This window comes from Megalobrama amblycephala, linkage group LG3 (genome assembly GCF_018812025.1).
Source record: "Megalobrama amblycephala isolate DHTTF-2021 linkage group LG3, ASM1881202v1, whole genome shotgun sequence".
Lineage (NCBI taxonomy): Eukaryota > Metazoa > Chordata > Actinopteri > Cypriniformes > Xenocyprididae > Megalobrama > Megalobrama amblycephala.
In genome coordinates, this window is record NC_063046.1 from 59,122,318 (window position 1) to 59,266,496 (window position 144,179).

General features: G+C 37.1%; 5 protein-coding genes and 1 long non-coding RNA gene across 13 annotated transcripts in view; 4 read left to right on the forward strand and 2 right to left on the reverse strand.

Annotated features, from left to right (window-relative positions):
- Positions 1-2,581: 2,581 nt before the first annotated feature.
- On the reverse strand, positions 2,582-26,833 carry ctr9 (CTR9 homolog, Paf1/RNA polymerase II complex component). The gene is made up of 23 exons (XM_048186284.1): positions 26,667-26,833; positions 21,873-21,971; positions 21,553-21,792; positions 21,341-21,458; positions 19,103-19,192; positions 18,531-18,787; positions 18,346-18,453; positions 14,110-14,346; positions 13,929-14,018; positions 13,716-13,844; positions 12,298-12,481; positions 12,126-12,214; positions 10,747-10,932; positions 10,576-10,663; positions 10,335-10,483; positions 10,139-10,255; positions 9,758-9,903; positions 9,604-9,675; positions 5,807-6,089; positions 5,576-5,727; positions 5,227-5,308; positions 5,029-5,141; positions 2,582-3,312 (listed from the first exon to the last, which is right to left on the reverse strand). Exons 1-23 carry the CDS (start codon positions 26,709-26,711, stop codon positions 2,904-2,906), a joined length of 3,483 nt encoding a protein of 1,160 aa, XP_048042241.1. The 5' UTR covers positions 26,712-26,833; the 3' UTR covers positions 2,582-2,903.
- A 1,509-nt stretch (positions 26,834-28,342) lies between these two features.
- Positions 28,343-34,155, forward strand: LOC125264196 (inositol 1,4,5-triphosphate receptor associated 2-like). Its single transcript, XM_048183399.1, has 7 exons — positions 28,343-28,613; positions 28,702-28,748; positions 28,826-28,996; positions 29,084-29,188; positions 32,994-33,174; positions 33,271-33,323; positions 34,033-34,155. The coding sequence occupies exons 3-7, from the start codon at positions 28,831-28,833 to the stop codon at positions 34,140-34,142; spliced, it is 615 nt and encodes a 204-aa protein (XP_048039356.1). The 5' UTR covers positions 28,343-28,613; positions 28,702-28,748; positions 28,826-28,830; the 3' UTR covers positions 34,143-34,155.
- Positions 34,156-34,832: 677 nt separating this feature from the next.
- Positions 34,833-106,950, forward strand: mrvi1 (murine retrovirus integration site 1 homolog). 3 transcript variants are annotated; one of them, XM_048186288.1, is made up of 36 exons: positions 34,833-34,979; positions 35,285-35,402; positions 35,496-35,546; positions 40,963-41,040; positions 41,120-41,176; positions 41,259-41,318; positions 41,409-41,464; positions 42,873-42,966; positions 43,621-43,752; positions 45,990-46,084; positions 46,165-46,702; positions 46,888-47,014; positions 53,828-53,871; positions 63,487-63,592; positions 63,971-64,067; positions 64,438-64,906; positions 71,474-71,692; positions 83,706-83,809; positions 83,995-84,059; positions 84,342-84,515; positions 88,086-88,163; positions 88,251-88,297; positions 88,383-88,439; positions 91,334-91,822; positions 91,978-92,056; positions 94,088-94,211; positions 94,313-94,343; positions 96,629-96,769; positions 96,866-96,997; positions 98,950-99,103; positions 99,189-99,238; positions 99,593-99,706; positions 99,905-99,972; positions 103,447-103,563; positions 105,938-106,066; positions 106,147-106,950. In XM_048186288.1, the coding sequence occupies exons 4-36, from the start codon at positions 41,005-41,007 to the stop codon at positions 106,385-106,387; spliced, it is 4,524 nt and encodes a 1,507-aa protein (XP_048042245.1). In that variant the 5' UTR covers positions 34,833-34,979; positions 35,285-35,402; positions 35,496-35,546; positions 40,963-41,004; the 3' UTR covers positions 106,388-106,950. The 3 variants fall into 3 exon arrangements, with proteins under 3 accessions (XP_048042245.1, XP_048042244.1, XP_048042242.1); XM_048186287.1 differs by lacking the exons at positions 34,833-34,979; positions 35,285-35,402; positions 35,496-35,546 and having other exon boundaries at positions 40,977-41,040; positions 106,150-106,950; XM_048186285.1 differs by lacking the exons at positions 34,833-34,979; positions 35,285-35,402; positions 35,496-35,546 and having other exon boundaries at positions 40,980-41,040; positions 103,450-103,563.
- Positions 106,951-113,832: 6,882 nt separating this feature from the next.
- Positions 113,833-119,842, forward strand: lyve1a (lymphatic vessel endothelial hyaluronic receptor 1a). Its single transcript, XM_048186293.1, has 6 exons — positions 113,833-113,988; positions 114,199-114,361; positions 114,452-114,591; positions 117,656-117,907; positions 118,427-118,505; positions 118,721-119,842. The coding sequence occupies exons 1-6, from the start codon at positions 113,898-113,900 to the stop codon at positions 118,881-118,883; spliced, it is 888 nt and encodes a 295-aa protein (XP_048042250.1). The 5' UTR covers positions 113,833-113,897; the 3' UTR covers positions 118,884-119,842.
- Positions 119,843-120,126: 284 nt separating this feature from the next.
- ampd3a (adenosine monophosphate deaminase 3a) overlaps positions 120,127-144,179 on the reverse strand; it is a 27,651-nt gene continuing 3,598 nt past the window's right edge. For 2 of the 3 annotated variants that reach the window (XM_048186290.1, XM_048186291.1), the window contains exons 2-15: positions 140,981-141,203; positions 139,152-139,329; positions 138,851-139,016; positions 137,088-137,307; positions 136,880-137,009; positions 136,604-136,798; positions 136,387-136,518; positions 133,911-134,074; positions 133,688-133,814; positions 132,655-132,818; positions 129,176-129,296; positions 127,341-127,514; positions 122,163-122,273; positions 120,127-122,081 (exon numbers count right to left, since the gene is read on the reverse strand). In XM_048186290.1, the coding sequence (XP_048042247.1) occupies positions 121,911-122,081; positions 122,163-122,273; positions 127,341-127,514; positions 129,176-129,296; positions 132,655-132,818; positions 133,688-133,814; positions 133,911-134,074; positions 136,387-136,518; positions 136,604-136,798; positions 136,880-137,009; positions 137,088-137,307; positions 138,851-139,016; positions 139,152-139,329; positions 140,981-141,203 (2,276 nt within the window). In that variant the 3' untranslated portion in view covers positions 120,127-121,910. Of the gene's footprint in view, positions 122,082-122,162; positions 122,274-127,340; positions 127,515-129,175; positions 129,297-132,654; positions 132,819-133,687; positions 133,815-133,910; positions 134,075-136,386; positions 136,519-136,603; positions 136,799-136,879; positions 137,010-137,087; positions 137,308-138,850; positions 139,017-139,151; positions 139,330-140,980; positions 141,204-143,325; positions 144,164-144,179 lie in introns of those variants that run through there. The other variant, XM_048186289.1, reaches the window with a different exon arrangement.
- Positions 123,148-144,179, forward strand: part of LOC125265800 — a 26,922-nt gene continuing 5,890 nt past the window's right edge. For all 4 annotated transcript variants that reach the window (XR_007184355.1, XR_007184354.1, XR_007184353.1 and 1 more), the window contains exons 1-2: positions 123,148-123,662; positions 129,185-129,278. This is a non-coding gene — a long non-coding RNA (uncharacterized LOC125265800). The remainder of the gene's footprint in view (positions 123,663-129,184; positions 129,279-144,179) is intronic.

Below are 144,179 nucleotides of genomic sequence, written 5' to 3' on the forward strand. Positions count from 1 at the left end.
GAAACAATGGAGTTTGAGACTCACTGTATGTCTTTTCCATGTACTGAACTCTTGTTATTTAACTATGCCGAGGTAAATTCAATTTTTGAATCTAGGGCACCTGGATTTTTTTTCCAGCTGTTGAATGATAAAACCCTTACAGCCAATCAGAATGTATTCTAATTTAACGGCTCGCGTTTAAAATGGCGGACGACATTGCGAGAAGTTAATCGCCGAATCCAGAAAAAACCAACACTGTTTGACAAGTCAAACCCCCTTTTCAGAAACACTTTAAAGGATTAGTTCACTTTCAAATTAAAATTTCCTGATAATTTACTCACCCCCATGTCATCCAAGATGTTCATGTCTTTCTTTCTTCAGTGGAAAAGAAATTCCAGGATTTTTCTCCTTATAGTGGACTTCAGTGGCCTCTAGACCAGTGGTTCCCAAACTTTTTTGCTTGGAGTACCCCCTGAAGGCATTACCATCCTTCTGCGTACCCCCTCTCTTCCATTTCGACTGCAGTCACACCTTTTCCATTAAGGGACAAAATTTGCCCCCTAAATTGATTTTCCAGTGCATTTTTTTTACCTTTATGAATAATTTTATAAAATAAATAATGTTTTAAATAAAAAATGTTCAATAGAGAAATATGCAATGATGGTGAAACTAAGTAAAACTTTTAAATATTAAACTAAAACCGCCAGCAGATGGCAGCAAGTCACTGTTTTTATGAGTGAGTCATCGAGTCATTCATTCAGTAACGAAGTGGCTGTGAATGAATCATTGAATCATTGACTCTCACGATTCGTTCAAAGCCGCAGAATTGTTCGCGAAACACAGACGTGTGTTGTAGTTCTGCTGTGGTTTTCGTTAGAACTATTATTTAATTGCAAAATACAGTAAATGGGCTACTACTGTGTTTAAAATGTACGTTTTATTTTTTGACCTGTTGTATAATAATGTCACGTTCGCAGTCATGTGGATATTTGGGAACATATTGCATTCTTGCTCGTTATCAATATTAAATACAAGAACTCACACAAGGTAGGCCTATGTTTTTGTATCGAAGAAAGTTTGAGTCTTAAATCGATATCAATCCACTATCTGTGTCTATATTTGTTCTTCGTGCGAATAAGCTAAATCCCCACTTTTACAAAGGTGCATTGTCGAGAACGGCAGTAATTTAGCGTGATTTAAGGCAGCAGAATCTGCACGCAATCTATCATATGGATGCTGCTTGTGTGGATACAGTCGTTTTTGACTGCAAATGATGAGGTAATTTGATTAAATGTACTGGATTTATGACATTTTGGCATTTAGAAATACATGCTCGATTTTAATATTATTTTAAAGTAGAATTAAATGAACTACTCAGCATTTGTTCGCGTACCCCCTTTTGTCACCTCACGTACCCCCAGTTTGGGAACCATTGCTCTAGACGATTGAAGGTCAAAATGACAGTTTCAGTGCAGCTTCAAAGGGCTTTAAACAATACCAGACAATGAATAAGAGTCTTATCTACAGAAACATTGTTCATTTTCTTATGTATATATATATATATATATATATATATATATATATATATATATATATATATATATATATTTTTTTTTTTTTTTTTTTTTTTTTTTTAACAATAAATAAGTTTTAAATAAAAAGTTTTAACAATAAATGCTCATCTTGAACTAGCTCTCTTCTTTTTCGTCTTCTCTATTAGACTTCCAGCAGTGTAGACACTGCTATTAATCCCCTCCACAGGTCAAAGTTTGAACTAATTGTTATATACTTGCACTAGCATATTGTATATGACAATTTAGTTCAAACTTTGACCTGTGGAGGGCAGTAATACACTTAGAAGTGTGCTGGAATTCAAACAGAGAAGAAGAAGAAGAAGAAGAAGAAGAAGAAGAGAGCTAGTTCAAGATGAGCATTTATGGTTAAAACGTATAAAATGTAAAAAAAAAAAAAAAAAAAAAAAAAAAAAAAAAAAAAAAAATCGCAGCATTGTTTGTTGGTGTGAACCGGCCGTAAGTCAGCAGAAACCTGTTTTTATTTAAATCCGGTGTTTTGCACATGTTTCTGAGGGTTGTGTTTACAGGTAGGGGTTGGTTAGGCCAAAGGAAATATCATATGTAACCTGATATAGAAAATATCGTATTTATAACCTGATTTAAAATCAAGTCTATTCAATGTCCACACTAATATAGTGAAACAAACGTGTGTGTGTATATATACACAGTTTGCTTATTTTTGTTGCTAATAGGTAGAGCTGGGCATTGATTCAGATGTCCTGATTCGATTAGATTCTGATTCACAAGATCTCGATTCAATTCTCCATTTCCTATTCAATTCAATGATTCAATTTTAACTGGCCCCACCACACACAAAAAAAGTAATAAATGAATAAAAGATACTGTTTTTGACCCATGTATACTTATATTGTGATAAATAAGGTTATGACACCCAATATTTTAGATACCAGTGAAATTTAACAACTCATTTCCATTTTCGATACCACAGCTAAAACTACTAATATGAATTTCAAAGATTATTGAAGACAAGTCAATAATAAAAAATAAATATTTAAACTACAAAATACTATTTTTCAAAATATGTTTTATTCAAAAGGTATTTCATATTGTACACCAACTCTGAATCACAGCGTGTGATTGTCCCTTCAGACCACAGAGCACAATATTTGCTGTAATGCTCCTCAAAATGTCTGTTAAAGAGGTTTTGAACATATCTTACTCAAAAGACTGAACAGAAAACACGTTCTCATGTTTTTGAAAAAAAAACAAAGAAAAAAACTAAAATCAGAGAAACATTATTCTGGATGACATAACTACGTAGGCTATGATCTGAACGTTACAAGAACAAAAGGCTTTTCTTTTTCCCAACAGACCGCACGGTCAATAAATTCAGTCACTGTCGTCATCAGATCCTCTGTTGGAGGCTTCATTGTTGGACCCCTCAGGCTCAGAGTCGTTGTCGGACCTCTGCGGAGAGCCCTCGTTCTCTGAGCCGCGATCTGACGCGGCGGCCGGAGATCCAGCCTGGGATTCATCGTCAGACCCTTCGGAGCGGCTCTTTTTGCTCTCGTTGTCCGACTGATCAGAGTCAGATTGCTGCTGCTGCGGTCTCCTCCTCTTCACCGGCCGATCGCTGCCAGACTCGTCCTCGTCCGAGTTTCCGGAGCGCTGGGGGCTGCCGGCCTCACTGCCTGATTGGTTCCGCTCCTCGTTGGAATCGCTGTCAGAAGCGATGCGTTTCCTGTGGCCTTCGTGGTTGTCGTCGTCGTCTGAACCCGATCCGCTGTGCCTGGGGTTTCTGGACATAAAATCAACAATGTTAGGAAATAAATAAACATCAAGTTGTGATAAAACTGAAATAACAACTATATACAACAATATTGTGACACAGTCGCTGTGATTTTGCAACATTATTTCTAACAGCTCCTCCCCCTTTTTAAAATAGCCAATAGCGTTTCATTTATATCACAGCTCGATCAGAGCTGTTGAACTCCATAAAGCCTCAATTTCCTCCTAATCTCTAACCGTTTCTCCTCCTAATCTCCTGCATATCACTTTAAAATACAGCATTCTTTGCAGAATTCAAATGGGTCCGGTACGTTTTGTGGTCTGCGCCGACTCACGCCTCATGCATACGATCCGCTCTGTGCTATCGTGTTTCTGGACCAGAGCTGCGGCGGTTCACGTGACACTAACGTGAAACCAGACTTCATTCACCCCAATGGAAAGCATTGTCTTAATCGTTCCCTGTTCCCTATATAGTGCACAATGTGCCACTCACCATGTAGAAAACAGTAAATGTGTGAACAAGTGATCGATTTTAGACGCAGCTTCAGCGTCTATTTATAATGTAGGGGGCGGGACGTTTTAGATTCTAGAGAGCATTTGATTGGACAGAAAATCTGATGAGAAGCTAAAGTGCAGCATGATGTCATCAAAATCTTTGATCCTTTTTTGGCGGAAGTGAGAGACTAAGTTTTGAAAGCTCATCTTCTAAATATGAACTTTGACATTTCTAAAGAGACACGATCACTTTATATGATTAAGAGATTTAATTTAGGCTTTTACTCACTAAGTGTGACTGACTAAACCATAAACTCTTATGAATTAGTTTTCTGATCTCTTTTTGAAGCATCAGTTTTATTTGCATAGGCTGTCAATGAAGGGACAGAAATCTCTTAGATTTCATCAAAATGATCTTCATTTGTGTTCCGAAGATGAACAAAAGTCTTGCAGGTGTGGATCGACATGAGGGTGAGTAATTAATGACAGAATTTTCATTTTTGGGTGAACTAACCCTTCTTTTATGAATGAGATCGCTTGGGTGTTTGAATCGAGACTGCGATCTTTTAACGATTAATTGTGCAGCTCTAATTACAACTAGAGATGCACAGATACTAAATTTGTCCACCGATACCGATAGCAGATTATTCAGAGTGATATCTGCCGATACTGATAATTTGGGGATTCTCCCTTTCATACCTTCTTTTAAATTAATGATAAGTTCATTATAATTAAAAATTATATTTTTAATTATTATATTTTGGAAAAAATGCAAATAAAAACTGTATTCTCTCCATTTTATCAACTTGTTTCAGAGTAACTGGTATGAGTTATAAACAAACATTAATATTAACACACATTAACTAAATTCTGAAGATTAAATTAATATTTCTTAACTTTCAGAATGTTAATAATTCATATAATTACTATTAATATTGAACATCAAACTGGTTTCTTAGCATTTTCTTTACACAAAGCCCAAATGCAGTGCATTTTCCTGCCCTCTTTTGATTGACAGGATATATCGGCCGATACCGATTATTGGCCGATATATCGGTGCATCTCTAATTACAAGCATTTAAATTCACATCTATGCATGAAGGTTTACAGGTAAATTAAAAATGAAACATATGCATGGATCAATCATTCACAATAAGATCAATAGCATTCATTTACAAACACAGATAGTGTGAATTTTCAGTTCGTGCAAACTCAAGTGACCATCGCTCACCTGTCTTCTGCTATTTTCAGGCCGTCCTCATCGGAGGATGAATCGGAGGATGAAATGATGGCCTTGGACTTGATCTTCCCTTTAAGAGATGGCGGCATGCGCTCTGGCTTGGACTTGGGGAAAAAAAAGAGAAATGCAATGAGATCTAAATCTCTACATCCAGGTAAAGCTTGCATATTAAACGCAGAGCATCGGTACCTTCTCAATCCTCTTGCGCTCTCTGGGTTTGCGCTGCTTTTTAGGTCTTGAGCTTCCTTCTTCTTCATCTGAACCAGCTGGTCTGAGGAAGCAACAAGAGAAACACACTAAAACTCAACCTGACCCTGCTTGAGTCTGTTTTTAACTACAAACACTAGGGTTCTATTAAATAATTTATAATACATAAATCAAAACTTACAAATGTTTGATTAATAATTAAACTATTCAATTAGATGCAAAAAAATCAAAGCAAAAAAGTGCAATTATAAGTTCAACACTAGATCATATTTTGCATTTCACCACATGAACGCTCTATGAATTCTGTGGATCTGTTCTCATTAATGTTTACCTCCTCCTCTTCTTCCGGGGTTTCTTCTCTCCGTCTTCCCCTGCATCTTCAACTTCACTGCCACTCCCAACTTTCTTCTTCTTCTTCTTCTTCATTGGTAGGTCTTCATCAGAGTCATCATTGACAAAGTCATCAAAATCACCTTTTTTGCGCTAATGAAAAAAGAAAACGAACATAGAAAAACAATGTCTTGCATTTTTAAAATTCCCAGATCCCAAAAAAAAAGCTCACCCGTCCACTGCCTCCTTTCCTCTTCTCCTTTGCTGCTTCTTTCATTCCCTCTGAGAAGTTGAGCAGGTTCTTGGTCTTCTCCACATACTGGGCTCTCTGCTCAAGAAGTTTCTTCTGCTCTTCAGCCTCTCTGTTCTTCCTCTCCTCCTGTTCTTTCAGCATTTGCTGCCGCAGTTGGTCTCTCTCCTGCTCCTGTTTGGCGCGGTGCTCCTTCTCCTCCTCATCTTGTTTACGAGCTCGGGCCACATGGTATTGAGCCTGGCTTAGCAAATCAGAGCACTGCCTGAGAGAGAAAATACATTTATACTGATCAGATCGCTGGAGATTCTGTCATCATTTATTCCCTCAAGCCATTCAAAAGACTTTCTGTTCCAAGAAAGACAGAAAGAACAAATAAAGAAAGCAATGAAGAATGGTAGGTAGGTAGGAAGGAAGGAAACAATGATAAAATGGAAGGAAAGAATGAAATATGGAAGGAAAGAACAAACAAAGATGGAAGGAAGGAAGGAAGGATGATGGATGGAAGAAAGGAAAGAATGAAGGAAGGAAGGAAGGAAGGAAGGAAGGAAAGAAGGAAACAATGATGAATGGAAGGAAAGAATGAAATATGGAAGGAAGGAACAAACAAAGATGGAAGGAAGGAAGGAAGGATGATGGATGGAAGAAAGGAAAGAATGAAGGAAGGAAGGAAGGAAGGAAGGAAGGAAAGAAGGAAACAATGATGAATGGAAGGAAAGAATGAAATATGGAAGGAAGGAACAAACAAAGATGGAAGGAAGGAAGGAAGGATGATGGATGGAAGAAAGGAAAGAATGAAGGAAGGAAGGAAGGAAGGAAAGAAGGAAAGAAGGAAACAATGATGAATGGAAGGAAAGAATGAAATATGGAAGGAAGGAACAAACAAAGATGGAAGGAAGGATGATGGATTTGGATGGAAGAAAGGAAAGAATGAAGGAAGGAAACTGATGAATGGATGGAAAGAATGAAATATGGAAGGAAGGAAGGATGATGGATGGAAGAAAAGAAAGAATGAAGTATGGAATGAATAACAAACAAACGTTGATGAATGGATAAACAAACAAACAAAGGATGGATGGAAGGAACAAATGAAGGAAGGAAGGAATGAACCAAGGATGGATGGATGGATGGATTAAGGAGAGGAGGAAGTATGGAAGGAATGAACAAATGAACAATGATGGATGTAAAGGAGGAAGTATGGAAAGAACAAACAAATGAATGAAGGATGGATGGAAGGAAGGAAGGGATGACGGAATGAATGATCACAGGATGGATGGATGGATGGAATTAACAAAGGATGGATAGAAGGAAGGAAGGATGGATGGATGGACAGAACTAATAAGGGATGGATGAAAAGAACAGAAATGAATGATGGATGAAGGAAGGAAGGAACAAACAAACAAACAAAGGATGGATGGATGGATGGATGTAAGGAACGGACAAGCAAAAGAATAAATGATGGATGGAGAGAAGGAAGGGATGGATGGAATGAATGATCAAAGGATGGATGGATGGATGGATGAAAAGAACAGAAATTAATGAAGGAAGGAAGAAACAAACAAAGGATGGATGAGTGGAAGGAGGGAACAAACAAAAAATGGATGATGGAAAGAAGGATGATGGAAGGAACGAACAGAAATGAATGATGGATGAAGGAAGAAAGGAAGGAAGGAACAAACTAAGGATGGATGGATGGATGGAAGGAAGGAAAAAAGAATGGATGGATGAAAAGAACAGAGAATGAATGATGGATGAAGGAAGAAAGGAAGGAACAAAAAAGATGGATGATGGTTGGAAGGAACAGACGAACAAAGGATGGAGGGAAGGATGAAAGAAAGAACGAAGGATGGATGGATGAAAAGAACAGAAATTAATGATGGATGAAGGAAGGAAGGAACAAACAAACAAAGGATGGATGGATGGATGGATGGATGGATGTAAGGAACGGACAAGCAAAAGAATAAATGATGGATGGAGAGAAGGAAGGGATGGATGGAATGAATGATCAAAGGATGGATGGATGGATGGATGAAAAGAACAGAAATTAATGAAGGAAGGAAGAAACAAACAAAGGATGGATGAGTGGAAGGAGGGAACAAACAAAAAATGGATGATGGAAAGAAGGATGATGGAAGGAACGAACAGAAATGAATGATGGATGAAGGAAGAAAGGAAGGAAGGAACAAACTAAGGATGGATGGATGGATGGAAGGAAGGAAAAAAGAATGGATGGATGAAAAGAACAGAGAATGAATGATGGATGAAGGAAGAAAGGAAGGAACAAAAAAGATGGATGATGGTTGGAAGGAACAGACGAACAAAGGATGGAGGGAAGGATGAAAGAAAGAACGAAGGATGGATGGATGAAAAGAACAGAAATTAATGATGGATGAAGGAAGGAAGGAACAAACAAACAAAGGATGGATGGATGGATGGATGGATGTAAGGAACGGACAAGCAAAAGAATAAATGATGGATGGAGAGAAGGAAGGGATGGATGGAATGAATGATCAAAGGATGGATGGATGGATGGATGAAAAGAACAGAAATTAATGAAGGAAGGAAGAAACAAACAAAGGATGGATGAGTGGAAGGAGGGAACAAACAAAAAATGGATGATGGAAAGAAGGATGATGGAAGGAACGAACAGAAATGAATGATGGATAAAGGAAGGAAGGAACAAACTAAGGATGGATGGATGGATGGAAGGAAGGAAAAAAGAATGGATGGATGAAAAGAACAGAGAATGAATGATGGATGAAGGAAGAAAGGAAGGAACAAAAAAGATGGATGATGGTTGGAAGGAACAGACGAACAAAGGATGGAGGGAAGGATGAAAGAAAGAACGAAGGATGGATGGATGAAAAGAACAGAAATTAATGATGGATGAAGGAAGGAAGGAACAAACAAACAAAGGATGGATGGATGGATGGATGGATGTAAGGAACGGACAAGCAAAAGAATAAATGATGGATGGAGAGAAGGAAGGGATGGATGGAATGAATGATCAAAGGATGGATGGATGGATGGATGAAAAGAACAGAAATTAATGAAGGAAGGAAGAAACAAACAAAGGATGGATGAGTGGAAGGAGGGAACAAACAAAAAATGGATGATGGAAAGAAGGATGATGGAAGGAACGAACAGAAATGAATGATGGATGAAGGAAGAAAGGAAGGAAGGAACAAACTAAGGATGGATGGATGGATGGATGGATGGAAGGAAGGAAGGAAGGAAGGAAGGAACAAAAAAAGAATGGATGGATGAAAAGAACAGAGAATGAATGATGGATGAAGGAAGAAAGGAAGGAACAAAAAAGATGGATGATGGTTGGAAGGAACAGACGAACAAAGGATGGAGGGAAGGATGAAAGAAAGAACGAAGGATGGATGGATGAAAAGAACAGAAATGAATGATGGAAGAAGGAAGAAAGGAAGGAACAAAAAAGATGGATGATGGATGGAAGGAACAGACAAACAAAGGATGGAGGGAAGGATGAAAGAACGAACAAATGAATGATGGATGAAGGAAGGATGGAAGGAAGGAACAGACAAGCAAATGATGGATGGATTATGGAAGGAAGGAAGGAACAAGCAACTGAAGGAATGAACGAACAGTGTGTGTGTGTGTGTGTGTGTGTGTGTAAACAAACAATTTCAGACTGGCTGGGATGTTGCCGTCATGCAGTTCTCGGGAGCCGTCGGATCACAAGTGTCTGCGTCATGCTGTAAGAGGAAACTTTCAGAAGAAAAGTCACATATCAGGAAGAGCAACCGTACCTGGCTTCGCTCGCGGCCAGCGCAAGGTCAAATCTCATTTTGTCTCCAGCCTTACTGAGGTAGCTGAAGTACCTGTGAGAACAATAACAGAGTTATGAAAGCAGCACACGAGAGCCTCAGGCTGGAGGTCACGGAGGTCATGGAGTTCACGTACCTGTGAGCCAACTCCAGCTCCTTCACCGCGCTCAACACAGCCTTCAGATTACTCTTCTCGTCCTTCAGCACCAGCGTGGCCAACCTCTGCAGCACCAGCGCCACATTGAACATCAGCACAGTGTCACTGGGAGCCACATGCCGAGCCTGGGAATCAAAGAACCGGAAAAACATTTACAATTAATAGATTAAAGCAGTAGATCATTTTTAAATAATAAAATCAAAAAAATGAATCCTACTTAATACAATATTAATAAATAACCCTACAAATAAATGCATTTTTAATTTGACATTTTTATGATTTAATTATTTGCTTTTCATAAACTAGTGAAATCCAGCCTGCAGTAAAGAAAAGAAAAAAGTTGCATTAAGATTTTCCCACCCTGAGAAGAGTCTGTTTGCACTCCTGCAGCTTGCCACATTTGAAGAGTGCTCGAGCCAGATACAGCAGCACCTCTGTGTTCTGATATTTGTAGAATTTCTTCAAGCAGTTTTCATACTGAAGAGAAAAACAGGCGGTGAGTAACAGATCCAGAGCAAAACCCTTCCTGTTCAGAGGAGTTTGTTAGTTCTCTCACCATCTGCACAGCACTGATGTACTGCTTCTGCTCCACATAGATGTGTGCAAGATTCAGCCAGACATCACTGATCTCCGCCGTGGCCTCTCTGACCTGGGCAAAGACATCCCGTGCCTCTCGGAAATAACCCTTGTGTGCCAACACAGCACCTACGTCACACAGAAGAAAGATAATTACGGGTAAACACAAGTAAGCTGGTAAGTCTGGCCTTGCAAGGCTAATTAAAAAGCAGATAAAGCACCTATGCCATTGGCAGCATATAGATTTTTGGAATCATTCCTCAGAACTTGTTTGTAGATCGCCAAAGCTCGATCCTGGTGTCGCTTTTCCTGGGGAAAAAAAGGAGCAAATAAATAAAACAGACAAATTCTAACAGCCCATGATGGTTTGTCGACTGAATAACGTGAGGCACCTTTTCTCGGTCTCTAGTGGGCTGGTGTAGCGTCTGAAGCCACACGTTTCCTAGCGCCAGCATAGAGTAGGTGTCGTTCTGAGTTGAGGGCTGTTTAAGGATGCGTTCAAACTTCTTCTGGCCGGGACCCCACTCCTGTTTGGCCAAGTGTAGGTTACCAATCAGCGACCAGGCATCAGGGTGGTCCTGCAAAACACATTTTATTAATACAGATCTGAAGAAATTACCAAAAACTCAGTGCTCCTAATAATGTCCAAAAAGTCTAGGTGTCTTCCAATGCACATCTTCCGCAGAATAGACACACAATACCAGCTGCTCTTTCTCTCTCTCTCTCTCTCATCTCTCCAACAGCAAGTCAACAAACAAACCTGCCTCCCCTCACTCACTAGTTTCATTTGCTCCCGATGAATATTGTTGTTGTTACAGGGCAAGAATTTCGGCGTGGGATTGCACATATTGCGCAAAAGTGTGCGCACATAAAGCCACCTCTCAGTACTAAACTGAGTTCTTTTTCACTGCTTATTGCATTTAAACAGTCAAACTCACACAAAATAATGTCAAAATGCCGGTCTTGGTGAGTATTCACATAAACACAGTCAGTTGTTTAAGTGAACGTAAACAGTTGAGAAAGAAAACGCATGTGTAACAGTATATTGGATCCGTGCATCAGGTCTTAAAGTGACAGCAGCCTAATAATCCTGCTGTCAAATTATGAGATAATATTAAAAATAACTATATGGCAGTTTTTCCCCATGGTATTGATTAAAAATTGTGGCCAGTGAAAATGCTGAGTGGCTAGTAACTTTGGAAAACCACTAGCCAGAGTGGCTGGAGAGCAAAAAAGTTAATGTCAAGCCCTGGATATGTATATATATATATATATATATATATATATATATATATATCTCATAATTTGGCAGCAGGTTTATTAGGCTGCTGTCACTTTAAGACCTGATGCACGGATCCATTATACTGTTACACATGCGTTTTCTTTCTCAACTGTTTAAGTTCACTTCAAACAACTGACTGTTTATGTGAACACTCACCAAGACTGGCATTTTGACATTTTTTTGTGTATATATATATATATAAAATGAAAATTAATAATAATAATAAAAATAAAAAAAAAACCATATACGAGTACACGTTACGTTATACTAGACAATTCATCTCAAACTACAACAATGCAAAATTCCAAGGAAAGATGACTGTTAATGATTTTTTTCCATGTGATTTTTGGTCCATCATGTGACCTTTCTTTATTTTAAGAGACTCTTGCAGCTGGCATTGTAATTAAGCACTGATTATTTAGATTAATACAGATCTAGAAGAATGAAAATATATGTGTAGGCCCATGTATGTCAGCAAGAACTATCTACCTGATTGATCTGAAGGGCTTCTTTAAACCAGTCAGAAGCTTCGTAGAAATTTCCCTTGTCACGTGCCATCGCTCCAAGACGCAAGTAACCTGTTACAAAATCAAATAAATCAAATTAACTGACTGTTTGCTGAAAAAAAGCCACACATAATTAACACTGTGATGATGCATACAGTCCACATAGTTAGGATGCTCTCTCAGGATGTTCTTGTAGAGTTTCTCAGCCTCGTGAAACTCGCACATGGCTTCATAGAGTCTGGCCAGGTTATAGGAGGTTGTGACAGAGATGGCATTGTAGTAGTGCTCATCATGCTCGCCCTCAGCTTTTGCCCTCTCCAAAGAAGCCAGGAAGTATTTCTACAAAGAAATTGAAATGTGTGATTGACTTATTTAATGCATTCCTGATGCTACTTTTTCCATAACCAAATTGTCCAAGACATTCCATTCCAATAATTTCCCAGTCAAATGTAATTTCTGAGGTAATATCCATTTTAATGGTTAAATTAAATGTTGGTAATCAAAAAGGCATGTCTAATTAATTGAAATCATGAATCTATTTAACAACAGTTTAACAAAAATTAAATTTTTTAGGGCTCTCTGAAATATGTTTTATTTGTTTCTCAAATTTTATTTTTACCAAATTCTGTGTTTTCTGTTTCAAGTTTTCTGGGTTCCATTTTAACAGTTTAATAAAATTTTAATAAATCAAAAAAAATTATGAAGTTTAGTTTTTGTTTTTTTCAGAAATTCTGTGTTGTGCATTTTAATTTTTCTGCCAATCAAATTAAGTCATAAAACATTCATTTATCTTTTAATCATATGAAATTAAACTTTTGTCAAACTAAGTGCTGCACAACAGAGCTTTACTGTTAAAATTAAAATATGGAAGAAAAATTGATTATTCCATAAAAAAAAAAAAAAGTTGTAATAATTTTTTATTAGTAGTAGTATTAGTGTTAGTATTATTATTACATTGAGACGTAGCTACATTCTACTGTACAACAGTAATATATTTCTGTCACAATTTCTTCAAGTTAAATCGAACTTTTATTTTGATGCGTTGCTATGAAGACCTTTGAGGTTCTGTGTTTATGATATAACAATAGTTTTTCTCAAAAGAAAAATGCTCATGAAGTGACTCTCAGAGCGACTTCATGCATTCATGAGGCGGCAGAGGCTGAAAACACAGAGTGTCACGTATATATATTCACAGAACTAGTCTATATCGCAATTTGCTTTAAGTGTACCGACCTGCTTTTTATTTATTCATCAAAAATTTGACAAAATTTGTGACATGCCGCATTATACAGTAAATTCCGTTAATATGACTAGGTTTTGCGATTCTGTCCATGTTTTCTGCATCATGGAAATCATAGGGCCCTAGTTTATACAAAAGAGATGCTTACGTTCACTCTAGACAGAGTCAGTCTACTCAATTGCTTACTCATGATACACAGCCAAAATTATTCCTAATATGTTGGACCGTTTATTAAAAGTAGCCAACTTTTGGCTGAGACAAGCCTTCACAAGCACAACTAAGAGCTGTAACTACAGACTGCACCTTTAATTTGAGCCAAATATTTATCTTTACCTTGGCCTCGCCGAGGTTTCCCAATCTGAAGTGTAAAGCCCCCAAATTATTGAGGATCTCAGGAGGAACATCAGCCTGGACCTTCTCCTGAAGGATGCGAGTGGCAGTGCCATATGCGGAAAGAGCGCCCTGCAGGAAAGATGGACAATTCACAGTGAGAGAGGTGTACATTACACAAGTCAAACACCGTGCATGTAGAAACAGCACGGTTACCTGAATGTCTGTTTGTTCCAAAATTTGGGCGAGCTCGATCCAGGCTTCCACATCATCGGAATATTGTACTGTGACTTTTTTCAAATGTTCCTATGAGTAAAAAAAAAAAAAACAGCCTTATAATCTCTGGGAATTTTTTTTTTTGTGTAATGCAGTTTTTGGAATATATCAAATGTCATACTTTAGCAATGTCTCTCTTCTCCTGGTCATCCGACGTGGCATAAAGTGACCCAAGGATTTTCATGGTTTCATAATTGTTGGGATATGCCTTCAGGACCTTTTCAAAGCACTGCGCAGCATTCTCCTTGTCTCTACGATACACATACATCTGGCCCAGGCCGAAGAAGGGCAGTACAAAAGTAGATGATGCAAACTGAGTGGCCTGATAGTAGTACTGGAAGGCTTGGTCGTAGTCCTCCTAAAAGCAAAGACATGTGAAAGTTTATTAGTCTCAGACATTACAGGAAATTTCAGTTGATATAATCGGCCAGGTCGATTCATGTTTGGCCTCGGTCCGAGTGTGATATTGTGTTTATACAGCAGTTCGATGGCACACGTGTGTAAATAAATAAGAAACAACAATGGAGTGTCTTTAAAAGCCCTTTTTGTGCTGAACTACTTCTCTCTGCCATGAAGTCTCAAGCCTCCGCTACTAATGCTAAAACGTCACTTTAGAGCTAGTAATGAAGGAACGTTGAGTCGCTTCATTGAAGCTTATTGTATTATGTAGAGTATTATGGTATTATGAGAGAGAGAGATCGACTAAACGAGTGTATTACCTGCATCTGATATAGCACTCATTCTTCAGGTCGATATCCATAATATCATTTCCATTATAAAAAAATCTGTTTGAATGTCCACTGAGGAAAGCATTATCTTTGTCCTTTTAAAAGTTAAGGGGATTTCCCACTTCCTTGTTCTGACTCACTCATAAAGACTTCTTTGCTGCCATTTAAAGGCGTAATAATGTAACTTTCACTGAAGTCCTACGCCGAGTCAACACACACAGACGGCGCGCGAGCGGTGAGCCTTGCGTCTTCACTAAACTCTGTCAGTTGTGTTTTACGGTTTGCCAGTTTAGCGATTTAGAAGATCGTATGTGTATTATTATATCGAGCTACCGTGCTCGCGCAGCTGCGCTATGGCACGAACACTCATACAAACAGTAGCTGCACAAAACGTGAAGATCACATAGAGAGGAAAGCAGAAACTAGTTGTCAGCGCTGTCCTGTGATTTATCACTGAAGTAGCTTAGAAACTCAAAAGATATTATAGCATATATTTTCCTACCTTTGAATTTACAACCCACAGCTTCACATTAATAGTGAGACGGTATGGCTAATTCATACATGCAATCGCTCTCATTACGCACTTGTATTGTGCTAATTTATATTTATCTGATTTACAATAAGCGGAAATCTGTAAGAAATGTTACGAACCATCGATAAAATAACTGCTGAAAGTGAGCTGTTATGTCAGACGCTTTCAATAGGAAAAAATATCCCACCTTTAATAATCAAGCATATTTACAGTACAAACCTTGTAAGTGAACTATGAGGGCAAAAAATAAACAAAATAATCGTTCATTAATCGTAATCAAGGTTTTGATTTTAGGTCATAATCATCCAGCCCTAATATAAAATAATATTTATTGAACAGCAATATTTACACTACCGTTCAAAAGTTTGGGATTGGTAAGATTTTTAATGTCTTTAAAAGAAGTTTCATCTACTCACCAAGGCTGCATTTATTTAATTAAAAATACAGTAAAAACAGTAATATTGTGAAATCTTATTACAATTTAAAATAACTGTTTTCTATTTGAAAATATTTGAAAATGTAATTTATTCTTGTGTTAGCAAAGCTGAATTTTCAGCATCATTTCTCCAGTCTTCAGTGTCACATGATCCTTCAGAAATCATTCTAATATGATGATTTGATGCTCAAGAAACATTTATTGTGTACAATATTTTTTTTCAGGATTCTTTGATGAATAGAAAGTTCAAAAGAATAGCATTTATTTGAAATATAATCTTTTGTTACATTTTAAATGTCTTTACTGTCACTTTTGATAGATTAAATGCATCTTGATGAAAAAAAATGCTTGATGAAAAACAAAAATATTAATTTCTTTAAATTCTTCTCAAAAAAATTTAAATAAAAATTCATACTGTCCCCAAACTTTTGAACGGTAGTGTATAATGTTACAAAAGCTTTGTATTTCAGATAAATGCTGTTCTTTTGAACTTTCTATTCATCAAGGAATCCTGAACAAAAAAGTATTCAACCATTTTTAACATTGATAATAATAATAAATGTTTCTTGAGCAGCAAATCATCATATTAAAATGATTTCTGAAGGATCATGTGACACTGAAGACTGGAGAAATGATGCTGAAAATTCAGCTTTTCCAACACAGAAATAAATTACATTTTATATTATATTCCAATAGAAAACAGTTATTTTAAATTGTAATAATATTTCACAATATTACTGTTTTTACTGTATTTTTAATTAAATAAATGCAATCTTGGTGAGCAGACAAAACTTCTTTTAAAAATATTAAAAATCATACCGATCCCAAACTTTTGAACGGTAGTGTAAATTAACAACAATAGCCATTATAAAAAGACATTAACACAAGCAAACAATAAACACAATGAAATAAATAAATAAACAAGCAAACAATTTAATCAAAAGTTCAAAAGCAGCGCTCTAGTACAGTATTTTAGTTAAATCTAGCCTAAATATAAAGCAAATTCCCAAAGGACTGGCCGAGATGAAGCTGTTCTCTGTGGGTACTCGAGCTCTTATCGGCCGCTGATGGCCTGGAGCTCACATCTGCAAAAGCATCTAAACAAATTGTAAAGTAGGCTAGTGTTGCACGATATACCGGTACTAGAAAGGTATCGCGATACCCTGCTTTTAAAAACAGTTCTTCATTTTATTAGTACCGGTACTTTGAATGCCAGCTGTATTTCCTAAAATGCGACAGCAGGGGGCAGTGTGCGTGCAGCGCGCTGCTTCTAAGGCACACTGAGTGCGTGTTTATTCCTCTCAACTGCGCAACGGCTTTTATGGTGACAAAACGAGAGGTATGGTTGCAAATACAAGTGCTCTTGCAGACCGTCCACAAATTGTTGAGAAAGCAGATGCACGAAGCGACATGCTTACATTGACAACAGTCAGGGCAAGCCCACGGAAACCACAAATCCCGTCTGCAAAAAATGTTACAAAATAACGCAAACGAAGGGAGTCAAAAGCATCTTGCTGACAAACATCCCGATTTGTACAAAGAATTTAAAGAGCGACAGGTTAGTGAATGTGATACCAGCATTATGTTTATGCTCTCAAACATTAAATGAGTGTTTTTTTATTTATTTTACTCCTGCAAGCAGACCTGAGGTGTATTATTGAGTCTAAGTTTAATAAGTGATATCTGGTTGCAAAAATAAAAGTAATATAAAATGCATAAATATGTGAAGGGTATATACAGTTATTTTAAACCAATTTATGCTTTAATAACAATGCTCTAAGTATTTACAGTAATATAATTTTTACAATAATCTTACTGTCAAAAACACCTAGATGTATAAAAAAACAGCAAAAAAGCATAACAGCAAATAGGACTAATTTACAATTTTATTGAGCATGAAAATAATAAACATTAAAAATTATATTAAATCTAACTTCACGGTTACCTGCACACTGGTGAAGAAAGACGTTCTGTCATATGTTATTTATTTACTTTTCCTGCCGTTTTAGGTTTTTGTCGTAGTATCGTTTAAGTATCGGTATTGTGATATTTAAGTTCGTATCGTATCGAAGTCAAAATTTTGGTATTGTGACAACACTAAAGTAGGCGCTATGTTTATATATGAGTCACATATTTGAGGTCTAAATAACTAAATAACTACATTCTCACCTAAAAAACTCTTAAAACTACTTTTCATGACACAACAACAGTAGTATTTTTTTTTTAAATATGGTGGATTTGCTTGACCGCCATGACAGTCGCTGCAAGCGAGTGATACAAACGGTTCCAGTGTTGATACTGGGAGAATATCACACGCCTCTCAGCCAATCAGATTCAAGAACCAGAAAGAACTGTTGTTTGTCGGTATGATATATATGTATGTTGTATGTATTGTATGTGTATTTATATATAGTGCGAAATAATGACCGTGATAACTTAAAAGACAATTCGAAATGTTGCTTTGGCAACTACCTGAAATAAACAAATGTAAGCATTAAAAATGACTACAATTGAAATAAAATTTAATTAAATCAACAAAAGCAATTAACAAAATGACTAAAACTATAATATAAAAACATATGCATTATATTTTTCATATACGAAATATATACCCATACAGGTTATACACTATTTCTCAAATGAAAGAAGTCTCTGTCTCACCTGGACATGGAAGGAACGAGCTAACTGATAGCAGCTCTCTGCTTGCATAGCCTCCACCTCTGTGTTGTGAAAAGCATGAAGAGCCAGATGCTGCACTTTGCTGTAGTCCTGAAAAACACAAAGTACATATAAAGTACAAGATCTCCAATTCTAAACGGTAGATCACAAGAGGGATCCAGCTTTACCTTTTTGAAGAAGAAATGATTGGCGAGGTGATTGAGCACCATAGGATTGCTGGGGTCAATGGTGTAGGCTCTGGAAAGCAGCTGCACGCCGTTCTTGATGGAGTCGGCCTCTTTATTGTTGAGCTCCAGCACAGCCAAACCCACCAGTGCTCCCACACATTTGGAGTTGAGCTCCAGAGCTCTGCCAAACGCCAAGCGAGCCTTCTCTAGTTTGTTGAGCTTGACGAAGCAGTGGCCCATGCCTAGTCTTACCTCGGCTGCAATAAGACAATTACAAAGAAATGAGCTCTGCCAGTCTTGACTAGGGCTGGGCAAAAAAGCGAGTTTTCGATTAATCGTTTTTTAAAAATATGGTCGATTCGATATTGAATCTTCAAACCCTACGAATCAATCTTTTTTCTGTATTTATTTCCACAAACGTTGAACATAATATCTAACTGACGTTAATTTCATTACTAGATGTCAAGTGACAGAGACAGAAATTAAAGATTTCATTAGTATAAATTGATCTACTATCACCATCTAGGATGTATTCAGGATTCAAGGAAAGGATAATAGTATTTTCAACTCACCTGGACAGCCAGGGTTTGTGCGAAGAGCTTTTTTGTAGTAGGCTAGAGCTCCCCTGTAATCCTTTTTGTTGAAGGAGATGCACGCCTTACCTGTTAAAAGGACATAAACATAAATAATCATTCATAACAAGACAACATCTATCAATAACCATGAAACAGCATTCACATTTAACTTCAATATTACGCTTCTATAATAAGGTGACTAATGTGAACTGCACATTATGACCAGGAACATGTATTACAGGATATCTAGACTTTTCAAGACCTGCACATATAAAATTAATAACGTGTCCATACTAAACAATCTCAAAATAAATCATGTACACTATCGGTCAAAAATTAAAATTCTTTAAAGTTTTTGAAAGAGGTCTCTTATGCTCACCAAGACTGCATATATTTGATTAAAAATTTACAATTTATTAAAATTTAACAGAACTGTTTTCCATTTTAATATATTTTGAAATGTAATTTATTCCTGTGATCAAAGCTGAATTTTCAGCATCATTACTCCAGTCTTCAGTGTCACATGATCCTTCAGTAATCATTCTGATATGATGATTTGATGCTCAAGAAACATTTATTATTATTAGTGTTGAAAACAGTTGTGATGCTTAATATTTTTCTGTGGAAACCATGATTCAAAACTTTGGGGTAAGTAAGATTTTTTTCAAAAAACTAATAATAATAATACTTTTATTCAGCAAGGATGCATTAAATTCATCAAAAGAGACAGTAAAAACATTTATAATGTTACAAAAGGTTTGTAGTTCAAATAAATGCTGTTCTTTTGAACTTTATATTCATCAAAAAATCCTGAAAAAATGTATCATGGTTTCCATAAAAATATTAAACAGCCTAAGCAGCATAAGAAATGTTTCTTGAACATCAAATCAGCATATTAGAATGATTTCTGAAGGATCACTGAAGACTGGAATAATGATACTGAAAATTCACAACTATTTTAAATTGTAATGATATTTCACAATATTACTGTTTTTACTGTATTTTTGATCAAATAAATGCAGCCTTGGCGAGCAGAAGAGACTTCATTCATTAAAAAAAATCTTAATTATCATGACAAGAGCGCTGTGTTTTGACTTTGAGCATGCAGCGCTCAGTTACTTCAGTGCTTCCCACACATAGACTTTACTTGGGCGGGCCACCCACGTATAATAACGGCCGCCCAAGTATATTTGGAGACACATTTTTGCTTTTATTATTTTTATCCTCTTATACTTTTATATCCGTGCAAGATAATGAAACCATCCGCGATCGAATAACTAGTCGTTTCGTACCTGCTCGTTATTTGTGTGTCAGAATTGTTTACTCCCGCGAACATTCCCACAGGTACAGGTGCTGCATGTTGCAAAGTCACAAGGGGGCGCTGTTGCGCGTTCTACAAGCTCGTGCAACAGCGCTTCAGTCTGATTCAAAGTGATTCTCAAACAATGAAAAGCGCAGATTTATGCTAATTTATTACAAAGTCTACTTTATGGCCTTTATATAAAATGTTTTATACGGTTGAAAGAATCTGAAGGATCAGCCTGCAATAGTACAGACATTTCAAAATAAGAGTCCCGTTGTATTTCGGGCTTGTTTATAATTAAAAGTCACATGCTAAGTTTTTTCTTTTTCTTTTGGGCATTATTGGTATTTTGGTTACACAAATTGTATTTAATTTGATTTCCATTTAATTCATAGTAAATTATTGTAGTCTCCCCCACAGGAAGAAAAGACTAATAACATTATTTGACACACAAATTATTCATTATATAAATTTTACTAGTAAAATCTGTGTCCCATTCACTGAGAGAGACACTATATGACAGCAAGGAGAACATAGGAAAAGGTGAACCATTTAAATGCTGTAATTTTGCATAATTTACAATGCATAATAATGCATAATTTTAGTATGTAATTAAATGTAATATGCTATGTAATTAAAATTAATGTCAATAAATAAAAATACTGTTAAAAATCACACATTATTTGTTTGTCACATGTAGTAGATGATTTTTGTGCCTTGGGTAATAGGAGGATTTTTCGCCCGGCTACCACCGCAAGTATATTTCAAACCTGTGGGAAGCACTGAACTTAATTCAATTAAGACTTTTTATGATCTTAAATCAGATCATTTAAGACATTTTAAGGGTCCGTGGGAAACCTGTATTAGGTAAATAGGGTGAATTTTGATTTCAGGTTGACTTTTAAAGCATGTTATGATCATGTGACTTTTACCCAGCAGAGCAGGGATGTTGTTTGTTGACTGGTTAAGAACGAACTGGAACTGAGCATCTGCTTGATCCATCTTATCTCCTTCCAGGAGACAGAAGCAAGCTCTTCCCAGCAAATGGTTCTGTGGAAATGAGAAATAGCATCATTAGAGTTACAAAAACTCAGTAAAACAATAACAGTGATTGCTACAATATGACTACGCAGCCTTCATTTACCTGATCGTACATGATGATCTTGTCTGCCATGGTGTACAGAAGAGTGGACTGGTTGATGAGGTCCTTCTTCGCATCCTTGTTCTTCTCTTTTCGAGCCTGTTGGACATAATAAGCTGCTAGTGTGTCCAAACACGTCATCTGGTCCTTCTCGTGGTCTCTGTAATCCAGGTTTCCATCGATTCGTGCCGCCTCCAGCAACTTGACGAAATCTTCTGTCTTGCCTTGTTTGTAGTACTCCAACTAAAAAGAAAGAAATAGCAGTGAGGTTTTTGTGCAGCAGAAACCCTAATAAAGTCACCTGACATGAGCTTGACACTCACAGCGAGAGCGATCCATATGTGCAGCTGCGTGTGCTCCTGTTTGAGGATACTGATGACTTCATCTCCTTCCGGAAGCTGATCGAAGTCCAGCTCAATAACCTGAGGAAGAAACAACATATGAACTCCGTGAATGCCAACCATTAATGGGGACCAGAACCGGAAAAATTTTAATAATCTTGATTTATTAAGCACTTTTAAAACCAACAGTACAAAGAATCAAATACAAGTTATAAAATAATTGATTTAACCCTTATAAGGTCTTTGGGGTCTTTTGGACCCCAAATGACGTTTGCTAAAATAAAAAAAATTGTTCTCTTTGTCCAAATGGCATTAAACTTTGTAGTGGTTAACACTTTCTGGATCGACAAATTAAAAAAAAAAAAAAAAAAAAATATCGGAATGATATCTTGTTTTTATGTTAGTGTAAAAAAAAAAAAAAAAAAAAAAGTCACACTCAGGGCCTTTGGGGTCTCCAGAGTCCCTAGGCAACAAAATCTAATTTTGTAACAAAATAATTGTTTTTAAAAAAAAACAAAAAACAAATGTAATTTTACTCTGTTTATTAATGTTTTTACTCCACATTTGTGCAGTTTTTGGAGGATTTGTCATATTTTTTAAATTTATATAAATAAATTTAAAAATATTTTTTTGAATAGGTTTTTATATAGAAACAGCTTTTTATGTAAAATTCACTTTATAAAAGACCCACATTTCTAACTTTCATTCATGAGGATAACATGGATAATTTGATATGGTTTAGTGTAAGATTTTTGCCCATCTTTTGGAAAATGCAGTTTTAACCCTCAGGGGTCTGAGGATTTTTGGGACCCTGGAGAAGTTTTGACATGCCCTGACATTTGTGCTTTTTTCAGTTGTTCATAAACATATTAATGGGAGAAGTGTCATTACACTGTATTCAGCACAAACTAGGCTACCATAATATGTGAGGAACATGTATGTATATGTTTGTGTTTTTGAAGGAATAACGTTTATGCGTGGTTATTGAATAAACAAAAAACTTAAGTCACTGAAATAAGGCCAAAAAAAAAATATATTAAATCTTTGTTCACAAGACTTCTGGGTATTTGAAGTTGTAGACGAGAGTTTTTGCTTCAAAATGAGGTAAAAATTATGCTGCCTGCTTGTTCATATAAAACAATAGAGAGATTTAAATTTTCTAAAACATCTTGGGTCAAGAAACACAGTATGCGTGGAGGCGTGAATCCTCATGTATAATGGGTGATTCTCACCTGAGAAGACAAAAGAATCACATAATAATGACCTGAAATGACTTGCATATTAATGAGGCCTTTCAGTCAGGTAGGCTTTGAAAAAACCCTCTGTGATGGTGTATATCAAACATACAGAAAAAACAGCAATACTGTGAAATATTATTACAATATAAAATAATGGTATTCTATTATATACTTTAAAATATAATGTATTTCTGTGATGCAAAGTGTCTGAACAATTATGTTACCTCTATGGCATTTCATATAGGCTTTTAGCTTAAAAGCATGCTGTGACGAGCAGGGCGGGCGAGAGCCGTGAGGGAACGGCGCGAGGCCGGTGACGCGAGTGATAATGAGCATCACCTGCGAGACGCGCCGGCCTCGAGTCTCTCACGGAGGAGCTCCGGAAGCATAAAAGGAGGAGCGACGTCAGTGAAGGACGTGAGAGGACCAGGCCTGGACTTTATGTTATGTTTTATTATGTTTGTGTGGCCGGCAGACGTCCGCGAGGGTCTGCCGGTATTACTTTCGTTTTGTTCGTTTATTTTGAATTAAACTTTTGTTGAACGTTCGCCGGTTCCCGCCTCCTTCTTCCCATATTTACGAACTGTGTTACACATGCACATTTGGAGAAATATTGATGGATTCTCATATGTTTGTCAATTTTCTATACAGAAGAGTAATATTTATTCAGGATTTATTGTCATTACTATGAGTGCTGGATACTGTCAATTCATACTTGCAGCCGGAGGGCGCTCTGCCCCTTTTGTCCACAAATGCCTGAGCACTAAAGAAGAATAGGCAATCCAGGAACTAACCGAACTAACAGAGGACAGAGATCGCTAACTATGGCTATTCAAAACACTTTTCAAGACAATAAATACACGATTGAGACGATGAATGCATGTACTGACTGAATTTGTGTCTGAATAGCGCTGGCTCTGTGGGCGTGGCCGCATTAGCGGGTAATGAGCTGAATCACGGACTTCTGACATGGCTTTCTTTTCATACAGATTACATAAACACAGAATGTTTGTTTTCGATTTGACTTACACGATTTAAAACCTGACATTTCAACGTTTTTTTAGACATAAGTCTAATTTTTCTGTGATTAGTATTCACTAAGTTACAGTTCATTTTCTGAGAACTATCAGATTGGACTTCCTTCAGAGGGAGACGAGAGATCACGCATCATGTTAGTTTTCTTTATTTTACAAAAAGCACAACATTTTGTTTTTACTCTGAGTGTACACAAATAAAAGAAGATATTCCACAGATTAAAATGGTGTATAACTCTTAATTGTATGTGCAACATTGACAGAGTATTTTGAGTCTCTTTCACACTGGTAAGAAAAAAACCGCGGTGGTATCGCCGGCGATACCCTCAGACCTCAGAGTGTTAAAGGTGCTCTAAGTGATGTCACGCGTTTTTAGGCCAAAACATTTTTTGTCACATACAGCAAACATCTCCTCACTATCCGCTAGCTGCCTGTCCCCTGAACACACTGTAAAAAAACGCGGCCTCTGTAGTCGCCACAAGCTCCGAAAACGGCAATAAAAACAAATTGGTGCAGCCTGGACCACGAATCATAATAAACATGCTCCAGCCAATAACAAACAAGAATGATTTTAAATGCGCGTTCATGACTGTTTCAGGAAGCACTGAGGGGAGGGGGAGGAGGAGGAGGAGGAGGGAGGGTCTAGCTAGCCTCTGTTTTGTTTGACAACATTTCGAACGTCAACAGGAAGTTACTCCACCCAGGATCACTTAGAGCACCTTTAAAAGTAAAAAAAAAAAAATCACATTTACCAGTAGACGGCTGCAGAGCTCCACTATTTGCTATTTGACTGAAAGACATTTTTTTCACAAGTATTTTTCAGTTGGATTTATATCTAAATATTATGAAATCACAATTATGACAATAAAAATGACTTTTTTGTCAAAGTTTAGCATTTTTTTGTCCATCTTCTAAGCGGGGACTCATCATAATGTAACAATATTGAAAAACTTATTTTTTCAGTACAAAAAAAGCTAAACTTTGACAAAAAAGTAACTTTTATTGTCATTGTGATTGAAAAATACTTGTGAAAAGATGTCTTTCAGTCAGTCAAATAACACATAGTGGAGCTCTGCAGCATCTACTGGAAAAAGTGAGAATTTTTTACTTTTAAAACTGCATTTTCCAAAAGATGGGCAAAAATCTTACACTAAACCATGTCAAATTATCCATGTTATCCACATGAATGAAAATTAGAAATGTGGGTCTTTTATAAAGTGAATTTTACTCAAAAAGCTGTTTTATATATATATATATATATATATTTTTTTTTTTTTTTTTTTTTTTTTTTTTATTATATAAATTTAAAAAAAAAAGGCAAATCCTCCAAAAACTGTACAAATATGAAGTAAAAACATTAATAAACAGAGTAAAATTATATTTGTTTAGAAAAACAACAACACTTATTTTGTTATAAAATTACATTTTGTTGCCTGGGTTCTCTGGAGACCCCAAAGACCCTGAGTGTGCACCCCAAACGAAGACCGCACAAGGGTTAAAACAATTGCGACCAGCTAAAACATGAAGGCAAGTGAAACAACACACATTTGAGAAATAAAAGTCCAAATTTCCCAAATTGTATTTCAAATAAAATCAGGGAAGGCTCTTCGATAGAAGTATGTTTTAAGAAGGGATTTAAAAGAGTTCACTTTAAAAAAAAAAAAAAAAAGAAGTACAGTAGAGCTCAAATATCTGCAATAAAAAATAAAATAATAATAAAAACATTTTATATAATAATAATATCAGTTCATGTGGAAGATGTTTTTTTATTGTAAAAATGCCGCTGAGACATGTTGCACTGCATTACAAATTAATAATAATAATGACGACAAATATATTTCTAAAATTATTATACAAATCATATATATATATATATATATATATATATATATATATATATATATATATAAAGAAAAAAAGATTGTTGTTAATTTGATATAAGTCGATGTGATATTAAGATATTTTTTAGTATTTAGTTTGATTTAATCATTAGAATTTTGGGTTATTATAGTCCCAAAATATATAGTAAATAAAATATTAACAAAATATAGTTATAGTTGAAAAAAAGTGCCTATGTTTGAACAATTTAAAAAGTACATTAATATGCATTTGGAAACAATACCTGAACATAAACACGTACGAACTACAGTAATACAAACTATGCAACTTTAATTTGTACAATGTTTCTCAGTTTTTGTACTTTTTGGCTTGGTTCTAAATAAAAAAATGAAAATAATTAGCAGAAAATATATCATAGACAAACTTCTAAGGAAAATGCTTAAATATGCTTGGATGAGAACGATAAACTAAAGTATTTTTACACCATTGTATAATGACAGTATAATTATGACTGACTCTCGGAGGCACTTCTGTCATTCGCCTTTGTTAGTTCATTAATTTGATGTAAACTTATCAAAAGCGCGTAGATGATAGCATGTTAGCAGAAGATAGCTGTCCACAGAGCTACAATAAAAGCATCACACAGAGACAAAACGAGTCCAAACCTCATCTGTGTCCCGCAGAGGGATTTCAATGGATCCCCGAGACATGGTTGCGACTCGAGCCTAAACCCAATATTGCAGGTTTTGGATGTTCTTGTTCGTCTCCAGCAGTGATCAGCAGCCGCACACACTCACCAACTGAACCTGAACAACACAATACACTACACTTCCGGGTTAGCGCTCAGACGCTTCAAATTAAAAGTCCTCAGAAACGCGTGCTTGACGAGTCCATGGATTTTTCTGAACACTTTAGTTATTTTTCTGTCTTTACTAGTTATTTTTGTAATAATCCTGCGCTGAGACAAATGATTAAAAAATACAAACATAAGTAAAAGTAAGGTAACAATAGTTACACACACAACAAGACAAATTAATAATAATGAAAATAATAATAACAATGTCTAAAAGTATTATATAATATTAAACAGAAAAATAATAACAATAAGAAACATATTAAATGTATAATTCCTCATAAAATTGTAATATGTTATTATATATATCAATTATAATAACAAATGTATATGGTAATTGTACACTATATATATCGCATTATATAGATACATAATAAGAAGAAATATACAATTAAATGATAATGTATAATTATATATGTACAATTGTAACATACAATTATATAGATAAAAAATAATAAACATATAAAACGATAAAAGTACAATTATATCTAAAATTATATATAACAAAAATATTATAATAGTATAATTATATATAAACTTATAGTATTATATATTATATATATATAAATATTACTACTTCTGCTAATAATAATAATAATAATATAACAAATACAACAATATGATAATATAATATAATATTATATAAATAAATGATAATAACAATATCTAAAAGTATTATATAATATTAAATAGATAAATAATAACAATAAGAAACATACAATTAAATGTATAATTACATATAAAATTGTAATATGATATTATATAGATCAATTATAATAATGACAACAAATTTATAATATGATAATTGTATATACTGTATATACTGTATATAAAATTATTGTATTATATAGATACATAATAAGAAGAAATATACAATTAAATGATAATGTATAATTATATATACAATTGTAATAAAATATTATACATAGATAAATAATATTAATAATCATATAAAATGATAAAAGTACAATTATATCTAGAATTATTAGATATATATATAAATAATAATAATAAATATATAATTAAATGATAATGTATAACTATATATAAAATTGTAATATAATATTATATAGATAAATAATAATAATAATAAACATATAAAATGATAAAAGTACAATTATATCTAAAATTATATATATATATATATATATATATATATATATATATATATATATATATATATATATATATATATATATATATATACAACTTTTTTAAGTTAAACCAACAATAATTTTTACAGTATATATTCATATCATATTATAATAATATAATTATATCTAAAATTATAGTATTATTTATATAAAATATATATAAATATTACTACTACTGCTAATGATAATAATAACATAATATTATATAAATAAACAACAACAACAATAATAATGTTGTTATTATTATTATTATTACATTGAGAGAAATGCTTTGGAGGTTGGATATGTTTGAAGAAATGAGCAAGGACATTAGTGGTGGTGCTAATAAAGATGACTGGCCTTGAATCATTTGATATGGAAAACTGCCGAATAATGTTAATTAAAATGGTCCATTACATCATTGTTGTGTCCTGCTGGAAGCACACAGGCAGTGAATGGAGGGCGTTTGGGGGGAGGCGGACATGTCATCTGGTTTTGATGTGTGCCAGTGATGATGAAAAGAGGCGAAGATCAGCTGCTGCTCTCAGAAGCACTGAGATCTACAAGCAACAAGCATGTTTCACAAACACAACCGTGGAAGAATTAACCATAAGAATGAAAAAAAGGTATGTAATTTTTTGTAGATATATATATATACATATTCATCATTCTATTATTTTTGATGTCTCAGCTCTTATCAATATCATATTTCAGTAAAAGAATGAAACGGAAGAACCCATCAATCAATAGTTCTGGAAAATGTAAGTATGCTTCTTAATGAAATGAAGTGTATTGCGATACAGATATGATTGGAGTAACGGTTTCTTCTGGTTGTCAGAGACTATGGCCTCAGAGGAGCCGAATGGACACCAGAGATCTTCAGAGGAAGACGTCGGGCCTCATCTGCCCTCTCTCAGGCTCGCATCACAGAATTGCAGCATCCCAAGCCTTTCCATTGACTCCGGAACATATTCACTGGAGCCCTGCCATGTGCTGGAGAGCGGTGAAGGTGATCTGATGCTTCAGTAGGATTTCGTTAAGTATTTTCTTGATGTGTGTGCAGCTGTGATTACAGTCATCTCACCTGTGACTTCAGATCTTACATCAGACAGGGCTCTGTGTGACTGTGCTGAAACAAATGGCTTTTCAGAGGAAGAGCTCCTGAACATAACTTTTGAAGCATGTGACACTACTGGCAAAGGTAAGACCTTCTCTCTCAACAGTGCTGTACACTGTAAAAAATGACCGTGATTTTAACAGTAAAAGACTGTAAAAATGCTGCGGTGAAAAACTGTTAATTGGTTTACAGAAAGTTTCCGTACTATATACGGTGAATAACTGTAATAGATCTAACGGTACATTTAATGTAATTTTACGGTAAAATACCGTTAAATTCACAGTTTTTGAAAGTGAAAAATAACAATTCATTGTAAAATTTACAGTGAAAAAACGTAAATTGACATTCCCACAATTCCCTGCGTTACACTTCACATTTGATATATTTTTGTTGAAATAACTCTGTTTCTTCTTAGTTTTTCTCATTTTTATCTAATCAGTTATGTACATTAGGGTTTTATGTTACATCTAATGTTGTTAAATTAATGTTTATTGCATTTTTAAAATTTCATGCATGTTACCATGATGGTGTTTAGTGTGTGTGTGAATGACACTGTGTGCTCCTTCTATATATTAGTATTGTCCTCCTCAGCTTGTGGAAAATCTGCTTGTGATGAACTTTGATTCATCATGTGACTCTTATCACCACTGGGTTTGGTGACTGTCAGTGTATTATAAAGATACAAAACAGATATTAGTACTTCATTAGGTTGGTAAATTAACATTATATCAGTTTAATTAATCAGTGAAATATGTTATTTTACCGTCAATTTTACTGGGATTTTTTTTACAGTGTACTGAAATCCAATGTTAAATATACATATTTAAAATGTAAAATTCACATGTAACTCCGTAAGTAGGTTTACGGTTTGATGAAATTTTTACAGTATTGTTCTGGTAACCACAGCTGCCGGTATTTTTCCGTAGAAACAACGGGATTTTTTTTACAGTGTAGATGCTTATACGTTTAAGGGTTTGGGGTCAGTATAATTTTGTTTATTTTGTGACAATGATACCACTTATGCTATATGGCTAACTTATATTTCTCAGCTTAGTTTATACACAAATTTGCACTTACCTTACATGTATTCTCAATCATCTTTAATGTAATTATGTGTTAAATTAAGTGTTAAATATCCAAAAATTTCAGTTATAAATAAAACAAATGGAGGATGTCCAATTATTCACTCAATTATTATTATTTATTAAAGGATTAGTCCGCTTTCAAACTAAATTTTACTGATTATTTACTCACCCCCATGTCATGCGGCGCATCCGTAAGTAGAATAGGGAAGGCGTAGGACATACAGCGTAAGGTTTTGGAAGAATAAAGCGGAAAGCGGAAACACATTCAAGGTGATCATTTGTGTTTATAAAGCATATACAGTTGTATTTTTGTAGAAAATGAGCGATGGTTTCTCTAGATAAGACCCTTATTCCTCGTCTGGTATCGTTTAAAGCTCTTTGAAGCTGCACTGAAACTGTCATTTTGACCTTAAACCGTTTGGAGTCCATTGAAGTCCACTATAAGGAGAATAATCCTGGAATGTTTTCATCAAAAACCTTAATTTCTTTTCGACTGAAGAAAGAAAGACATGATGACACTGGGGTGATTAAATTATCAGGAAAATTTAATTTGAAAGTGAACTAATCCTTTAATTAACAGTTAAGAAATTACATTCAGTTGGTTTTATTATGCACTAATGTGTTTTCGTACACATTATATAGTAACCTATGCATGTTTTAAATTAATATCATTCGTATATATTTAAGATAATCATTAACTGACAGTTTGGGGAGACCCAATTTCGACCCAATGTGTCATGACATCACCAATGTCCCAATATGGCACTGACATCTTGTGCTGATTCGGGACCCGGGTCTGTGCATCAAAGCCCCGCCCACACTCCCGCAGAATCAGTTAGTACAGTTTACTGCAGAACAACTCATTATGTAAATAAAATAAAATAAACAGCTATGTAGAAATTATAATGTAGAAATCTAGAAATTAAAGCTCCAATTAAATCCTGAAAAAAGTCCAATGACTACATCACTCAGAGAAACTGTCAATCTCAGCTGTCAATCATGACGTCACACCCCCGTTTTTATAGCATTAAATAACTAAAACCAAATTTATTTAAAAAAACAAAACAAAAAATGAATGCTAGAACTTACATCAGCATGATAAAAACTACACTCTAAAAAATGCTGGGTTAAAAACAACCCAAGTTGGGTTGAAAATGGACAAACCCAGCGATTGGGTTGTTTTAACCCAGCGGTTGGGTTAAATGTTTGCCCAACCTGCTGGGTAGTTTTATTTAAACCAACTATTGTTTAAAAATTGCTATATGGCTAGCTTAAAATGAACCCAAAATAGTTGGGAAATTAAAAACCAGATGCAATTAGAGGCAACAATAATAGACAAAAGGTGAATGTTTATTAATAAGCTTTAATATTTTATTAATATAAATTTAATAGTTTATTAATACAAATTTATTAATAAGCAATTTAATAAATGTTTATTGTTTAATAATTATTCATTGAACATTAATAAATGTTCATTTCCAACATACTTTGGGTTAATTTTAATTAAGCAATACAGTAATTTTTAAACAATAGTTGAGTTAAATAAAACTACCCAGCAGGTTGGGCAAACATTTAACCCTACCGCTGGGTTAAAACAACCCAATTGCTGGGTTTGTCCATTTTCAACCCAATTTGGGTTGTTTTTAACCCATCATTTTTTAGAGTGTACATAAAATGACAGAAACCATCTTTGGAAAGAAATTATTTGAAGTGTAATTTGATTGTTTAGTTTGTCTCACATCCCATAAGATTACATGGAGAGGGTGGGGTTTATGACCTATAGTGCATCCAGCCACCTGGGGGCGATCAAGACGCTTTGGCTTCACTTTTCAGGACTTGTGCGGCACACTTGTTTGAGAGTAATGCATTACAAGTAACATGCATTACGTAATCAGATTACTCTTTTGATGTAACGAGTAAAGTAATGCATTACTTTAGAAATTTACACATTAATATTTGAGTTACTGAAAAAAATAAAAAAATAAAAAAAGCAAATGCATGTTACTTTTCAGTTTAACTTAAATCAAATGAATGAATTTGCTCTACTCCATAACATAGTCACTTAGACATGCCCGGGAACAGATCAAAAGTACAAAAGTAACAAAACACATTACATTTTCAACTTTCAATGAAAAGAGTTGTGTAACTCGTGATGTTAAGAGATCTTTTTTATGGCATACATAGCTCTAGGAAATATTTTAAGTGGTCAGAATATAATCTTATTCTAAATGTCATTAAAAAAAGAAAATGAAGGTGTATGTTATAAAGGGTATGTTGTTGAATGCATTAATGTGTTAAAAAAGGTTATTTTCAGTAAAAAACAAACAAACAAACAAACAAAAAAACACCTGCAAGGCCTGAAAGAAAGCGAGCCTCAGCCAGTTGAGAAAAAGTAACACAAAAGTATCATAACACATTACTTTACATTAAAAGTAACCAGGTAACTTGATAAATTAGTACGTTCCCCAACACTGATCAAAAGTGACAGCAAAGACATGAGCATTGTTATGTTTCAAATAAATGCTCTTCTTTTGAACTTCTATAAATCAAAGATTTCTGAACTGAACTGTTTTCAACATTGATAATAATAATAAATGTTTCTTAAGCAGCAAATCATCATATTAGTATGATTTCTGAAGGATCATGTGACACTGAAGACTAGAGTAATGCTGCTAAAAAATTCAGATTTGATCACAGGAATACATATTTTAAAATATGTTAAAACAGAAAACGATTTATTTAATTTGTAATAATACTGACTCCAAACTTTTGGACAGTAGTGTACATCTCTCTGTTCCCTACAGGAGAGGTTCAGGCCTCCACCGTGGTGCAGTATCTCCAGGCCATGACGCTCCAAAGCTCCGGCCAGGACAAGCTGACCACTTTACAGCACATGTTGGACCCAGAGGACCAGGACCCGCCTGTTAGCAGGGATGTGTTTCATGCCACCATGAGAGAGTGGATCGCCCAATGCTGCCAAGATGGGTGAGAGACACGGGCAAACACAGTGTCAGGGTTGTGACTCTGTATGATGTGATAACTTTAAATAGAGATATTATAAACATTGCATTTCATGTACAGATCTCCTGTGGATAAAAACCAGGCAACAGGATCAGCCTTAAGAAAATTATCTAGTAAGTGAATAATAGTGAATGCTTACACCTCCATTTAAAAGCTTGGTTTTTAAAATGTTTTTGTCTCATCTGCTAACTTAGGATGCATTTATTTGATCAAAAATACACTAAAACAGTAATATTGTGAAATATTATGACAATTTTAAAGAACAGTTTTCTGTTTTAATAATTTTTAAAAATGTAATTTACTCCTGTGATGGCAAAGCATCAAGCTCAAAACATGTATTATTATTATCAATGTTTTTGCTGCTTAATATTTTTGTGGTAACCATGATACATTGCATTGTAAGTATTTTTTTTTCAAGGATGCATTAAATTGATCAAAAGTGACAGCATAGACTTTTATAATGTTACAAACGATATTTATATTTCAAATAAACACTGTTCTTTGGAACTTTCTATTCATCAAAGAATCCTGAATAAAAAGTATGACAGTTGAAATGCTGAAAACACGCTTAATATGTTTGTGTAAACTTGTCTTTGCTGAATAGAAAGTTTTAGCATTTCTTTGAAATAAATAGAAATCATTTGTAACATTATAATTATCTTTAGTCACTTTTGATCAGTTTAATGCATCCTTTTCAAAATATTAATTTCTTAAAAAAACCCAAAAAATCTTACTGACCTAAAAATTTTAAATGGTCGTGCTGTATGTAACATTTGTAACTGTGACATTTTAAACTTAAACCAGTCTCATTCTGTTCCATAGGGACTGAATATCATCTTCCTTTAAATGAGGCCACGTTCACAGATGGAGCTGAATGTCATTGGTTAGTACATTTTAAAGCCGCACTCATTTTGATTTCATTGGGTTTTTAGAGATGCACGATTCTGGAGGATAAACTTTTTTGTTTCAAATCGAGATCACGATTCTCCTACAATTCTGAACAGACAACTAAACAAAATAACATGTAATTTACCAGAGATTCTGACAAAATGTTAATTGCTGCAGTCTATTTAAAATTTCTAATCATTTGAATTGATTATTTATTAAAAAAAAAAAAAAAAGATCAGGATGAGTGAATGATTCAATGACTCACTGATAAATACTTCACTAGTTTCATTACTGGATGAATCAGCCTTTTTGAATGAATCTCTTGAATGAATGATTCAGTGACAAATATATTGTTTTACAGTCACTCATGGTCACGTAGTGGCGTAATGATGTAATCAATACAATCGTTATTTGAAGCGCCAAGTTACTTCAAAAGGTGATTTGCTCTATTATAATAATCAGTGTTTATATCTGAACTTTTTTGATAATTTGAATATTTACAACACAGAAATAACGATTCTGTGTGGTTGAAAAGACCTATAACTACATGATAACTGCAGCATGAACATAGATTTGAATGTTCCCGTGTGATTTCGCCAGAGGTTTGATAGACACAAGTGAATCGGTGTCCTTTATCGTGTGGTTGTTTGAATCGAGATGCCGATCTTTTAAGCAGCTGTAACGAGCATCTGCGGACAGCCTCTGATTCTGTTTGTTTTCAGTGAGTCTGGAGATCTGTCAGGTTTAGTGGCTGAGCTCAAGCACACGCAGCACAGGTTGAGAGAGCAGAACAGCAGTCTGCTGAGGAGCGTTTCTCAGTGTGAGGACACCATCCTTCAGCTCAGTCTGGAGGTGTCAGAGCTGCACACCAAACTGGCCAGGTATCCACTCTAACCACAACCCTATCTACTGTAAGTCAGCATATGTGTGCATAAAATACCTGACAGATATCACCAACAGTGTTGGGTAAGTTACTGTAAAAAAATTAAGTAATTAATTACTAGCTACTACATATTCAACAGTGTAATTAGATTACTGTACTCTCTCTAAAAAGTATTGTATTACTTATTAGTAATTACTTTCAAACTAGCCATTATCAATATAAGTGATATAATACAATAAATAATTAATTAAATATAATACAAATGTTTACATTTATTTGTTTTGTGTTGGTTATTGTCACCAGTGCGCAGCTGTTTGTGGTAAGAGCGCGGTCCCTCTCAGAGGAGCTTGATGAAAGCAGAAATGCACTGAGGGAGAGCCAGGACAGAGCCGCAAGAGCACAGGCCAGCAACTCTGCATTAGTATGATCATTATGCTAATGGAGTCATTAATACTGATGAATTTGGTTTTATAAATGACTATTCTTACTCATTAACTTGACTTTTGTCTTTTAGATAAAGGAAAGTGAACGCTTGAAAGCTTTAATTCAAATAACTGAAGAAAAGGTATTGACATTGTCTTTGATAGAATCATATATTTTGAAGCATTGGTGTTTCTGCTGTCACCAGAACTGGGGCACAGAGCATGTCCATATTTTGATACTCTCTCTATCTCTCTTTCTTTTTTTCTTTTTTTTTTTTTTTTTTTTTTTTTGTATATATAATATTCACCTCACCCAGTGCTATTTTTGTTTTCTGTCTTATAAAATACCCTGTTAATATTTCAGAAATATTTTGAGAAATAGCTGCAAATGAATCAAACTGAAACAAACAATTTCAGACCTTTTTTGCAAACACGTTTATTTAATGATTAGATCAAAAGAGTGTGTATGGAAACCCATTTCTGCCACATCAGAAAAAAAAAAAAAAAAAAAAACATGCTTTGGTAAATATTAACTACAAAAAATAAATAAATAAATAAAAAATCACAATTATAACATGTCTAAATTATGACATGTTAAGTCATTATTATTAATTATGAGATATAAAAGTTAAAATTAGGGCATATTAAGTCATAATTATGAGATAAAAAGTTGAAAGTATGAAATAAGAAGTTGAAATTTTGGCATATTAAGTCATGATATAAAGTTGAAAGTATGAGATAAAAAATCAAATTATGGCATATTAAGTCATTATGAGATAAAAAGTTGAAAGTATGAGATAAAAGATCAAATTATGGCAAATTAAGTCATTATGAGATAAAAAGTTGAAAGTATGCGATAAAAGATCAAATTGTGGCATATTAAGTCATGAGATAAAAAGTTGAAAGTATGAGATAAAAAATCAAATTATGGCATTTTGGGCCCTATCTTGCACCCAGCGCAATTGACTTTGTACACCGACGCATGTGTCATTCCTATTTTGCACCCGCGCAAAGCGCGCTTTTCCCTCCACAGAAGCACGTCGCTAAACTAGTGAATGAACTTGCGCTCCCTGGGCGGTTCAGCGCAAAAAAGGAGGTGTGTTCAGGCGCATTGCCCGCGCATTGCTATTTTAAGGAGCTGAAAATAGACTGCGCCATAGACCAACTCAAACCTGGTCTAAAGTCAATGGCGCAATATTTTTTTGTTAGAGCGCGTTGGTAGAAACTGCGCCTCTGGGCGCGTCCACAGTGCGCGTTGACTTTGCTTATTACACACAGGGATGCGCATCACACAAACATGCCAAATATTAAAAACAAAAGGATTACAGTGTAAAAGAATATTATTGTGTACATAAATATAAAAATGTAATGATGAATAGTCATTGCGTGTATTAGAATTAGGCTACCTATTTTCAATTCAGCCTATTACTACTTATAATGAAGAACGAAATTGGCTAATTAATTGAACAATCGTGCCAATACACACACACACACATATATATTAACTGACTCATCGCGTGTACGCCATGTAAATAGCAATCCGCCGTGGCGCGAGCGCATCTCGCTCTTAAAGGGAATGGGAGATGACACTCTGATTGGTTTATTTCACGTTACGCCCAAACCACACCTATGAATAATGAAGCTACTTCAGACCAACCCATTTTAGATTTGCGCCGGGCGCAAGAGCCATTTATCCCGCCGGGAAAATAGCAACAGCGCCGAGACCCGCCCACAAAGTTACTTGCGCTTCGCGCTTTGACACTTGCGTTTCAGATCGTTAAAATAGGGCCCATTAAGTCATTATGAGATAAAAAGTCAGAAGTATGAGATAAAAGATCAAATTATGGCATATTAAGGGCCCTATAATACACCCGGCGCAATGCGACGCAAGGCGCAGCGCAAGCGTGTTTGCTAGTTTGCGTCCGGCGCCGTTCGCATTTTCATGTTCAGCGCCACGTCCTTAAATTAGTAAATGCATTTGCGCCAGTTAGTGCGCCCATGGGCGTGCTGGTCTAAAAAAGAGGTGTGTTCAGGCGCATTGCCGGCGCATTGCTATTTTAAGGAGCTGAAAATATACTGCGCCATAGACCAACTCAAACCTGGTCTAAAGTCTAAAGTCAATGGCGCAATATTTTTTTGTTAGAGCGCGTTTGTAGAAACTGCGCCTCTGGGCGCGTCCACAGTGCGCGTTGACTTTGCTTATTACACACAAGGATGCGCATCACACAAACATGCCAAATATTAAAAACAAAAGGATTACAGTGTAAAAGAATATTATTGTGTACAGGGACGTGCACAGGAATTTTGAGGGGCAGTTGCTCTGACCTAAAAAAAAGGGCACTCTGACAAAATTATATTCAGAATTAAAAATAATTTTAATACCACTTTTTAATGTGTGATTGTGTAAAGGTTTTCACGAGATACCAACCTTTCGCGAACTTGCTTCCAACACTCGTTCTCATGGAGGCGCGGTGTGCACGGAGGGGAGGGGCTTTGCGCGCGCGAGTATGTGAGAGAGACGCGCGAGTGAGAGACGCAGGGAAATGAAATACAGCTGAACGTTTGCTCTATGAAAGACATTGACAAAGATGAAAACTAAGGACATTTAATCTATAATTTTATTTTATTTTAGTTAGTTTAGCCAAACACACATTACAGTTTTGGTTAGTTATCGTTTTTTTGTCTAATGCCTCGTTTTTATTTTTATTTCAGTTAACGACGATGTTTTTTCCCACCTAGTTTTCGTTTTTTTCGTTCGTTTTCGTTAACGATTATAACCTTACTCACCTTTCCGACAACGTTAAGTCGTCTCACCCGACAACCGCGACAATCTCCTTCTAGTGCCGCTCATGCAGGCTCAGCTCAGGTGCCGGTCGCGTGCAGCGCTGCAGCCACGTAAACAGAGTTTGCCCTTCCCCTAGTGACTTTCACTTTCGGACGGGTGCCCGAATATGGAAGTGAATGAGGCTTTGCGATTTTTTTTTTTTTTTTTTTTTTTTTTTTTATCTAGGCCTACGTGAAATTCTGCATCCATTGTACGATTTTTTTATTTATTTTTTTCCACCTCGGAAGGGCAACGTGAGTCGAGAAGGGCATATGGGCAGTTGCCCGGGCAACCTGAGCAACCCCCCTGTGCACGTCCCTGATTGTGTACATAAATATAAAAATGTAATGATGAATAAGTGTATTAGAATTAGGCTACTTATTTTCAATTCAGCCTATTACTACTTATAATGATGAACGAAATTGGCTAATTAATTGAACAATCGTGCCAGTACACACACATATATATTAACTGACTCATCGCGTGGAGCTATTTGAAAGCCTGCATCCAACGCAGACGACTGAAAGATTGACTGGCCACTTAACAGGTAATTTCAGCAAAACATCACTCGTTGAACTCCTCAGTTGAATCGGTGTGTTTAATAAGTCAGTGTATTTTATAATGTTATATGTTATAATAATATATAATTATATAATATATATATAATGTTATATCCTGCTTGTCCCGTAGATGATCTGCTCGCGCGCTTTAACTTCGCGCACGAGCAGATCGGTTTCTTCGCTTAAAAAGCTTTTAGCTTTTCCGCCAACAAATTCTGCCATGTAAATAGCAATCCGCCATGGCGCGAGCGCATCTAGCTCTTAAAGGGAATGGGAGATGACACTCTGATTGGTTTATTGAACGTTACGCCCATTACTCATTAAGAGAATAGGGACAACCCATTTCAAAAATGCGCCCCGGCGCACGGACCGTTTTTCCGTCGTTAAAATAGCAAAAGTGGATTTGGACACGCCCTGAGTGCACCTGCGCCGTGCGCTTTAAGCCGAGTTCAGACTGCACGCTTTTAGCCCCGATTTTGCCTCGCCGACAGGTTTTGAGAAATCGCCGACAAATGCCCGAAATCACAGGCAAATCGGTGCTCGTTCACGCGAGTGACAATCACGCAGTGTGAATGAGCAAAGACGCGATCTGAGAGAATCGCCGACGAGTCGCCGACGCCCGCGAGATATTTGGCATGCTAAATATCTGGACCTGTCGGCGATTCAAAATCCTGCTGTGTGAAAAGTGTTCTGACTGAAAACTACATCGGCGATGACCGACAGCCAATGAGAAAGCAAGATACAGAGCAGCTGAGAGTTCGGGGAGGAGTTATAGACCACAACATCAGCCAGCATGGCTTCATTCACATAAACATTACAATTCTATCAAATGGAAACAAAACACAAACATTTGCTTGACCATCCGCAACAGCAGCACATTGAAAAGTTATTTATTTACCTCCAACTCTCGTTGCAGAACACACAATCCACAGTCTACCCAACCATTTCCTCCTCCATATTTTTCTTTTCTTTTTCTTATATTTGCTGCAAATCAGCGCACAGGCAACTCGTATTGCAAGCTTCTTGCGGGCTACCTATTTTAATAATAATAATAACTCCGGTCCTGCACGCGTGATATCGCGTTGTTTCCTTGTCACATCTCGCGTGTGTTTGGTTGTGAAACGTAGTTTGCGTGCCAGACAGAGTTGTCGGCGATTCTTCCTATTGTAAAGTCATGCAGTGTGAAACCCTCTGTCGCCGATCCATCGTGCAGTGTGAACACAGCAGCGACTGAATGCTGGCCAAGATAGTCATGCAGTGTGAAAAGAACAGTGACCCGACTGCTTTGAAAATCGTGCAGTCTGAACTCGGCTTTACACTTTGCGTTTAGATCGTAAAAATAGGGCCCAATGTCATTATGAGATAAAACGTTGAAAGTATGAGATAAAAGATCAAATTGTGGCATGTTAAGTCATTATGAGATAAAAGTTGAAAGTATGAGATAAAAGATGAAATTATGACAAAAGTTAAAAATATGAGATGTCGAAATTGACAAATTAAGTTATAAACTAATTATGAAGAAAGAAAGAAAGAAAAAAAGAAAGATAAACTAAGTATTACATATTAAGTCATAATTGGGAGATTAAAATTTGAAATTATGAGAAAAAAATCAGCATAAAAAATTGTCATAATTGATTTCTATGTTATATTTCGAATTTTTGCCATAATTTCAATTTAGCATGTCAAAATTTCTAATTTAATGTCATAATTTCTAATTTAATGTCATAATTATGACTCTTTAATTCATAATTTTGACTTTTTGTTAATAATTTCGACTTTTTATGTCGTAGCTTTTACTTTTTAAGACATAATTTAGATTTAGTATGTCATAATTTCAACTTTTCATCTCTTAAATATGACTATGTCATAATTTTGACTTTTCACCTCATAATTATGATTTACAAAAGAATAATTTTTTTTCTTATGTTTTCTTAATTGACAAATCTGGCATTGCTAAATTGGCATTTAAAACACACATGACATGATTTCTGAAATAATATCAGGTAAAATAATTCTCTGGTCAGTGTATGATAATCTCCATAAACACAGTGATTTCTGAGTAACACTTTACTGGAACACTGCTGTATTTTTGCCACAGTAAAATGGGTCTAGTGTAATGTGAACTACTACTTCTGAAAACTTATGTTATTTATCAAGTCACAGTATCTTCCACAGAATGAAAAATTAATCCTTGAGAAGAACCTTGCTGAAGATCAAATGAACAAACTTAGAAGAGAAAACTCTGAATTAAGGGTGAGAGAATACTAAAGTGTGCAGTTAGTTTACTGGCCACAGGGGGAGCTACATTAACACTGTCTGATAATGTTTACAGGGAGAATTAGAAGAATCTCAAATGGTGCTGGCTGTGAAAAACAGGGACCTTACAAAGGTGATGATTGATTTTAGTCCTAGAAACAGTGTTGGCTACATTTGTGTCTTTCTTTATGGCATTTGTCCTTTATTCCACATAGAAAAACATCCTGCTGGAAAAGCTGAAGGACACTCACTTTGAAAGTCACAAAATTATCGAGGTATTCCATTGTTGAGTCCATTGGGAACATGTGAAAGAATGGTTTGACAGTAGAGTGATGGCGTTGTGTTGTCTGCTAATGCATCTGAAGGGCCTGCAGTCAGAATTGATGAGACTACAAGAGCACTCACAGCAAGCACTCTTCAGGTAAACTCCACAGATGCACCTCTCTGTCGCGCTGCTGTTTCAAAAGCAGGAACATTTAATTGGTACTTGTGAAAAGCAGCAAAAATGAGCCATTGTTTTGCTCTAAATCAGGGGGTTTCAAACTGGTGTCCGGGGACTCGAAGGGGGCCACAGTGCAAGAGTCTAGAGAAAAACTGTAAAAAATCAAATAAAAAATATATAATATGATTAAAATAAATGCAAACAATTTAAGCAAATAGATTAAAATAAATAAATAAAATTTAAACTGTGATTAGATTAAATTAGATCATTAATAGACTGTTATAGATTAAAATTTTGATTAATATAAATAAATACATAATTTGATTAAAATTAAATAAATAAACAAACAAATAAACAATACATTTAACAGTACATTACTATAGTGAGTAAGAAAATATATAATAATGGAACTTAATTGAAACAAATTTTACATTTATAATAATAATGTATCGTAATTATTAGATAAAAAGCCAAAATTATGACATTATGTCATAGTTATGAGATAAAAAGTTGAAATTATGGCATATTAAGTTATAATTATAAGATGATAAATTGAAATTATGAGATAAAATGTTGAAATTATGGCATATTAAATCATAGTTATGACATACTAAATTGTAATTATGGGATAAAAAGTTGAAATTCTGGCATAGTAAGCCATTATGACATATAAAGTCAAATTACGACATACTAGTAAATAATTTTGACTTTTTATGTCATTATTACATAAAAAGTTGAAAATATGAGATATAAGTCGAAATTGACAAATTATACACTAATTATAGAAGAAAGAAAGATAAACTAATTATAACATTAAGTCATAATTATGAGATTAAAATTTAAAATTATGAATTTTTTGATAAATATAGATAAAAATTGTATTTAAATTAAATAAACAAACAAACAAAAAATAAATAATACATTTAACAATACATTACTATAGTGAGTAGGAAAAAATATAATAGTGGAACTTAATTGAAACTAATTTTAGATTTATAATATTAATATATCAGTGTATAAATTGGGTGTTTATAAAAGATTTTAAATTGAGGGTCTCTCACACGAGGATGATTTTGGGGAGAATTTTTGGGGGGTCTGTGATCTGAAACATTGAAAACTCCTGCTCTAAATGATCTCAGAAACATCAAATGTTTGATTGCGTTGCTACAACAATACATTTAGCTTCCATGTTTTGAGACAAAATATCAACCTAATTTTTACTAGTGATTTTTCCCTGTGATAATAGAGTATTGAACTTTTGTTTTAATTGTGTGATAAAAAAGTAACTAAATCATCTTACATGAACAGTGGATTCATAGTTTTGTTTCAGTGCTTTGTTTAAATGTTGTGCTTCTTTGTAAAGGCATTTTCAAATGATTTTTGTCAGGTTAAATAAATGCCACATCATCTCTCGTGGTCCACAGAGGACGGGTGTGACGAACCACGAGTCTCTGCACCATGAGATTCAGGAAGCTCAACCGGTAACAGTTCATTCACATACAGTATACTGCAGGACCATCCGCTTACAGTAGATTAAGCCCTGATGCATGAATTCTTACATTCATGAACTCTTTTGAATGATGAATTCTAAAGGTGCTAAAGGTGCATTGTAGTGTACTTAAAATCTGAATATAGATAGATAGATAGATAGATAGATAGATAGATAGATAGATAGATAGATAGATAGATAGATAGACATCTTTCCACCAGTAGGTGGCGATAAGTGACTGCCTTTATGATCATACCCCTTTTATATAATAAGTGAATCATTCTGTTCAAAGCCACTAATTCATTCAGAAATGAAGCACTGAATTGATTCTGTTTTGGCTCCAGTTCTTGTGGTGGCCCAAAAATAGACTAAGAACTGGGAATATGTCCTTGAAATGTAAGATACTTGACTTATTGTGTATTGAACTGTTGCTTAAAAGCAATATCACACCTATAATCATCATGGTGTTGATCTGATTACCTAGTAGTCGGCCATATTGAACTTTCAAACACAATTGTCCATAGTGGTTTAGATGCAGAATCACTCCGTGAATGGTTAAAAAGCCATCTGGTTTTAAACACTTTTACATGTAGATACAAAATGGACGTAGCTGTACAGTATATGTCTTCCTCTTCTTTTCTTTCAGTCCCAGAATGTGGCCGTGGAGTTGATTAGTGGCTCCCTCAGCCAGATCTTACCCAGCGTCCCCCAGAGAGCAGACATTCAGATCAAGCCTGTAGTGTTGTCCCATATACTGCATGCACAACTCTCAGAGACTGTGAGAAACACACACACGACATCAACATGAAAAGTCATTGAAAGTCATTGTACAGTTTATTCATTTTATTATTCAGTACCACCAGAACTTTTTCTAGTTTTGGGACTTAAAATTGCTTAATTTGCTGTGGAGTATTTCAAAAACTCCAGCGATATTTGGAGTATTTTTTTTGTGTTGTTGTCCAGTGGAAACCCATCATGGTGTACTTTTAATTAGTGACATTAAGAATACTATTACCTGTATTTTTTGTGCATAATAACTCAAAATGTGGTTCTGTACAATATATAATATGACACATTTTAAATATGTTAATTGTCATTTTCAAAATTATATAATTGTCCTTTTTTTTCAAATTAATATTATTTTTACAATAGTATTATCAGTGACTGCATTTATTTGATATTTTAAAAAAAAGTGCACATGCAGTAAAATAATGTATTTCTTTAAATGTAATCTACTGGTAAAATCAGGCATTATGAGGACTAATATTCATGATATTCAGTATTATATATATAGTATCATTAAACCTCTAGAAGCTTATTAGGATAGGACAATATTTGGCCGATATACAACTACTTGAAAATCTGGAATCTACGGAAGAGGATTAGGGCCAAGCAATAATAAAAAAATAAAATCATCTCGAGATTAAAGTTGTTAAATTTCGAGAAAAAAGTCCAGATAAAATGTTGAGAATTATGAGAAAAAAGTCGTTAAATTACAAGAACGAATTTGTTCTCATAATTTAACGACTTTTTTCTCGTAATTTAACGACTTTATTCTCAACATTTTATCTCAACTTTTTTTCTCATAATTTAACGAATTTGTTCTCGTAATCTAACAACTTTTTTCTCGTAATTTAATGACTTTATTCTCAACATTTTATCTCAACTTTTTTCTCGAAATTTAACAAGTTTTTTCTCGTAATTTAATGAGTTTATTCTCAACATTTTATTGCGACTTTTTCCTCGAGTTTTTTCTCGAAATTTAACAACTTTAATCTCGAGATGGTTTTATTTTTTTATTATTGTTTGGCCCTAATCCTCTTCTGTAGGAATCTGATGGTGCAAAAAAAAAATCTAAATATTAAGAAAATCGCCTTTAAAGTTGTCCAAATGAAGCCCTTAGCAAAGCATATCCACTCACAAATATATATATATTTTTGATATATTTACAGTAGGAAATTTACAAAATATCTTCATGGAACATGATCTTTACTTAATATCCTAATGATTTTTGTTATAAAAGAAAAATCGATCATTTTGACCCATACTATGTATTGTTAGCTATTGCTACAAATATACCCGTGGGTCTTGTGACTTGGATATTTGGATGCGCAATGTGAACAGGTTGCATGCTGTGTTTATCCAGTCAATGACACTGACCCTGCAAATATGCAAATAAGAACGTTAAACCAGTGTTTAGTAATGTGCAATGTGAAATGTCAGCTTATGAATACCCAGGATTAATTGTTAACCCCAGGTAAATTATGAGCAGTGTGAAACGTGAAGCAAGATAACATTTTGTTTACCCGGGGATTAGAGTGACCCAGGGTTAACTGTTTCAAGTGTGAAAAGCCCTAATGATACTAGAATAACACTGCAGTCGACCCCTAAAATTAAAGTACTGTTCTTTCCCCGATAACCCGGGGTTAAAGGTGCTAAAGAGGATGTTTTGTTTTATACATTTTTGCAATATTACTTGAAACTGTCCTTACTAACTGATAAAAGACTATTTATTAGGTGCACTGAAAGGAATAATATTAATATACATCATCTGTGCATGAGGTAGGGCCTTAAAAACATCAGCCAATAGCCCTCTGGCTTGTCAATCACTGCTGTGACGTTCCTTGTGAGAGACGTGCGCGGCTGCGCGCTCCGGTAACTTTCCACACTCCACAGGCGCCGCATGCAATGTTTTTGTCAGGAGACCGCAGGTAACTCATAAACTGCAGATTATGAGTTACCTGCGGTGAGTCCGACATAATGAATCCACTAACACGACACATCGAATGCCGGTGGCAAACACTCGTGTTCCAACACTCGTGCACGAGTTTTGGGAGGCTTTTCCTCGAAATGAGCTGTGAAGGAGGGGGGTTGTTCTTACGCATGCGCTCATTTCAAAAACTCAGTAACAGTCTTTGGTTTCTCAGTCGACGAAAAGATCCTCTTTAGCACCTTTAAGGGCAGTGTGAAAAGCCCTATACAGTACTTTCTTTCTTTGTATTATCTGCTCTTCAGGACAAAGTTGGCAACTGTGCAAATGAGAAGTTACAGAGACTCTCTCTGCAGGAACAACAGCAGCATGGAAGTTCTAGGCATCAGCTGGTGACACTGTAAGGAATCATTTCCATTATCCTCTGCCATCTTTTAACGTTGCTTTCATTGCATGACGTGTTGTCCATCTGCTTTCCAGTCTAAAAGAGCTGGAGATTCTTGAAGCTCCGCTGGCGGCACAAGGACAGCACAAGGCCAAGCGTGAGACGCAGGAAGCCCACATAGCGGCCGCCATCACCTGGTGGAGGGGCCAGACTAAGGAGGCCAAGAAAAGCCAGACTACCCAAGATCCAAAAGAGGCTGTGGTGGACATGCAGAAACAGATCCAAAGCCTGAATGTTGATCGCACGAAAGCCCAGCGTGGCGTAAAGGTGCTTCTCCAAGACCAGGGAACGAGCACACAGGAAGACGCTCAGATTCAGTTTAGGGATGTGGCTGTGATCACCGATTCATCAGCAGAGAGTTTGGCTGAAGAAGACCTACTGAAGTCCCTGAGGAAAGTGGAGGACATGGTGGCGCAGGCCTTACGGGCAGCCCATGTGCTTATGGGCAGCGAGAAGAGGATGAAGGAGAGGATAGAGGCCATCAGCATAAGGGTGGAGAGAGCGCTGAGCAGAGCTGAAACCACTGAGAGTAAACTCAATGCCCTGGAGGCCACGATCTCTGCTAACACACAGGTGTGTGGACTGACAAATGCATTTACACTGGCAGTCAAAAGTTTGGAATAATTAAGATTTTTACTGTATTTTTGATCAAATAAATGTAGCCTTAGTGAGCATAAGAGACTTTTGGTAGTTTATGTAAAGTATTTAACCTGCATACTATGGTTATAATTGATGTAACATTGTTTGTTTTGTTCAAGTTGTTATTTAGGTCTCAATCTATGGCTACGGGCATCCTGGATTATAGCTCAGCTGCCGTCACATCCTTTCCCACACCAAAGCCTCTAACTCATGAAAGCACCCTCACTCCATTTTCATCCAAAAACGGTATTGTTTACCTCTGTAATTACTAAAAACATTTCAAATGACACTCTCTGAAGCATGATGGCAATTTTTAATTTTTTGGTTGAATGATACGTCCTTGAATTTGATTGGTTGAGTTCTTGTTTGTACATTTTAGTCAGTGGTTGAAAGTCAGCATACTGCTAGCGTATAACACCGTGTCCTAACCAGACATGATGCGATAAGATTCCAGCGACAATAAATTTGTCTGTCCACACCTGATGCGACATGACAATGAGACGTGACAAAGTCAATCAAAAATCACAGCCAATCAGAAGAGCGTGTGGGCGGAGTCTCTCTGCAAGTGCACTGCACTCGCAATCAAATGGATAAGTACATAAAACTACATACTGAGTGACTTTGTCATAGAATACACTTGTTTGTTCACACTGAGTTCACAGTTTGAACGTTCTTGTTTCCTTTCAATTATTTTCAAGATCTGAGTTGAATTATCCATTGTCGCTTTCAGTATGACTATAAAGGTCGCAAAAATATTCAAACTCACAGAAGACACTTTTAATATGAAATAAAGCACTTTCTGACGTTGCAGAAAAAAAAAAAAAAAAACGGAGGAATGTTTTCATAGTTACTATAACTATTGGCGTAAGTACCCACTTTTGGCGTGTTCGCACCGCAGGAACTGGGAATGATTTTAGTTATAAGGCTAGGATGGTTAGAGCCATTCGCACCACCAGTAGGAACTCTGAAGTGACGTAAGCCGTTCTTCAACCGCTGCTCTGGTTGTTGTGCATGACTTTTATTTTGAAATTTTATTTTGCATTTTATTTTGACGGCGCTGAGAATGCCAGAGCCTGAGCACACACTGTCTTCATTAAGTTACGATCTGTTTAACAGTTCTATCTAATACGATATTAGATAGAACTGTTAAACAAAGAAAGTAAACTTTACACTTGTGGGGTCAAAAATTGGCCAAGCCCAAAATGGCTTATCACTAAGCTTTTGATTGTCTCAACCACAAATTATTGGTCAGGAAATTAGAAGAATTTAAGCAAATGCACAACTTATATACATATATTTATATTAGTAGTATTCTATTTAAAATTCAGGACACTACAATGCAATGACGCGATACTGTAGTAGACGGTTGCATGGTTATAATTTTCTGTCTAATATTATCAATCTTGCAAGTAAAGAAGTTCACAAAGTCATTACTGCTGTGCTGTTTGGAAACATCAGAAGTTGAAGCTTTATTTATTGTTATTTAGCCACTTAATTAAATAAATACCTAGGGTTGCGTTTGTTTTTTTCTAAGACATTTGAAAAATAAGCTGATCTAGCATTTTTTAAGGCCTTTCTGTATACAAAAAGGCTTTCTTTCCATGAAATGCGAAAAACCTCTAGTTTTGTTTTCTTCCAGCTGCGCTCCATTTTTCTGGCTGCTCTCTTAAGGGCCTGAGTGTGCTCGTTGTACCACAGCTTTGGACTAATTTCCTTAATCTTCTTTAAAGGATTAGATCACTTTCAAATTACATTTTCCTGATAATTTACTCACCTCCATGTCATCCAAGATGTTCATGTCTTTCTTTCTTCAGTCGAAAAGAAATGAAGGTTTTTGATGAAAACATTCCAGGATTATTCTCCTTATAGTGGACTTCAGTGGCCTCCAAACGGTTGAAGGTCAAAATAACAATTTCAGTGCAGCTTCAAAGGGCTTTAAACGATACCAGACAAGGAATAAGGGTCTAATCTAGCAAAACGATTGGTCATTTTCGAAAAAAATGTAAATGTATATGCTTTATATAAACAAATGATCGCCTTCTAAGTGCTTCCGCCAAAACCACATTTCCGTATTCTTCAAAAAGTTTACGCTGTATGTCCTATGCCTTATCTATTCTACTTACGGAACGAACGCAGTGCCAGTTACATTTTTTCCATAAGTAGAATAGGGAAGGCATAGGACATACAGCGTAAGCTTTTTGAAGAAATGACCGATCGTTTTGCTAGATAAGACCCTTATTCCTCATCTGGGATCGTTTAAAGCCCTTTGAAGCTGCACTGAAAATGTAATTTTGACCTTCAACCGTTTGGAGTCCATTGAAGTCCATTATAAGGAGAATAATCCTGGAATCTTTTCATCAAAAACCTTAATTTCTTTTCAACTGGATCTTGGATGACGTGGGGGTGAGTAAATTATCAGGAAAATTTTATTTGAAAGTGAAATAATCCTTTAAGCACAAAGTAGCAACTGTGTCTAATGTGCTGGAAAAAAGAGAGTCAGTAGTTTCTGTTGTAACATCGAGTTCTTCTAAGTTATCTGGTATGCTAAGGAGATGAAACTGATTAGGAAGAATATTTTTAAAGCAAGCTTTAGTGGTAGAAGTAATAGTTCCACCATATTTGTAACAGGGAGGTGGTTTTGCAGCCTTGGCTAAATGTAGTATTCACGAGAATAGATAATGATCTGAGATCAAAACGGAAACACAAAGTCCAACAGAGTGAAACTGTGACAAATTAGAAATATTGCCTTGGCAACTAACTGAAATAAAATAAGTTGAATTAACACTAAATAGAAAAATAAAAACAAAGACTAGTAAAGTTGACAAGCACATAGCAAAATTACTAAAACATAAACTAAATTGAAAAAAATTAAAACTGAATATATAAGTTATTTCAAAATATTCATATATAAACAATACTAAAATAAAATGTCTAAAATAATACTAAAATACTAAAATGTCTTACATAGAAAATGATGACACCCTTCACCTTATCAAGTACTTTATGCATTATTAATCCAATGTTTTATTACAGGCATAACCTGATATTGCTGAGTTCAACATGTTCCTGAGTCAACATTTTTGTTGATCCTGGAACAACATTCAAATCAACCAATCAGATTTCAGGGACAAGTTTACAGATTATGTCAAGTTTAGGCTTAAAATCATGAATTGGTGCTTCTACATCAGTCTTATTCATCTATCATTTTCCTCTGATTTTTGGGATAACTTTTGGGTAGGGTTAGGTTTAGGGGTAGGAATAGGGTTAAGATTAAAATTTCAGACTAGAATGTTGTTCCAGGATCAACAAAATATGTTGACCCAGGAACACATCTAACTCAGCAATAGCAGGATGTGCGTGTTACAGCAGTTAAGAGATAGGGTGTCTTAAAAAGAGAAGAACAAGCAACACAACAGAAAGCACACACACACACACACAAAACATAAACCACCACCAGCCAATGCAATCATCATGTTATGGAGGAAAAGCATGCATCCATTTAAAGAGGATGGCATGCCTGGCCAGCAAAGTGCTAAAGGCAATGACGCAGTGCACTGTGGTTGATATAATTGGGGTTGGGAGAAAACCAAACAGTCAAAGAGTTAATGTTGGTACTGAGGGCCTGTGAAAGTCTCCTAAAAATGTCAGACCAGTAGTCCGTTAGCATCAGGTACTTTATCATTTATTAGTTTTTTTTTTTTTGATCGGTATATATTTTAAGTGTGCACTATGGCATCTGCTTTTTTAACTTAACCGTGAATGAGTTTTTCTTTATGTGCAGTATTTTTGTGTGTTCTCTCATGGCGTAACCTCCTTCCTGCCGTGTCTCTTGGGAGCTCTGTGGCTTTGGCCCAGATGCAGATGCTGTTTAGAGTTGAAGGAAATAGAGATTCTCTGTTCACACATGTGATATAGGCCCTTAATCATGTTTAATCATTTGATAAATGTAGACTGTTTTTTCACAGGCTTTTTCTCTCTGCTTATTTGTGGATGACAAAAAAGTGTTGCATTTGCTTATCAAATGAGTAGTCCAAAGTGAAGTGAAACAGACATGCTATATTATGGCTGACCACGCAGCCCGCCTGGCAGTCTCTCACATGCTTTGTATTTTATGGCTGGTGTCTATAACTGTTTCATGGAGATAACATTGTGTACATATAGTGCGTTTCAAAAACAATACGTTTAATCACACTCACTCAACAAATTTTCAGCACAATTACATAAAATAATCTCAATCTGCATCAAATTGTTTTGATGATAAACCTGACTTCAAAGTCGAGAGTTATTGTAAACAGTGGTTCGACATTAAAAATATGTACGTTTTTGGTTTTTGACTTTTATGCTCACCAAAGCTGCATTTGTTTGATCTAAAATACAGTAAAATCAGTAATATTGTGAAATGTTATTACAATTTAAAAGAACTGTTTTCTATTGTAATATTTGTTAAAATGTAATATATTCCTGTGATCAAAGCTGAATTTTCAGCATCATTACTCCAGTCAGTCACATGATCCTTCAGAAATCATACTAATATACCGATTTGCTGCTCAAGAAACATTTCTTATTATTACATAATGTTAAAAAAATTCATAAGAACTGCATTTATTTGAAATAGAAATCTTTTGTAGCAATATAAAGGTTTGACTGTCATTTTTGGGAAATTTAATAGACCAAAAAATCTTACTGACCCCAAACTTTTGAACAGTAGTCCCCCCGCTCCCCTTGTTGCTTATTAGCATGCAGTAATGGTGGCTGTTTCAGAGGAACGAGAGTAGAATCCAGATGCAGCAAACATTTATTCAAACAAACATGCATAAAAGTAAATCCAGGCAAAACTGATAAATCCAGACAACAAGCGCACACATGTAACATCCATGGAAGGACAACACCAGACAAAGAACATGAGAAACACTGGGGTATATATAGGCTACACAAGGAGAAACAGGCTTAACAAGATAAACAAAATCCAAAAAACAACCCAATGATGAATGCAGACCCTCTCGTCTAAGCTTGGACTGTAGAGGTTGATTAATGCCATCACAAAAAAAGTCTATCAAGAGACAGTCCGGTAGTTCAGAAAAGTTCACAATGGCTAAAAATTTGCGAACATAGTTCTTCAGTGATCGTGGGCCTTGTATAAAGACTGCAAAAAAAAAGCAAAAAAAAAAAAAAACACATATACCCATGGCCATTATAGCCGAGCCTGGGTTCAGGACCAAGGCCACGGAGGCCACACCGCCATGGCCCCCGGAACTGCCCGATCCACCATGGCGCAGCTCTGAATGTTCGTGGGACGCGCCTTCCGGCAGGGCGGGATAATGTTACAGTTTGAGTTGTGTTTTTAGTTCTGTTTAGTTCATGTCTGAGTTTGTTTTCCATTGGTCACATGTTCGCCTTTGTTCTAGTTTCCCGCCACTTGTTTGTCTCCTTGGTTACAGATTTGATTAGTGTTTGAGTTCAGCTGTGTCTTGTTAGATCTTCTGTTCACTGTGTATTTAAGCCCTGTGTTTGTTCTGTTTAGTTGTCAGTTCTTTGTTACGCCTACGTTGTCGTTCTGTTCTGTTGTTCCTGTATTTCAGAGTTTTGTTCATTAAATACCTACTGCTGCATTTAGATCCTGCTTCCTCCTTGTTTTCAACAACGTGTGACACATGCATATTACTACCATATTGGCTGTTTATTAGTACTTATAAAGCACATATCAATGCCTTATTCTGCATAACTATATTCTACATCTCTTAATCCTAATAAATACCTCAACTTAACCACTACCTTACTATTAATAAGAAGTAAATTAGGGGTTTATTGAGACAAAAGTCATATTTAATAGTGAATATGTGTTCCCCAAACTAAAGTATGACCAAAAAAAATTTAATTTCCAAACCTGTATGACTTGAAATTTTTCTAGAAAACACATTTTGTACTCCACGCAAGAAAGAAAGTAATACAGGTTTGGAACAATATTTAAAAAAAAAAAAGACTTTTATAATATTTCAATATTATTGTGTCATCATTAACTTTTTATGCTTACTCTCTCAAAGGATGTTTGTGTGGTTTTATAACTTGCAAATGTTTGCAGCATGCCATAAAGCACCTACACAGAACTGAACAGAATTCTAGAGAAGTTTTATGGCTGAGAAAGAGGCTCAATGCAAAGCATTTACTAGATTATTTTACTGTACAGAAAAGCCTGTTCCTCTGGGAGGACATTTGCATTTGGTATAGCGTTTAGCTGTTGTGGTATGGTTAAAAAAGTTTTGCAATCTTTAATGAAGTTCCTCTTTTTGCATGGTCTTTAGTTTTAATTTTAGTTTCCTGGTCATGTAATCAATAATTGCACATTGATATTTATCCATTTAGCAGGTACTTCATCCAAAGCGACATTACACAGTTAGATCAATTTGTTTATTATCAGCACAAACAAAGTTCTCATGCATTGCTGTAGTCATTGTAATAGGAAATGTCAGCATATCAGTTCAGTTCATATCATCTCATCGCTGTACATCACAGTCCGTAATAAAGACTGACTGAATGACAGTCAGTATTCGTCAGCTTAAAACTCTATCCTCACAACACTCTGAATAAATAACAGCTGCTGTAAGTCCTTCAGCTTGTTTCCTTCTCCTGAAGCACTAAAAGTGGATATGTTGCAGTGAAGGGGCTCGTTTTTACCACGATCTGCCTTTAACCCAGGCATTTTTTGTGCATAACTGAACCTTTTCATGACTGCAAGACTGCCGTCCAATTGATACGTGCTTCTAAAGGAAGTGAAACAATGAGTCTGTGCCTCGCCAAGTGCTTTCAACCAGAGGATCAAGCTCCTCATGTAAATGGTTGCCAGGTTATTGTTGCCCTTAGATATGGAGGCAGGGAGGGAGGGGGAGAGAGAGGCTGAAGGAAGTATTGAAAACTCTGCTGTCAATCAAGCGCTACGCCTCCTTTGGTGCGTCATGCTGTTGGATGGCCGACTATTTAATGTGCATTTTAACACTTGTGCATTTGCATGACAGACCCGTGACTTGCAAATAAGCCTGGATCTCTCTTGCTGCTTTCAAACAGGTGGTTGTCTTCTGTACACGCGAGCGGAGGACCACAGCAACAAGGTAAAAAGAAAAAAGCTCTTTTTAATTAATTATATTATTTGTTGTTCATTATTGTCTTTTCAATTTTGACCGTGGTGTTACATCTTGAAATATCCCAGAGTATCTCCACAGCAGATTTCTTTTCTTCTTTCTTTTTTTTCTTTTTTTTTTTGCGACATTAGTTGTGCTTGCTAAGGTAAACCTCACTGTTACTATTGCTAATACTTAAATTTGGGGCTTTTGGTGTGTAACTCATTCCGCAAATTTGCTCTATGGATAAATTATACCAAAATGCCACCTAAAATGATGCTGAATACTGAAGATAGATGTGCTAATACTTTTTTTTTGCCACCCAGGGATATTAAATAAAGTATCCAAATCATATCTAGGGACCAGAATGTACCACAGGCCTAGTTCCTAAATAAAAACCCTGGTTTCTAAATAAAAATGTCAGTTTTTTTCTGAGGGAGAAAATTAAAATAATAAATATGATGCTGGTAGCTGTTTTAGTTTGTTTTAAATCATGTTTTGTCTCATTTTAAATAAATTTAAGTGAACTTGAGGCCCCTTGCGAATTTTTCTGAGGCCTCCCGGTTGAGAACTACTGCCCTACCATGGTGGCAATACGTTCCGCATGGTGAAGCACACACAAACTGGCTTCATAAAATGTAAAAATCTAGTTTATCTGTTCTTGTTGCTGATGAGGGGTCAGTTTTCTCTCTTATAATCATGGGGTGCGTCTCAATCAGCTCCCTAGTTCACTAGTCAAGGCACTGATCAGGGAGTCAGCCATTTTAAGGGCTGTCTCAGTCGTTAAATCCTTCCAGTGCACTGAAACGTTCGCTCCCTAAAAAGTCCCACAATGCACTGTGAAAATCATGGAGCATCAATGCTCACTACGTTGACTTAAAGGTGCCCTTGAACAAGTTTTTACAAGATGTAATATAAGTCTAAGGTGTCCCCTGAATGTATCTGTGAAGTTTCATCTCAAAATACCCCATAGATTTTTTTTGGGGCATCATTAACTATGCACCGATTCAGGCTGCGGCCCCTTTAAATCTCGCGCTCCGTGCCCCCCGAGCTCTCGATTATAATACAGTGCATTTACAAAGTTCACACAGCTAATATAACCCTCAAATGGATCTTTACAAGATGTTCCTCATGCATACTGCATGCATGCGGCGACGGATCATGTAAGTATAGTATTTATTTGGATGTTTACATTTGATTCTGAATGAGTTTGATAGTGCTCCATGGCTAAAGCTAACATTACACACTGTTGGAGAGATTTATAAAGAATGAAGTTGTGTTTATGAATTATACAGACTGCAAGTGTTTAAAAATGAAAATAACGACAGTCTTGTCTCTGTGAATACTGTAATAAACGATGGTAACTTTAACCACATTTAACAGTACATTAGCAACATGCTAACGAAACATTTATTTTTTTCAATTTACAATTTACAAATATCACTAAAAATATCATGATATCATGGATTATGTCAGTTATTATCGCTCCATCTGCCATTTTTCGCTATTGTTCTTGCTTGATTACCTAGTCTGATGATTCAGCTGTGCACAGATCCAGACGTTAATACTGGCTGCCCTTGTCTAATGGCTTGATCATGGGCTGGCATATGCAAATATTGGGGGCGTACATATTAATGATCCCGACTGTTACGTAACAGTCGGTGTTATGTTGAGATTCGCCTGTTCTTCGGAGGTCTTTTAAACAAATCAAATTTACATAAGAAGGAGGAAACAATGGTGTTTGAGACTCACTGTATGTCATTTCCATGTACTGAACTCTTGTTATTCAACTATGCCAAGGTAAATTCAATTTTTAATTCTAGGGCACCTTTAACAGAGTTCTGAAGTGAGAAACATAAATCACGAGCCAACTCACTACACATAATGACACGCGATAGATGTTTTTTAATATACAAATCATTATTTAATTTTATACTACGAGGCTGTTGAATGCATGAATCTTAGGGGTGTGACGAGACAGGTATCTCACGAGACGAGACGAGACTCGAGATTGAGTTCACGAGACGAGACGAGACGAGACAAGGTTTTTACACACTATTTTTAAGAAATTAATGGAAAAATACATGACTAGAAAAAATATTCTGCAGGTGTATTTGAAATGTTTTGACTAATCATCTTGTAATGAATGTCATTTCAGTTCTACTTTCTGAGTATGAATTATCATATGCAGTAAAAGACAACAATACTCAAGCACTGTAAAAGGTTTTGCCACTAACTCAACTGACTGGCTTCTCTCCTGTATGATTTCAGTCTCTTCAGACCTCAGAACTGTACATGATTTATGAGCTTCTACAACTTTTGACCTCCTAACTGAACTTTCCACAAACTGATCATAGAAATAAAAACAGTATAAATGAAAATGGTAACACTTTACAATAAGTGCAACCATTGCACTCTCTCAATATTCAAAGTGCAAATAAGACGAAATTTTTCTTTGATACAGAGCTAAGAGATGGTTACAACTACACTGCCCAGCCTAAAATAGCTTTCATATTGAGAGAGATTTACATTCATCAGGGAGCCGCTTTCAAGATGCAGGGTATTGAAATCGTGTTTGAATGCGCGCTCGCGTTTACTTTCACTTTCACGATCGCGCGTAACTCTGTGAATATGGAGCGGCGGCGACCGTTATCCAACTGAATTAAATGTTTTTTATTTAAATACAAAGCAAAACGACAGTGGAGGCGTAATGTTAACGAAGCGGTGGCATATTCTTTCCTAATCATCCTAACACTCTGTCATGGCAACATCAGGAGACTACTTTTGGCCTTGACAAGAAATCTCGTCACATATTAGTCTCGCGAGATCTCGTAACACGAGATCTCATCACACCCCTAATGAATCTGATTGGTTGATGAACGTTCTAAGGTGTGCAATCATTTTCAGGGAAACGCACGGCTAAAGTAGTTCCAGGCAGGTCTTGACCACATTACAGTTCAGTATCACCAAATGATTTCAGTTATTTCAAATAAATATAGCAAACAATAGGATAAAAACAACAAATAATTTCCAAAATTATATTTTATTATGTACGGAAAGCACATACTCTCATTCTCCCGCTAAAACACATTCAGTACACACACACCCTCGCACAGAAACGTGTTGTCACCGCTGCTTTGACGAATTTATCAGTACAATAGTTTAACAACTTAAAAGCTACATTACATTTATGTCTAGCGAGGTAATAATGTCGCTGTTCTTGGAGCAGATAAACTTACAGTTTCACTATTAGTAGAGACTGCTGCCAAACACTGTTGAGAGACGCACAGACTCAGGTAATCGCATACGCTTAATCTCTCTCTCTCTCTCTATATATATAACTGTATTGATAACAGCATTATTCTGCTATCAGTGGCTCAAACCTCCGGCACTATTTCTACAATGACATTTGGGAATTAGCAACAGAGGCTTGGGATTAGATGCGCAAGAATTAGTCCTACACACAAGAGCGTTTTAAGGACAAAAACCTGACAAATGTCTTGAAATACAATATCTGAACAATGTCTTGAGGTGTGGTAACCATAGTATATGTGGGATAATTGATTCCATCGCCAACTATTCCTTACATATTTCAGCATAAACATGCATCACTAGCAGTGTTGCCAAATACACCATATACTGATTCACGACCTAGGGAGCTGATTGAGACACACCCAATGGACTAGTGTAAGTAGGACTCCAATCTTAATTCTCTGGTAGATAAAATGAAAGACTTGCATTGAAGGAAGGAACCTGAGTCTTATCTAGGGACCTGAATGTAGAGGTTTGTGTCTTGGGTCAATAAGCTACCACTTAGAAACCACTCGAACACCCTAGAAACCAGCCTGAGCACTTTAGCAACTACATAGCAACACCTTAGAAACCATCCAGAGAAGCTTAGCAACGACCTAGAAACCATCCTAAGAACCTTAACAGCTGCAGAGCCTAGAAACCATCCCGAGTACCTTAGCAACCGCATAGTAACACCCAGACAGTCATCCACAACATTACAGCAAAATGGCTGCCCACTGCTCCTAATACGTGTGCACTAACCTTGATGGGTTAAATCCAGAGGACAAATTCTGAGTATGGGTTACCGTACTTGGCTGTCACATGTCACTTAAAATGTTTTCTTTAATGGTAGCCTAATTGATTTATGTTTTCTGTAGCTTTTTTCAAAGCACTTAGTCTATATACTGTATAGCAGCTGGTTTAAGCTGTTCCAGCATTCCACTGTACCATCCGTGTGAAAAATACCATTCAAAAGAGACCATAGGAATGCTAAGGGCAGGTAGATGACACGGGCAGATGTCACACAGTATTTGCATATTCAGATGGTTTAAAACAAATCTTCATTACTTCCTCTTAAGAGACATATTTTTGCTGAAGTTCAGATGCTGTTTGTTAAACGTGTGTGTGTGTGTGTGTTTGTGTGTGTGTTCATTAGCAATATTTAAAGGGTTAGTTCACCCAAAAATGAAAATTCTGTCATTAATTACTCACCCTCATGTCGTTCCACACCCATAAGACCTTCATTCATATTAAGATATTATTTTTGATGAAGTCCGATGGCTCAGTGAGGCCTGCATCACCAGCAAGATAATTAAAGGTGCCATCGAACGTTTTTTTTACAAGATGTAATATAAGTCTAAGGTGTCCCCTGAATGTGTCTGTGAAGTTTTAGCTCAAAATACCCCATAGATTTTTTTTAATTAATTTTTTTAACTGCCTATTTTGGGGCATCATTAGAAATGCACCGATCCAGGCTGCTTCTCCTTTAATTGCTCACGCTCTCCGCCCCCTCCCAAGCTCTCGACTCTATCATTGCATAAACACAGCTAATATAACCCTCAAAATGGATCTTTACAAAGTGTTCATCATGCATACATCGGATTATGTGAGTATTGTATTTATTTGGATGTTTACATTTGATTCTGAATGAGTTTAAGGCTGTGCTCCTTGGCTAACGGCTAATGCTACACTGTTGGAGAGATTTATAAAGAATGAAGTTGTGTTTATGAATTATACAGACTGCAAGTGTTTAATAATGAAAATAGCGACGGCTCTTGTCTCCGTGAATACAGTAAGAAACGATGGTAACTCTAACCACGTTTAACAGTACATTAGCAACATGCTAACGAAACATTTAGAAAGACACTTTACAAATATCACTAAAAATATCATGTTATCATGAATCATGTCAGTTATTATCACTCCATCTGCCATTTTTCGCTATTGTTCTTGCTTGCTTACCTAGTCTGATGATTCAGCTGTGCACAGATCCAGACGTTAATACTGGCTGCCCTTGTCTAATGCCTTGAACATGAGCTGGCATATGCAAATATTGGGGGCGTACATATTAATGATCCCGACTGTTACGTAACAGTCGGTGTTATGTTGAGATTCGCCTGTTCTTCGGAGGTCTTTTAAACAAATGAGATTTATATAAGAAGGAGGAAACAATGGAGTTTGAGACTCACTGTATGTCATTTTCATGTATTGAACTCTTGTTATTCAACTATGCCAAGATAAATTCAATTTTTAATTCTAGGGCACCTTTAACACTTTCAGATGCCCAGAAAGCTACAAAAGACACATTTAAAACAGTTCATGTGACTACAGTGGTTCAACCTTAATGTTATAAAGAGACGAGAATACAAAAAAAAAAAAATAATGACTTTATTCAACAATATCTAGTGATGGGCGATTTCAGAACACTGCTTCATGAAGCTTCAAAGCTTTACAAATCTATTGTCTCGAATCAGTGGTTTGGAGTGTGTATCAAACCAGTGATTCTAATTTATAAAGTTTTAAATATGGATCTTTTTCTTACAAAAACCCATTGCTTCACTTCAGAAGGCCTTTTATGATTACTTTTATGATGGATGGATGCACTTTTTTGGGCTTCAAAATCTCACTTACCATTCACTCCCATTATAAAGCTTGGAAGAGCCAGGGTATTATTTAATATGACTCTGATTGTGTTTGACTGAAATAAGAAAGTCATATACACTTAGTATGGCTTGAGGGTGAGTAAATCATGGGATAATTTTCATTTTTGGGTGAACTAACCCTTTAACAGTGTGCCGAAGACAAACTAGTTTCCTACTCATCCATAAAATTTTTAGTAACTAAATCTAAATCAGAAAGAGGCAGAGGTCCAAAACACACGGGCTGAGAAGGACAGGCTCATTCTTCAGCTGCAGCTCATTGGAGCATCAGGCAGAAACCGCACACACACATACACACAGCAGTAGCAGCCCTGAGAAGCATGAGAAGGCTTCTCCTTAAATGGTCAAAGCTCCCAGGAGTCACAGGGAGGCTGGTGCAGGGAAAAAAGTCAGGGAGAGGAAAAGAGAGAGGACGCTGACGATTGTGGAGTTTTGAGGAAAAATATCCACAGCACAAATACAAAGAGGGCTTTGAAGGGAATAGTGTGCTGTTGAGAGAGCATCTTCCATCCTTGTTGGCCAATCAGGTAGAGTTTCAGCAAGTTTTTCTTTGCATGGATTGATTTGTTCACTTGAGACGAGAGCTTGCGGCAGACACTTCCAGGGAGAAGCACTTTAAAGTACACAACATGGTTTCCTGGGAGGTGTGACATTATTTTGTGTATGAAAATGTGGAAACCGATGGCCTGAAATGCACTTTTATGATGTACAAATTGACACACGTTCTGGTCATGCATACGGTGGGGTTCAAAAGTCTGAGACCACATTTAAAATATGGCGTTCAGTCATCATCTAATTTAAACATGGACATAAAGTTTTAGATTTTGCACTATTTCTAGGTCACTAATCAAATAAGCATATTTGTGACAATTGATCATGTGACTCCACTTTGACTTAATGGTCAGATATTCTTGTTTCCACTGAAGCTCAAGCTGCTCTTTGGATGATGCAGGACAACATGATCATCAGATTTTACACAAACTTGTGGCGTTTATGTCAGATTGCATGCTAAAAAAAAAAGGGTAAACCTGAAATTAACAGCTATTTATACCTGATTTAACCGTTTATTTATTTAGCTTTGCTGATTTAACCCAGTGTATTTAGGGCACGTTTACACAACAACGATGTACTAAAAGCAGAAAAGTTTTTGCTTCGCATTTTTCGTGTTCAGACGACACCATTTTCAAAACAATCCTCGTTCACATCGATCTGCAAAAATGACCAAAAAACACTGTATTCTGCTGCCAGGCCAGTAGTTGGCGATGTCACATTGTAAACAAACTATGTGCATATAGACTGAACACTAATACGGATGAAGCTACCGTTTTCACAAATTCACATTTTCGTAGTTTACACAGATATGATAAAGGTATCATTTTCAAAAACTTGTACTTTGAAGCCAGTTTTCAAAAGTTCGCGTTTTCAGGCCCCCAAAACACTGTCGTGTAAATGAAAGGTTAAACGGTTTTACGTTTTTAGTTGAAAACTGTGTCACATAAACGGCCCCTAAGGTTCATTCTTTGATGTATTTTTTTTTTTTTTTGTATAAAATCTATTAATATATGTTACCACATTTTGTTCAGTGTATGATGTTCTAGAATTTGTGACAACTTTTTGATTCAACTTTTCACTTAAATTGTTATGCTAATAATACAATTTAAATAGTGAAAAGAGTACATTCAATTAAAAAATTAAATCCAAAATGCATTTCCATTCCACTAGTGGTCCCATACTTTTCTATCCCATTGTATTCTTCACCATCTTTCTCAAAAGATGTTGTAAAGGTACATTTCTAAAAATTGGCTTTATCAGTCCATGCTTTTCTTTTGTGCACCAAAAAGATGAAGAAAACTAGTTTATGAAGATCCCCAATTAGTTGCTGTTCATGACAGGTTTTTGGTGATGTCCACCTGAATCGCTTGTTTCTCAAATGTTTTACATCTTTTACAGTGACTGTATAGCAACCACTTCCTCTTTCATGCAACCAAACTTTCAGCAAATCTGGCTCACTGTATCTGTGTTACATAACCAGTCAAGGGAGGGGGGCAGAACATGCACTTTTCTCATGCAGCCGTGTCAGAGCTTTTGCCATGAGGTAAAGCTGAGGTCATCAGGGTCCCGGAGGGACCTGCCACCGAGATGGCCTTCCATCCTCCCCAAAATTTATAGGAGTTGAGCTCTTCTCGGTGGTGACAGTCAAAGGCCAATTAAAAATAGATCCGGTCAGTGAGAAGAGAGCATTCACTGACCACAGAGAGAGAGAGAAAGCTCACAAATAGACTCATAGCCAGCAGGAAATAATCAGGGTGATTCGATTACACTGCAATATTCATCTGCATGTCATGCTCTGCGGGGGAACGGGCTGCAGGACTCCTGCTGTCTGGCCTCCCTCTATGACTGATGGATCGCTGAAATCATTTAGAGTGCCCTTCCATCTCATTATCTTTATATGAACTGTATATATTAAAACTATGCTTTTTCAGAATTACCGTTTTCTTGTAATAGTCTTGGTCATTATGATATTGCTATAATGCCCCTTTCACAAGATGTAATGTAAGTCTCTGGTGTCCTCAGAATGTGTCTGTGAAGTTTCAGCTCAAAATCCCCCACAGATCATTTATTATAGCTTGTCAAATTTGCCCCTATTTGGGTGTGTGCAAAAACACGTTTACATTTTTATGTGTGTCCCTTTAAATGCAAATGAGCTGCTGCTCCCGCCCCCTTTCTAGAAGAGGGTGGAGCTTTAACAGCTTTGGTTGCTCAACAACAACAACAAAGCTGGAGAATCTCACGCAGCCAAAATGACGAAAGTGTTCAGCCTTACATTGTTCAAACCGGAGTCGACACTGATGGAGAGACTCAGGAAGAAGTTACAACTTTTAGAATGAAACTGGACGTTTCTGAATGGTTAGTGGATACATTTATGTAGTTGCTGTGGAGTTGATTCAACTCATCCACTAGCATGTGCCGTCATGATAATCTATTGTGCAAATCCAGTGTTGAATTGACCCTCGTTTGTGAAAAATCTCTCCCTTTGCATTGAACTTTGAGCGTCTTAACTTTGCAGATGTTGTTTATGCTCAAACAGCAACATTACACACTAACTAAAGTTAAAAAAGTGAAATTATAATCAAGGGCCTTTAAAGACATTGAATCTGGCCCTTTGGACACTACCATGCAAAAGTTTGAAAGAAGTCTCTTGTGCATTAAGAATTAATTTGGGATTTCTTTTTTCCTATGAATAGGAAAATGTGAAAAGATGACTGTGTGCTTTTGTGTCTCTTGCAAAGTACGTTTTATCGCAAAACATGATTCATACATTCCCATAAAAATCAAGCCAATATAAATTATTGTGGTGCTCTGAGATTTCACAAGTCCTTTGTAGATTGTGGAAAAGATTGCTTTCATATTGTGCTTTTAAAACTCTTATCTCTTCCTCCCAGAACTAAAGAACACACTCTCTTATTTTAGTCAAAGTGTTAGGGAAATCCTTTTGATATAATCTCTTTTAAATGTCAGTGATATTTTGAATGGCCTTTTCTGATGAGATAATAGCACACAGAGTACAACAGAACAGATGAAAGATTCTTGAACTTCATCTGGCATAAAATCATCATTGAATATGTGTATATTCCATTTTTGTCTTTTCTTTAAGGTCAGCAAAAACCCAGATGCAACCCTCCTAGTTCAGGACCCCGGTTCACCATCTGAGCTTTGGCTGAAACGCGCTGACAGTGTTTGTTCTGAGCCCGTGTCCGCAGGTAATGTCTGAATGCCATTACAATGTTCTGCTCAGAGGTTGCTCTTTCATAGCTCAGTTATGATTCAAAGAAGTATCAACTTTGCCTCAGATGTTTCATTGGAAACAGAGAGCTGTTTGGTCTGGAACAGTCTGATGTTTGAGTTCATATTGAGATCTCTGACTTTTGGTGTCTTTGCAAATTTGACCACAGTTTGAGACTTTCTTGTAAATTCTAGAAGCAACACATGTCTTCTTCACATTAGAGAAGATTCCAAGAGTCTCCATTTGATCTCAGTTTAATCTTATTGCTCTCTAGGAAACATAAGTGCAACAGACCTAATTGAGGTATTTGAGAGATCTCATTGTCTGCTTAACAGTATTGGTTCCTCTCCATCAGGCCTTCCATCTGTGAGTCCTGCTTTACTCTGCTCCTTGCCGGAACCGTCAGCCTGTGAAGATCCCACGCCACACAACAGACAGGAGAATGTAGCTGGGTCAGTGTTTACATTCCTTTACTTCTTACAGGACAAGGGTTGTGTGTGTTTATGTAAAATCCTCACACAAAGATGATCCAGCGTGAGGTGAGACTGTGCAGGAACCAGAGTTTATACTGTCACCCACCGTGGCCCCTATAAATTACTTTGACTCCCAACTGGTACGTGTAAACTCTTTTAGCGTGGACCGAAAATCCCAAGGACACTTTCTTCTTGGGAAATGTCTCTTTCCACTATTATTTTTCTGTATTTGTACAAATATTTGGGGACCATAGTAAATATATTTGAATTGGATAATCTTGCATAATGTTGATATAAAACTGACTAAGTTATGTTCTCTCAAGTGAGTTTTGTTATTGTTTTCCTATAGTTTAGACCGGCCAGCAAGCAGTGACAGCTTCTTCCCAGAGTCAGAGGCCAGTGGGAGCACCTTAGCCTCAAACAAGGAAACGTGCAGGTGTCCAAATAAAGAAGAGGCTGGGTGTCAAGGAACTGAGCTACAAAACAGCAGAGGACAAACCGAGAGTTGCCAAAAATCAGACTGTTGCGGTAGAACAGAGGCCTTAAAACTTTTGAACCAAGGACAGTCTTCCAAGTCAGTGGACAATTGGGATAACCAAGGATTCAGTTCATCGGGGGAGAACCAAGTAGAGGATATTGGGAGGTGTCAAGAGGGTGCTGAGGAGTCAGATTGCGCTGGGAGGAGTCAAGAGGAATCTGAGTACAGTGGAAAGAGTCAAGCAAGGACAGGGAACAGTGAGACTCAAGAGGAACACAAAACAAGTGACTCATCAAAGGGACGAAGTGTCCAAGCCACTGATCTCGCTCACACTCCAGGGGTGAGTTATATCCATTATCAAACACTTTGTTGAACCATATCATTTTGTCTGGTGCTGATTCAATGTCCACAAGGAGCTGTGCACCTTGGATATATTTACTGAAAGAAAAAACAAAAAAAAAACACATTGTTTACTGAAAATTCCCATTTAATTTCCATTACACAATCCAATTGCCAAAAACCTGTTATTCTCCTTCCTACTTTTAACCTGGACTCAAGAATGTTTTTCCCATTTAAGGAATGCATCCTTTCCAGTGTTTTGGTACTCATATTCTGGCAATTGAAGGAGAAGTGTAAATATATTTTTGTATCTAAGACAGGAGTGACTAATCTTGTTCCTGGGGCAATTTAACACACCTGAACCAAATAATAATAGTCCTCAGGAACTTACTAGAAACTTCCAGGCAGGGTGGGTTACATCTGAACTTTGCAGGACATTGGGTCTCCAGGAGCAGGATTGGACACCCGTGATCTTGGACCAGTAAGGGTTCACAAAAGGGACATCCCTGAAAACATCTCAATCTTTCTTGCACATCCATTCATGCCATTTTGAGAGACCTGACTTATGATCTCCTGGCAGGCAATTAAACATTCAAAAATAATTGAAAAAAGACCCTAAACCATTTTTAAAGACCAGAGTCAGTCATTTCTATTACCATTTTAATGCATGTTTTGGGATATTGCATAAAAACTGCTAAATGAAAACAACAAGATGCAATAAAAAAAATAATAAAAAAATAATAAAAAAAAAACATATCCTTAGTTGATGCAACAAAAAAAAAAAAACTATTTAGGTAATAAGACGTGCAGACCTATGATGAAAACATATTTATTGAATAAATTCCTTGATGTGCAACAAAAACTTCATGTGACTGAATAATTAGTTAGAATTTGACTAGTCTGAATAATTCTGAATCCAAATATTTCCAACAAATAAGCAATATCACACTCGTAGCCATGCGATACTGTATCAGCACGGCTGTGATTCGGCCGTAGGTAATCACAGTGTGCTGATATACAGCCATATCGCACAGCTACGAGTGTGATATTGCGTTTATACAACAGTTCAACGGCACGAGTGTGTAAATAAATAAGAAACAACAACGGAGTGTCTTTAAAAACCCTCTTTTGTGCACAACTACTTCCTTCCACCACGGATTCAAATCTCAACTTGACAGTTCAACAGTTGAGCACAAGCCTGTGTTACAAATTCTACAATGTCACTTTAGAACTAGTAATGAAGGAACGTTGAGTTGCTTCATTGTATCTTATTGTATTATGTAGAGTATTATGGTATTATGAGAGAGAGATCGACTAAACGAGTGTATTACCTGCATCTGATATAGCATTCATTCTTCAGGTCGATGTCCATAATATTATATCCATTATAAATAATCTGTTTGAATGTCCACTGAGGAAAGCAATATTTTTGTCCTTTTCCCATGACAGCGCTAAAACAACTTCCTTGTTAACAAGCAGTACCTTTCAATTTGCTACTGACTCACTCATAAGGACAGTCTTTGCCACCATCTAATGGCGTAATAATGTAACTTTTAAGTCCATATCACGATCACTAATGGACCCTTTCTCAATACCAAATACGCCATATTATTGATATAAAATAATATTTAAATTAACAATAATAGCCATTATAAAAGTCAATAGGAAATAAACACAAGCAAACAATTCAGTCAAATGTACAAAAGCAACACTCTAGTACAGGATTTTAGTTAAATATAGCCTACGTATAAAGTTATGAAACTTAATTTTCCCCTTAACCCAAATCGATTTGCTCTGGAACAAGTAATAGATTGATAAGACCAAAGATTGCCAGTTTGATATACCCCAAATTAATTATATCTCATGTTTAACCACTATCTACATAAGAACCAGCAGCAAATTCCCAAAGGACTGGATCAGATGAAGCTGTTCTCTGTGGATACATGAGTGCTGAAAGGACGCTGATGGCCTGGAGCTTGCATCTGCGAAAGCGTCTAAACAAATTGTAAAATAGGCGCTATGTTTATATATGAGTCACATATTTGAGGTCTAAATAACATCTCGGTTACAACTGTAACCTTGGTTCCCTGAAAAGGGACTGAGACGCTGCATAGAGAATTGATGCCGTGGGAACAATATTCTTCTTTGTAATGATAAAATACCGGCTGTAAACCCGGACTCTCCGTCAGGGGGAGGATATGTTCTATGGCCTCCTTCCCCATGCTTTTACATCCTGTTCCATAACCAGAGCCTGCTCAGGGCCTACCACTGTGGACAGGACCCCCCTGTGTGCAGGACCCATTGAGATATATTTGGCAGTAGTTTCCAGGCTGCCAAAAAATCTACTAAGGGAACCAGTCTCTTGAGACTGGTCTCTGGTGTTACTCGAGTGGCCAATTCTGTGCCCTGAAGTGGCAAACTGGCAGGGAACAACCGAACTGATTGCTCTAAGACCCTCCTCAGAGGGGGCAAGCATCCCAGCGCCGCTACATTTCTGGGCGGAGACTGAAACAAGAATTTGCTGGAGACCTCTGCGCCCCAAAGCACACGAGGTGGTGAGGTTGACAGAACGGCCCCCTGATGGCATCATATGATGTGGTGTTATCCATTTCCTTCTGGAGGGGTCTGTCCTCAGAGGTCTGGCACCACTGGCATCAGGACCTCTTCGCCTAAGCCTTCTTTGAGATAACGACTTCCTCAAATCCATCTTAAGGCCGGAACACACCAAGCCGACGTCGACGAACTAGTGGCGACGAAAGCAGACTGCGGGGTTGGCTTACGTCGGCAGCGTCTGTGTCCAAAGTTGCCCTGGCACACCAAACCAATGCTAGACAGCCGACGGCCAAGTAGCACGTCAGTTCTGCGCCTGCGTGAGATGAAATGCCTTTCCAAACCAGCAGGTGGCAGTATCTGAACAGCCAATCAGAATGATCAGATGGCCTGACGGACCGACAAGCTCTAACGGCGAATCAACATTTTGAATCGGCCGAAAAAAATGCGACGAGGACCAACTTCAGCCGACGGTGCAGAACACACCTAGAAAACTTAGTCGGCCGATGAACTAAAACTGCCAGACGGCCAACCGTCGGCTTGGTGTGTTCCTGCCTTTAGCCCGACAAGACTTCAGCTGAGAACACTGCCCTGACCCCCAGACTTTTTGTAATGAATGCACAACGAATCCTCCGCCATGGTCTTATCAGTCATCTCGCCTTACTCTCGTCACGAGATCGGTGAACTGTGATTCTTTCTGCACTGTGTGCAGCTCTGCAGCTCGTGTTGGATGAGCAGAGCAGACGTTTACAGTAGTTTACAATTTAAGCAACTGTTATGTAACTAAATTAAAAGCAAAACAACAGAGGCGCTCCGTCATAGCGATATCGCGAGACAGCTTTTCACCTCATATCATATAAGGAAAGGAACGTCATAGTCGGGTGACATCATTGATTTCACTGATTTCACAAGTGCTTCAAGACGGAATCACGCAGAGGCATTCCCACAGCGTGAATTCTCGACGCAGTACAAGTTCCCTCGAAAGGGAACTACATTCTCACCTAAAAAACTCTTAAAACTGCATTCCGTGACACAACAACAGTAGTATTTATAAACAATATATGGATTTGCTTGACTGCCATGACAGTCGCTGCAAGCAGAGTGATACAAATGTTCCAGTGCTGATACTGGGGGATTATAGCATGGCTGGAAAAGGATCTCAGCCAATCAGATTCGAGAACCAGAACAAACTGTTGGATAAAATAGAATATGGAGCTACTGTTGATTGCTTGCAAACAGAAGGTTGATGAGAACTTTTTCTGTGCAAAGTCCAAGCTGCAATAGTAACAAATAAGCCACAGAATCTTTTACTGTGGCTACAACTTCCATTTGTGTTGATATTTTGTATCAGTCTCTCAGGAAATGACTGTTTTGTCCTCTTCAACCCACTGGATGGAAACAATGTTTTAACAGAAATGGCTTTTGCAAAATTCTAATTGTTCACATTAATAAAATTCACAACTTTGGTGGAAACCTGTCCATTTCAATTTGGGGGTGGGATCTTTTGACTTGATCCAGAAAGTAACCACCTAGAACTATCTAGCAACCACACTGCAACTATCGAAACTGCATAGCAACACCCTGGCAACCTTAGCATTGTTTTGCACAGGCACCACTCACATTTTCTTCAGAAAATGTACAAATCTAGCTTAGTGATACTGTAGTTGCAGTGAGATTTCCAGTCATTATGTGATTACTCATTAATGCGATTCCAGTGTTATGAAGATGTGTGGGATGAGTGATGTAGGGTTTGTTTGTGCTTGTTACTAAAGAGTCTCTTTTCCTCTATACAATCATAATGACTCAAATGTGAATTCTCTGCTGGAGCCTTTCACAACATGTAAACACTGTACAGTTTCTCTTTCCTTATAAGACATTCACTAAAATAGCATTTGTCTCTGAAATTGTCTCCTGTTTTGTTTGGGTGTACAGGAAGCCAAAGATAGCTTTTGTAGCGTTTAGATGATATGAGAATGGATTTAGATGAATATGGAATGCATTCCTTTGGGAGAATGAAGGAGTCTCCTTTCTCCTCGATCGGTATCTTGAGACCAAGCTGTGTTTATACAACAACTCGACAGACAAATGGCTTTACACAATTGAAACTGCAAGCCCCATTATGATTTGCTACATTAATGACTCATGCATATTTTTTTAGACGTGTGTTTATGGTAGAGATAAGATGTTAGAGGTAATATAAATAAGCAAATACTCCACTGTTGATGTTGTTCACACATTTATTCTGCAAATAAGAATTTTTCATCTCTTTATGATGACCCTTTTAGTTGTTCTTGTTGGCACTGGTCATCACTGTAGGAGTATTTTTGCACTCTGTATGAGATAATACTGTTATTTTTCTGAAGGGAAACATTTCCTCTTGAACCTCTTTGAGAGGCAGGAACAAAAGGTAGGGCTTTGTGATAGGACAAATGCCAGTGGGGGAAACATGCATACATTTTGCCATGAAGATACGCATAAGCAGTTTCACATTGTGGGTACGAGGTTGCTTTACCAATTACCAAAAGTGTGTGTATATATATGTATATAATTTTAAAACTTACAAAAACACATATTGCTGGACGTGGTTATACTATGGTGTTATTTAGTGTTCTCTTGGTGTTCTAGGGATTCTCATTTAGCGGTCAACCAATTGTCAGAACGATCCTTATTCACATGGATCCATGAAGCGCTGTATTATGCATGCCAGGCCAGTAGTTGGCCATGTAACTTTGTAAATGCTTTATTACAAAACTAAAATGCATGCTCTAAACCAGTGGTTCCCAACCACATTCCTGGAGGACCCCCAACACTGCACATTTTGCATGTCTCCTTGATCAAGCACACCTGAATCAAGTCATCAATTCATTAGCAGAGACTCCAAGACCAGAAATGGGTGTGTCAGACAAAGGAGACATGGAAAATGTGCAGTGTTGGGGGTCCTCCAGGAATGTGGTTGGGAACCACTGCTCTAAACAATTTGTTTTGCATTTTTCTCATATAGTACAATACAAACGATGATACTAAAATAAAGTACTTTATGTATATAAATCATCAATTGAATATAAAAGCACAAAAACAGCCAATCTAGGACATAGATCCATCATGGAGAGGTCGCTCCACATGATTTTAGGTGGCACCACATGGTATTTTCAAATTCAGAAATTCAAAATTTACAGGCACAAAATTGGCCACCTAAAGCTACAAGCTAGCTTCCCACAAAAGGTCACTATGAAATTTGTAATAAAAGTATATATTTGCAGAAATAACTCAATATTCATTGTTTTTTTTTTTTTTGTGGGAATGTGGGAACTACATACCAGCCCTTAAAAAGGTTCTTTTTTTCCAAATTTAAGACAGTTACAATCCTGCTCGCTGCTTCCATGGGTCCTTCGCAAATTGGTATATGATGCAACTTCCTGTCTTTGAATGGGTTTCAACATGAAAGTCCCAAAGTGGAAGTTTTTTGATGGTTGCACCACATGATATTTCGTAAAATGGACATCAGTGTTTGTTTGTTTGTATATTATGATGGAAATATAAATACAAATGCTTTGCAATTTTGTACAGGATTACAAAACATGTTGGAAATCATGAAAAATAGTGCAGAAAATTAATTTGAATAGAGTAATTTCAAAGACATTTCCAAAACAGAAGTTGGCTGTACGGTCGCACCACTTGATATTTTGATATACTTTAAATAACAGAAAATTACAGATAACTAATATTTTTTGAAAAGTTAAACTGAGTACATGCACAGGAGAGGTACTACATATATATGGAATCATTTTATGGATTTAAAGCAAATTTTAACTAAAAAATGCAATGCAAAAAAATGCAATGCAATCGGACAGAAAATTTAGGCGTCACATCATTGACCCACATATATGAATATAGTAATTGTTCAGTACTATGATATTACCATCAATGTACCCTGGTACTGCTACTGACAGTAATGTTATGAAAGAGACAGTATAAGACAAGTTTTTTGTGTGTTATGTTGTGGTTTGTGTCTGTGCAGGACCAAGAGGACCCATCTGCTGTATGTCAGCTCACACGCTCACGGGGTGAGCAAACTTCACTAAAGAGAGCCCATAGTTTCGTGACAGAGTCTGTCACCCCTTTTATCTTCCCCCACACACGCTCTCGGCCCCCTCTCACCCCTGCAATGCCCACCGTGCCCGAGGAAGAGGAAGACTCCCCGGAGGAGCTCGACAGTACATCCAGCTCGCCCTCCACAGTGAGTCAAACTATATTTTTCACATCACAGCTGTGACGCCTTCTCATCTCAGGTCCAGATCGGGCTTTTCACAATAGGAAATGTTTAATGGTCTAAAGATATGTAGTAATTGCACATCTGGGAGGATAGACTGACATTTTGGTTAAATCTTGACTTTTGGTCAAAATGTGACCTGATTGGTGGTGCATGGGTTCTGATATATTGTGTAGGCACATTATGTTGACGACCCAAGATGGAATCCAGCTTACTTGCTGGAGAATCTGAAAGCTATGTTCACATCAAACACGAATGTTCGGCATTTGTCTATTCAGATCAATGCGGAAAAAACAGCAGGGCAATGTTGTGCAACTTCCTGACATCCGTTTGTCATGGAGAACAAAGGAAGCCAAACAGTATTTGCATGTTTTCAGACAGATGTTCAGATTTTTGCATTCGCTATGGTGATCAAGAGACAATAAAGCTGGTTCCAGATACTTCCTGTGCTCTTTACTGTCGCTTAGCAAAATGGTCTTTTCGTTTATGCCACCAAGTCATTGTTTTATAATACATGTGACTACAAGTGTGAATCTTAAGGCCATGACACACCAAGCCGGCCAAAGTTTGCCTGTATTTGAGCAGATTTTGCACCGTTTGCGGCTGTTTGGTCTCAGTTGAATTGGTGTCAGTCAGTTGGTGAGACAGATCACTCTGATTGGCTGTATAACTTAAAGGGATAGTTGACCCAAAAATTAAAATTATCCCATGATTTACTCACCCTCAAGTCAGATAATTTTCATTTTTGGCTGAACGATCCCTTTAACGAACCAGTGCATGAGAAAAAAAATGGACATGATGAAAGCAAGCAAACGATAAAGTCAAGAGGGCACACACAGAAGGCTCTTCTAATTTTACATCTTCACCTTACCTGAGAATTCACATGACATGGCCATCTAAAATGAAGTAAGTGAAGACCAACTGATCAACGTGATTCATATTCAGAGTGGTAAGCAAGCGCTGCATTATTTATGGTTTGTATATCCGCAATCCTTGTTTAAAGTTTTCCTTTTTGAATGATGGATATAGACTACTGCAACCTGCTGCTATAGACAGTTATTTCCTCTCATGCAGGTGCCAGATAGTTGGCCGTTGGCTGTAGTCTACTTTTCGGTCGAGATGCAGGCGACACGAGGCGACATCACTGTCTGCTTTCGTTACTGCTTGTTCTTTGATGTCGGTTTGGTGTGTCACGGACTTTATTGGTTGGCCAGCTTTATTCACCGTGCGATGACATAAGATTAGGACATCTCTCCGTAAAAAATTCTGTCACATTTATGTCATGTAAATATTAGTTTTGGACTGAACATGCCAATATAAGTTGTTTATCAGACCAAATTTTCATACTGAATATTTGTCTTGGTGTGAACAGGCCTTAAATCTAATATTCCAGCAAAGTCATGTCAGTTTTTATTCTAACTCTCTACCCCCTTTCCCCATTGTTTCTTGTTCAATCTCTGACTGGTTGGTCAAACAGTCCCGTCTCAAACTCACGTCAGTAGTTGAGATATAACAGACCCAATCTGACCGCTATGGGGTGTAAGACTTACAGTATGACTTACACCGTTAAAGGGTTAGTTCACCCAAATATGACAATTATGTCATCATTTACTTTGGAACACAAATGAAGATATTTTTAATAAAATCTGAGCGATGTATGTCCCTCTATTGACAGCTACACAACTGACACTTCAAAAAGGTCATAAAGAGATTGTACAAATAATCCATATGAACTGAGTGGTTTAGTCCAAATTTTCTGAAGACACAATCACTTTATATGATGAACAGATTGAATTTAGGTTTTTTATTCACATATAAACATTTATCAGTGAACATAAACAGAAGCTCAACCAAACCTCTTGCTGAAGCTCAAACGTGCTGCGTAACATGAGAATGAACCTAGTTGGTTCTTGAAGAAGCTCAAAAGTGCTGCGTAACACGAGAATGAACCTCATTGGTTCTTGCGGAAGCTCAAACATGCTGCGTAACACGAGAATGAACCTCATTGGTTCTTGAAGAAGCTCAAATGTGATGCGTAACACAAAAATGAACCTCATTGGTTCTTGAAGAAGCTCAAACGTGCTGCGTAACACGAGAATTAACCTCATTGGTTCTTGAAGAAGCTCAAACGTGCTGCGTTACACGAGAATGAACATCATTGGTTCTTGAAGAAGCTCAAACGTGCTGCGAAACACGAGAATGAAACTCATTGGTTCTTGAAGAAGCTCAAAAGTGCTGCGTAACACGAGAATGAACCTCATTGGTTCTTGCGGAAGCTCAAACATGCTGCGTAACACGAGAATGAACCTCATTGGTTCTTGAAGAAGCTCAAACATGCTGCGTAACACAAAAATGAACCTCATTGGTTCTTGAAGAAGCTCAAACGTGCTGCGTAACACGAGAATTAACCTCATTGGTTCTTGAAGAAGCTCAAACGTGCTGCGTTACACGAGAATGAACATCATTGGTTCTTGAAGAAGCTCAAACGTGCTGCGAAACACGAGAATGAAACTCATTGGTTCTTGAAGAAGCTCAAAAGTGCTGCGTAACACGAGAATGAACCTCATTGGTTCTTGAAGAAGCTCAAAAGTGCTGCGTAACACGAGAATGAACCTCATTGGTTCTTGCTGAAGCTCAAATATGATGCGTAACACAAAAATGAACCTCACTGGTTCTTGCTGAAGCTCAAATGTGATGCGTAACACAAAAATGAACCTCATTGGTTCTTGAAGAAGCTCAAAAGTGCTGCATAACACGAGAATGAACATCATTGCTTCTTGAAGAAGCTCAAACGTGCTGCGTAACACGAGAATGAACCTCATTGGTTCTTGCGGAAGCTCAAACATGCTGCATAACACGAGAATGAACCTCATTGGTTCTTGCTGAAGCTCAAATGTGATGCGTAACATGAGAATGAACCTCATTGGTTCTTGAAGAAGCTCAAACGTGCTGCGTAACATGAGAATGAACCTCATTGGTTCTTGAAGAAGCTCAAACGTGCTGCGTAACACGAGAATGAACCTCACTGGTTCTTGCGGAAGCTCAAACGTGCTGCATAACACGAGAATGAACCTCATTGGTTCTTGCTGAAGCTCAAATGTGATGCGTAACATGAGAATGAACCTCATTGGTTCTTGAAGAAGCTCAAACGTGCTGCGTAACACGAGAATGAACCTCATTGGTTCTTGCGGAAGCTCAAACATGCTGCATAACACGAGAATGAACCTCATTGGTTCTTGCTGAAGCTCAAATGTGATGCGTAACATGAGAATGAACATCATTGGTTCTTGAAGAAGCTCAAACGTGCTGCGTAACACGAGAATGAACCTCATTGGTTCTTGCGGAAGCTCAAACATGCTGCATAACACGAGAATGAACCTCATTGGTTCTTGCTGAAGCTCAAATGTGATGCGTAACATGAGAATGAACCTCATTGGTTCTTGAAGAAGCTCAAACGTGCTGCGTAACATGAGAATGAACCTCATTGGTTCTTGCTGAAGCTCAAACATGCTGCGTAACACGAGAATGAACCTCATTGGTTCTTGCTGAAGCTCAAACATGCTGCGTAACACGAGAATGAACCTCACTAGTTCTTGAAGAAGCTCAAACGTGCTGCGTAACACGAGAATGAACCTCATTGGTTCTTGAAGAAGCTCAAATGTGATGCGTAACACAAAATGAACCTCATTGGTTCTTGCTGAAGCTCAAATGTGATGCGTAACACAAAAATGAACCTCATTGGTTCTTGCTGAAGCTCAAATGTGATGTGTAACACGAGAATGAACCTCACTGGTTCTTGCGGAAGCTCAAACGTGCTGCGTAACACGAGAATGAACCTCATTGGTTCTTGCTGAAGTTCAAACGTGCAGCGTAACATGAGAATCAACCTCATTGGTTCTTGCGGAAGCTCAAACGTGCTGCGTAACACGAGAATGAACCTCATTGGTTCTTGCGGAAGCTCAAACATGCTGCATAACACGAGAATGAACCTCATTGGTTCTTGCTGAAGCTCAAACGTGATGCGTAACATGAGAATGAACATCATTGGTTCTTGAAGAAGCTCAAACGTGCTGCGTAACACGAGAATGAACCTCATTGGTTCTTGCGGAAGCTCAAACATGCTGCATAACACGAGAATGAACCTCATTGGTTCTTGCTGAAGCTCAAATGTGATGCGTAACATGAGAATGAACCTCATTGGTTCTTGAAGAAGCTCAAACGTGCTGCGTAACATGAGAATGAACCTCATTGGTTCTTGCTGAAGCTCAAACATGCTGCGTAACACGAGAATGAACCTCATTGGTTCTTGCTGAAGCTCAAACATGCTGCGTAACACGAGAATGAACCTCACTAGTTCTTGAAGAAGCTCAAACGTGCTGCGTAACACGAGAATGAACCTCATTGGTTCTTGAAGAAGCTCAAATGTGATGCGTAACACAAAAATGAACCTCATTGGTTCTTGCTGAAGCTCAAATGTGATGCGTAACACAAAAATGAACCTCATTGGTTCTTGCTGAAGCTCAAATGTGATGTGTAACACGAGAATGAACCTCACTGGTTCTTGCGGAAGCTCAAACGTGCTGCGTAACACGAGAATGAACCTCATTGGTTCTTGCTGAAGTTCAAACGTGCAGCGTAACATGAGAATCAACCTCATTGGTTCTTGCGGAAGCTCAAACGTGCTGCGTAACACGAGAATGAACCTCACTGGTTCTTGCGGAAGCTCAAACGTGCTGCGTAACACGAGAATGAACCTCATTGGTTCTTGCTGAAGTTCAAACGTGCAGCGTAACACGAGAATGAACCTCATTGGTTCTTGAAGAAGCTCAAACGTGCTGCGTAACACGAGAATGAACTTCATTGGTTCTTGAAGAAGCTCAAACGTGCTGCGTAACACGAGAATGAACCTCATTGGTTCTTGAAGAAGCTCAAATGTGATGCGTAACACAAAAATGAACCTCATTGGTTCTTGCTGAAGCTCAAATGTGATGCGTAACACAAAAATGAACCTCATTGGTTCTTGCTGAAGCTCAAATGTGATGTGTTACACGAGAATGAACCTCACTGGTTCTTGCGGAAGCTCAAATATGCTGCGTAACACGAGAATGAACCTCATTGGTTCTTGCTGAAGTTCAAACGTGCAGCGTAACATGAGAATCAACCTCATTGGTTCTTGCTGAAGCTCAAACGTGCTGCATAACACAAGAATGAACCTCATTGGTTCTTGAAGAAGCTCAAACGTGCTGCGTAACACAAGAATGAACCTCATTGGTTCTTGAAGAAGCTCAAACGTGCTGCGTAACACGAGAATGAACCTCATTGGTTCTTGAAGAAGCTCAAACGTGCTGCGTAACACAAGAATGAACCTCATTGGTTCTTGAAGAAGCTCAAACATGCTGCGTAACATGAGAATGAACCTCATTGGTTCTTGCTGAAGTTCAAACGTGCTGCGTAACACAAGAATGAACCTCATTGGTTCTTGAAGAAGCTCAAACATGCTGCGTAACATGAGAATGAACCTCATTGTTCTTGAAGAAGCTCAAACGTGCTGCTTAACACGAGAATGAACCTTACTGGTTCTTGTGGACACTCAGAAATGCTGCGTAACACAAGAATGAACCTCATTGGTTCTTTCTGAACTTCAAACATGCTGCGTAACACGAGAACGAACCTCATTGGTTCTTGTGGACGTTCAGAAGTGCTGCGTAATACGAGAATGAACCTCATTGGTTCTCGCACGCGTCAAGCAAACATGCTTGAGCTTCTGTTTATCATAACTAATGTGTGAGTTGATGAATGTTTATATGTAAATCAAAGCCTAAATTCAGTCTGTTCATCACATAATGTGATTGAGTCTCTTCAGAAAATTTTGTCTAAACCACTCATTCATATGGATAATTTTTACAATCTCTTTATGAACTTTTTGAAGCTACAAAGTGTCAGTTGTGTAACTGTCTAAGAAGGGACAGAAATTGCTCAGATTTTATTAAAAAAATCTTCATTTGTGTTCCGAAAATGAAAAAAAGTCTTACCGATTTGAATGACATGAGGATGTGTAATTAATGACAGCATTTTCATTTCTGGGTAAACTATTCCTTTAAACCTACCCATACCACCAAACCTGTCCCTAACCTTAACCATATCCCACCTCAATAGCAGCACAAGTGTTTTGCACAACATGAACACATTAAGTACATTGTACCTAACAATTATTTTTTACATAGAGGTGAAAAACACCAAACATAACATGTAACAAAAAATAAAAGCACTATCCACATCACCTCTAACATATGATCCCTAGATCAGCTGAGGAGAAAGAAAATTATTAATCTTTTCCTGAAAGACAACATTCCACTCTCAGGATTCAGATATTATCAAAACCCTAATGTTCACAGAATGAATATTTGAAAATGTCACGTTACACAGTTGCGAATGTCTCCGTCATGGCCTGTGATTGAGAAGAACTATTGCTCCACTGCAGACAAGCTTCAGGACACGAGCAGGATTTACTGTTCTGTTTTCCTTTTGGAGACCACAGACCGTTTGAACATCAAAGCCTGTCAGGGGTTGTTGTTTCATTATAGCCATTATGTTATTCTTGAGTGAGTTCAATCCACTCTTGCAGTGACTCATAAAAGGTTGGGACTCAGATAAGACCACTCTTTAAAATCATATTACACTTCAGTAATCTAATCCCAGAATAAAGGCCAAACAAATAAAGCTTCCACTCGGTACCGAACAGCAGCAAGGACTTACGTGATAGTTCTTGTGTATGAAAGTATGATAGCACTTGATGTTACGTACCATGTTGTAAATCTCTGTCAGTGAGCGCTATAGAGGGTTTTTTGCACACAGAGAATGAAATTTTTATAATAAAATGATTCTTTAACTATGGACAGTCCTGCAGTAAAAGTATTTTTACATAAATTATTTATAGTATATAAATACAGAAATATAGATGTATAAAATATAGATCAAAAGTCATCACAGATCAATTATAGATCAACAGTAGCTACAGAATCACACAATATTGAGGAAAAAAAGAGAAAAACAGTGTAATTGTACGACTGCAAAGACTAATATTTTGCTTCCTCTCTTAAAGGGGATGTTATCAGAGCATGTCGTTTTTCCCATGGGATAAAGCTAAGTGTTTTGAGTTGGTGTGGGTTTGATTTTCTTTTCAGGGGCTAAAAAAAAGTAGAGCTGCTGCTGCAGCACTGTTGGAATGTTTTCCATAATTCCTCAGGACTGAATCAGTTTGCTCTTAATTTCTCAACTTTTTCCACTACAAAAATCATAGTCTTGTTTCACTGTAAAAAAAAAAAAAAAAAAAAAAAAGGAAGATCATTTTTCTTTAAAGCAAAATTGCATACATTATTCTGACTCGTTTCAGAGTATATATCTTGAATTTAGTTTACGTGTTGGCATTTTTTTCTTGTTTCAAGCACAAATCTAGTACAATTTAGCTACATCAATGATTTAAGGGGGTCTTATGTTTCTTTTTTATGCATTTAGTGTGTAATGTTGCTGTTTTAGCATGAAAAAGGTCTGCAAAGTTGCAAAGCAAAGTCACTCCAAAGGGAGTTATTCTTCATATCAGATTCTGAACCCTGAAATGCCTCAGTTGTAGTCTCGAAAAAAAAAAAAAAAAAAAAAAACACAACCTGGTTGAGTTGCATTAGTAGCGTGTTGTCGCCATGCCCAATAGATGCTGTTTTTCCACCCTGGATCTAACCCCCTTTTTTTTGCCTTCCTAAGGCAGACATACTTAGGAAACGCTAGTTAAGATATATTTTTAACACTTCCTCAGCAGTATACAACCACAACCTTTTGTTATGTTCTCACCATTTTTCTAATGACTGCTTTCTGAAACATGCATCAGGTCAGATTATATAAATGACAGTTATAACTTCACATCTTAAATGTAAGAGGTATAAAATGAAGCATTACCACTGTAACGTTGTGCTCAGGCAGGAAGATGAAGACGAATCCATCCAAAATACTCCAAGTTTAAATTACAATACTACAACAGGCAGAGTGAACACTTCAATTGGACAGACTGAAGGTGAAGGTACAACTTAAGTAGTGGACATGATAATTACTAACACACAGCTGACACATGAACTAATAACGATGGTAACCGTGGAGACAGACGAGTGGTGGGAAACAGAACAAATACAAACTGAAAGTCCAGTCAAACTGAATCTAAACAGTACTGAACATGAGTTCGCCCCCCTCTGGCAAGGCCCTTTGGAAGAGATATGATGGCTGGAAGTGGTGAAAGGATGGTGGGATGAGGATCATCTGGCGGCGATGATGGTGATTGGCCGATGGCACAGACCGAGAGCTCCCCAGTGCCAACAGCCCATGGTGGAGATGAGGGAGGGAGGAGTCCAGGTGGTGACGAGGCTGACGACAGCTAGGGGACGACCAACGGAGACAGAGCCGGTGGATCCGCAGGCGCAGACCGAGGGTCGAGGGAGCCGAGCGACGTCGCTGATGCAGGAGGCCCAGGTGATGTCTCAGCGATGACCGTCATAGGCGGAGCCACAGTACCTGAGGACAGGGACAATGCTGGTGAGACAAAGGACAGTCACCGCTGGAGGGGTAGTCAATATTGGAGGGGTCCGTGGCTTAGGCAGAGTGATGACAGAACAAGGGGGAGCCGGCGGGACGAGGGAACCCAGTGGAGTCACTCGGACGAGGGTCTTTGGAGGAACCGAAGGTGGGAGGAGCCAGGGCGGAGCCATCAGGTCGACAGGCCGAGATGAAATTAAGGGATCCGAGGCCAGAGGCAGAGCTGCTGGATCCTCCTCAAAAGACCCTGCTAGTGGTTGCTCAACCTGCGGGTCAACATCCTAGCGGGGCGTCCCTAGTGACGGCATAAGGCTGCAATCATCCAAAAGGGATGGGGCTTGTGGACTGGCTGAACTCTGTGTTGGTGGAAGTGACAGGAGACTAGACGTGATGGTGTCCTTAATGATGAAGATTCAGATATAGGGTGGGAGTTGACAAATCCCTGTTGAAGTCGATCAGCCAGTCCTCTGCTCCCGTTCCCTCGTCCACTGGTGTCACAGGCTCACACTCCTGGTCAGAACCACACTGGGGCAGTGCATCCAGGGCGATGGCAAGCTGTTCCCTTATCCTCTGGCTCTGGCTCGCTCGTTGCGGTGGGTGGTGCCGCTCAGTTCACATGAGCTCTCTGTGGTCACTGGTGGTAAGATGGACACTGGGTCTGGCTGTGCTCTGAATCAGGGCGCGACGCTCTCCAGACACCTGATGACAGTCTCTCCAGTTCAGTCCTGTGGTGTCTGAGAGGTCAACATGGTGGTGGAAAGATGCCCTGATGGCATGATGACAAAAGTTAATTGAAAAGTTAAAAAAAAAGTGGTGTTCTCTTGAGCAATGACAACAATTTTGGCCCATTCGTCCATCTTGGACGGTCCGATCTTCTGTAATGTTGTGCTCAGGCAGGAAGATAAAGACAGACAAATTGATCCAAAATACTCTACATTTCATTGCAATAATACAACAGGCTGGGTGAACACAACATAACACAGTGCAGGTCAGACAGAGATTGAAGGTGAAGGTACAGCTTAAGTAGTGGACATAATGAGGCTAATGACTAACACACAGCTGACACATATGAACTAATAACGATGGTAACCGGGGAGACAGACGAGTGGCAGGAAAAAGAACAAAGGAACATGTGACAGACACAAACAAACTGAACGTCCAATCAAACTGAAAATAAACAGTACTGAACATGACACACTGTGAAACATCCTGCACAAGTCATGCGTGTGAAGGTGGTTTGACTTGATCAGCTTGTTCTTCTTGACTGTCATATAAGATCATATCAAACTGCGGACTATCAGCTCAAACTTATCGAACAAAACAGATGACATAGAGTAGTTACAGTAGGGTTTACAGCACCTCACGAAGCCCCCGGAGCTGATACACACCCATTATGGTAAGGGACGTTACATTTTCAGCACACGCTGAAAGCTTCTTCTTTTTTTAAAATTATGTAATTTGCATTATTTTCATTAAATTATGTAAATGTATTCTAGTAGACCCAATAAACTAAATTACACATCTGGACATACTACTCTTTTGGCATACTATATATATAGTAGGGAAGTAGTCGATTTCAAACACAGCGTATATCTTGAATTCCTATGTTTTTTGGTTTGTTTTGTTTTTGCTGTTTAAAGGAGTCATATTATGCTCATTTACAAGTTCATACACTCTAAAAAATGCTGGCTTGTTTCAACCCAAATTTGGGTCAAGCTGCAAAGGTTGGGTCTGTCCATATTTGACCCAAAGTTGGGTTGAAACAAGCCAGCATTTTTTAGAGTGTATGAACTTGTAAATGAGCATAATATGACTCCTTTAAACAGCAAAAACAAAAAGCTATTAGCCAATAAGGTAGGAATTCAAGATATAAGCTGTGTTCGAAATCGACTTCTTCCCTACTATGTATAGTATGCCAAAAGAGTAGTATGTCCAAATACATAGTAAACAAGTAAAAAGTCCCTGAATGACCTACTACTTCTCACGAGATTCTGAAGTGAAATTCTGGATAATTAAATGATTTGGAATCATAATGAATTTTTAACATAAATGGAAACAATTAAATATTGACTATTAAAAATATCCAATATCGGCCTCTACTGAAAAAACACTGATATCAGCCAGTAACCAATATAGTTAAAAATTGCTTCTCTTCAATGTATCTTGTTCTAAAAATAAGTTTTAGTGGGAATTACCATGACACAAAATATTTACTGTGTGTTTCTCAAGTTTCTTATGTTCAAGGTTTTGTCACTTTTGACATGATTATTCTATAAAGATACATTTTCATCACACCTCCTTTTGCATTCAGGTCCACTCTGACCCGGTAAAGAGATACAGAAGAAACTTTGCAAGTGTGTTAAGACTGTCATTTTTATTTTATTTTATTTTATTTTTGTTCAAAAAAATGTAAGACATATAACCATTTAAACTAAACCGTTACACCTTTTGTGTTTGGGTCCGTTTTGTCCCAAAAGTGAACATTTACACAAGAAATTACACGTTTTTTTGTTTGTTTGTTTGTTTTTTATATCTGTTAGTTAGATTTGTCTCGAATTATTTCTGTAACATACATTTAGCCTCTTTCCTACACTCACACACATTGTTTTGTTAGAAAAAGAATATGTAGGTTTCATAAATGTAGATTGTTTTGAACAGTCATGAGTTATACGTTTCAAATGAATTTGATTAAATCCATTGAAGTCAATGTTGAGTTCATACTGGTAATTATGATATTATATGTTCTTATAAATTTCATCTAATGATATATTCAAATACAATTTCTCAGGAATATTGATAAAAATATATCTTTCTTGCATTTCAAAGAATTTCTCTTTTTTTTTTATTAATAAAAAAGAGGGTAAATAAAGTAATAGCATGGTAAAAACATGGTAACATTCAAAGCTTTTCAACTTTTGTTCATTCACTAATTAATAAAAAAAAAAAAAAACATTTTTTGAACTGGAAGAAGTGCCTTGGATTCTTTGTTTTTGTTAAAAATACAAGTTTGAAACCCAACCAAAGAGCACCTTCTGGGATTACTAAACGGAGGTCCTTCCAGCAAGCAGCGCTCCAAGATGTTTTCTTGATCTAACAGTATGGGCTTAGCTGAAAAATATTAAGTTATGTCTGTTTTATAAGCCAAACAGACCCGGGAATACAAAAGGTGTACACAGTTTTTAATGCATTAGGACAGGAATTACGTTTTAGTTTAATGGGAACATTCCCCAACTCCTCTTAAATTATCATTATCATGCCAAAAGTGAACAATTAGCTAAATATTTTGAACTCTGCAAAAGTGTCCACTTTTAAAAATGTAAAACCCTCTGCCTCACCACTCTCCAAGAATGTGACCCAAAAAATTACAGCCAGCCAGTGAAGCAAACTTGTGTTTCTTTTGCAGTACGCTCCAGTCGAAAGCAAGATAAATGTACCCATGACTCCACCAGCTATTGTGCTTCCAAGACAAGTCAACAAGCAGGAGTCCTGTCCGTTGGAGAAAGCAAGGTATTGATGTCGGAGAAATCCATTAAAGGATTCCTAAAAATCTCTTTTTATTTATCAGTCTCTAAACAGCAGTATCAGTAATCCAATCAGTGTAAAAGCTGATAGAAGAAGTCACTGTTTGTACTTGTGCTGAATGTGAACTTCTTCAGTGTTGGTATAATGTGATTTTAATCTGTGTGTGTCAGACCACACAGCCCTAGGCCTCGTCTCTCCCGAAACTCTGCTTCATCATGTCCGATCACCACAGTGGGTATGTGCAACTATACATGTAACGACACTCTTTTAGATATTTTGTAGTGTTTGGAAATAATTATGTTTTCATATGGTATAAAATGCAATAGTCATGAAATGTAACTTTATGTGTTTCAATTTGATTAATTCTTATATATTATGGATGGCTTCAGTAGAAGGAAGTGTAAAAAATAACTGGAATGCATTTGCTTTGATAACTTTGTTTCTCTCTTGAGATGAATTGGTGGGGTGGTGTGTTTTACAGCTGTGCTTAGGTTGTGTGTGTTCACTTGTGTTTGAGATGATGATGGTCACGTGATAGACCTGGTGAAGGATCAACTTCCTGAGCTGCAGTTATCTGAAGAGGACCGGCAGAAGAATCTGGAGCTGCTCGAGGAGGCCAAGAAAGTCAGCGATCGCTTCCTGCAGCGCAGGGGCCGCCGCTCCACCTGTAGCCTTTCTGACTCCCCCACAGGTACGACATGATCACACCTCCGGTTAGGACAGTGCTTCTCAACCTGGGGACCATAGAGGGCCTTTAAATTTAAACTAAGGCTGTCAAAATTTACGCATTAAAACATGCGATTATTTTTTTCAGTTTAACGTGTTAAACATATTTAACGCAGCATCCGTCATAATTTGGCTAGCGTTACATTATGTGATCACGCTCTTATTCACGCAAATGCTTTTAAACCATTCAAGTGCCACAAGACAATCAAGAAGGCGCTGTCTGTGAATGTCGTGTCATGTGACACACACGACTCGTGGGCACAGAAAAACGTGCGTCAGTCACGAATTCTGTTTCACGCTTGAACAAACAATAACACACAGGATTATGCAAAAATGCTTGTTTTGTCGAGTATCCTCATAAGAGCAGTCTTAAATGAGTTAAATAATGTCTTAAAAGAGTGAGAAAATGAGATTCGCATCAGATCCGCATCATGTTCGGCAGCTCTTAAAGTGACAGCAGCCTAATAAACCAGTTGCTGTCATGTCTCTCATTAATGTTAATCAAAGAACAAAGGTAACAGAGAAAATTGTTGCTTTAATAAGGATTAATCTATATTTAATTCATAATTTATGCAGTAGAGACTGTAAAGTGTTTGATAACTTTATTCAATTTCTGTATATTTCCTACCTGTTAGACAGGCCACAGGAAAATATGACATTTATTATAATGGGTTTATGTAAAGATTGTTTTAAGTTCACTTAAATTAAAAGCTGTTCATTTCCAAAGCCTAATAAATGTTGAAATTGACAGCTTTTAGTTATACTGTAATGTTAAATGTCTATAATTAATGTTAAAGGTGCCGTAGAACGTGTTGTCACAAGATCTAATATAAGTCTAAGGTGTCCCCTGAATGTGTTTGTGAAGTTTCAGCTCAAAATACCCCATAGATTTTTTTTAATTCATTTTTTAACGGCCTATTTTGGGGCATCATTAAATATGCACCGATTCAGGCTGCGGCCCCTTTAAATTCTCGTGCTCCCCGCCCCCGAGCTCGCGACTGCCTTAAGCAGCATAAACAAAGTTCACACAGCTAATATAACCCTCAAAATGGATCTTTACAAAGTGTTCGTTACAAAGTGTTTGTCAGGCAACATGTCTAATCGACCTTGTGTAACGCCTTGAACATGAGCTGGAATATTCAAATATTGGGGGCGTACATATTAATGATCTCGACTGTTACGTAACAGTCGGTGTTATGTTGAGATTCGCCTGTTCTTCAGAGGTCTTTTAAACAAATGAGATTTATATAAGAAGGAGGAAACAATGGTCTTTGAGACTCACTGTATGTCATTTCCATGTACTGAACTCTTGTTATTTAACTATGCCAAGGTAAATTCAATTTTTGATTCTAGGGCACCTTTAAAAAAAAAAAATCATAGATTCATCAGTAGCAGTGTGTTAGTATCAGTGATACTGGCCTTCATTCATAAAAAGATGCCATTAAACAAATATTTAAAATATACTGTCTTTAAATTGTTTCTACATTAATTTGGAGAGTAACTGTGAAATTATTACAATATAAAAATATTAAAAACTCCATTGTTTTTAACCGCGATTAATTACAGGGAAAAAATTTGATTAATGTTCTTTTTTTTTTTTTTTTATCGATTGATGGGAATAATTTAAACTTAATTTCATTGAATTTCACAAGAGAGATGATGCATGATGAAGAATGAACAAATACAATATTTTTAATGAACACTAAGATAAATCAAACACTACACACTCCAACATAGCGTTATCGCAAGTCAAAGAACTGAGGCAAACTAAGGGCTTAAACCTATTATGCATCTTTTCACAAGATGTAATATAAGTCTCTGGTGTCCTCAGAATGTGTCTGTGAAGTTTCAGCTCAAAATACCCCACAGATCATTTATTATAGCTTGTCAAATTTGCCCCTATTTGGGTGTGAGCAAAAACATGCCGTTTGTGTGTGTTCCTTTAAATGCAAATGAGCTGCTGCTCCCGGCCCCCCTTTCCAGAAGAGGGCGGAGCTTTAACAGCTCAACAACAACAAAGCTGGAGAATCTCACGCAGCCAAAATGAGGATTGTCAGTAACGGTGTTCAGCCTTACATTGTTCAAACCGGAGTCGACACTGATGGAGAGACTCAGGAAGTATGTAGTTGCTGTAGAGTTAAGATGATTCATTCAACTCATAAACTAGCATGTACCATCATGTTAATGTTGTGCAAATCCAGTGTTGAACGGAAGCAGTCCGGCGTAAAATAATTTGCACAAATATATAACATTTTACCGACTTTCTTCGGCACATTTCCTTCATAAATTAAATTCAACCATGGTGTCCTCAGTGACTCAGATGCCAGGAGTCTATGGAGACTCTTTGTTTACACACTGAGGACAGACATCTGTGTTCAAACACCTTATAAACGTGAATTTTGCATAATTTCACCTTTTTCCCCTTTAAATACACAAGGGAAGATCATAAACAGAACAAGGAACAGGTGTGTAACTCAATTAAAAACCAAAGCAACTAACAATGAACAAGAACTTAGGCAAAACAGCAACAGGGAAAATGAAATGAAACCAAAACACAATGAAACTAAACATAAACAATGACTTGTTTATGTATGGTTAAAGTAATACAATGTCATGTATTAAAATAATCTAACTTAATTAAAATGCTTAATTTTAATTGCAATCTTTTATTGACGAACACACAGTTCTTAAAACTTCTGGAATCACAAAATGAATTGTGTTTGGTTAATTTAGTTTATCTCCCTGTTAAAAGGGGAAAAAGCATTTTGTTATTAATTACAACAGAAATATAATAGTTAATTTAGCCTATATTGGGGGCCTTCGCGTTTTGTGTTGGACAGTAAGGGGCTTTTGAGTTGAGAACGGGTTGAGAACCACTGATCTAGGATCAATTCATTATAATCATTTAATATTTTGAAGTTTAACCAAAGATTTCCTTCAACAATAATGTTCCAGTATCAGTCATGCAGTGCTTTTCTAGGCTGTTGTGTGTTAACAATGAATTTTCCTCCATGTATACAGTCCCTTTCTAGTATCCTTGCTTATAATATGTGAAAGTTACAGGGTTTAACATGTATAATGTCTTGTTTCTATAGCTTGAGAACTGTGTATTTTATTGTTTATCCCGGTCACACCCCATAGACTTCCATTGTAAATGCAATACTAATTTGTAAACGCCATTGACATCTGAGCAACTGGACAGCTGAAGAATTACTTGGTTATATAAAATAATTTCCCATTGATATTAAAAACGAAGAGAACTTCTTCCAAGTGTTGAATGTTTTTGTTGCGATCTTGAAATGTTTATTTCAGAAGCAGGTTGTTTATTTTCGGCTTTTGCGACTTCCTTGCTTATCAGACTTTAACATCATGTTCGCCTGTCCTCAAATGTCTTGAGCACCAGCCAAAATTCCTCCTTTATCCTGCACAGCAGCTACAGTATACCGACTTGAGCATATTCTCAGGTCGATACGAGAAAAGCAAAGTAATATCCAAACTTTGTCCAAAAATGGCTAACATTGTCTTTGGGCTACAGCTCTCTCCCCGAACCCAACGCCATGCTCCTCCCCCAGACCATCCAGAAGCAGTTCCCTCTCTGCACCCTCACAACTAGGTACCATGCTGTGCTTTCAGTCACATTTGCCTTTAGAGTTTCTTTCCATGGTTGATCTAAGCTAAATTGTTTTGTTTGCTCCACCAGGTCCTGAGGTCACCGCAACTCCTCCAGCAAGTCCCTCCATAATTCAGGTGAACGTCGCTTCTAATATTGTGTTAATATTGTGTCCCCCCTGGTGATAAATATTTGATTGTTTTTGTTTGTGTATATGGTCAGCATCTGGAGGTACCATCTACCCATGACCAAGAGGATACGAGTAAGCCGGAGCAGGAGGTTTGTGTAACTAATGTTATTCTTTCTGTTCTTCTCACTTCAATCTTCCTTCTTCAATGTTTCAGATATTAAAACATTAGCAAATACTGTATGTGTTTTAAAGTCTCCATATTATTCTTTTTGCCTTTTCATTGTAAACTATAATGTTAGTCAAGTCCCAATTTAGTTCATCATGACCTTTTCCTTTCTAATGGAGTCTTAAGAGGTCATTTTTTATGGAAGCTTGGAATAAAAAAAAGGACACTTGTGACTTCACATCTCACAATTCTGACTTTTTTTCTTAGAATTGTGAGTTTATATTTTGCAATTCTGACTTTATATCTCACAATTGCAACTTTATATCACGAATTCCGAGAAAAAAATCAGAATTGTGAGATGTAAACTCACAATTGTGAGAAAATAGTCCAGATTGCGAGCAAAAAAGTCAGAATTGTGAAATAAAAAGTCGCAATTAACTTTTTTATTTTTTATTCAGTGGTGGAAACAAGCTTCCATAATTTTTGCACTTGAGAAATGAGTAACAACGTTTTACTGCATTTACTTACAAAGTCTCACAAAATCTGCATTACATTGAGCAGTGTGTGCCGCCCCCTTCAAGTTAGCCAGAGAACAAGGCTTCTTCAATATGTTAAAAAAAAGTTAAATATATATTGCAAAATAATTACGAAATAACATTATTTAGTCATGCTATTTGACCGGTAGTTATGTTAGCACCTATTAAAAATAAAAAAAAATCAAAATTCGTGTTCGTTTTGTGTGTGGGCGGTTCATAAAGTTTTGAAACGCATGTGACTGAGCTCTAATTGGCTTGTTTCAGATTGTCCTCGGGACGCCCCTCCAACATTTGATTGTAGTGAATCAATATTGCTTTTATATATTTTCTTCAAGAGGGTATAACTGCAGACCGGAGATCTCCAAAATGGGGCATGAACTCCAAAAGTGGGCAGAACCTCCAAAATGGGGCGGGGTCTCCATGCGTAAAGACATTCACCATTGGTTCTGGCTTCAGCCAATTGTCACAGAGCTCGAGGCCAGTGGCGTTTGGACTGAACCTCCGTTCAATGATATAAGTGGGAATGCCCCACAAGCCGTCCCGGTCCAGCACGTTGGAAAGTTTTCACTCTATCGCTTTGTTCTAATCAATGGGGGCGCCCCGGGGTTATGTGTCCGGCGTTGTGAAAAGCGATACCATTGTGCTGCGTTTACCTCAGTAAGTTGACAGAGTGGATCTCTGAGCTGCCGTGAGAGAGTGGAGGCGGGGCTAATTTGCATATTCATTGATCCACGTATATTAAATGAGGCAAGGGTGTAGAGTTACATTCAAGCTATTTTAAAGGTGCCATCGAATGTTTTTTTTACAAGATGTAATATAAGTCTAAGGTGTCCCCTGAATGTGTCTGTGAAGTTTCAGCTCAAAATACCCCATAGATTTTTTTTTTTTTTATTAATTTTTTTAACTGCCTATTTTGGGGCATCATTAAATATGAGCCGATTTATGCTGCGCGGCCCCTTTAATTCTCGTGCTCTCCGCCCATGGAGCTTGCGCTTGCATAAACAAAGTTCACACAGCTAATATAACCCTCAAAATGGATCTTTACAAAGTGTTCGTCATGCATGTGGCATGCATGCTTCGGATTATGTGAGTATTGTATTTATTTGGATGTTTACATTTTATTCTGAATGAATTTGAGGCTGTGATCTGTGGAAAACCGCTAATGCTACACTGTTGGAGAGATTTATAAAGAATGAAGTTGTTTATGCATTATACAGACTGCAAGTGTTTAAAAATGAAAATAGCGACGGCTCTTGTCTCCGTGAATACAGTAAGAAATGATGGTAACTTTAACCACATTTAACAGTACATTAGCAACATGCTAATGAAACATTTAGAAAGACAATTTACAAATATCACTAAAAATATCATGTAATCATGGATCATGTCAGTTATTATTGCTCCATCTGCCATTTTTCGCTATTGTTCTTGCTTGCTTACCTAGTCTGATGATTCAGCTGTGCTGCTCCAGACGTTACTGGCTGCCCTTGTCTAATGGCTTTCATAATGTTGGGAACATGGGCTGGCATATGCAAATATTGGGGGCGTACATATTAATGATCCCGACTGTTACGTAACAGTCGGTGTTATGTTGAGATTCGCCTGTTCTTCGGAGGTCTTTTAAACAAATGATTTATATAAGAAGGATCTTAAAGGATTTGCTATCCTGTTGCTCCCTCTAGAGGACAACATTAGAATTATGGCCTTTATCTCTGAATTGCAATGATATAAATGGCTGATAATTTTTAATGATTTCTTTATTACTGATAGCATACCCACATTAAACTTAAATTAATTCGTGGTACCTTATTTCATGCTTTAACGGTTGAATTTTCAACTTCCTTTTTTTTTTTTAGCAATGTAACTTGTTAAATAGTTATTTAACAATTACATTCAGTTCAGCAATGTGATTCAGTTTGTTTGCGCCCCCTCAAAAAAAAAAAAAAAAAATAGCACCAGCTGCCACTGACATTGAATATTGCACAAACAGTTCAAACTGACTTTTCGACTGAAATGATTGGGTCCATTGTGAAAAAGAAGTAGACATTAGCATATTTTTAGTAACTTATTAAAGAAAAAATATACTTAAGTGTGAACTGAATGAAATTGTAACACAGTTTGTAGCGTGGGGAAGAAGGAAGTGGGAACCAGCTAATCTTTAACATGAATTTTAATGACAAAATCAAATTCAAAACTGGAAGCAAAAGGTCACTTTTCAGCCGACTGCCGCACATGAACACAAAAGAAACAACATAAATACCACACATCTGTGGCATGCACTTCATGCACTTGTTCTTTCCTTAATCATTAAATTCACTCTTTTGTTTTTGTTCTTCCTCAGACCTTCACGAGGCTAGTGGAGTGGATGCCTAGCGACAAGAGAAAGGTGTCCTCTGGAACTTTAACCCCACGTTATGCCACCGCTGTACCAGCCAGAGATCCCGCTGTGGTTCAGAAGGAGAAGCCAGAGCATCATGGAGCAGTGGACAAGGGGAAGAACTCTGAACACACATCCCAGAAAAAGGAGGAGACTCCTGGCCGTGGTGTCAGTCAACCTCCAGCTACAGGGGTCGCCAAACCCGTCCCCCGGCCACCCACACAGCAAGCCCCGTGCACGGCCGAAATCAAAACGATAGGGGCCTTCCCACCTCTGATGAGAGCCGTCTCCTGGGACACGGTGGGCTCCATGAACAAGAGGAATGCTGCTCCCAAAGGCGAGGAGAGTCTGTCCTTCCCTGACAAATCAAGGGAGTCTCTGTTTAAGTCGACCGGGTACAAGGACTTCCCTGTGCCACCTGTGAACGTTCAGAAACTGTCCACATTGCGTGAGGTAATCCTTTGTTGTCTTTGGCTGACCTGGTAACCAATTCAGTAGTTTAATGTGGCATTCTCTGAGATTTCAGCCCAGTTGGCAGAGTAAAGGGAAAGTTATGTCCCTGATTTAGCAATTTGAAAGTTGGTTCATGGTTTTCATTCCTCTTCTAGGAGCACAAACTGATGCGTAACCAGAGCATCTCCAGCTCAAAGCTTCCTGACCTGAGTGAAACAGCCGAGCAGGAACGAGGTGTGATCAGTGTCTGAGCATAAGCTTATTGCAGCTTATTTTTTGTATATATTGTTGGTTTAAAGGGATTGTTCACCCAAAATGAAAATACAGTTTACTAGGGCTGTCGTTAATGATTACTTTGGTTATCGAGTAATCGGTTGATTGTTTTGACGATTAATCGAGTAAATTTAAAAAAAAATAAATAAATAGACATAAGCCTTTAAAATGACTTAAAAAAGTATCAAAAGCAAGTGATCATATGGTATTATAGAACAACACTATTAAAATACATAATACAAACTAAATCATCTTATGTACATTATTATATATTATAACAAATGCCTGCAGAGGGCGCCAATGGCCTAGTGTTGTTACACTTTACAGCAGATCAAATCCTTGTTTAAAATGACATTTAATTCAAATGTTTACTTACTCTTTAATATTTGACAACTTCTTCATGATAGAAATTCTACAGCCATTGTGATTTCTTAAACAAGAACATGTGGACATCAAAACATGCAAACTCAGAGCGAGGGTTTAAACTTTTATTTTGAAATCGCCATTAACAGTTTGCATATTTAGAAACATATTGATGCATTCTCCTGTTTTGGCGTAGGTTTATAAATGACTTGCCTTACAAATCTGATGAATTGCCGCACATTGTGTTCCGAGATTAACGTTATAAGCGACCCAAACTCACAGCATATGAAGAGATGGAGTTTGAGAAGCTCCATGTAAATGATAACAGTTAATGTGGAGCAGCATTTACTTTGAACGGAGCCGCCGTGAGAAGCACGGAACCAACATGCATGTAAATAAAGCGCATATCAGCTTTTTTTTGTTTGTTTTTTTTTTTGTTTTTTTAATCATACCAGCTTTTTTTGTTTAATTGCAGCCTTTGTTAATTCACAATAGCGCTATGCTATATTATGATTTTTAATATATATATATATATATATATATATATATATATATATATATATATATATATATAATATTCTCGTCTGTGGGATGCACCACTTCCAGTATTTTGCTGGTTACTCGAGACAGATAAATTGCAAGGATTGCACTAATCTGAACTAATTGGCACTAATCTGCCTTCAAAAATTGGATTTTAAAGTCTTTGAGCCCTATCATAAACCTGGCGCAATACGGCGCCAGGCGTGATGCAAGTGTTCTTTGCTAGTTTCAGGCACATTGTTGGTGTGTTGCTACTTTGAGGTTTTGAACGACTCCACCATTGACCAACAAAAACTTGCTCTAAAATCAATGGTGCAGTTTTTGTTGTTGTTGTTTTGTTATTTAAAGGTCAAGAGTATAACATTTAGGAGGATCTATTGACAGAAATGCAATATAATATACATTATACAACTTATGAGCTGTTTCTATCTACATACACCGCGGGTGTACATGTTAAGTCGCCATTTTGTGCCGCCATGTTTCTACAGTAGCCCTAAACGGACAAACTGCTCTACAGAGCACGTTTGCTTGACTGGCTACTCTCTGCTGTCTCAGACGACGACATCTTTGTCCTGTGTCGGCCACCGTAGCTTCTCTATATTGCAGTTCGCAACCTCACCACAACCCTTTTGGACCATGCATCAATTTTTTCATTCATTAAACTAGCAAAAGAGTATTCGGACACGCCCCAAGTGCACCTGCGGTGACCATGCGCTTAGATCATTAAAATATCGTTAAAATAGGGCCCATTGTCTCTATTTTAACGTGAAACACAGCTTTAATTGAAATGTAATAAAAAAACATTTGAATTATTTTCATTGGGGAAAAAATGTATCATAATTATTGCATAAATATTAATTAGTATCATGAAATTCTCTCAAAATACAAAAAAAAAAAAAAAAAAATATATATATATATATATATCATTGAACAAAAAAATATTGCATTGATTTTACTGAAAATAAAAAAGGTTACATTGCAGGTGTTCGGTTACTTTTGACCATGAACAACACACATGTGACCCCAAAATGAACAACACCAGAGGGTTAGATATGCTGCGTTAATCTTAGTAATTGGTTCGTCTTTCAGGTCCACCCTCTCCACTCACAAGCTGTCCCAGTGAAGAGGAGGCCAAAGAGAAACCTGACGCTATGCCCAACATTTCAGATGTCATGCTACGCAAGCTCAAACTGCACAGAGGTTTACCTGGCTGGTACGCTCATAAATCCATCATTTCAACATAGAAGTAAAAGCCCCAAAAAACCTCACAACCATGACATTGTTTTTTCTGTTCCCCTCTTTTTTTTGTTGCAGTGCACCCCCGCTCTCAGAGAAGGAAGTTGAGGTGCGTATATTCTTGATATATGTGTGTGTATGTAAAATTGTATTTAGATTTATTTTTCTTTTTAAAAAAAACATCCCTATGACAATGAGATTATTCAACCATTTTTACTGGTTTAGCCCTTGTTAATTTTGGACTCCATATATAATCAAAGAAAATACAGTCCATGGGTGCAGGAATCATTATGTTGTCATAACTGTATCACAGCAGTAGTTCAGTACAGTGTTTTCCAGAATGAGGCTGTTTTGATATGTAAGTGAAGGCCATGGCTGAGCCTGGCTTAGGACATGGCAATTTGATGGGTTTTAGTGAGTCCCCTGTGAGGAAATTAACATGCCTTTGTGAATACAATCTGCTCCCAGGATGACGCTAGTGAGGGTCAAGGGCTGGACGTACTTTCCTCTCTAATATTCAGACAATACAGGCTTTACTGCTGCTGCTCTCTTTGATCTTCCCTTAGTCCTGCTCCAATCAGATGCATGATTGTTCTTAAAAGCACAACCTCATGTAAAGTCAGGTTCATGTGTGATGTGTATTAGAGAAGTCTGTGTATTAAACCCTACAAAATCGACAAATTAGATGTACACTATCATTCAAAAGTTTGGGTTCGGTACAGTATTCTTTTGAAAGAAATAAAGATTTTATTCAGCAAGGACACATTAAATTGATCAAAAGTTTCCACAAAAATATGAACAAATATGTAATCGAGCATAAATGTTTCTTGAGCAGGAAATCATCATATTAGAATGATTTCTGAAGGATCATGTGACACTGAAGACTGGAGTAATGATGCTGAAAATTCAGCTTTGATCACAGGAATACATTACATTTTACTGTATATTGACATAGAAAACAGGTCTTTCAAATTGTAATAATATTTCACAATATTACAGTTTTCACTGTATTTTTAATTAAATAAATGCAGCCTTGGTGAGACTTTTAAAAAAAAAAAAAAAAAACAGTAGTGTATTTTTCGCAATAAATATTATATTTGAAATCTTTTTATCTAATCTGTAAAAGTTATAGGTCATGCTCAGGGTCATGGTTTGTACCTGAATAGTATTTATTGTTATTATTATTACTACTGTTACCCCAATTTTGAAAAAAACACATTATTTATTAACATTTTTTATACAGTATATAATTTTTTTTTTTTAATAATTCTGAATTTTCTCAGAAATATTAGCATTTAAAGAAAAGCTACAGACAGTGGAAGCATGGTGTTTAATTATCATTTTCAGTGTAATTTTTTTACATATATATATTTATGTCAGTAATTCAAACCAGTGACTAAACGCTGAACTTCACATTGTTTCTCTTAGTAGGATGAAAATAATCTGTTATTTAAATGGTGATTACAAGATATATAGAAAGTGATCAAAGAACGCTCCCTTTACAATCGCTGGAGCTGTCAATCAAACAGAGGGAGTTTATCAGTGACTGAGTTCTGGACTCGCACCAAAACTCACGTTTTTTTTAACGAATCTCTTAGTTACATCATGTTTGCACTGTTAGTTATGATGAAAGCATTTGTTGGTGTGCAGAAATTGAGATGCAATGACAAGATCACTGCTTTCATGAGCTCAACAACATGTCTGTGATCAGCTACAATGTTCATCACTGCAACCTTTCATGCCACGATCTAAATATAATGCCATAGATTTAAATGTAATGCAGCACTTTTCACTATTAGTTAAACTTGAGAGCTGTAATAGTAAAAACACATTAAAAGAGAGAGTAATACTTAGTTATTTCATATGCAAAGATGTCAGCCAATCACAGCAGTGGGCGTTTCCACTGAAGTCTCACAGCAGACACGCCCCTTAAAACAGAGTGTTAAAATCAGATGGATAAAATCAGGGTAGGAAAAATGTCTTTTATTTCTAAATTATGACCATTTTTTTATCTAAAAATCATACTAACGTTATAAGTGCACCCCAGGAAACATTATAAAACAATAAAAGAATGCAGTTCATGACCCCTTTAAAATGCTCACCATTTTTCTGATAAAATTAACATTGTTAATTAAAAATTCTTAATGTGAAATGAATCAATTAATGTGACTAAATTCAATATCCTGTTAAATATAAGACACATAGCCCTTCCTGAAAATGACACTTACTGTAAAGTAATTACTGAATGATTTCTGCATTTATCTTTTCCACTGTGCCAGAGGCTTATTGACTCATAAACATGTGAAAACAAATGGATCAGTTGATGCAAGTGTTTTCACAGTGACAAATACTTTCACAATGAATTGATGCGTGTTTGCTGTCTTCTCCCTGCAGAACGCTTTTGTGCAGCTGTCCCTGGCATTCCGCAACGACAATTACACGCTGGAGTCGCGGCTGAAACAGGCGGAAAGGGAGCGCAGCCTGACTGAGGAAAACACAGAGAAGGAACTGGAAGAGTTTAAAAGCAGTTTCAAGGTCAGACCTGAATGCAAAGAGCCCGCATAAACACACATGTTGGGAATAAACTTGAATATAGCTTGATTTTTTTTGTTGGTCTGCATCCCATTCCAGAGAACGTTGTCACTGTGGCAGAATATTGATCAGCGTGAGTTTTACCAGCAACTCTTAGAAACAATCACCGTATTGCATCGCCTGACCAACCGCCTCTCCAGCAGGGCTGAAATGGTTGGAGCCGTGCGGCAGGTGAGATACTCATCATTGCAGCATCATAAAGCTGCGGTCACAAATTTTGCAGGCAAAAAAGTTCAATTGTCCAATAGTTTCAAGCCTAGCAGCTTTTTGTTGCCCAAAGTGGCGAATTCACGTAACCAACTGAACCCGATGTGGAATCTGAGTGAGGAACTTTTTCACCCTCAAGATATGGTCACTTTAGCAAAATTTTGCATGCAAAAACAGGTCCGTTATCAATAGCATAGAGATATATGAAGTTCAGCTGCACTGAACAAACATGCATGAAATCTGCATGGGGAACTTTTTCACCCTCACATGAAACTCTCGAATCCACAGATTCCTATTGAAATGACTGGATTTCACCCATGAGCAACTGTAAATGCAGGGCTAGACAATAAGGACTGACCGATGGCCCGGAGCCAGTTAACAGAACTTTTACTTGCCCGATCGGGCCAGTGCTGCATCGTCACAGAAGTTGATAATTTGTGCATTTATAACCCTTGCCAATTTAAATATTCAAGCGCACGTAGACGCGAAAGTACCCACGTCTCTCAGTTTGGTACTCAAACGCCACATCTCACAGCGCGTGAATGCTCTTTCACAACTTCCTGAGCTTGAACAGACATATTCACACAAAATTATGGCTGTCTTGTCGAGGATCATCGTAGACATAGTCGGTTATGTCTTAAGTAAACACAAACGTGAGAGATTAAGTGCATGTGTAACAGTATATTGGATCAGTGCATTTCTTAAAGTGACAGCAGCCTAATAAACCTGCTGCCGTCTGTTTTTATGTTAATCAAACAAAAGACAGATAAAACGCACACTGCTCTTGACTGAACTTTAATAAGGGTTAATCTATATATTTATACATTTGAAGACTATGCAGTGATATTTTACATTTGATTACTCTTTCTGTATGTGAAAATCTAGTTTAGACCTACATAAAAAACCTGAAAAGAACTGTTTATTTCATTTGTATATGTTTGTTCTATATATATATATATATATATATATATATATATATATATATATATATATATATATATATATATATATATATATATATATATATAATATGCTTTCACTCATGCTGATTGGGTAAGTGGATGTCCAGTCATTTAAATAGGGATCCACTCAACTGGGAGTTCTTCGTGAAGTTCCCACATGTTCAAGGTGGAGGTACAAATTCACTGCATCGACCAACAGAAAGCTGTTTGGTTTGAAAGTGACTTGCTTCATACATTACTACACTATTGACAATGGACCTTTTTTTGCACAAGAGATTTTGCAGAAATTTTCCTTCAGGGTCTTTCTCGGTCACCCATTTCAAGTGCTCTTCATGTTTTCGTGAGAACTATCATGTGTCTTGGTGGAGTAGAGGGGGCACTAGATGGGAATGTTTATTTTACAGCAGATAAGATATGTTTGTGATAGATTTAGCTAAGTGTCATGCTTGCCCTTAGGTTAATGTGCAAGCCAAAGTAAAGCAAGTTAACAGAGAAGGACTCAGCGGTACGTCTATTGCTTAGTGGTGACACCTGCATGTGTTCACTGCAAGCATCATTACCTCAACTTACCATGCCTTGCTCTTACATCCATTAACTTAATAGTGACTGATATGAATATTTTTGAGGGTGTTGCTGATGCCTTAGATTAGAATGATCATCTCATTAACACCCTTAATACACATCACATTTATTTTAACAAATGCATATTAAATGTACTTTTGCATACTAGATACCAGTTAAGTAACCTGACAACCATACTGACCTAAAATGAGTGTGAGTCATGGATTAAATGTTTGACTGATCATTTTCTTAACATCATTTAAGACATGACCCTGAATTAACATCCTTGCTAGTCCAGCAACAACCTTAACCAGTGACCTAGCAATACTTTTTTGACCAAAAAACACAGTGGATTGTGCATATGATAATTTGCCCTTGCTTCGGCCGTGGCAGGAGAAGAGAATGAACAAAGCCACTGAGGTTATGATGCAGTACGTGGAGAATCTGAAGAGGACGTATGAGAAGGACCACGCTGAGCTGATGGAGTTTAAGAAGCTCGCCAACCAAAACTCCAACCGCTGCTACGCTGGTTCAATAGACACTGGAGGTAAACCATCATCCAGGGCTTCAAAACCACAATTGTTTTTCCCCAAAACTTACTTAAAAACCTCACTTATTTGCATTTCCTACAGATGATGGTGTTCCACGTACATCAAGATCAATGTCTCTGCAAATGGGAAAGGTAGGCAGATGTCTGTTCCTAAAGAGTTTGAAGCCTGAAAGCAACAAAACTCCAATTTTTTCATGAGATCTTTAAGTTTCATGGTTCATAGAAAACCTGAAGATGCAAAGAACCATGTTGGGCTTCACTTTTCTTCTGATAACAACACTGATCTGAAGAACCTGTAATGTGACACAAACTTTTTTAAATCTCTAAAAAGATGATTTCTGAACCAAAGGTGCTGCAAACAACCATTGAAAATCCTTTATTTTTAATCATGTACCAATAATGTAGATCAGAGAGGGAGAGAATGTGAGTAACAGTTTTCATATGATGAAGTATTCAGTTTCAGAAGTGTGTCTTTGTCTCTCTAAGGCTTTGCCCAGACGGAGAGTCAGTGTAGCTGTAGTTCCCAAGTTTAATCTACTGAACATCCCCGGGCAGACGCCAGCCACCGCTGGCCCTACACCCGGTGCACTTCCTGTGTTGGTGAGTCCTATCTCAAGCACACTTCCTCGTCAGCTGTTATGTTGTAGCCTGTCAGCAGACACGTGTAATTAATGATGCTTTATCTTTAAGTTTCCTACATGTGACATATTATCAAGGTGACCAGTTGAGGCCAAAGCCATTCATCAAAATGAGACCTTCAGGATTTTTTATTTGATTGTATTCTACTTTTGTTTTAAGTGTGAGGCAAACACCGTTAAGAATGGCAGTTCCTCAGACCCTACACAACAAGATGTGCCTGACAAACCGTAAGTCACTGCCTTTCTCTTAATCATGCATTCATCAAGTTATGCTTTGGAAATGTACTGTATTCCTAGACAACCTAGGTCACCTCAGTTTTCTTAAAACATTGCATCAATTTGAGCCTTATCAATATATTCACATCAATATATTCACATCAGGAGAGTGTTGCATGTTTACACGGTGGATAGGAAGCCCATCTAAAGAAGCTTATTCCAGCTTCCTAATAGGGCTGGATAAATAAATTGATGCATCGCAAATCGAAAAATGGTTCTGGATTGATTCTGAGATTTTTATAATGCATCGCTATTCTCTCTCGAATAGATTCTGAGCTTAGGTTTACAAAACAGCAGATGGCACTGCGTGCATTAGAAACAGCTGTACTCTGCTTGCTTCCAGTTCTTTTACACACACCTTCTATAAAATAATCCTTCATAAAGTTTGAAAAGGTTGAAGCGAATTACAAAAATGTTTGCAGTGGGCTGTTTACATTCATCTCACATCATAAAAGCATTCTGAGGCACAAGTACATTCTCAGACTCAGCCGAATGCACGAGTGCTCTTCTTAATGAGCATTTGAGTGTGTGGTTAAAAACTAGCCTAGAGTAGCATCTAATGTTAAAAATTAAGCTCAGAATTGATTCGAGAGAGAATCGCGATGCATTCGGAAAATCTCAGAATCGATCCACGAATCGAGAAGCATTGATTTGTCACAGCCCTAGTTCCTAAAGGGAGATTTTGCAGAGATGCCATAAAAGAACTATTCGGGGTTCTCCAGGGAACCGTGACACACCAAACCGATGGTCGGCCTTAAGCCAACGTCGGGCAATCTGTGAGCATCAGTTGAGCTAGTTTCCACACGTCAGCTGTAGTCGGGCTCACGTTGGCAGCAGTTTGCACGATTCGGCATGTTGAATCGGCATCGGGCCGTCGATGAGAGAGATTGCTCTGATTGGCTGTTCAGTTTAGCGAACGAGTCAGTGCAAGAGAATAAAAGAAAATGAGATTAAAGCGAGCAAATCTGTTCTAAATTTGTCATCTTACCTGAGCATTCCAATATGCTAATAATTTCCTGAACCTCCTGGGATGAAGATTGTGATCAGCATGATTCATATTCAAAATGGTAAGCAAGCGCTGCTTTGGGTATATCTTTTGGTTGGTATAGCTGCAGTCCTAGTTTCTGTTTCTCTTTTTGAATGACGAAAATACACCTTATCACACTAAAAACAGTCACTCGTGTTATGAATCATCACGTCTGCCTGCTATCACTCTTGATTGGCTAAAGGCCCATTCACACCAAGGACTTATTGCTTATTGTTTAATTTCTATCAGGTTATTGGCAACATGCTTGTTGCTTAAGGCTATCTGGGTATCAGCAACATGCTTGTTGCTTAAAGGTCCATTTAGAACGATAACTATATCGAAGATATAAGAAGATAACGATAAAGATATAGTTCTAAAAATCACTCTAAATATAAAAGAATAGCAGTGTCCACACCACAACTATAACGATAACAATATGAGGAACGATATTGTTTGCATCATTTTCAGAATTTTTTTCCCCAGCTGTTGAACGATAAAACACTGACAGCCAATCAGAATCCATTCGAATTTAAGGGCTCGTGCATTTAAAATGGCGGCTGACATCGCATAGAAGTTAATCACCATGATCCAGAAAAAGCCACCACTGTTTGACAATCAAACCCCCTTTTCAAAGATACTTTAAAGAAAATGGATATATGGAAAACAATCGGTCATACCCTCGGAATAAATGCTGAGAAGAAGTATTAATGGAGATGAGATCATTATGCTAGGCTAGCAAACAGTGTAACATAAAATTACCTCAGGTATCCAGCGCTAGTTTTGACAACATTGCCTTGCTTCCTTTTGAAGTTGCAGTGAAAAAGACTAGACATAATTTTTATTCCACTATGTTGACTACGTCAGCTAAATTCACTGTTAGATTAGATTGATTACACTAGCTATTCACTCGAAACATAGCATGTCGAGGACATCTGCTGGTTAAAGCCGTGTAAATGCAACAAGAACAGCAAAACATGTTTAATGTTGTACAGTACACACTTTGAAACTGCAGCATGCAAGCTTAGAATAAACAGGCCGTTATCGTTCCTTGGTGTGGATGCTAATATAGTTATAGTTATCGTTCTTGGTGTTGTGAACGGGCCTTAAAAGTGCGGGCCCGTTGAGCGATGTCAACACCAAGACCAGCCGACTCTGCAGTGGCCGTGTGTTTAGTAACGTCACGATGACTGATTGGACGGAGTGCATGCACACTAGGGTTTTGTTTGTTAACCAATTCACCTATAAAATGTTTATGTTTGAAAACCGCCAAACTGAGACCAAACCCAAATTTTGTCTACCCACACAATAATATTCAAAACCACCCAATTGGGCAGAAACCTGCCCAATCTAGCAACACTGGCAGGCGCAGAACCCACATGCTAGTTGACAGTCGTCTGTAGTCTTTGCGATGTGTTCAAGCACAGCTTTTTGGCCCAGATGCAGGCAACGCTAGACAACAACACAGTTGGCTATCGTCGCCATTAGTTCTTTGACGTCGTCTTGGTGTGTCACTGCCTTAAGTGAACTCTTCTTAAAAGAACCATTTTTATGTGCAGAACTTAATAAATAATCTAAAGAATCTTTTTCCACTATAAAGAACCTTTTGTGCAATGGAAAAAAAAGGTTCTTCATTGGCATCAATGGTTCCATGAAGAACCCGTAGAACCTTTATAGTGGAAAAAGGTTCTTCAGATTATTAAAATGTTCTCCACACTAAGACAAAAAATGGTTCTTTTAAGAAATGTTCATTCGGTGGTTCTATGGTATTGCTGTGAAAACTCCCTTTTGGAACTTTTATTTTTAAGAGTGGTTCCATTGAACCGCAGATGCCAGTAAAGAACCTTTATTTGCATGGCAAATGAAAGATTGTAACTTATCCAACCTTCTTGTTTTTTCTGTGTGCTTAAAATAGCACACAAGAATCCCACAAAAGTCCCATCTGCAGTCAATTTTACATCCTATTTTGTGATTAAATCTAAACATTTGGACAGGAACGTTTGACAAAAAGCAGTCATCGGTGTCCGACCATATTTTTTTAGTAAGAAAAGGCAAAGAGCTCGTCACCATACTGTCATATCCAAATGCCGGGTTTTAACTCAAAGACAGACAGACAATAACAATCTGGAAACATGCGTGCTATTCTAAAGCGAGTGATGTTTAAAGACCTCCCAAAGGACATGTTTAAACATTTCACGTCTCACCTTTGTCAGAGCTGCGGTGGAATGTGTGCCATGTACCTTTCAGTGGCATTTAAGAATCTCCTATAGGGCAGAGGTTATTTATGTTTATTACCCGTGGTTATGAACTGAGAGAGCCAGTTCTGTTGTTCGCACACATCTGCGTAATGGCAATTTTTTTATTGCTCCATCCCTGTCTCTCCTTTCCTATGTGAAACAAAGCAGTGGAAACCCTCTGACGGAGCAGGAAAGTGAAGCAACGCCAACCAAAGTTGTCTGCAGTCCAGAGAAGATTACAGAAGAGATCAAAGCCAAGATTGAAGAAGCGTATAATAAAGGGTAACACCCCTGAATGCTTGAATGAATCTGTTCGGCTGCACAGTTAATAGTTACATATCATACAGTTGCATAATTGCAAAACATTCTCTGAAAACAGTGGAATTTTTATCACTTCTTTTGAAAACCAAAAGGTAACCAACCTTAGGGAAAATTGAGGACCACTGTAGTAGGATGCTTCCTCCTCAATATTGATTAGTTGCCAACAAATATGTGGGTTACACTTCATTTCGATGTCAACTTTAGACATTCTGCTAACTATAAGTAACTACGCCAACTAACTCTCATTAGAGGATTAGTATACTGTTAGGTTAGGGTTCGGGTTAGTAGAATAAGTTGACATGTAGTTACTTAGTTACTAGGTACTTGGTAGAATGTCTTTTGAGGAGCATCAAAATAAAGTGTTATCAGGTATTAAGCTGACAGTCTACTAATACTCTAATGACTGCTAGTTGACATGTAGTTGCAAAGTTACTTATAGCAGAAAGTGGACCATCGAAATAAAGTCTAACCCAGTTATAGCACTGCATTATTTCAACCCTGTAAGCTTGGAATTCATAATCAGTATAGGCTGCTTCACATTTTAATAGACATCTGAGTTCTAGTTTGCCTTATAATGAATCATACACTGAATGTAACAGATTTCAAGATGCAAAAAAATTAAGCTTTATTAGATAGCAAGCAAATATTGCACTGCACCACATTATTTACAGTCATTTTTGTGCTTTATGCCAAGATTGAGCAATTGAGCTTGATGAGGCAAATATACACTGATCAGGCATAACATTATGACCTTCCTATGGTATTGGTCTCCCTTTTGCTGCCAAAACAGCCCTGACCCGTCGAGGCATGGACTCCTCTAGACCCCTGAAGGTGTTCTGTGGTATCTGACACCAAGATGTTAGCAGCAGATCCTTTAAGTCCTGTAAGTTGCGAGGTGGAGCCTCCATGGATCGGACTTGTTTGTTCAGCACATCTCACAGATGCTCGATTGGATTGAGATCTGGGGAATTTGGAGGCCAAGTCAACACCTCAAACTCACTGTTGTGAGCGTCAGGGCGCATTATCCTGCTGAAAGAGCCACAGCCACCATGAAAGGGTGTACATGGTCTGCAACAATGCTTAGGTAGGTGGTACGTGTCATAGTAACATCCACATGGATGGCAGGACCCAAGGTTTCCCAGCAGAACATTGCCCAAAGCATCACACTGCCTCCGTCGGCTTGCCTTCTTCCCATAGTGCATCCTGGTGCCATGTGTTCCCCAGGTAAGGGAATCACACGCACCCAGCCATCCACGTGATGTAAACGAAAACGTGATTCATAAGACCAGATCACCTTCTTCCATTGCTGCGTGGTCCAGTTCTGATGCTCACGTGTCCACTGTTGGCACTGGGTCACTGTGTATTCTGACACCTTTCTATCAGAACCAGCATTAACTTCTTGAGCAATCTGAGCTACAGTAGCTCGTCTGTTGGATCGGACCACACGGACCAGCCTTCGCTCCCTATGTGCATCAATGAACCTTGGCCGCCCATGACCCTGTCGCCGGTTCACCACTGTTCCTTCCTTGGAGCACTTTTGATAGATACTGACCACTGCAGACCGAGAACACCCCACAAGAGCTGCAGTTTTGGAGATGCTCTGACCCAGTCGTCTAGCCATCACAATTTGGTCCTTGTCAAATTCGCTCAAATCCTTACGTTTGCCTATTTTTCCTGCTTCTAACACATCAACTTTGAGGACAAAATGTTCACTTGCTGCCTAATATATCCACCCACTAACAGGTGCCGTGATGAAGAGATGATCAGTGTTATTCACTTCACCTGTCAGTGCTCATAATGTTATGCCTGATCAGTGAACACTAGTGTTGTAAATTTTGGGGTTAGTCAATTTTTTTTATGTTTTTGAAAGAAGTCTCTTCTGCTCACCAAGGCTGCATTTATTTGATACAGTAAAAACTGAAATTTTGTAAAATATTATTACAATTACCCAAGTTGGGTTGAAAATGGACAAACCCAGCAGTTTGTTTTATTTAACCCAACTATTGTTTAAAAATGACTATATGTCTGGCTTAAAATTAACCCAAAATATTTTGACACACAATTACTAGAGACAACAGTAATAATCAAAAGGTGAACATATTATTTCATTTCCAACCTATTTTGGATTCATTCAGCCATACAGTAATTTTTAAACAATAGTTGGGTTAAATAAAACTGCCCAGAAGGTTGGGTCAAACATTTAACCCAACCGCTGAGTTAAAACATCCCAATCACTGAGATTCTCCATTTTTAACCCAACATGGGTTGTTTTTAACTCAGCATTTTTAGAGTACACATTAATTAATCTACTATATTATAATTAACTTCACTGTAGATACCAAGAAGGACTTAAGAAATCTAAAGAACTCCAGGAGCTGAAGGAGGAGCAAGAGAAAGCAGAAGAGAAGCAGGAGTCCGAAGAGGAAACTAGAGGAAATACCGATAAAGACAGGAAGTCGAACAGGTACTCTGACTTCAAAGTGTTTGGCCGTCACTTCATCTTCAGTAAATCTCTAGTCATGTTGCCTTTGTTCTTTATTCCAGCAGGTTTGAGGAGGCACTGGAGGTCGTTGACCGGATTTGCCCCAAATTCTTCCGACGAAACCGGGCGCTTTGGATCGTCCTCACGCTGTTCTTCGCTTCATTCATATTCGTCAACGTCATAAACTTCTTGAGTAGCTGCTACAGTGAGAGCGGAGACATGTCTGCAGAGAAGTCCGCCGTTCCAGGCAAGAAGAAGTTTTTTGGACTGAACGTAGGGTCGAAGACTCCCGCCCCAGAATGACGTGATTCTCTAAACACGGCTCATATTGTTTCTGCCAGTCTTTCACACTGCATTTAGTAAATAGCAGAACTACCTGTTATTGTTTAGGGACCAAGTGTGCTTAGATGAGATTTGCATTGTAAACTAAATCCATAAGTTATATTACTTGAGGTTGGGAAAGTTATCGCAGAGAATCGTTTTATGCGACTAATGTCACATTTGATATATGATTATACCACTCAAACCTTATGATTAAACTTCTCAGGTTTTGTGAAATATATATTTGAAATATTAACTACGATATTTAATACAGAGTTTGGTACAGTATGTTTTAAATTCTTTGCATTTGTCTCTGTTGTTTATTTGAATTGACATTCCAAGGTAGATCCTGAAGTGCAATATTTCGCAGCGTGTAGATGACGGTTGTGTGGGGTTGTGCCTTCAGAGCACTGACTTTACTAGTACAGAATTTTTCACAATTTTGAAGAGCACTTTTAACTAGCATGAAAGAATTCATATTTGCACATGTGTGCTTGTGTTTACTGTTGTGCCACTTCACCTTGAATAAAGGTGTTTGAAAATCAGATGTGGTTTTTACTACAGTACAGACAGTATTTATTGCTCCTGTTTTTTCACAATACAGTACAATGGGGAATTTCACAACCCAAAATGTATCATATTTCTCACAAAAAAATCAAAAGAAAAAATAATTATGCATAAAGAAAGACAGAATTATTAGATGAAAAGGCATAATTATGCCAATTATATAATCTTTACTTTTTATCTCATAATTTCGACGTTTTATGCTTTTTTCCATGTCATAATTATGACTTTTACTTAGTATCTCATAATTTTGACTTTTTATGACATAGCTATGAATTTATCTCATAATTTAGAATTTTGTCATAATTTTGACTTTTACTTAGTATTTCATAATTGTGACTTTTTATGACATAGCTATGAATTTATATCTCATAATTTTGAATTTTGTCATAATTTTGACTTTTACTTAGTATCTCATAATTTTGACTTTTTATTTTTGACATAATTATGAGATAAGTCAGAATTACAACAAGTTTAAATTATGAGATTAAAAAGTAATAATTATGTACAATCATACTTTTTATCTCATAATTTCAACTTTTTATGTTGCATTTATGACTTTTTTTTTTTCTTATGTGGATGAAATGGTCTCCAAAGTGATCAGTTTATCTCATAAACTTATCTCAAACAAATTACAAACAATTATATCTTAAGTGTGCCAGTTATGTGTAATCAAACTTTTTATCTCATAATTTTGACTTTTTATGTCATAATTATGACTTTATATGACAATATGATCTGCTAACTAAAGTATGATTTATTTTTCTTATGTGGTGGAAATGGGTTTCCAAAGTGATCAGTTTATCAGTTTACTTTTATGTCACAATTATGACTTTTACACATTTAAAGGTGTTTGAAAATCAGATGTGGTTGTTTCTAGAGTCGGTATTTATTGCTCCAATTTTTCACAATACAGTAAATTGGGGAATTTCACAACCCAAAATGTATCATATTTCTCACAAAAAAATCAAAAGAAAAAATAATTATGCATAAAGAAAGTCATAATTATTAGATAAAAAGTCATAATTATGCCAATTATATAATCTTAACTTTTTATCTCATAATTTCGACGTTTTATGTCGCATTTATGATTTATTTTTTCTTATGTGGTGGAAATGGGCTTCCAAAGTGATCAGTTTTTGACTTTTCATGCCATAATTATGACTTTTACTCACTTAAAGGTGTTTGAATCTCAGACGTGGTTGTTTCTTGAGTACATGCGGTAATTATTTTTTGTCAAAGTTATGAATTTATATCATAATTTTGACTTTTATTAAGTTATTTCAGTTTTTTGTAATAATTTTGATTTAGTAGCTCATTATTTCGACTTCTTATGTCATTATTATGACTTTGTAGCTCATAATTTTTACTTTTTATTTCATAGTTTTGACTTTTTATTTTTTGTATAGTGAAAATGGGCTTCATTAGTGATCAGTTTATCTCATAATTTTGACTTTTGTCATAATTTTGAATTTTTATGACAATTATGATTTGCCCAAGCGTTTTTTTTTATGCTTTTTTCCATGTCATAATTATGACTTTTACTTAGTATCTCATAATTTTGACTTTTTATGACATAGTTATGAATTTATATCTCATAATTTTGAATTTTGTCATAATTTTGACTTTTATTTAGTATCTCATAATTTTAACTTTTTATTTTTGACATAATTATGAGATAAGTCAGAATTTTTTCTTATGTGGATGAAATGGTCTCCAAAGTGATCAGTTTATCTCATAAACTTATCTCAAACAAATTACAAACAATTATATCTTAAGTGTGCCAGTTATGTGTAATCAAACTTTTTATCTCACAATTTTGACTTTTTATGTCATAATTATGACTTTATATGACAATATGATCTGCTAACTAAAGTATGATTTTTTTTTTTTTTTTTTTCTTATGAGGTGGAAATGGGTTTCCAAAGTGATCAGTTTATCTCATAATTTCAACTTTTATGTCACAATTATGACTTTTACACACTTAAAGGTGTTTGAATCTCAGACGTGGTTGTTTCTTGAGTACATGCGGTAATGATTTTTTTGTCATAGTTATGAATTTATATAATAATTTTGACTTTTATTAAGTAATTTTGATTTAGTAGCTCATTATTTCGACTTCTTATGTCATTATTATGACTTTGTAGCTCATAATTTTTACTTTTTATGTCATAGTTTTGACTTTTTATTTCTTGTATAGTGAAAATGGGCTTCATTTAGTGAAGAGATAATTTTGACTTGTGTCATAATTTTGAATTTTTATGACAATTATGATTTGCCCAAGCATTTTTTATGCTTTCTTCCATGTCATAATTATGACTTTTACTTAGTATCTCATAATTTTGACTTTTTATGACATAGTTATGAATTTATATCTCATAATTTTGAATTTTGTCATAATTTTGACTTTTACTTAGTATCTCATAATTTTGACTTTTTATTTTTGACATAATTATAAGTCAGAATTACAACATAAGTTTAAATTATGAAATAAAAAAGTAATAATTATGTACAATCATACTTTTTATCTCATAATTTCGACATTTTATGTCGCATTTATGATTTATTTTTTCTTATGTGGTGGAAATGGGCTTCCAAAGTGATCAGTTTTTGACTTTTTATGCCATAATTATGACTTTTACTCACTTAAAGGTGTTTGAATCTCAGACGTGGTTGTTTCTTGAGTACATGCGGTAATTATTTTTTGTCAAAGTTATGAATTTATATCATAATTTTGACTTTTATTAAGTTATTTCAGTTTTTTGTAATAATTTTGATTTAGTAGCTCATTATTTCGACTTCTTATGTCATTATTATGACTTTGTAGCTCATAATTTTTTACTTTTTATGTCATAGTTTTGACTTTTTATTTCTTGTATAGTGAAAATGGGCTTCATTAGTGATCAGTTTATCTCATAATTTCAACTTTTATGTCACAATTATGACTTTTACACACTTAAAGGTGTTTGAAAATCAGATGTGGTTGTTTCTAGAGTACATGCGATATTTATTGCTCCGATTTTTCACAATACAGTAAATTGGGGAATTTCACAACATCAACAAAAATGTATATGTCATATTTCACCAAAAAAAAAAAAAAAAAAAAAAAATCAAAAGAAAAACAAAGTAATTATGCATAAAGAAAGTCCATAATTATGAAAAGTCATAATTACAACATTACAACAAATAAGTTTAAATTGTGAGATAAAAAGTCATAAGTATGTATAATCATACTTTTTATCTCATAATTTTGACTTTTTATGTCACATTTATGACATAATTATGATTTTTCTTTCTTGGTGAAAATAGTTTATCTCCTAATTTCGAGATGTTCTCAAAATGTACAAAGTTTTCAAGTTATGCTAATGGAAATAAAATATCATCTACATCAATTAAATATGTCAATAAGTGCCATTTAAATGTTACAGTGCAACAATATTAATGGCTAAAAAAATATATTTTCTTTGTCCAAAAAATATGAATTTTAAAGAATGATTTCTGTTTATTGGGGCAAAATATTCTTGTCAGGTTCTTTCCAGAGAAATGTTTGCTCATCTTTTCCAAGTCACTTCCTGGCAGTGAAATGATGATGTTGTATGAATGTGTGTGTGTGTGTGTGTGTGTGTGTGTGTGTGTGTGTGTGTGTTGGAGAGATGTTTTGCCGGAAGTGGGATAGAGCTGTGTCTGCGTTATATCACAGGAAGTTAGATGGACATCAGCCCGTTAATAAGCAAGCACAAGGGAACGGGAGGAAATTGTCCGTTTGAGAGACCAAAGCCGAACAAACAACTCAAGAGTTCAGAGATCTAAGAGCATCATCTGTCTTCATAAACAACACAGAATCAGTTCAAACACACTTGATAGTGGTCATAGACTGGCTTTCCCACAAACACCCTTCTTCAAACTGATAAATGTCACTGAAAATATTATAGACTATAAATGTGTTTTGTCACTTAACAATTTTACTCTATTAGTTTTAAGTCAAAGTAATTCAAAGAAATTTTGCAATATTACTGAACAAGTCTGTCTGTTGGGTAACACCAATAAAAATAACAGTTTATACTTAAATAACAGTTTATAGATAAAGTTTTTAATAAATGAATAGTCACAACAAATATACAGTATGCTTAATTCTTTGCCATATGACAGTGTAATGTGTTTAATCTCATGTTTTCCTCATAGAGAGTGTTGAGATTGCTCAATGAAGACTTCTGCTCGTCTCCTGCTTCTCAAAGATTCTCTCAAGAAAAAGACCGCAGTCATTTCACACACCTCCAGTGTTTCAGTGTTTCAAAGTCTAAATTATGACCTAATGATTATGATTAACTTTTTTGACTTTGTCACAATGACTTCAATGAGTATCTTATAATTTCGACTTTTAGTATCATAATTATGATTTACCAAAGCATGATTTGTGTGTGTGTGTGTGTGGTGAAAATGGGCTTCATTAGAGATCAGTTTATCTCATAATTATGACTTTTTATGACAATTATGATTTCCTAAAGCATTATTTTTCATTTCATAATTATGATTTAGTATCTCATAATTCCGACTTGTAGTGACTTTTTATCTCATAGTTTCAACTTTTAATCTCATAATTATGACTTACTGATCTCATATTTTCGACTGATTATGATTTACCATGATTTCTTCTTCTTGTGTGGCAGAAATGGGCTTCATTAGTGATCAGTTTATCTCATAATTTTGACTTGTGTCATAGTGACTTTTTATCTCATAGTTTCAATTTTTAATCTCATAATTATGACTTTTTAATATCATATTTTCAACTGATTATGATTTACTATGATTTTTTCTTCTTGTGTGGCAGAAATGGGCTTCATTAGTGATCAGTTTATCTCATAATTTTGATTTATGTCATAATGACTTTTTAATCTCATAATTTTGATTTTTTATCTCATAATTATGACTTTTTAATCTCATTTTGACTGTTTGTGATAATTATGATTTACCAAAGCATGATTTTTTCTTGTGCTTTTATCCATGTCATAATTATGACTTTTACTTAGTATCTCATAATTATGACATTTTAATCTCATAGTTTTGACTTTTGTCATAATTGTAACTTTTTATGACAATTATGAATACCAAATAATTTTTTCTTGCTTCTTTCTTTGTCATAATTATAACTTTTCCTTAGTATCTCATAATTTCGACTTTTTATGTCATAGTTATAAATTTATATCATAATTTTGACTTTTTATGTCATAATTTTGACTGTTACTTAGTATCTCATAATTTCATTTTTTTTGTAATAATTATGACTTTGTATCTCATAATTTTGACATTTTATGTCATAATTATGCCAATTATGTATAATCTGAACTTTTTAATCTCATAGTCTTGACTTTTTATGACAATTATGATTTCCTAAAGCATTATTTTTCTTGTTTTTTTTTTTATTTCATAATTATGATTTAGTATCTCAAAATTTTGACTTTTACTTAGTATCTCTTAATTTCAGCTTTTTGTAATAATTGTCATTTTATCTCATAATCTTTTACTTTTTTCACAATTATTACTTAGTATCTCATAATTCTGACTTGTAGTGACTTTTTATTTCATAGTTTCAACTTTTAATCTCATAATTATGACTTTTTAATCTAATATTTTTGACTGATTATGATTTACTATGATTTTTTCTTCTTGTGTGACAGAAATGGGCTTCATTAGTGATCAGTTTATCTCATAATTTTGACTTGTGTCATAATGACTTTTTATCTCATAATTTCAATTTTTTTATCTCATAATTGTGACTTTTTAATCTCATTTTGACTGTTTGTGATAATTATGATTTACCAAAGCATGATTTTTTTCTTATGCTTTTTTCCATGTCATAATTATGACTTTTTAATCTCATAGTTTTGACTTTTGTCATAATTTTGACTTTTTATGACAATTATGAATACCAAATAATTTTTTCTTGTTTCTTTTCTTGTCATAATTATGACTTTTCCTTAGTATCTCATAATTTCGACTTGTTATGTCATAGTTATGAATTTATATCATAATTTTGACTTTTTCTGTCATAATTTTGACTGTTACTTAGTATCTCATAATTTCATTTTTTTTTGTAATAATTATGACTTTGTATCTCATAATTTTTACATTTTATGTCATAATTATGGCAATTATGTATAATGTGAACTTTTTAAACTCATAGTTTTGACTTTTTATGTTGCATTTATGATATAATTATGATTTTGTTTTCTTATGTGGTGGAAATGGGCTTCCAAAGTGATCAGTTTATCTCATAATTTCATTTTTTTGTCATAATTATGATTTGGTTTCAGCTGTTTATGCCATAATTATGAACACATAAAAACATCTGAGACAAAGTTGGGTCACACTTTATTTTAAGGAGCCCTTGTCACTGTATACAGTGTATATACTTATATGGGATTAGGAATAGGGTGTGGTTTAGGGATAGTTGCATGTAATTATGCATAATTTACTGTTATTACTACAGTAACAAGGACACTGTATAATAAAGTGCAACCCAAAGTTGATATTTACGCCTCTGGCGTATGGATTTCCTCCCATAGGTTACGGATTTCTACTACACTTGCTATGACACAAAAGATGGAAAGGTTTGGCTTTGCGCTGCAGTGCGTCAGCAGGTCTTCAGTCATCACTGAGTGTTTTCATGGCGAAAACATTCTCGCCTTGGCCTGAACCAGACTCCTGAAGAGCGCGGTCCCTCATCAGAGATGCCAGCGCACCTCCTGTTTCCTCTTCCCCACTGCGTCTGCTTGGTCATGACACTTTGTACGGGTCATTTGTGCAATAACCGCCCCTCTACGCACAGGCCGCTCCCCTGGGGAGTTTAGCCTCCCTATAACCTCTGCTCTTGGCACTGAGACCACATCACCGATCACACTTCGCTCAGAAACTCAGAGTGAGCAGGACCATGGCAAGAGTCTGGATGATGAAGATGATGATGATGCTTCTTAATAGTTTGTTCATGTCTAGTCTATCTTTTGACATCCATTTAGTAAAAGGTAAGGGCATTTATTTATCTTAATTATCTTTGGATGTGTACTATTTCTTTTAATAAGATGTCTATATTGAATGCCGAATTATTTTATAAATGAATGTTAGAATATTTGGTGATTTTACAACTTTTATCTCATCTTTAACAGTTTATTGTATGAAATGGTTGTTAACCAACCATAATTTCGTAATTTCTTTTTTCTTCCTCTGACTGACAGTGCACCCTAAACAAGCCATCTCCGGTGTTACTGAAGTCTCCATTGGAGATAAATACGCCTTAAATGCATCTGCAGCCAGAGATCTTTGCAAGCGTCTTGGTTTGACTATTGCAAGCAAAGCGCAGGTGACAGAGGCCCAGAAACACGGTCTGGAGACATGCAGGTAAAGACAATATATAATGCTGAACTGACCATTACATTATTAACACATTAAATTATCAATTTAATCAACATTTTCCTTTTTAAATCTCAGGTTCGGGTGGGTTGACGAGCAAATCGCTGTTGTTCCCCGAGTTCAGGTTAAACAGATCTGTGGCAATGGCAAGACTGGGGTTGTCGTGTGGCGGGCGAAACCCGGATCACAATTTGATGTGTTTTGCTTCAATTCAACAGGTAAAATATTTGACTTGACTGTGAATAATTGTTAGATGCCATTGTTATGGATCCATGATTGGCATTCTGACTTAATATCTCGCAATTCTGACTTTATAAATCGGTATTCTGACTTTATATCTCGCAATTCTGACTTTATATCTCGCAATCCTGACTTTATAAATCGGTATTCTGACTTTATATCTCGCAATTCTGACTTTATATCTCGCTATTCTGACTTTATAACTCGCTATTCTGACTTTATATCTCGCAGTCCTGACTTTATATCTCGCAATTCTGACTTTATATCTCGCTATTCTGACTTTATAACTCGCTATTCTGACTTTATAACTCGCTATTCTGACTTTATATCTCGCAGTCCTGACTTTATATCTCGCAATTCTGACTTTATATCTCGCTATTCTGACTTTATAACTCGCTATTCTGACTTTATATCTCGCAATTCTGACTTTATATCTCGCTATTCTGACTTTATATCTCGCTATTCTGACTTTATATCTCGCAATTCTGACTTTATATCTCGCAGTCCTGACTTTATATCTCGCAATTCTGACTTTATAACTCGCTATTCTGACTTTATATCTCGCAATTCTGACTTTATATCTCGCAATCCTGACTTTATAAATCGGTATTCTGACTTTATATCTCGCAATTCTGACTTTATATCTCGCTATTCTGACTTTATAACTCGCTATTCTGACTTTATATCTCGCAGTCCTGACTTTATATCTCGCAATTCTGACTTTATATCTCGCTATTCTGACTTTATAACTCGCTATTCTGACTTTATAACTCGCTATTCTGACTTTATATCTCGCAGTCCTGACTTTATATCTCGCAATTCTGACTTTATATCTCGCTATTCTGACTTTATAACTCGCTATTCTGACTTTATATCTCGCAATTCTGACTTTATATCTCGCTATTCTGACTTTATATCTCGCTATTCTGACTTTATATCTCGCAATTCTGACTTTATATCTCGCAGTCCTGACTTTATATCTCGCAATTCTGACTTTATAACTCGCTATTCTGACTTTATATCTCGCAATTCTGACTTTATAACTCGCTATTCTGACTTTATATCTCGCAATTCTGACTTTATATCTCGCTATTCTGACTTTATAACTCGCTATTCTGACTTTATAACTCGCAATTCTGACTTTATAACTCGCTATTCTGACTTTATATCTCGCAATTCTGACTTTATATCTCGCTATTCTGACTTTATATCTCGCTATTCTGACTTTATATCTCGCAGTCCTGACTTTATATCTCGCAATTCTGACTTTATATCTCGCTATTCTGACTTTATAACTCGCTATTCTGACTTTATAACTCGCTATTCTGACTTTATATCTCGCAGTCCTGACTTTATATCTCGCAATTCTGACTTTATATCTCGCTATTCTGACTTTATAACTCGCTATTCTGACTTTATAACTCGCAATTCTGACTTTATAACTCGCTATTCTGACTTTATATCTCGCAATTCTGACTTTATATCTCGCTATTCTGACTTTATATCTCGCAGTCCTGACTTTATATCTCGCAATTCTGACTTTATATCTCGCTATTCTGACTTTATAACTCGCTATTCTGACTTTATAACTCGCAATTCTGACTTTATAACTCGCTATTCTGACTTTATATCTCGCAATTCTGACTTTATATCTCGCTATTCTGGCTTTATATCTCGCAATTCTGACTTTATATCTCACAATTCTGACTTTATATCTCGCAATTCTGACTTTATAACTCGCTATTCTGACTTTATATCTCGCAATTCTGACTTTATATCTCACAATTCTGACTTTATATCTCGCAATTCTGACTTTATAACTCGCTATTCTGACTTTATATCTCGCAATTCTGACTTTATATCTCACAATTCTGACTTTATATCTCGCAATTCTGACTTTATAACTCGCTATTCTGACTTTATATCTCGCAATTCTGACTTTATATCTCGCAATTCTGACTTTATATCTCGCAATTCTGACTTTATATCTCGCTATTCTGACTTTATATCTCGCTATTCTGACTTTATATCTCGCTATTCTGACTTTATATCTCGCTATTCTGACTTTATATCTCACTATTCTGACTTTATATCTCGCTATTCTGACTTTATATCTCGCTATTCTGACTTTATATCTCACTATTCTGACTTTATATCTCGCTATTCTGACTTTATATCTCGCTATTCTGACTTTATATCTCGCTATTCTGACTTTATATCTCACTATTCTGACTTTATAACTCGCAATTCCGATTTTATATCTCGCAATTCCGACTTTATTTCTCGCAATTCTGACTTTATATCTCGCAATTCCGACTTTATTTCTCGCAATTCCGACTTTATATCTCGCAATTCCGACTTTATTACTCGTAATTCTGACTTTATTTCTCACAGTAAAGCAAAGTGTGCCATTTTCGAAACCAATTAAAACACAGATAACAGTTATATGGGTGTTTCGGACCTTTCATGTTCTGTGTCATTTTTATATGATTTATTAATTATTGCTCATAAATAATCTCAGAAACAATTCATACTTTTGCAAAGTCACCCGTTAAAACTGGCTTTTTAAAATTTCTAGTTTCTAAGGCTGAGTATGTGATTTTTTTGCGAGCATGTGGTTTCATCTGGTGCTGAGTTTTAGAGCAAATTTAGGATACATTTTAATGTAAATGTAATGATGAATGATTAAAGTTCATACACAGATTTTAAGCAAAAATATGTGCATATATGTGGTTAGTGAATGAGTCCCAATAATCGCAAATTAATACCTGGGTCCAACTTTCTGAAACACTTTTTTTTCTTTTTTATGTACTCCAAGTTTGTGTCATTTGGCATCAAATCAACACAAAGTTTTAGTGTGCCAAGGAAATAGGAAATTCTGGATGTGACATCATCACAGATTGGTTTCCTATGAGGACCAGGGATGTGATAAAACGGAAGGCAGTGAATGGGATGAATTGGCAAATGCATGATTCAGGTTAATGTATCCACTGAGACACGTTTGTCTGTTATGTAACAAGCCTGAATTGATTCTGTTTGCAGATTTTGAGGCACAAAACCAGGCTGCCATAACCATTGACCAAAGGACAACAAGAAAGCCAATCACAACACATTCATCTGTTTTCCCCACTGCTCAAGCCGGAGTTCATCTGAGGAAAACCCCATTTTCTAAACAACCTTCCCCATCATCTCCTCTCAGTTCCCTTTCTTCCTCGCCTACTTCTCGCAGTCCCTCCGTTAACCACATGGACAAAGGCTGGAAACATCTGCCCATGAGCGGCACCCCAATGAATGGTAAACGCCTGCTGTTTTCATTATATGAGCATGTGACAGCAGTTATTGTTCAGTTTAAGTCAGCATGAAATCAAAATCGACCCTATATAATTCAATGCTAGTCTTGTGGTAAACAATTCATCCATGCAAGTTAAAAAAAAAAATTCTTGATTCAAAATCTCAAAATGGCCTTCCTTCTCTGATGACGTTGTTTTGACATTTTGTGTAGAACATCCCAACTGTCAATCTTCTGTGAACTCAACCAGCTGAATGGAATGCCTACTTTTCTAGATCCAATCAATTCCTCATTTTTCTCAATCAATATTCAGTTTCACTCAGAAAACACATCACAATACTGAAGTAAAGTCGGCCGCGTGAAATGGAAGTTGCAATGGTCCCTATTGTGATGTATCCGAGTGAAATGTAGGGCGGGACTTAATTTTGTTCATCAGGAATTGATTGGATTGTTGGGGTGACTTTCATGGTGACTTTAAATCCAAATCTTCTTGTATTTACTGTTTTCTCTTTTCTGATTTGCAGCTGTTCCGGCTGCCTTGCTGATCACAGTGACCATTGCAGTCATGCTTGCTGTATTTCTAACACTTTACTATGTCAAAACGTACGTTAAGTTCCTCTGTTTACATGATAAACATGTTTTAATCTCACATGAGATGTTCAGTCATATCAGTATCCTAATAAAAGCTGTGAATTGCACATTTCTACAATGAAATTGGTAACCAAAACTATCTCATAGATGTGATGTTTCATCCATTCATGTCAGTGTTAAGTCTAAGATGACTGCCATTTCAGTTGTGACTTGTTTCTGCACTACAGGAACAGACCCTGCAGGACGCGGTGTGACGGCGAGCAGCAGAAGGAGTGCATTGAGACGGAGGTTTGGGAGGACTGTAGTAAGAAAGACCTGCAGAAACCACAGGAGGAGCATGTGGAGGAGAACGAGGAAGAAAACAGCAGCAGCTCTACAGAACAAGACTGACATCTCTGTATTTATCAGGACATCATGTGATGGCTGACACTGAAGTGCTTGTGTGTGTCATGATGTTGTAGTTTTGTAATGAAGTACAAAATGGACATTGGACAGTGGACATTTCATTTAAATGGATGGTTCTAAAAGTTATTCAAAGTGCGATATGTACATACACTACAAAAGTCTGAAATAATTATGATTTTTTTTAATGTCCTTGAAAGTAGTCTCTTATTCTCATCAAGGCTTTATTTGATAAAAATACAGTAAAAGCATCAATACTGAAATATTATTACAATTTAAAATAAAACTGTTTTCTATGGTTTCTATGTGATGGAAGAATTTATATATACATATATATATATATATATATATATATATATATATATATATATATATATATATATATAGTTCTTTCTGGTTCTCGAATCTGATTGGCTGAGAGCCGTGCGATATTCCCCCAGTATCAGCACTGGAACCGTTTCACCGTTTGTATCACTCGCTTGAGGCGACTGTCATGGCAGTCGAGAAAATCCATCATTTTTAAAAAAATACTACAGTTGCTGTGTCACGAAATGTAGTTTTAAGAGTTTTTTAGGTGAGAATGTTGTTATTTAGAGCTCAAATATGTGACTCATATAAACATAGCACCTATTTTACAATTTTAGACGTTTTCGCAGATGTGAGCTCCAGGTGGTCAGCGGGCGTTCAGCGCTCATGTACCCGCAGAGAACAGCTTAATCTTGGCCAGACCTTTGGGAATTTGCCGCTGGTTCTTATGTAGATAGTGTTTAAACATGGGATATAATCCATTTGGGGTATATCAAACTGGCAATCTTTGGACTTATTAATCTATTACTTGTTCCAGAGCAAATCGATTTGGGTTAAGGGGAAAATAAAGTTTCATAACTTTATGTTTAGGCTATATTTAAATTAAATCCTGTACTAGAGCGCTGTTTTTGTACATTTGACTGAATTGTTTCCTTGTGTTTATTTCCTGTTGTCTTTTATAATGGCTATTGTTGTTAATTTAAATATTGTTGTTCAATAAATGTTATTTTATATAAACAATATGCCATATTTGGTATTGAGAAAGGGTCCATTAGTGATTGTGATGTCAGGACTTCAGTGAAAGTTACATTATTACGCCATTAGATGGCGGCAAAGACTGTCTTCATGAGTGAGTCAGAACAAGGAAGTGGGAAATCCCCTTAACTTTTAAAAGACAAAGACAAAGATACTGCTTTCCTCAGTGGACATTCAAACAGATTTTTTATAATGGATATAATATTATGGACATCGACCTGAAGAATGAATGCTATATCAGATGCAGGTAATACACTAATAATAATACAATAAGATTCAATGAAGCAACTCAATGTTTCTTCGTTACTAGCTCTAAAGTGACGTTTTAGAATTAGTAATGGAGGCTTGGGATCAACTGTTAAACTATCAACTTGAAATTATACTTGATATGAAACCATGGTGAAAGGAAATAGTTGTGCACAAAAGAGGGTTTTTAAAGACATTCTATTGTTGTTTCTTATGTATTTACACACGTGTGCCGTGCATATATATTTTTTATATATATATATATATATATATATACTCTTATAATGGAAAAAAAAAAACATTACATAAAAAGTAGAACAAATGAAAAGCACACACAAAATACTGTAGTAATTATTTACTAAATAATTTTGTAGCGATTTATAAAATTGAAACATAAAAAGAAAAAAATATATATTTTTAACTGTGGGTTACATCTGCATATTGATCTAAGTTAATTAAAAGAAAGAAATATGCTGGCCTCAGAAAACATACACTACAGGCACTGCATTAAATAAAACTAAACAGTGTTTCACACATTAAAAAATATTCTCAAAAGAAGTGAACTCAAACAGTGCATTATGTTTCGCTCTTTACAAACATTATTTGCTGCATTAATTAAAATGACAACCATGTGTGATGTTTTTTTTTTTCATTCAAAGGTACACTATGTAACTTTTGAAAAAAAAACTGCATGCATTTTGCAGAAGAACATTGTTTCGGTTGTGCTTTGGCTCTGTGTCACTGCGGATGCATAATACTTCACAATGAACTCTGCTTGTTCAATAAATTATCGTACCTGTCGAGTAATAAAAACGCCATCTCTGTGTCACTTTTACAACATTTCAAATCTTTCAGTTCCCACCATCACTTAAAAGCCAAGCCAATGTTGATTCTTGTTTTATTACAAGCTCTGTCATGTCTCTTTTTGTAAGCAGACTCTCCTCTGTGCGGCGTTTTTAAAACGGGTGATTCCCAGAGGATCGAGATTCAGCGGCTCCATGTCAACCTTTCCCACTTACTAACCTATGCCACTCAAAGTAACCGTAGAAAAATTTCTCTATTTATGTATATGATAACACATGCACAGGCAAGTGACATATATGTGCAATTTCCCATGAAAAACATCATGCCTGATCTAGTGAATCAGGGTAAGACAAAAACACATTTTGGAAGAAGGACTGATGATGTATTGACTCATTATTTAAATTTTGCTAATCCGTAACAAAAAAAAGTTACATAGTGTACCTTTAATTACATGTTTCTATTACTGACAGGACAGTGGAGAATTTACAGGAAATTAACTGCAGTAGTATATATATATATATATATTTGGTTTTGCAGAGCAGGGGACAATTTTTTGCCACAGAAGCATCTCAGTGTCTGCCTGACAACTAGGCTATTTCCAATTGCACATATTCATGTATTGAGGATGTACTTCTTTAATCTCCACAGGGGGGAGACACTGCCCATGTAATGTAATGTCAAGTATGCCAAACCCTCTTTGAAACGCCCATTTCAAGTCATTGCATAGGCAGACAGCGGTGTTTACGAGAAGGCTGGGTATTAGAAACATGAGAAGCGGAGCAAGACTAGATAATAAACATTACATTTGGATCCCTGTGCATTAATTCCAACTATATATAAAAATAGCAACCATGCATGTACAGTATATGGGCACAGAGGGCTTAGCAGAGACGTATTGGACAGCTACTGAGACCCAACGACCTCTGACTTTACAGCATCTACGAGGAAGCTGAGTTCATTACACATTGTATCGTGTCTGTAGGCCATGCGGATCTGGGCTACATTTGTCCGCCGAATGTCATTCCCCTCTGGCCCGTCTTTCAGGTAATTGACCCCAAGGAAGTACTTTTTCTCCTGAGGAAAATGGCAAAGTGGCTTCAGTGTTGTGTTGAGCAAATATTTACATAAATGTTACGAACTGAATATGTGCAATACCTCATGGGAAAGGCCACTCTGAAGGACGCTATTCCTGGCGATCTCACACACGTCACACGTGCTCAACTTCCACAGTTGTGCTGCAATAGCATACTCCTCCATTAAAGCCTCCTGCAGTACACACATAATAAAACAATTACAATGTTACTGACTGTATGTACACAGTTCACTGTATATTTAAAAAGGTATGTAACTCTCCAGCACAGTTTCTCAAAGAGGCAGACTTGTGAAGGCTGGAACTTCAAGATGGCAATCCATGTAAATAAAATTAATTAAAAATGCATTAAGTAAATTTAATTTACCTACAATGTATTTATGAATGTTAATGTGATTTTTAATAGTGCTTTAAACATTCATAAATACATCTTTAGGTTTAATTAAACTTAAGTAATGCATTTTATATTTAATTTTATTTACATTAATTGCCATTTTGACGTTCAATCCTGGGGTATATAAATGCTTCTGCCACTGAGAAATTACATGTTTTTAGAGGGGACCAATAATGCCCCTTTCACAAGATGCAATATAAGTCTCTGGTGTCTCCAGAATGTGTCTGTGAAGTTTCATCTCAAAATACCCCACAGATCATTTATTATAGCTTGTCAAATTTACCCCTATTTGCGTGTGAGCAAAAACACGCCGTTTTTGTGTGTGTCCCTTTAAATGCAAATAGTTCCGGACGCTTTCCAGAAGAGGGCGGAGCTTTAACAGCTCAACAACAATTGTCAGTAACGGTGTTCAGCCTTACATTGTTCAAACCAGAGTCGACACTGATGGAGAGACTCAGGAAGAAGTTACAACTTTTAGAATGAAACTGGACGTTTCTGAATGGATAGTGGATAAATTTATGTAGTTGCTGTGGAGTTGATTCAACTCATCCACTAGCATGTGCTGTCATGTTAATCTTTTGTGCAAATCCAGCGTTGAATTGACCCTCGTTTCTGAAGCAGTCCAGCGTAAAATGACGGCATGTCAACAACACTCTACTACAACAACTCTTGGTCTTTCTTAAAAAGCGATTTCTGTGAAAGAAAATATCTCCCTTTGCACTAAACTTTGAGCATCATAACTTGCTCAAACAGCAACATTACACAAAGTCAAACAAAGTTACTACAGTTAACAAAGTGAAATCATAATCAAGGACCCCTTTAAATATACAGTAATGAAATCAAAATTGATCATTCTTGTTTTTAACGGATTATATCAGTATTTATTATAAATGATCTATCAGTGCACATCATTATTATTATTATTTAAAATTTTTAAAGGGGACCTATTATAGGACCCCTTTTTCAAGATGTAATTTTTGAGTGCATGCAAAAACATGCTGTTGTCGTGCATGTGTCTTTAAATGCAAATTAGCTACTGCTGCTCCCCGCCCCTTTCCAGGAAAGCGCTTCCTGCATCGGATACTCTGCCAAATGCTAACAAAACATCTGCTTGCTTATGATCATCATCTATATCGCGATCACGCTCACGGACATTGCAGTTCTTCATCATGTAAGTTTATTATCTGCATGTGTTTTAAAGCTATCGGTTTAAGCTTCTATCTTAACGCGCACAGAAAGATAGCTGTCAGATGACACGTCTCGTGAGTATTAAACTAACCACTCTTTCATGTCTTATTGTGTTTTAAACTGTCAAATACTCACAGGGTTATGTTAAAAACACAAATTTCACAGACTTAGTTGGTTATGTCAGTGAACATAAACAGCAGGGACAGAAATTGCGTGTATATTAGATCTGTGGTGCATTCCATTCAAAAACAAAGCTGTCCACTGTCTCTTCAGTGTTTTAGATGTCGGGAGTAAATGAAGACTGTTATGTTCACTCTTACATCCAACAACAAAACACCCCAATCGCTTACCAGACATTCTTGTTGCTTCAGCTGCTCCGGCATCGAGAAAATGGCGGACAGTGTTCAACTGGCTGATGGCGGAATCTATGTTAAAGGGATAGTTCACCCAAAAATGAAAATTTGATGTTTATCTACTTACCCCCAGCGCATCCAAGATGTAGGTGACTTTGTTTCTTCAGTAGAACACAAATGATGATTTTTAACTCCAACCGTTGCCGTCTGTCAGTCAAATAATGCTAATGGATGGGAACTTCTACTATAAGAGTAAATAAAACTTGCATAGACAAATCCAAATTAAACCCTGCGGCTCGTGACGACACATTGATGTCCTAAGACACTAAAAGATCGGTTTGTGTGATAAACCGAACAGTATTTATATCATTTTTTAACTCTAATACACCACTATGTCCAACTGCGTTCAGCACTCATTAGTAAGGTCTGATCGCGCTCTGACAGTGGCAGTGATGTCTTGCACTCATAAATACTATAAATATATTGCACTCATAAATACTATAAATACTATAAATACTGTTCGGTTTATCGCACAAACCGATCTTTTAGTGTCTTAGGACATCAATGTGTTGTCACGATCCGCAGGGTTTAATTTGGACTTGTCTATGCAAGTTTTATTTACTCTTATAGTAGAAGTTCCCATCCATTAGCATTATTTGACTGACAGACGGCAACGGTTGGAGTTAAAAATCATCATTTGTGTTCTACTGAAGAAACAAAGTCACCTACATCTTGGATGCGCTGGGGGGTAAGTAGATAAACATCAAATTTTCATTTTTGGGTGAACTATCCCTTTAATATGGGGACAGTCTATCGATCGAGGGCGGGGCTTGAGCAATGTGACCTCATATTGCTCAGAACATTAAAACGTTCTATGAGACTGTTGAGGTTTTTTGGGGATTAAAAAAGGAGTGGGTGGATTTTTTTTAATCACTGTAGGGTGGTTGTGCCCACAGACTGCTAAGACACATTTATATGCAAGCACCATGTAACAGTGAATTTTGCATAATAGGTCCCCTTTAATCGAAACATCTTTCTCTCTCTCGCATGACATGATGACATGTTTGGCGCAAGAGGGGGACAACCTGTCACTCGCATGAGATCACAACAACAGCAAACCACAACGATTCAATCAATTCTTGATGGACAAAATCAAGTCCTACCCTACATTTTTTCTTGTCTGAGAAGCGTTTCACTTGGATAAATGCCGGCGTGATGAATACGATCCTCAACTGGATGGAACTGAAATAAATACTTTGATTGTTGCGATCCTATCACACTTATGATAGCAACCTGAATCGTAACAAAGCACTGTTCGCCAGAGGAGAACTGGCCCCCCGATTAAGCCTGGTTTCTCCCAAGGTTTTTTTCTCCATTTAACACCTATTTGCCACCTGTTTGCCACCTGATATCACCTGTTGGAGTTTGGGTTCCTTGCCGCTGTCGCCTTTGGCTTGCTTAGTTGGGGACACTTGACATTTGACTTGACATTTGATATTCAACAGTATTCTTGACATTTATTCAACAGTGTTTTGATCTGCCTGCATTGACACTATTCTTTAAGAGCTGCTGTGCAGCCAAATTATACCAGTTATCACTGTAAAGCTGCTTTGCACAATCTGCATTGTAAAAAGCACTATATAAATAAAGTTGACTTGACTTGACAATATGGAAAAAAAAAAACAGACTAACATAAATTTTGTTTCATGCCGACGTTAATTGTGGGTATTTTTTCAGTGATCTTTCTGCAAGTTACATCGCTATGCCAGTAGTTGTCGACAGGTGTGTAATGAGTGAGTCTTTGAATGATTCACTCAAGCGATTCATTCAAAAACACTGATTCAGACAGGAACAAAACAAAACGGCTGCTGTGTGTTGCTCAAAGACACGCTATGTTTCTGTATACACATCTGGTCGGAACTCCACACAGCTTCAGTACTACTCTCCATTGAAAATAAATGACTTCCGGTCTCTCACTTGTTGTTTTTCGGAGATAGTAGAAAGGTATTCAGTATTTATCATTGGCTACATTTACATGCACCAATTTTCGTCAATCCGAATGAATTGAATCCGATTGCAGATCTGTTTACATGTACTCTAAACAATTGTAATCTGATTCAAATATCCGTTTATGTGTTTTATATGCATTCCGATCAAAACTTTTGTGCATGCTCTCTGCGTGTGTGACGTCATATCAATCGCACTTGCGGTAACCCAGGTTGCGTCAACAGATGATGATCATGTATCGATGATAGCCAGAGATACTGTCAAAAGCATCAAATCTTGGTAATATTAAGAGGATTTGGTAGTTCCAATTAATGTAGGCCTGTTACATTCTTCTAGTCTATTATTATAACTATTAGGTTCGGCTTCTTTTATTTTTAAATTAATATTAAACACTACTGTGAGGATAATAAAAGATTAGGCTATTAGCTACCTTTGAAAATGTTTTAAACATTTTTTTAGATCTATTATACAATGAATTATAGGCCTATAATTACAATTATTAAGAGTGTATTAATAATTGTAAATTTCAAAAGATTTCCAATATTATGATGAAGGGATACAGCTACGCCACTGCCTGTTGGCATCTTTACAATTAAAGACGTGAACTTGCGCACTGGGTAATGCGTGTCAACATTGCACTGCGCATGTGCTCCAGAGACTTCTGAATGCGATTGAGAAAGTAGTTGGATTCAAGCGTTTACATGGTCATTTTTTGCCACCTCTTACAATCCGATCGAAATTTCATTTAGATCGAGCTCAATCGGATCGATTAAGGTGTTTACATGAACGTTTTTCAATCCGATTGAGCCGTCAATCCGATTACAAATGGATTATTTGGGTGCATGTAAACGTAGCCATTGAGTCGTTTCAGCTGACTACAAATTATATTTTTAAAATTCCATTCACATTCCTGTCAATATCTGTTCCACTTCATATATCTTAACTTGGTTAAAAATATATTTATTGAAAGGTTAGAGCATTATTTTAAATTTTAGAGGGTACTTCAGGTAGGAAAATGTACTTCAAATGTAGGAAATTGGGGTCCAGCTACACTTTTAAAAATGATCCTAAATTGGGTTTTCACAGCAATGCCATAGATTAGAAGAACAATTTCTGGTCCCTAAGAACCTTCCAGTTCTTAAAAAAAAAAATGAATCTAAGACTCTAAAGAACCTTTTCCACTATAAAGAACCTATTGTGCAATGGAAAGATTCAATGGATGTTTAAGGTTCTTCATGGAACCTGCAATGGCAATAAAGATCCTTTATTTTTAAGAGTGTATAAGATGGTTGTAATTTGACCTTGGTGTAGTGGAATTGCATAGGGTCGTCAGTGGAGAGGGACACACACAGGCCTTTGTGTAGGAACTCTCGCAGTGGGTTCTTGGAGTATTCCAGGAACAGACTGTTGTTACTCAGAGGGGACATAGCAATGGGCACTTGGGCAAGATAATACAGGTACTGCAGCACAGGACTCTGGAAAAAAAACACACACACATATGTGTTAAGTATGATAGCTTCCATTTATCATTTCAAATGCTCTGATCAGGCTCTTAGATCAGCTTGCTTTCATTTGCATGTTTCTATACAGCAGCAGAGGCTCCATTGATTCTGGGCTCATCACTAACACAAGTACATAGTCAAATCAATTGGTAAAACACGTCACATCTGCATTTGCTTCATTAATAGACTCGGGCCAAGGATATGAACTCTTAGTGAACTCTTTTCCTATGCTGCCACCATCAATTAAAGGGGTCATGAACTGCGTTGTTTTATTGTTTTATAATGTTTCCTGGGGTGCATTTATTCACACAGGCATTTTTCCTACCCTGATTTTAACCCTCTGATTTGAACGCTCTGTTTTAAGGGCCATGTCTGCTGTGAGACTTCAGTGTAAATTTCCACTGCTGTGATTGGCTAAGTATTACTCTTTTGAAAACTTTTAGCACGTTTTTTTCCTATTACAGCTCTCAAGGTTAACTAATTGTGAAAAGTGTTGATTATAGCATTACATTTAGATCTATGGCATTATATTTAGATCGTGGCATGAAAGGCTGCAGGGATGAACATTGTAGTCAATCACAGACATGTTGTTGAGCTCATGAAAGCAGTGATCTCGTCATTGCAACTCAATTTCTGCACACGAATGCTTTCATCATAACTAACAGTGCAAACATGATGTAAATAAGAGATTTGTTAAATAAAATGGGAGTTTCGGCACGAGCCCAGAACTCAGTCACTGAAAAACTTGCGCTGTTTGATTGACAGCTCCAGCGATTGTAAGGGGAGTGTTCTTTGTTCGCTTTCTTTATATAATTTAATCACTGTTTAAATAACAGATTATTTTCATCCTACTAAGAGAAACAATGTGAAGTTGAGCGTTTAGTCACTGGTTTGATTTACTGACACATAGACGAACATCTGACTGTACATGAATCATATCAGATCAGGCATTAGAATGAACACAGTTACTGACATGTTGTTGCATTACTGTCGAGTCCATATCGTAAAAGTCTGTTTGCAAAGCCTGTGCCGAAATGTGACTGATTTACCAAAAAATTCACACTGAAATGAATTGAATACAAATAAATAAAGCTCAACTGAGACATTCACATTGTTGAAAATAAATAACCATATTCCTAGCATTAGGATCCTTTGAAAGGTAATGTTATTTTAGTCCTGTATCGCTCCTCTCTCCTCCTCATCTCACTAACACGCCAGTGGGTGGGGCTAATGTTGCAATGATGAAGTAGGCATTGATTTCTTTTGGGGTGGCGCCGTTTCACTATCTATAGATAAGCACATTCCAGGATCAGTTATTCGCTGGACCTGGTGTCAGCAAAAGCTTTTATTGGACTAACAATGACGTTTTAGTTCTGAAACTTACAGGATATTCTTAAAGTATGATGACCTCTTATATATCAAAAGCTCAAGGAAAAGTTGATTTCTCAATTCATAACCCCTTTAAAATACAAGATATTTACTAGTTTGACTAATAAGCTCTCACAATTAAAAGTTACCTTTCATCTGGTCAGAAAATTGCATTACACTTTCAAAAGTACACTGCCTAATTTAATAAGTGCCGTTGAGCACTGTAGTTTGGGCTAATCTTCTACTTCTACTAATCTACTACTGACCTTTTTCAGGTTTAAGCCATGAGAGATGTTGTCTGCAGTGAGGAAAGCTGAAACCAGGTGGGTGATAGAACCAGCTTCTCCACAGTGTGGACGGAACTGAAAGGTACTAAGACCACGTTCCCTGTGAAAACACACACATATGTACAAGTTTATAAGCCCCCTACTGTTGGAAATATAATGTCAAAATAACAAGAAATCATATAGGAAATTTGAGAAACAAAGTTGCCATTGGAAGAATAAGTACCGGCCACTTTATTAGGCACACCCATCGCCGGCCCATTCAGTCTTAATAGTTAATGGTAAACAAACTTGGCTTGCTGTCCTCGAAGGAGGCTTGAACCCAAGGCTCGGCACAAACTCCGAGCTAAACCCCCCTATAACAGTACTGCGCAGAGGGAGAATAAGAGAAATAGAGGAGGAGATGGGAAGGAGGAGGGATGCTGGAAGAATTGTTGGTGGGATGACGCAGTGACTGCTGCTGATATAGGCTCGTAATGAAGTTCTATATGGTATGAATATGGGTAGTATAAATGAAATTCAGACACCATCTGCCATGTTGTTACTGTCACGTGACCTACCAGCATCAGTTGCGTCGCTTCACCGCCATTCATAAATCCTCATGGGATAGTAAAGTGTCCCTCGGATGTGCACTTCAGAATCTCGGCGAAAGTCATCCAGGGACTTTTCGACTACTGTTTTTTGAGTACTATATATTTGGACATACTACTCTTTTGGCGTACAGTTTTTCACATTCTATATAGCAGAGAAGTATTCGATTTCAGATGCAGCGCTGGTAAAGATGATCTGCTGAAGTTCAAATTAAGCATCAGAATGGGGAAGAAAAGTGATTTAAATGACTTTGAATGTGGCATGGTTGTTGCTGCCAGATGGGCTGGTCTGAGTATTTCAGAAACTGGGATCTACTGGGATTTTCACAACCATCTCTAGGGTTTACAGAGAATAGTCCAAAAAAACAGATCCTAGAAGCAGATGGGCTACAGCAGCAGAAGACCACAACAGGTGCCACTCCTCGTAAGGTGACCAGACGTCCAGACAGAGTCCCGTATTTCAGCTCTATTTTTAGTGTCCCATCCACGATTTTAAGTTGCCTGTACATCCCGCCCCATATTCCACCATGAGAAATCTGGTCACCCTACACTCGCGTCAGCTAAGAATAGGAAACTAGGGCTACAATTCACACAGGCTCATCAAAAATGGAAACTCATCAATAGAAGATTGGAAAAATGCTGCCTGGTCTTGCGCTCTGTCTTGCGCACTCTTTTGGCCGTGAGCGTGGAACTGTCTGTGCCAGTGTTGCCAAGTCCGCGGTCTTTACGCGGAACTGGGTTACTTTAAGACTGTTGCCCCGGATTGTTTTTCATGTCCGCGGGTTGAAGCGACCTCAAATAACATGATATTTAGGCCCTGGAATGTGAATTTTACCAGGGAAACGCCACTAAAAACGCAGATTTTACCCCACGGAACACGATTTTTACCAGGGGCTAACCCCTGAAACGCGATTGAGCTAGTTTTGGGCTAGTTTTGAGTAGCAATTGGGCGGGTTTTGTTGTGAAAACCTGGCAACTCTTGTCTGCGCGGTCTAAAAAATTGGGCTGCATGCGGACGGAGTGTGCGGACATCTGCGGACCCCCCGATGGTGAAAATTACGTCATGTGGACGGTGTGCGCACGTCGAAGGCTGAAGTATACTTTAGGCTTAGGTACCAATTGAGCATTATGCCCTTTATGACCACAGTGTACACATCTTCGGATGGCTACTTTCAGCAGGATAATGCGCCATGTCACAAAGCTCAAATCATCTCAAACTGGTTTCTTGAACATGACAATGAGTTCACTGTACTCAAATGGCCTCCACAGTCACCAGATCTCAATCCAGTAGAGCACCTTTGGGATGTGGAGGATCGAGAGATTTCTGCACCTTGTTGAATCTATGCCACAAAGAATTAAGGCAGTTCTGAAGCCAAAGGGGGTCCAACCCAGAACTAGCAAGGTGTACTGTACCTAATAAAGTGGCCGGTGTATAAGTGTATATTGCTAAAGAGATAAAATACACTATGATGACAAGCATACAACAACACCGCTACTACAACGTGTTCAGAATGCACTTTTCAGTCCGACCAGGATTTCACAGGACTTTTTTCCTTCTGATTTTTATGGCTTAAAATGACTGAATTTGCTGGAGTTTTTCTAAACAAAACTGTGCCGATTTGATTACAGTGAAAACTCACCAATAATGATGTACATGATGTACTTATGTAATTAGTGTTAGTGACAGTGCGAATACAGTTAAAGATGCTAAAGAGGATCTTTTCGTAGACTGAGAAACCAAAGACTGTTACTGAGTTTTTGAAATGAGCGCATGCGTAAGAACAACCCCCCTCCTTCACAGCTAATTTCGAGGGAATGCCTCCCTAAAACTCGTGCACGAGTATTGGAACACGAGTGTTTACCACCGGCATTCGCTGTCGTGTTAGTGGATTCATTATGTCGGACTCACCGCAGGTAACTCATAATCTGCAGTTGTTACTCCTGTCTCCTGACAAAAACATTGCATGTGGCGCCTGTGGAGTGTGGAAAGTTACTGGAGCGCGCAGCCGCACTCGTCTCTCACAAGGAACGTAATGGCAGTGATTGACAAGCCAGAGGGCCAATCGTTTACGCGATCATCGGCTGATGTTTTTAAGGCCCTACCTCGTGCACAGATGATGTATATTAATATTATTCCTTTCAGTGCACCTAATAAATAGTCTTTTATCAGTTAGTAAAGACAGTTTCAAGTAATATTGCAAAAATGTATAAAACAAAACATCCTCTTTAACACCTTTAATATTTTTGTGCGTAACTACTGAATCCATCCATCCATCCATCCATCCATCCATCCATCCATCCATCCATCCATCCATCCATCCATCCATTCATCCATCCATCCATCCAAACAATTTCAAACTTAAAACCTTCACACTTAAAGCTGTTAAAACTACTTTAAACTTTCTGGCTAGGCTTTTTTTCTGCAGCATTTACCGTTTCTCGCAATTGTAATTCCTGTGTACATAAATGTATAGCACTTCAATGCATTCAGAGGACACTGGGTTACTGACCCAGTCCATAATCCATCCTTTATAAAGTGGAAAGATGATGTCAGTTTGTTTGACAGTATTCCACAGGCTTAACAGTATCTCAGTTGTAACCCAATATGTGTGTATTACTGATACAGTGGTATTTATAGATGTCCTGGTGCAATTGGAAACCATTTGTTCTTGAATACCTTCCAGTTCTTATTCAAGGTTTATTAAAGCCTGAGGGTTTAATAGAAGAACTTTCTTGCAAATGTTAAAGTAGCCTCTGTTTACTTCCCCCTTTAGTGCAGACTTTTTCCCCCCTCCCTATTGTTATGGGATATGTAACCAGCTAATGGAATTTTCCAGCCGGTGTGTGGAACAGATATAATGGAGCACATACTTCCTGAGGTTGTTGAGGACCATGATGTTGGCATACATGTGGAAGAGGTAGTAGCTGTAGGGTGGATTGTCATCTGTTGTCCATTGCTCAGGCTTGGGGCTCTTATAAGAGAACATGTGATCGCTATGCTTGGATTCATCATCCACACTGTCAAAGCCAGTCACCTGAGAAAGAATGGACATCCAATGAGTGATGTGTGATAAAGTCTTGCAAAATGAATTATCTGAAGTGCACAAATTAAGTTCTAACATCGAAATACCTACACTCTAAAAAATGCTGGGTTAAAACCAACCCAAGTTGGGTTGAAAATGGACAAACCCAGCGATTGGGTTGCTTTAACCCAGAGAATGGGTTGCCCAACCTGCTGGGTAGTTTTATTTAACTCAAGTATTGCTATGTAGGAATTGTTAAACAATAGTTGGGTTAAATAAAACTGCTCAGCATGTTGGGCAAACATTTAACCCAACCACTAAGTCAAAACAACCCAAGCGCTGGGTTTGTCCATTTTCAACGCAACTTGGGTTGTTTTTAACCCACCATTTTTTAGAGTATATGATCATGGTATAATCAAAACTTCTACACTACATGGACAAAAGTATGTGGACACCAGCCTCCACTCCTCTGAGAAGGATGTTGGAACATGGATTCAGGGATTTGCTCCCATTCAGACACAAGAGCATTAGTGAGGTCAGGCATTGGTCAGAGGTCAGACGTTGGCTAATGGGGCCTGACTCGTGGTTGTCATTTTAATTAATCCTTGAAAATATGTCGAGAGGGGTTCAGATCTGGGCTTTGTGCAGACCAGTCACATTTTTCATGCTGTTTGAAAAGTTGAAAGCACACAATTCTCTAAAATGTAAAAAAATAAGATTTGCATTTACTGGAATAACTGTATTATTCAAACCAAGTCATTCGAAGGGAGTGTCCACATACATTTGGCCGTGTGTGTGTGTTTTTTTTTTTTTTTTTTATGAAGTTACATGAATTTACCATAGGTACATTTATTACAAATGTACATCTATTATGAACTTACATATTTTAGAAATACATGGAGCTCTTTGTGGTCCTGAGGATTCACTGTAGCCTCAAATAGAGGAAGGAAAATGTTCTCAAGCATCTTGGCAAAATTAGGAATTAACTTACGTGACTTGAAAATGTCACTGGAAGAAAAAAAAAAGCATAATAACATTAATGTAAAACAAGATATAAACTTTCTGAAAAATACTGAAAATATTTAGAATTAAGTAGCTACTTACTATATTCTGGGCACCTGAATGATCCAGCGCATGTTTGGAGAGTACACTTTGTGCTGAATAAACCAATGGGAAAGACTTTCCCATTCCTCAGGGGAACGACCATAGATGGACAGTCGAGGTTCGGCATGCTGATATTTGCTCTCCTCCAGATCATGGGCTACTTCCTAAAAGAGACAAAAATACACTGAAGACTTTTAAATGAGAAATATATGGGTACAAACAAAATTAAGTTATAAAATAAAAAAACATTTACTTTACATTTACCCTCTCAATCTAGAATTGTCACTCTTGTCTCTGAACTAACGTTATTTAAAAGGTTAGTTCACTCAAAAATTAAATTTCTGTCATTAATTACTCACCCTCATGTTGTTCCAAACCCGTAAGACTTTCTTTCATTTTTGGAACACAAATTTAGATATTTTTGATGAAATCCAAGATATTTAGAGCTTTCTGGCCTCTGATAGACTTCAACATTATTACCACTTTCAACTTTCAGCTAAGATGCTTTGCTTGCTATGAAACGGAGTATCCATGGAAGTGTTACTAGTATCTCATTTCACAAAGTTTGTTTCTGTATTGTTTCTATATAAAAATGTCCATAAAATGTAAAGTATTTGTGCTGTGTTTTACGCATACTCAGAGTGCTCAGCACTTCAGTGTGAAGTAGACGCTCAACGCCTCGTTACGCTACTGCTGTTTTAAAAACGCGGTGCTCCCATTGAAAACAACTGGAAAAATATGCTAGCCTCTGAAAAGTAAACAGTTTGGTGGAAACACGGCCTTAAAATAGTCCATGTGATTACAGGGGTTCAACCTTAATGTTATGAAGTGACGAGAATACTTTTGTGTACAAAAAAAACAAACAAAAATAACAACTTTATTTTGTTCTAATGGCTTTGTTCTGACTTGGTACCCGGAAGCTCTGCACTGTGTTTACAACATGTGATAGAAATATTTTATGTCAACATGAAACGTACAGAAAATGCAGACTAAACCCTGGGTATACTTCAGCCGTCTGCGTTCGTGCACCGTCCGCATTACATAATTTTTGTCATGCGGAGGGCTAGCAGCCGGCCGCACACCGCGTCCGCGTGCAGCCCAAATTTCGAGACCGCGCGGACGGTGCACGTGCAACAGCGCATGCGCAAGCAGGAAAGAAGAGTCCACTAGGTGGCAATACACACAGTACTGAGCACAATGTGCAGTCGTCGAAGAAGAGTGATTCAAAAATAAGACGAGTAAACTCACAAGCATGCCTTCTCCATTGTTTTTGATTCCTGTTCTCTTTGTGTATCTTCTGAACTATGCTGCAGTGGTGGCTGCACTATTTTTCTTCTCCGATCCTGCCCAGCAAATGTCCCGTTGATGACACGATGTCTGGTAATAGTATGGAAAAAAACTGCACTGCGCATGTGTCGAACTCGGTCATCCACGCGCATCCTTGGTTAGTATACTTTGAAAGATGTGCGGAAAGTGAAGTATACCTGGGGCTTAAGGATGCTCAGGTCAAAGACCAGTCATATGATTAGCTTAGATCATTACAAACCAATCACCAGAACAAATCACAGTGAAGAAGACATTGATTTTTACTCAACTGTAAGACTTAAATGTGCATGTATCTTTCTATTCAGAGAGACTCTCTACGAGTGACGAGTGACCTCCCGGCCGTAAATAAAACTTCATTTCTACAAAGAGCAACTTGGAAGTTGTGTCAGGTATATGCTGCGCAGCTAAGAAATAGAAGATCCTATGCTCAAAAGACAACAAAAGTAACAGCTAAAGTGTGATTGAGGTAGTGATAGTAGTTTCTTGACGGGACGCCGTCACCATACTTCAGGGAAGTATTGTATTGTATTGTAAGTATTCAGGAATTCAGGGAATTACCTCAAGATACTGTAGTATTATATTAACAACTAGGAGTTGTTTAAATTGTCAGTGGTGAAGTCAGATTTGTATTGAGAATTTCCACGACAAACGTCAACAGTGTAGGAGACTGACATGGAAGAGAAGAAATTGTTGAATAAAGTTGTTATTTTTGTTTGTTTTTTGCACACAAAAAGTATTCTCGTCACTCCATAACATTAGGTTTGAACCACAGTAGTCACATATACTATTTTAATCTCTTTTCTATCTTTCTGGACCTTGAAAGTGGTAATAACATTCCGCTCAATCAGAGGCCAGAAAGCTCGCGGATTTCATCAAAAATATCTTAATTTGTGTTCTGAAGATGAACGAAGGTCTTACAGGTTTAAAAAACGACATGAGGGTGAGTAATTAATGACAGAAATTTCATTTTTGGGTGAACTAACCCTTTAAGTTTACATTTTCGAACCTCACAATGTTGACTTTTACACTGATAAGACATTTTTACAAAATTAATTTGAAACATTGAAATGCATTAATATTTGTAATAATATAAACATGTTGCTTGTGTATAGTTTGACTGATGAGTCTTGTTATGACAAAATGACTATACCTTGACCAAGCGGGCGAAATACTCTCCTTTGATGTAATTGTCAGTCTTCAAGTAGATTTCCCTTAGCTCACTTGCTCCTACTGGATTGTACTTGGAGTTGAATTTGTCAAAGCGATGAAAGGTTTGTCTGCCCTGTGAATACACTAAAGATGATGCATACTGTACAAGCCGCTAGCATATCCTAGGGCTGTAAGCATATAAATAAGACGTTACTTACGGCATGAACATCTAAGGAGTCTACAGTAAGATCATAAGGGTCCATGTTCAGATTCTCAAACACCTGTTTGAGAGTTAGTTTAAGCCCTGCCTTCTCCAGGACGACTCTGTCTGCATCAGTTTTATTGGTGGTTTGGATGAAATCAAGCAGGTGTTTCTGGCTCATACATGCTGCTGCATGAATATGCGTGTCTACCTGTAAGTGAGCATTTGTGTACATTTTTAGACCGCAGGGGATATCAAATTTACATAAACCAATGAGTGTTTCAGATTATACCTTTCTGACATTGTAGAAATCTCTATGAGGAACACCCTTGAGTTCTTTTAGTTCAGCCATTTCGTTGAGCATTTCATGTAGGTAAAATTTTGACTCAAGGAAGTTTAGTCGTCTATGGCAGTAGGTCTTACTGTTTAAAGAAGAAATATGTTCAGCTTTACATCTCGAATATGCAAATACAGAGAATTGATGTTGGTTGGAAACTTACGTAGGCCCATCAGCGATCATGGCGAGCACATGACTCATGTCAATGGCAAATGTTTCCAGGTCTGGATAAGGCAGACAGCGTGGTTTGTTCATACTCAGAGCTTCATTGTTTTCATAAACATAAATAATGCCATCTTTCATCTTCATCTGATAATTGAGGTTCTCTGGAATATTCTCCATACTGTAAGGGTCCTCTCCCTCACCAGGGCAGGGACAGATATCTGTGGAAAGCAGAAAGGTTAGAGAGAGGAAGAGAGCAGTCATGGTCGTGGTCAGACTGTTAACCCGAAGGTTGTGGGTTTGAGTCTCAATATTGGCAGGAAATGTCTGAGGCGCCCTTGAGCAAAGCACCAAACCCCCAATCACTCCCTGGGTGCCACAGCAAAAAGGCGTCCCACTGCTCTGTGTGTGCGTGTGCACAGTTTGCAGTGTGTGTGTTCACTAATTACTACTCCTAATGTGTGTGTGTGTGCACTAACTGGACGGGTTTAATGCAGAGGACAAATTCCGAGTATGGGTTGCAATACTTAGCCTTCACAAGTCACTTTCACTTTTCAAATAAGAAAGAAAGAAAGAGAAAGAAGCTAAGCAAGTCTTAGTGAAGCTGGTTGACCTAGAAAGTCTTGCTGGTTAAAGGCACATTATGTCATTTTCGCCACTAGAGGTTGCTTATTCAAAACAAAGGCGTAGCTTGATGATGCCATGAATGAGGTTTGAATCATGGGAGTTGTTGTCTTCACCTCCGCCGATGGAAAGGAATCTGATGGACTTGGGCAGAAATCATGTTTAATAATGAGCTAATGTATTAAAGTTTTATTAACAATTTGTGGTACGAAGCAGGGCGGGGCCGGGAGCCGTGGGAGTCCAATGGAGCTTTTTTTTATTATGCTTATGCTGCAGTATTATGCTTATTTTGCTAAATGACATGCAATTAATTTTAAAATATATTGTATGGTGGAGAAAGCTCTCTCTGATTATGCTATGTTAGCCACTTGACAGAATAGTGTAGTCTCTGAGGTACAAATATTGTACACACTGTAAATCAAGAAAACAAGCGATTCAAACAATAAGACTAACTGTGTTGAGCTGTATATCAATGATAAGTTTTCTGTTGATGAATGTATCTAAACAGCTGCTCACCTGTCTAATAAAACACATAATGTATTAAAGTGTTTTTGTTATTTCATGGTTTCTATAAAAGTAAAACTGGTTATCGAGGATAACGCGGATATGGCATCAATTCACAGGAGATGCAAGTACACGGTCCGTGTCCTGGTTAAAATGGCTGATTTCGCTGGATTTAAACATTGTTGGAAACATTTGGGATAAAGTACACAAGTCAACAAAATATATGATATTGTTCTAGTGGTTTTTGGATATTTTAATCTAAAAATCTTACATATTGTGCCTTTTAAGTTGGTAAGAAGATCAATACTGTATCCCGTGCTGGTTATCATCATAAAAAATACTGTTTTTCACATCAGAATCGTTCCCATTCAAGAATAGTTCCCATTCTTTAAGTGTTCTTAGTTGAGCTACGCATAACTCATGTCAAATCTTATGTCGTCTAAAATTAGTTCAACGATGATGTCTTGGGAAGGGACTTTAGGCAGGGACTAAAGAGGAACATCAAGCAAACATAGTCAGAATTTTTTGTAAACAGAAATTCCACTGAAATGTTTACAGAGCCATAAATAATCCTAGAAAGAGAACATGGTCTCCATTTCACGTCTGGTTATGAACCTTGAGCAAATGCAGATGTACCTGGAAGGGTTTCATCTTCTTCTGTCCACCTTTCATTTGCTGCGATACGTAGGAACTGTGCAGTGGTCCGTGGGAACCGGTGATATGCCAGTTTTGAGTATTTCTCTCGAATAAAGAGAGCTTTCAGCAGACTTTTAGCTGCTTGCTCATAATCCTCAACTGTAATCTGCAAGTGCACAGGGATTGTAAGACAAAACATGATTGTTAAAACATGAACAGCTGTTAAAAGAGCCTTAACTTTCAACAAATTATGACAGAAAGTAGAGAAAGGTGGTTGATTGTCCATTCTAATAATACACACCCCAGCACAGTAGTCTCCGCTAATGATGACTCTTTGATACTCCGGGAAATTTTGTGAGATGGAGGAGCAGGTAGAGGAAGGGGAAATGAGGGGGGTCACCACACCCCGGACAGTCTCCGTACTTAATGGGATTTGCAGTGACATAGACTGAGATCGAATAATCTTAAAACTCTTCTTCCTACAAAGGATTAAAGCGAATGGGGGCTAAAAATTAAATTATTAACTCAATAAGCACATGTATCATTATTTGCCCTGTTGGGAAATCCAATGAAATCCAGCTTCTGATGGTAGCTGGTTTGACACGTTTGACACCAAGGTGGTCATTTAAGGTCATTAACTGGTACAAGGGGTTTCTAATCCTGGAGGGCCACTGTCCTGCAGAGTTTAGCTCCAACCCTAAATAAACACACCTGAACCAGCTAATAAAAAGTATTCAGGATTAGGGGTTGAACAACTTCAGATTTTTTAAAGTCGACATTCATGTGATAAAAGTCTCTGTCGACTGATGGACGTCATTAATGAACAAATAAGCCTGAACCTCGAGCTGAGACTCGAATGTGGGTCGCCTTGTGCACAGCTATGGCACATGACAGCGCTGCCCACAAGGCTATTGTGCAAAACAGTGTTGACAGTAGATTTCTGCACTACTGAATGTTTCTGTGTGCGCGATCTGCACGTGATATGCAAGCTACTGTCTGCATGTGTGTGCGTTAAGGCAAAAGTATACTCCACTTTTTACTTGTATGCGAAGGTCAGCGTACAGTGTGCTTGACGCGAATTTCGTCATCAGAATAGAATACGCGTACTGAACGTGCACTGTCAAACTTTTGTACGTGCAGGTTGCACATGCACATTTTTTTTTTTTTGCAGTAATTGCTTTATCCACAAGGTGGCAATCATGCCCTGGGGGCAACAATTCACAGGGTAGTCGAAGAAAAACTGCATAAACAGAACAGAACGGAACGCATGCAAGCTACAGCGACAATGGAGGCCTACACAGAGAGAGATTGTGTGAAGAGGTTAGAAAGTACCTTCATTTGTACAACTCTAGCATGAAAGAATACAAAGATGTTTATATGGGTTGTAACTCAAAGAGGTATTGCAATGTGCTTGGGTTGAATGCCTGTGTATGCGTACGAGTCAAGTGAAGTATACTTTGCAAGGCTGTGCGTTCGACTGTGTGCTAGCACACGTGTAAAAAAACAAAGAATACTTTCTGCTTTACAATGTAGCAGCGCATTAGTTTAGAATGGCAATTAACTTACAGTTACAATAAGCTGTTTAAAATGTGCATTCACTCTGTGAATATTGAGCATCCAGATGGTATCTTGTGGAGCGCTTTCGGAGTATGCATTTATTTGTCATTTACTGTTGGATACGGAGTGTAAATGTGGACTTCAAAGATTTCTTATTCTGTTGCGCCCTCAATAGGCCATGATCAGCGACTAGTCGACATCAAGCTTAAAGCATCATGACAGAGCATGAAAGTCGACTAGGTGATTAGACAGTGCAACCCAACCCTATTCAGGATCACTAGAAATGTCCACGCAGATATTCTGTGGCAGGTTGGAGCAACATTCTGCAGGACATTAGCACTTCAGGAGCAAGATTGGACACCCTGGGTCTGCATGGTTGACCAGTTGCTGGACCTAGTTGCAACCATGTAGACCATATTGGTCAAGCTGGTAAAAGACCACATTTGGCTAGCAGCAAACCAGCTACCATGTTCCAAAGACCAGCTTGTCCTCCATTGACTGGTTTGGCCTGGTGTTTCAAACAGGATGAAGCAACTGCTAGCAGTCTACAGCGAAAAACAAAATGATGCTGACCGTTTGGCACTTTCTTCTGACTGTTGCTCAGCCAGTTCTCTGAGCAGCTCCCTCTGTTTGGCTTCCTGCAGGCCAATGGGACAGTCCTCAGGGACAGTGTACATGGACAGGACATCTTTTGTATCCTCTTCCTTTAGTGCCGAGGCATATACCTTCTCCGCCAGCAGACGAACTTCCTCATCCACATCACTCAGAGCAATCTTCGGGAACTGCCGTGGCATATCTGTAAAGAGGCACATTTAAGTAACATTAAGCTGCTGAATTCATGAAGTCTTCTCTGAAGACATATGTCCACCAATCACATAAGCATGTCCCATTTTTAAGTCATGTTGAAACCATGACTTAAATTTATCCAAAAAAGCTGTACTAGTCCTTCAGTTGCCGTCACTGCATGCTCAAAACAACAGGGCTACTTTGATGTATGTTTCAAGGCTCATGTCAACACGCTTGCTGTAAATAGTCCTGAGATGCCATGTGCATTCCCAGGCCATTGATTCAGACCTGCAAAGTAAGTCACTAGGCCAGCTGCAGACACACTGCCCTATAAAACAGTTATGCTTGTGTGAGGACAGATCAAGTGTCTGAGCCCTGGGTGTGACTTTTCCCTGAACAGTTAGGAACATGGTCCGAAGTGGCCACATCAAATGCTATCCTGGGCCAAAACCAGATCCCTTTGTCAAGGTTTCCATTCTTCTTGGTCATTCTAAGAAACTCCCATACCAAGTAGAATTTGTGCCTGTCATATTGATTGTGTAACCATAGGTACCACCGACATCTGAGAACAAGTCAGAGTATATTTGGCATGAAACTGGAGCATATTCTATCGACCTCTATTGACTGAGAACGGTACACAAACATGATGGTTCGGTACGTACCTCGGTATTGAAGACACGGTTCGGTACGGGTTCGGTAGCCTACAGCAGGGGGAAGAAAACTAAACATAAAATTGCTTTTTTTTTCTTCTTTTTTTTTTTTTTATTAAACTGTGTTTTATTGAACAAATTGTCTCTCTCTCTTTAAATAATTTCAATTATAATTAACATTTTCTTAAGGATAAAAAAGATTATCTCAGCCAGTGCTTTAAACTATATACAGGAGCTCTTTCTTGCACATTACTATAATATTAAAGGTTACGATTAACAACAGAGCCCAAACTATTGAATTCAGTTTCTATTTGTTTTTAGATATAATATTAAAAAAAAAACTTTTTTTGCGTTCAATTCTAAAATTGAATTCTAAAATTATTACTCCAATTCATTTTTGAAATATAATCATTTACACAGTTACTGTCATAACTTGTTTTCATGACAAATTTATTTAAACATTTTAAATAAGACATTAGTACTAACAGGTAAAGAAAATATAATGAATATATAAGCTAATATAGTGCATTTATTTAGTGAAATGCTCCCTCTAGAGTTCATTTCTCTAGTGAACTAACACGCTGTGGACACTAAATGACTTGCCTGAGGTAAATGTAATGCTACGTGAGATATTATTCTCAAACTGTTTTATTGGTGTCTTTCCTCAGTTGAAACACTGGTTGATAGATTACATATATCTTACACATATTTGCACTTTCTCCTGTGGTGGCGGTTAGCAAACAGTGTTGCATTACCGTGAGTGCCCCCTTCTGGATTGGAGTGTGGGTCGCCTGTAACTGACTGTATTCATCGTCTAACTGAATGAACCGAACCATGACGTCTGTACTGTACGGTTCAGGACAAATACATGTATCGTTACACCCCTAAAAACTACCATCAATTTTTAATCATAATCACTCTCCCCATAAGATCAAAAGCTTCAATATCTTCTTCATAACAGAGAAATCAAAGTCTGTCCAAAAAAACAATGCTGACTCAGGGCCATGAAATTAGCTTCTGTCAATTTGGTTTTGGTAGACTATGGCATCTGTTTCCATCCCAAACTTTGCTTACATTGTGTCTATACCGGACATGAGCAGTGCGATGTGATGCGACAAAATATTATAATCAGTGATGTTGTCTAAACTGGATGTCTACACAAATCTCCGACAGTAAACTGATACCTTGTTCTATTTATGACGTACTCCAAGCACTCGTGATACTTCTTATAGGAAGGACAAATTTTTAACATGTAAGTTGCTTTGTCACATATGCAGCTTTTAGCTGTTGCGGCACGGTGTGATGTGACGCGTCAACGGTCGCATCCGATGTAGACACAATGTTAGAATCAAACACTGCGAGGACAACAAGGAAGTTCTTCTACACTACCACTGTACTTATAAGACTTGTCAGGAAATAGTTACTGGTTCTGGTACGCTCTACTTCTGTCATGCACAGCTGTGCGACTGCTGCCATTCTTACCTTCAGCCCCCGTCGCCGCCATCTCGGCTTCGGCTGTTCTTAGCGGATGCACTTCAAATGTGTTCCTTGGTATATATGTTTGTGTGTGCATGTGTGTGGTATGGGCCATGCCCAATCGCAATCTGAGAAACTGCTGTTGTCTGACTGTGGTTTTGTTTTCTTGAGTATCTCTCTCTCCCTCTCTCTATTTTAAGAGGTAGAAAGCCTCACGGCCACAGAGCTACTAATCCTTTGAATATGTCACCACCGCCTGTCAACAAAAAGTGACCCTGGATCCTACAGAGAAACGCTTACAAACAGGACCTTGCTCAGTTCTCCCAACCCATTTCATGCGTACATACAAAACCTGCTTTCCCAACTCATTTGAGGGATTTACTCCCTCACTACCCCTAAAATCCAAGCTGATCTCCGAAACCCAACTGTCCACGTGAACAATCTCTGGCCAAAAGAGCATCTCCTTTGACAGCTTCAGCCACCCCTCACCCCCCGAGAACAGCCTTTAATCCCAGCTCTGACCTTGCTTTAGGCACGTATCATTTCAGCCCCAGATAAACAGTCCTGCTAGCCATTAGCAGGGGTCTACATGAGGCATCATGTCACTAAAACTCTAGAGGTAATCACCCCTGAAACTGATACCTCTTGGTTACTTCAGAGCTTAAACTGGGTGTTGACAGAAAGGGTGCTGTCATGTTGTCCCAGAGCAGGGGAACATGCCCAGCATCTATTTGTATCACATCCACTTGAAACCATAGAATAAACAAACCCTTTGTCATCTCAGACACAGTGAACGTTTGAAGCGCACATCATGACCCACTTACACACACTCATATACCCTGGTATGGAAAGCCGACTGT

Coding starts and splice junctions, on each gene's coding strand:
- mrvi1 (XM_048186288.1), top strand. CDS start 41,005: ATGAACAAACTTAGAAGAGAAAACTCTGAATTAAGG. Junction 41,465..42,872: donor TCACAGCAAGCACTCTTCAG/GTAAACTCCACA, acceptor GATTTTTGTCAG/GTTAAATAAATGCCACATCA. Junction 84,516..88,085: donor CCTTTCTGACTCCCCCACAG/GTACGACATGAT, acceptor TTTGGGCTACAG/CTCTCTCCCCGAACCCAACG.
- lyve1a (XM_048186293.1), top strand. CDS start 113,898: ATGGCAAGAGTCTGGATGATGAAGATGATGATGATGCTTCTTAATAGT. Junction 117,908..118,426: donor GAGCGGCACCCCAATGAATG/GTAAACGCCTGC, acceptor TCTGATTTGCAG/CTGTTCCGGCTGCCTTGCTG. Junction 118,506..118,720: donor ACACTTTACTATGTCAAAAC/GTACGTTAAGTT, acceptor TCTGCACTACAG/GAACAGACCCTGCAGGACGC.
- LOC125264196 (XM_048183399.1), top strand. CDS start 28,831: ATGGCCTCAGAGGAGCCGAATGGACACCAGAGATCTTCAGAGGAAGAC. Junction 28,997..29,083: donor TGTGCTGGAGAGCGGTGAAG/GTGATCTGATGC, acceptor CTGTGACTTCAG/ATCTTACATCAGACAGGGCT. Junction 29,189..32,993: donor ATGTGACACTACTGGCAAAG/GTAAGACCTTCT, acceptor TGTTCCCTACAG/GAGAGGTTCAGGCCTCCACC.
- ctr9 (XM_048186284.1), bottom strand. CDS start 26,711: ATGTCTCGGGGATCCATTGAAATCCCTCTGCGGGACACAGATGAG. Junction 19,193..21,340: donor CAACATCCCTGCTCTGCTGG/GTAAAAGTCACA, acceptor TCCTTTTAACAG/GTAAGGCGTGCATCTCCTTC. Junction 13,845..13,928: donor TGGAACAAACAGACATTCAG/GTAACCGTGCTG, acceptor TCTTTCCTGCAG/GGCGCTCTTTCCGCATATGG.